This window comes from Salvia hispanica, chromosome 3 (genome assembly GCF_029641045.1).
Source record: "Salvia hispanica isolate PSC_SH4W2 chromosome 3, Shi_PSC_v1, whole genome shotgun sequence".
Lineage (NCBI taxonomy): Eukaryota > Viridiplantae > Streptophyta > Magnoliopsida > Lamiales > Lamiaceae > Salvia > Salvia hispanica.
Window position 1 is genome coordinate 59,562,200 of NC_142694.1, and position 116,899 is coordinate 59,679,098.

Genomic DNA, 116,899 nt, shown 5'->3' on the forward strand with positions numbered 1-116,899 from the left:
TGATCTCGCTGCAGTGAAGATGTAACTTGAGTTTGGTCTTCTTGAGCTTTTGCTTCTTCATCACTACCTCCCTTAGAAGTTTGGTGTACCTAGGGATTTCCTGCAAAGCATCAATAAGAGGAAGATTAGTGTGAACTTTACAGAACATGTTTAAAAAATGCTTGAATTGTTCTTCAAGCTTAAAATTTCTTTTTGGCTGAAAAGAGAGGACAATCCCATTGTGCTGCACATGTTTACTGGAGTCGACTGCTTATGACTCTCCGCTAGCAGCCCGCTGGACTTTGCACAGTCCCCAAATTTCATCCCCGAGGTGCTGGCTTCGTCCTTTGGCTTCTTTGCAACCCACTTTTTGTTAATATCGGTGAACCGTGTTGCTGCCTTAGCCCTTTCATCCCCTGTCTTCCTTTGAATTTGGTCCATTTGGTTTTTGATGATCGAGACATGGAGACAATGGTGTTTATCCCGGCCTCAAGGTTGTTCAATCTCGCCTCAACGACTCCAATTTTGGTTTCGTTGGCTTTTATGTCCTCTACTAACACTTTTCAGATAATAAGGATCCCTAGCTCATACTTTTCCTCATTAAGTGGCTCAACTACCCCCTTTGCTCACATTAAATCCTGCAGGAGGTTGCAGAAAATTATTGTTAGAATAAGAATGGTTGGGATGAGGGAGGTTTCCATTATAATTACCCCCCCCCCCCCCCTCCTGCTCTCTCTTAGAGCATCTCCAATGGTACTTCGACAAGAAATCGGCCAGAAATCGGTCAGCAGTTTCTCTCCCTGCCACGTCAGCAGCACTAAAAATCCACCTGCCACATCAGATTTAGGCCAGCCATAGGCCAACCGCAATAAAAATAATTCAAAAAATACTACCAATACGGAATTAAAATTACGATTAAATTACGGAACTAAATTTACGAGACATATACGGGAAAATTCATTAATTGCATTTAAAAAGGTACATAGATAAAAAAAACTACATTTAAAAAGGTACATAATAAAGAAAAAAAAACTATTGCCGTGCAATCCTCCATGCCCACAACTCTTCAATTATATCCTTTTGGAGTTGAATATGAACATCCACTTGGCGCATGTTGGCAAATTCCTTGAGACGGCCGGCTTCATCGAGAGGTACCCCACGTCGTACACTAGGGGTGGCCGTTCCGTGGCTTGGACCGGCTTCATCGTCATTAGCCCAACTAGTTAGTTGTACGCCTTCGTCTTCGACGATCATGTTGTGCAAGATAACGCAGGCGTACATTATCTGGGAAACGCATCCGACATCCCACAAACGCGTTGGACCCTTAATTGCCGCCCATCGAGACTGGAGCACACCAAATGCGCGCTCCACGTCCTTGCGCGCCGACTCCTGTCGTTCCGCAGAGTAGGCCTTCCTTTCATCACTTGTTTGCCTGATCGTCTTCACAAAGACAGGCTACCGAGGGTATATCCCATCCGCCAAGTAGTAGCTCATATCATGCCGGTTGCCGTTGGCCACAAATGAGACGGCTGGACCGACGCCCTGGCACTTCTCGTTGAAGAGGGGAGACGAGTTCAGGACGTTGAGGTCGTTGTTCGACTCGGCTACCCCAAAATACGCATGCCAGATCCACAGCCGGTAATCAGCTACGGCCTCGAGGATCAACGTGGGATTCTTTGACTTGTAGCCGGTCGTGTAGGCCCCCCTTCCAGGCAGTCGGACAGTTCTTCCACTCCCAATGCATACAATCTATGCTGCCTAACATCCCGGGGAACCCATGCTTCTCCCCGTGCATCTGCATCAAATTCTGACAATCTTCGGGAGTAGGGCTTCGAAGGTACTGCTCACCGAAAATGTTTATCACACCCCCACAGAAATTCTTCAGACATTCCAGGGCTGTCGACTCACCGATGTGGAGGTACTCATCCCACATGTCTGCCGCGCCTCCGTAGGCCAACTGCCTGATTGCCGCCGTGCACTTTTGAATAGGGGTGTGGTCGGGTCTGCCAACCGCATCGTGCCTGAAGCGGAAACACGGATATTGACGCTCTAATGCGCCAACGATGCGCATAAACAACTCCCTGCGCATTCTAAAACGCCGCCGGAACATGTTGGCAAGAAACCGCGGGTTCTCTGAAACGTAGTCGTCGTACAGCCGCTGATGTGCAGCGACGTGATCCCGATCAATCACTGCTCGGCGGTGGATAACCCGTGGAGGGCGAGGTATCGCCTGCTGTTCCACCCTACGCATGTACCGCTCCATCTCGCGGTTCATGTAGGCATTCATAGCCTCGTTCATCCTCCGTTCGTACTCCTCAGCATCCCCACCACTACCACCCGCGTTACTCATGGCTCGATGATGCTCTTGTACAGAAAGTTAGAGAGAGAGAAAACTCGTTAAAACAAGTGGTGCAAATGAAAATGAAACTAAAATCGCGTTTATATAGGTTTTTAAAAAAAAACAAAAACAAAAACAAAAATCGGCGCTGGCCGGTCGCTGGCCGATCGGGCCGCCACAATGGTGGCTAGCCGATCGGCCAGCCCACGTCGGTCCGCTCGCCGATTTCGCGCTGGCCGCCTCCAATGGTTCGGCTAGCCGATCGGCCAGCGCGAAGAATCGGCTAGCCGGTCGCTAGCCGACCATTGGAAATGCTCTTATATGTGTTCATCTTGTCCACTCTGACTCTGAGCTCTGCCAATTCTTCAACAAATGAGCTCTCCTCGGCTTCTTCAGTGGCTGCCACCCTTCTCGAATTGTGCCTCTCTTTTCACCATCTTCTGCTATTGGCCACGAACTCCTCAATAACTGCCATAGCGTCTGGTTTGCTCTTTCTTAGGAATCCTCCATTAGCCCTTGAAGCCAAGTGTGAGAAGTTTTTGAGTATATAATATGTTTGTTTTTCTATATGTTAGTAATTGTTTGTTGGGTATTCTCCCACTTAACTCATTGCAAGGTCTAAGTGTGAGAAGTTTGTGTTTATCCTTTATGATTTTTTTTATGTTTTCTGTGATTTAGTACTAACTACCCTGTTTTCCACTTCATTAAGCAAACTTGAGGGCAAGAAATGAAGTGGGAGGGAGGAATTTAGGGTAGTTATTGTTAACATGTTTTAGCATATATATTTATAGTATGTGTGTAAAAAAATAGCTCGAAAAACCGATTTAAAACACATTCGTTGAGTTCAAGATCAAAAAATGGAATGTACACGTTTGAATATTTTATAGTACTAAATTTTAGTATCATTCACATTGAAAGATGGTAGTATAAAAGAATAATTAAATGATTATGGCTTTCGTAGTCGTCATCATCGATCAGACGATCACTAACTAACTAATTTCACATATCCTTGAATAATTTGCGAACTTGTTCCAAGGTGACGAAAAGAACAACGGTGAAAGGGCCCTGCCTCGAAATGGTGGGAATAAATCCTTTGTAAAGCGCCAAAGGCCCCTCTGCCTTGACCATCTTCACCGCGCAGTCCATTGCGCCGCTGTATGGGGCCGCCTTCCCGGCCTCCACCTTCATGTTCATCACCCGCGTCTTCACCACATCCACGGGGTTGGACGCCACCGCTGCCACGAACCCTGCCGCGAAGCTGGCCGTGACGTGCGTCCCGAGGCCATCCCGCATCAAATTCCTCTCCAAAATCATCTCCTTGAACTGGTCGTACGACGCCAGCTGGGACGCGGTCACCACCATGGCGCGGTTCACCGTGAGGGAAGACCCGCGCCACAGGCTACCAATCCCCTCGTTTTTCGACATCTGCGAAATGGCGTCTACCACGCTCTTGTAGTTGCGCCGCTGCGACAGAGGGAGGCGGCCGTCGGCCTGCATCCGGACCATGGCCACGTCGGCGGGGTTCCCGACGGCGGCGCCGACTCCGCCGGCGATGAGTCCGGCGGCGATTTTTCTGGCGAGGGGGAGGGTGTTGGTGTCGGGATCGGTCCATTTGGTCTTGAGGATTTCGTAGAGGCCCATTCGGGTGGTGGAGTAAAGGGTCTGGCGGAGGACGGTGGCGGAGACGCCGGAGAAGAGACCCTTGGCGCCGTCGTGCTTGATGATACTAAGACCGACGGAGATGGGGCCCACACGAGGTGGTTGGAGGGCGGATAGGGATTGATGAATTGGGGCGGCGGTGGCGATGGCCTCTCCCTGAAGCTGCATCCTCACTTTTATCAGATCAAGTGGGTGAGTGCTGCATCCGGCTACGATCGAAGCCACTCCTCCTTCTGCAAATCCCTTCAATCCCATGTTTCAAACTTTTGGTAATTAAAGAAAAAATTGAATCTTTTTTGGATTTGAAACTTTGTAGAATGGTTAAGGAAATGAGTGAGTGATGAAGTGAGTTGTGATCGGGAACGATATATATAGGCTGGAGAAAAGAGGAGGAAAATTGAAGGAAGGAAGGCTGTTAATAGTAATAGCCAGTTTGTGTTGACTATAAAGTCTTACGCGGCCAATTTGCTGAACTTTTCGTTTCGGAGAAGGGTGGTGGCAAATATAATTGACTTTTTAGTTACAGGGTCCATTATTAAATTTCTTTAATTATTATCTTCTCGTGGTTAGTCTATGATGTGTTGAGTTGTTATTTAGAATTATATTTCAAGATTTCCTGTGGAAAATTATCCTTATGATCAGAAGATTCGGTCTTCACTGTAACTTTCCTATATCTTTAAGTTTTATCCTATTTTAGGTAAGAGTTGTAATCAAATGTAAACTGTAAATATTGTATTATATTTAAAAATTATCAACATATAATCAAATATTATCAGTGAAAAATGTTAACAGAATGTCAATGATTGATGTTGTGTTGACATTTTTTGTTGTTGTTATTTGGTAATTTGTTGACATTTTCTAACCATTCATATCATAGTTTGAAGTTTGTACAATTTTTAGAGCTTGCATTTTATCACTACCCTCATGTATTATTATACAAACAGATAATTATACACTTCATTCCTCTAATATGTGTCCCACTTTGACCTGACATAAGTTTTTTAACAAATGTAATAGAAAGTGAGTTGAAAAAGTTAATGGAACGTAGATCCTAGTTTTATATATTAGTTTTATAATAAAATGTAATTGGAATGTAGGATTCAGTCTAAATATGAAGTGGAATAACTAATATAGGACGGACTAAAATGGAAAATTAGGACACGTAACGGGTGATGCAGAGAGTATTTCATTGGAATAGCAATGGATAATTGATCATTTAACAAATAGCAAGTTATATATCCAGAGAAAGTATGATCGATGCAATGAAATGTCAAATATTTGTTAATTAATCATTCAACATTTTTCACTATTCCTCACGCCTCACTTGCTTGACCCATATTCCTTTTCATATTGTAGCTTGACCCATATTCCTTTTCATATTGTACTACTCCCTCGGTCTCAAGGTATTAGACCAACTTTCCTTTTTGAGATGTCCCAACATATTAGACTCATTTTCTTTTTTAGCAAAAAGTATTTATCTTATTTTATTCTCCACCTACTTTTTTCTCTCTTCTCTCCTCTACTTTTTCCCTCTCTCATACTTTACTCTCTCCACTTTAACTATTTAAATATCAATTCCTTAAATCATGTGCCCAAAAGAAGTGAGTCTAATACTCCGGGACGGAGGGAGTACTTAAATTGTCTTGTTTCATTTTTTTGACATTTTACGTTACATGGGTGATGCATATTGCAGTCTTAGGATTTGTTTGATAACGTTGCTAAGATAAAATCAAGATAAGCTAGAAAGATCAAGATAATAAATTATTTTGTCATTTCGTAGATAAGAATCTAAGATAAAATGTAATAATGTATTTGATAACCTAGATTACTTGTCGATTAAGCTGGAAAATTACTTTATTGCTTTCACGAAAAAGAGATCAAGAAATGGAATTAGAAAGTACAAAATTCCTTCATGTACTCCCTCCGTTCAATGAAGTCATTTTTTCATTTTGGTACGTTCCATAGTGTAGAGTCATTTTCACTTTTAGTAAAAGTCAACACATTTCCTTCGCTTACTTTACTCTCTCTTATTTTATTCTCTTTACCTTTTTCAATTTCTATGCTTCTTTTACTTTACTCACTTAACACGATTTTTCTTAAATCGCGTGCCAAAAAAATGTATTCATTACTGTGGAAGGAAGGGGTACAAATTTTATTTATATATAATTCAACTGACTTCGTGTCATTTTATTCACCAGCATCGTTTTTGTTGTTGTATCTCGATTGAGTTCTTATATACAAGTACCAGGTGCAAAATCATGATCTTGCCCCTGTTTTTCATATAGCACACCAACAAGACTCAGTTATGAAAAATACACCAAATTCTTAAATAATCAAACTTTTGAGCCCCAAACTAGTCAGTACTCAGTAGTCACCAACACAATAGTCACAATTTCGGCCAATGGTGACTTGACCGAGCCAAAAGGCCAATTACCAGTCAACTTAAACAAAGCGTTAATCTTAAAGTCGAGTGTTGTACAAATATTGGCCCATCTTATTAAATAAATAATGGAAGATGACGGTTGAGGTTCTTTACTTGTGGTCCTCACCAATTTGCAATTCCAAATTGTATGGAGTCAAGCTATAAAAAGGCCTAAATACCCAAATATATACTCCATGTGTCTCTCTCTTCTCTAAAGAAGCTTTTGTGCGCGGCCAATGCGCCACGCCCACACATGATTCTGTGAATTAACCGAGTTGCCGCTTTTTTTATTGAATCGAGAATTTCATCATCTTCGTTTTTCTTATAAAATACTTCCTCCGATCTATAAAATTTATCGTTATTTAATCCGGCGTGCACATGTTTCAAAATTTTCCATTTTTTTATTTTCCTTTCCCTCCTTTATAACTACTGTAGGACACTATTTGATTTATTCAATGGAATTAATAAATTACTCCATCCATCCCATTTTAATAATTAATGAAATATGGAGTCCACTTACTAAAAGTACTAAAAGGATAAATGAGATTACTTTTGGAAAATGAATGAAGAAAGGAAATAAGAGATAATTATTCGCAGACGGAATAACAGAACTATATATAGTGGAACCTCTAACACAACTTTTTATGCGTACGCTGCTCTTAGAATCAATGCCTCTCACAGCCTTGCCAATTGAATCACATGTAAGATGTCAAATACTAATAAAATACCTATTTTCATCGTTAACTAACAAATTGCGGTTTAATCCGGTGTGGGCTAATCAGACTGTAGTTTTACCAGGCTAGAAATTTCCAACCCTAATCATATAAATTTGGCGGCATTCGGGCATGTCCACGGATTGCGGGTTGTACTGACATTCCTAGTAAGCAACAAACATATTAATTAACACTCCATCCATCCCATTCTAAGTGGAGCATTTGTTTTTCGGCACAAAATTTTATATAGTGTTGTTTTAGGAGTTAAGTGGAGAGAATAATAGAGAGCAAAAGTAGAGAAGTGATATTTCTAATTTTACAAATGTGTCATTTAGAGTTGGATATCCCAAATAGAAAAATGTGTCATTTACAGTGGGACGGAGTGAGTATATGTGTATGGGTTGAAGACATAATATTATATAGTGTTGTTTTGTGAGTTAAATGGAGAGAATAAAGTAAAAGGGAGAAAAAATTTAGAGAGAATGATGTTTCTAATTTAGAAATGTATTATTTAGAGTTTACATCCTAAAAAGTAAAATGTAAGTATCAGTTAAAATGAGATGGAGGGAGTATATATGTATAGATTGTAGACATAATGAATATAGTGATAGACATGACATGAAAAATACTAAAGAAAGTGCAAAGTTTGTAATAGTATAAACTAATTTCAAAGTTCATGAAAAATACTAGTAAGTTTTAGGCAAAATTTATGATTTAGGGATCAATATCTCAATAATTTGTAGTCATTCAAGTTTTAAAGTCTAAAATGACATAATTAACTTGGTACAATTTAAAAAGAAATATATTGGGGTGAAGTAAGTAGTTCAAAACTTTTGATCAACATATCATTATGCATTAAGACCAACAAAGGAATAGAAGTCTACAAATGCTTGCCACAACTATATACGAGTAGGAGTAATATACAATCATCGGTTTTGAATTTAATGAGCATTAACTTAACGACAAGATGAAACCAACTAATGATAATTATTAATTTCATGAACAGTGCAAACTTGTGCTATTCAATCAATCTCCTTATCAAATCACACTATAAGTCGTTTGATTTATTTTTACTTGTAATTAAAGGTCAAGACTAATTATATTTTTATGTTTGGTTGTGCTTTTTTTTAAAAGATTAATATGTGGCAACGTATTTTGGTTCGCCTACGTAATACCAAGATTAGATTAATGTCTCTCATAATTAACAATCTCAACATCACTCCTACCGAGTAATTTAATTATAGACAATTCTCATTATGACTTATCATCCCATATTGTATTTTATTACTAATTGAACCCCACCTACATACATTAATTAGTTGGTAGATATAAAATATTAAACTTTGAAGTTGAATCAGGAGACAATAGGCGAAGCTTGAAAGTGGGTAACCAACATTAAATCTATATTCAGCCTCAAAAATATTATTATGCCATACGTCTCCAGATTGAAGGAGAACAATTCTGTGAATGTATTTTATTATGCTTAATTACTATTTCAAGAGTCGTCTATACATATTATTTGTGTCCCCCTCATATATAGGATCGTATAATTCCATGACATAATTGAATGAAAAAAAAATCTTTAGTATAAAATTTAAAATCTTGAAAAAAGTAAAATTGTTAGAAATCATATTTCTAGAATTCACTTTTCGATGAATCATTTTCCTTGCCAAGTTTACTTTTCTGTCAATCGAACATGGCTTCTCGGGTTTTCTTCGTGGATTCTTTCCCTAGGTCTTATTAAGTCAACCACATATGATTGGAGTTCTATAAATAAATATGACCCCCTAGAGGTCTAATATTGAGAAATAAAATAACTTATTATCTCATTCACGCTCTTCACCCCAACATCTCAATTAGGGATTAATTCTTTTCTATTTTCGTTTGAACAGAGGGTCAAGAACCTATCACATCCCCACATTCCATTAACTATTTTTACCACTTTCAGTTTATAAAGACGTGCCAATAAAAAAATGATACTTCTAATGGGAATTGGATGGATTATTAGCCAATATTGGTGTCTTATCCTATTGTTTGCTAGCCTGAATAAATAAGCACCGATACTAATGATTAAAATTAGACCAGTTGTAACCCTCATGAAAATGAAAGTGAGGCGATGTGGTAGTGGTGGCGCTTGAAAGCTTGGTAATCATTCTCCTTGCTTATTCTTTCCTCCTCTAGTTCCTCATTCCCCCTTCCTCAGTTATCTACTTATCTTTATAGCTAGCTTATCTCGATTTTATCTTACAATATCAAACAAAGCCTAAGACTAAATGTATCACCACGTAGCGTAAAATGTCAAAAAATGAAACTAGACGATAAAAGAAGTTATAATATGAAAAAGAATATGGGTCGAGCAAGTGAGGCGGAAGGAATAGTAAAAATTGTTGAATGATTAATTGACTAATATTTGACATTTCATCCATCATACTTTCTGGAGATATAACTTGCTAATTGTTAAATATGATCAACGATCCATTTGCTATCCCTATGACATTTAATTATATGTTGTAAACTAAATACACTTTCCTCCGTCCTTAAAAAGTAATCATTTTCAATCTATCTTGTCCATACAAATGGTCTATATTTATTCATAACAATTGTTTTCTCCTTCTCTTTTATTTATTTTATCATTTATGAACCCCACTATCCACTATACTCCCTCCGTCCCAAGATAAGTGAAGCACTTCTTTTGGACACATGATCTAAAGATTTAATATTTAAAGAGTTAAAATAGAGAGAGTAAAGTATGAGAGAGATAAAAGTAGAGAGAGTAAAATGAGAATAAAGTAGGTGGATAATAAAGTAAGACATAGGATTTTTTACTAAAAAAAGGAAATGACTCACTTATAGTGGGATATCCCAAAAAGGAATATGACTCGCTTATCTTGGAACGGAGGAAGTACAATATTAACTACTCCCCCCGTCCCACAGTAGATGTCACACTTTCCTTTTTAGTTTGTCCTACAAAAGATGTCCATTTCTTTTTTTGAAAAAAGTTCCTTCTCACATAATATAAATATAATATTTTCTCTTTCCACTTAACACACAAAACAACATCTCCTAAAATCTTGTGTCATTACCCAAATGTGTCATCTATTATGGGACGGAGGGAGTACTTTTTCTCCTTCTCTTACTTTACTAATTATATATTAAAACTTGTGCTAGCCCCAAATGACTATTTTTATGGAACAAAGAGAGTATTAAGGCCATCCGCATCCATGTCTCTTATCAGTCTCTTAATTGTCTCATTGTACTTTTCACTATTTATGAGTCTCATTGTACTTTTCACCCCATCTCTTAACTAAGAGACAACACATGCATCCCTCTATCTCTTAATCATCTCATCCCTTAACTATTCATTCAATTTCATTTTTTATTTTTATTTCCAACAAATTCAATTAATAAAAACACACTTTATTAAATAAAAGAAAATTAAAATTTAAAATCCTAAAAAAATAAAAAAATAAAAAAGACATAATTTAAAATACTAGAAACTAAAAATTGTACACTTAAATTCAAAATCTCAAAACTCAAATCATAAAAATAATGGAGGAAAAGAAGAAGAAGAAGAAGAAGTTCTCTAGTGACGATCATCTAACAGTTGCCAAAAAAATAGAAAAAAAATAAAAAAATTTGAAAAAAAAGACTATAAATGGCTAGTATTTTTGGGAATTATTATTTTTTTACGATTTTCCTGAATTTTTAATAAATAAAAAAAAATACTCCCTCCGTCCCATTCAAGATAACCACCTTTCCTTTTTTGTTTGTTCCAATCAAGATGACCACTTTCCAATTTTGGAAATAACCCCCTCTCTCCTCTCTCCTCATTAAAATATTCAACTACCTTTTTCCTCTCTATTTTATTCCATCTAACAACATTTTCTAAAATCTCGTGCCACTCAAGAATGTGACCATCTGGAGTAGGACGGAGAGAGTACTATAATAATTGACCAGACGAGATGGGGACGAGAAGCCATCGCTGTCTCGATGCCGTCTCATCTCGAGAGACGAGATAAAGACAGCATTGAGACGCGATGCAAATGGCTTAACGTATAGGAAAGTTACAGTAATGACTGAACTTTTTGAATTTCTGATCATAAGGATAACTTTTATTATAATTCTAAATGACAACTCAACTCAATATATCGAAGACTAATTATGTGGAGATTAATAATTAAAGAAATACTATAGTAATTGACCGAGTGATTATGTTTGCCTCCACCCTTCTCCGAAACGAAAAGTTCAGCAAATTGGCCGCGTAAGACTTTATAGTCAACACAAACTGGCTATTACTATTAACAGCCTTCCTTCCTTCAATTTTCCTCCTCTTTTCTCCAGCCTATATATATCGTTCCCGATCACAACTCACTTCATCACTCACTCATTTCCTTAACCATTCTACAAAGTTTCAAATCCAAAAAAGATTCAATTTTTTCTTTAATTACCAAAAGTTTGAAACATGGGATTGAAGGGATTTGCAGAAGGAGGAGTGGCTTCGATCGTAGCCGGATGCAGCACTCACCCACTTGATCTGATAAAAGTGAGGATGCAGCTTCAGGGAGAGGCCATCGCCACCGCCGCCCCAATTCATCAATCCCTATCCGCCCTCCAACCACCTCGTGTGGGCCCCATCTCCGTCGGTCTTAGTATCATCAAGCACGACGGCGCCAAGGGTCTCTTCTCCGGCGTCTCCGCCACCGTCCTCCGCCAGACCCTTTACTCCACCACCCGAATGGGCCTCTACGAAATCCTCAAGACCAAATGGACCGATCCCGACACCAACACCCTCCCCCTCGCCAGAAAAATCGCCGCCGGACTCATCGCCGGCGGAGTCGGCGCCGCCGTCGGGAACCCCGCCGACGTGGCCATGGTCCGGATGCAGGCCGACGGCCGCCTCCCTCTGTCGCAGCGGCGCAACTACAAGAGCGTGGTAGACGCCATTTCGCAGATGTCGAAAAACGAGGGGATTGGTAGCCTGTGGCGCGGGTCTTCCCTCACGGTGAACCGCGCCATGGTGGTGACCGCGTCCCAGCTGGCGTCGTACGACCAGTTCAAGGAGATGATTTTGGAGAGGAATTTGATGCGGGATGGCCTCGGGACGCACGTCACGGCCAGCTTCGCGGCAGGGTTCGTGGCAGCGGTGGCGTCCAACCCCGTGGATGTGGTGAAGACGCGGGTGATGAACATGAAGGTGGAGGCCGGGAAGGCGGCCCCATACAGCGGCGCAATGGACTGCGCGGTGAAGATGGTCAAGGCAGAGGGGCCTTTGGCGCTTTACAAAGGATTTATTCCCACCATTTCGAGGCAGGGCCCTTTCACCGTTGTTCTTTTCGTCACCTTGGAACAAGTTCGCAAATTATTCAAGGATATGTGAAATTAGTTAGTTAGTGATCGTCTGATCGATGATGACGACTACGAAAGCCATAATCATTTAATTATTCTTTTATACTACCATCTTTCAATGTGAATGATACTAAAATTTAGTACTATAAAATATTCAAATTGTAAATTTATTTTCAAACGTACACATTTTATTTTGATCTCGTACCGTATTATCTAATGTAGTGTATACGAGGAAGGAGAAAAAAAATATTACACTAGCATATACTCCCTCCATCCTAAAAAATAGACTAACTTGTAAATGAAATGGAGTTTTAATGTCTAATTAGTGAAGTAAGAAAAAAAAGGTATAAGAAGTGTTATTGGATTGTGAGATCCATATTAATTATTAGTTGTGTGTGGAATAGTAATAGAGGTGTCTTCTTCTCTATGACCGGCCACTCACTCCACTCTTGTTTCAGATGTATCATAGCACAAACACAAATACATTTTTAAAGATTATTCAATTTTGCAGATAATTCTCGTTTTCAAAGTTCACTGCAACAATGTAAATAGTAGTTTTCAAAATCTTCATAATGTTACCAGAGATTTCATGTCCAAAAGTACTAGTATAAAAAGGGTATTTGGCTTTCCTCACTAACACACCAAAATGCACTCTCTCGTACGCACTCGTAATCTTGAACTTTCAAAGCATTGAGGAAGAAGGAGTTTTCTTTGCAAAAGCCATCAATCCAACTCACTTTTGGCACTTTCCTATTTGAAGCAAGTTTTCTACAAAAATCATTAGTTCGAAATATGTATTTATCATGTTGGTATATATTGAAAAGGTACAAAGATATGTTCTGCCAAAATTTTTCCATAACTAAACATGTCTTCAAACTTTCAACTCGTTCATCCATACATAGGGGAAAATCTTCTTTTAAAAAATAACTAGAGGAGGAGGATGCTCACCTCGAGCCAGAGTTTCTGCTCAGTGGTGACGGCTGCGGCGGTCCAATGTCCGACGCCAAGTTTGAATCTTTTCGACGGCCTCTTCGCGATCTATCCTTCTCTACAACTTTTTAATCGAAATTCCAACTTTAGAACTTTGATTTGCAAATGTTTTAAAAAGACAGAGAAGGGCTTACCTTCTGGTGAGCTGAGGTTCGGCGGAGACCTCGGGCCGCCGAATTCACACATGGAACAGGGCGAGGAGGGCCAGATGGGGCTGACCGAGCTTCTCCGATCGGTTTTGACCATGAAAGATAGAGAAGAATGAGAGGGATCGGTCTAGTAATGTTCTCTCAAAGATGAAGAAGGTGACCCATAAACCGCTATAATATCGATAAATGTTAACGATGATTGTGAGTTCTTTAATATTATTATTATTAGATTTTCATTTTTCGAATACTTATTTCGATATCTCAATTTTGCCACACTTGCAGTGGTGAAGGAACTACAAAACCTTGGCTTAATGTCAGCCGATGAACGCCTTCGACTGCTGGAAATGAAGTGTAATAAATCTTAAAACTTGGAAATGATGATAGTTTAATTATAGGTTTTAGACTTTAATTAGTCTTGTAGACTTTGTTTTTTTTTATGGAATGGAACTAGAAGTGGTTGTTGTCACTATTTCATCCGGCAAGAATATTGAAAAATATAATATAGTAGTACTTCATTTTGTCCTAACTAAATTGAGTCGTATTTTTTTTTGGGACCTTCCAACAAAGTTGAGTCATTTTCGTTTTTGACAAAAAACAAAAAATCCAATCACTCTTACTTTATTTCATCTACTTTACTCTTTCTTTAACTCTCCTACTTTTTACTCTTTCCTACTTTATTTTACTTTCATTTAATCTATTTAACATAATTTCTTAATCTTCGTGCCCGAAAGTTTTGTATCAACTTAGTTGGAACAGTAGGAGTAATAGAAAGTGGTAGAAAAATTAGTGGAATGTGAATATCATACTTTTATATGTACTCCTATTTGTTATACTCCCTCCGTCCCAATGAAGATGACCCCTTCCTTGGACGGCACGAGATTTTATGCCACTTTATTTGTGTGTTAAGTGGAGAGAATAAAGTAGGAGAGAGAGAATAAAATAGAGATAAAGGGGTTTCCATTTTAAGTAATAGGTCATCTTGATTGGGACAAACCAAAAAGGAAAGTGGGTCATCTTCAATGGGACGGAGGGGGTATTATTCATCTTTTCGCGATTTAAAGTCTCATTTTGCCATTTTGGGATTTCTGAGTTTTAAAGTCTCATTTATTTTTTTTCTTTTTAAGTAAGTAGACCTACCATTCAATTAAATCATTACACTCACATATTATTATAAAACAAACATAAAAAAAAAAGTGGGATCCACATTCCACTAATTATTTTTTTATTTTCCTTCACAAACTCAAATAATTTCTTAAAACTTGTCCTGAGACGTGGTCCAGCCGCATCTTCATTGCCCCAATTGGTGAGTTTTGTACCTCATCATCGACCATCATTTTATGCATGATTTTACATGCATACATGACATCAGCGATACAATCGTCATGTAATAGTCATGCCCGACCCTTTACCGTTGCCCATCATGCTTGGAGCACACCAAACGCTCGCTCCACATCCTTACATGTAACCTCTTTTGTTGCACAAAGTAAACTTTCTTTGGATATGTTGGGCATCTAATCATCTTCACAAATACTAGCAACCTGGGGTATACTCCGTTAGACAGATACTCATATCATGCTGGTTGTTGTTGGCTACGAAACTGACGCCCTGGACCCTCACCAAGGCATTGGTCATTGAAGAGGGGCGACGACCGTAGGACGTTGATGTCGTTGTTCAACCCGGCAACCCCGAAGTAGGCATGCCAAATCCATAGCCGGTAGTCAGCAACAGCTTCGAGGATTATCGTGAGATTCTTACTTTTGAACTAGACGTGTACATCCTTTCCAAGCAGTTGGACAGTTCTTCCATTCCCAATTCATGCAATCAATGCTGCCCAAAATTCCAAGGAAGTCGTGCACCCTCCTTTGCAAATTCATCAGGCCTTGCAGTCGAGAGGGGTTGGCTTTCGAAGATATATGGGCCCGAATACTTGGATGACCCCCCGAAACAAATATTTCAGACATTCGTGGACAATCATGTCTCCGATATGAAGGTACTCGTCGAACATGTCATTCTGTCCTCCATAAGCCAACTGTCAAACAGCAACCATGCACTTCTTTACCGGAGGCATCCCATCGCATCCGGAAATACTTGTAACGCCCTTCCAATGCAGACATAATGTGTTGGAAAAGTTCTTGATTTATTCTAAAAATGCCGATGGAAAACCGTTGGCCCCACCGGGCTCCTCGGTGAAGTAGTCAACAATAAGCCGCTCGTGGGCAACGATGTGGTCACGGTCGATTGTACGCTGATGCTGGATCGATCGAGGAACCACCGGTTGCATCTGTTCTTGAACGAGTCGCTCCATTTCGCGGTCTATCTGGCAGACGTCTGCGCCCCATTTAGAGAGTAATGTGAAAATTTTAGTGTGGAAGAGTGAAAATTTTCGGGTGAGAGTAAGATGAATGGATGTGAAAAATGAAATGGGGCAGAGTATTTTATGAAGAAAAATAAAAAAAAAAATTGCAAAATTATTCGCGGAAGGGCAGCGGTTGCTGACGCACAATATAGTCTCTATTTGATTACTCCAAAAATCGAAGTGCTCTCCTTCGAAGATATGAACTTGATTTGGAGTATAAGTAAACATGGAAATGCTTGATGCCATGTTAAATAACAATGCTCTAGATACCACTTTTGTTGGGTATGGGAATCAATAATGTGCTGCAGCACATTCATATTTGGAGAGAATATGGATATTGATATATTTCACTAAATAGTGAATATGTTATTTTATTGAATTATTCTTTTTAAATGAATAAAATGGTGGAGATTACAATGGTATTTATAGATATATACATGACTCTTCACTAAGGATATTGCCTCTTCATTGAAGTTCATGACTCAAATTACATTTTCAACAGGTGAAAGGCTCCAGCCTCGAAACGGTGGGAATAAATCCTTTATAAAGCATCATGAGCCCCTCCGCCTTAACGGTCTTCACCACGCAGTCCACGGCCTCGCTGTAAGGGTGCGCCTTCCCCGCCTCAACCTTCATGTGCATCACCCGCGTCTTGACCACGTCCATCGGGCTGGACGCTACCGCGACCACGAAGCTCGCCGCGACATGTGTTCAGAGCCCGTCCCTCATCCAATCCATTTCCAAAATCACCTCCTTGAACTGGTCGTACGACGCCAGCTGCGACGGCGTGGCCACCATAGTGCGGTTTACCGTGAGCGATGAGTCGCGCCACAGGCTACCAATCCCAGCCCATTCCTCGACATATGTGAACTGGCATCTACCACGCTCTGGTAGTTGTTGGGATGGGACGGAGGGAGGCGGCTGTCAGCCTGCATCCAGACCATCGCGAAGTCAGCGGGGTTGCCGACGTCGCAGCCGGCGATGAGGCCGGTGGAAATTTGGTGGAGAGGGGTAGGCGGTTGGTTTGGGATCAGTTTTAGAGGATTTCGTAGAGGCCGATTCGGGTGGTGGAGACACCGGAGAAGAGTGCCATCACGCCGACTTGCTGGATGATACAGAGGCATAAGGTGGCTGCGCCGTAGCCGCATGCATTTACGGGCGCAGCCTCACCCTGAAGCTGCATTCGGACCATGATTAAGTCCAATGGGTGGGTGGCGCAGCCGGCTAAGAGCGATGCAACGCCGCCTTCAACACATCCCTTCACACCAATCTTTATGAATTACTAAATCTATGCCCTCAGGGTTGGACAGCGCAGTTACTGGTAAGAGTTGCCATAATGAATTGCGTACGGAATATGTACTAAGTTATACTCCCTCCATCCCCAAAAAATATGCACTTTGGGTTCGGCACGGGTTTTAATGTAAAATTAGTAAAGTATGAGAGAGGGAAAGAGAAAAAGTAATTAAAGTATTGTTAGTGGAGATTGAGTTCCGCCTTAATAAAAAAAAAACTTTCCAAAATTAGAAAGTGTGTATTCTTAAAGGATTGACTAAGAAAAGGAAAGAGTGCCTATTTTTATGAAATACTACTATCAACAAAATGGCTTTGAAAAACTGATCGCAAAAAAAGGGATTAAAATAATGAGATAAGAGTTGTGTCATAAATTGATAAGTATAATTGAGAGAGTAATAAAAGGAAAATTAATACTCCCTTTATTCCGTGATATGATACAATTTTTTTAGCACGTGACTTAAAAAAAATTATAAAAAAAAAATAAAATAAGTTATGAAAAAGGTAAAGAAATGAAGAAAGAATAAAGTAAGCAAGATTAAAATAAGTAAATGGAATTGTGTTGACTTTCAATTTAAAGAATAATGGCTTCACTATTATAAAATATATTAAAATAATCAAATTACTCTATTACCACATAAGAGGGGGAATATTTCTCTATATTTTTTATAAGGCAAGAGGCGAATCTTTATGGAATTTTACTACTTCTGCTATATTTAATTAGGATCGGAAATCGAAAGATAGTTTTATCACGACACAAAAAAATTTAATTATTAGTTTAGAAGTTAAATAAATGAAAATTTTGTTTTAGATTGAGATCGCAATATTTATTCAAAATGTAAAAGTCCGAAGTTCCAACTTATGAAAATTCCACGCGTGAGGGAAGGACTGGAGAGTGGAGACATTGAACTCAACTTGGACTTATAAAAATTAATTAGATTCTAAAAAGTTGCTCGAAAAAATAATGATGGCCTGATTCCAATTATTAGAAGACCATGTTGCTCGAAAAAAATATGATGGCCTGATTCCAATTATTAGAAGACCATGTCACTTGAATTTTGTTGTATTCCCTCTGTTTGTCATTAGGAGTTTAATTTATTGATGGAACGAGTTTTAACAAATGATAAGAAAAGTGAGTGGGAAAAAGTTACTAAATAAGGGTCATACTCTGTTTGTCATTAGGAGTCTAATTTATTGACGAAACGGGTTTTAAGAGCATCTCCAATAGCGGCTAGCGGATTCGCGTCGCTAGTCGGTCGGCTAGCCGAACTATTGGAAACGGTCAGCCGCGAATCGGCGAAAAAATCGGCGTGGGCTAGCCAATTTGAGGGCGCTGGCCGATGCGCTGGCCGCCATTGTGGCGAGCCGATCGGCCAACGCTATTTTTTAATTTTTTTACGTATTTCTTTTACTTATTGCATTTTTTTAATGTATTTTTTTATGCATTTTTTTATTGCATTTTTAATGAATTTTTTTATGAATTTTTTTATTTATGTAATTTTAAAATAGGCACACAGAAGACGAGCTAGGCCTAATACAAAATTAAGACCTAAAACAGGAACATGTCATATGCATACTAACATTTTTTTATGTATTTTTTTAATAAATTAATGAGGAGTAGAGTGGGACGGTGGCTCGTGTGTGGAAGCCCGGATTTTTTTTATTATGTAATTTTTTTTATTTTTAGTTAATGTACTTTTTTTTATTTAAATAAAATTAACGAATTTTTCCCGTATATGTGTCGTAAATTTAATTCCGTATTTTGTGTTTAATTCCGTAAATGTAGTTGTTTTTGAATTATTTTTATTGTGGCTGGCCTATGGCTGGCCTAAGGCTACCTATTTGAGTAAAATGCTGATGTGGCAGGTGGATTTTTAGTGCTGATGACGTGGCAGAAAGAGAGAGTGGCTGGCCTATTCTTATTGTGGATGCTCTAAAAGCATCTCCAATGGTGCATAGGCCAGCAATAGGCCAGCCATTCTCTCCCCTGCCACGTCAGCAACACTAAAAAATCCACCTGCCACATCAGATTTAGGCCAACCATAGGTCAGCCATAGGCCAGCCGCAATAAAAATAATTCAAAATATACTACATTTACGGAATTAAAATTACGATTAAAATACGGAATTAAATTTACGAGACATATACGGGAAAAATAATCCATTCCATTGAAAAAAAGTACAAAGATTTTAAAAAAAAGGTACATGATTTTTTTTTAAAAAAAAGGGCTTCAACACACGAGCCCCGCCACTCTCTACTCCTCGTCGCCGCCGCCGCCACCCGTGGTATCTGAGCCCACGTCGGAACCCGCTAACCGTGCCCGCGCGATTTCCAAATCAACCCGCATGCTCTCGAGCATCTCGTGAAGAAACATCTTCTCCGTGGGGTCAGTGGCGGTCCTCCACTCTTGCAAGACCTTGTACATCTGATCCCGCGTATGGTTACGCGAATGGAGAGTGTACTCGAGTGGGGCGGATGGGAGGGCGGAGGACTGGACCTCGTGGGGCGATAGGGGGGATTCGCCCCTCGCAGCCTGTTGCGCCCGCTTCTGTCCAACCGGGCGGGGGCGACCAGTAAATGAAGGAGGGGATGGAAACTCCTCAGCATCCGGGGGGAGGTCGTGGGATCCGCCGCTGCTGCCGCTGTAGTCATCGCTATAGTTCAGTCGCTGCTTCTTCGGCCACCCAGCGTCGCACCCCGCCCGGAACTTCTCGGAGTCCTTCAGCAACAAGAAGCACTCCCAGAAGGTGAACTCCTTATACTTCCCCGCCAAGGGGAACTGACTCTCGGCGATCCTCCGGGCGTCGTCCTCATTCTGCCCACTACTGAGCTGACGGAGGGCGTTGGCGTACAAATTCGCAAAACGGCCCACCGCGGCCCTGGTGCGCTCCCACCCCTTCCGGACCTCCTCCCCGCTAAAGTCCTTCCCGTGCGGGCAGTGCCTCCTATAGGCAGCTCTGATCTTCGCCCACATGTTGACGATCCGCTGGTTGTTCGCAACCAACGGATCGTCGCACACCTCCAACCACCCCCTGGCCACCCCGGCGTACTCATCCTTCGTCCACTTCCTCCGGCCAGAGGTGTCGTCAACAGCGGGCTGCGATGACTCGCCGACCGCCTTGGCCTTCCCCCTCGTCTTCTTCTTCGGCGCGGCCCGCCTCGCTGGAACGGGAGTATCCGGATCCCCGAGATCGATCCCCATATCATGCAATGACAGAAGGTCATCGCCAGTGAACTGCGTCTCGACTGGGGTCGACGTGTGAGACGAAGCCGTCAAAAAATCAAGCGAAGGACGATATACCGTGTCCCCTCCCGGTGACCCCTGCACACCCCCCCCCTGCATCCCGGGATGCATACCGTGCTGCATCCCGCCCTGCCACATCATCCCCATCATCTTCTGCAGCATCATCTGCTGCTGCATCTGGGGCATACCCCCCCACCCGGCCGCTGACTGCCCGCCGCTCCCCTGCCCGCCGCCCGACATCCCCAACGGCATAACCCCCTGGTTCCCCCCCCCCCCCCCCGGCGCACCGGCCATCATCTGATTCCAAGGGATGTTAAACCCCGGGCCCATCTGCCCCCATCCAGATCCCACAGGTACCGTGGGAGTCTGAGATCCACTCGTCGCTGGACTGGACTCGTTGTTGTGATCCATCGCTCGATGATGCTCTTGTACAGAAAGTTAGAGAGAGAGAAAACTCGTTAAAACAAGTGGTGCAAATGAAAATGAAACGAAAATCGCGTTTATATAGGTTTTTTAAAATAAAAAAAAAACAAAACAAAAATCGGCGCTGGCCGATCGCTGGCCGATCGGGCCGCCACAATGGCGGCTAGCCGATCGGCCAGCGCCGAGCGATCGGCCAGCCCACGCCGGTCCGCTCGCCGATTTCGCTCTCGCCGACTCCAATGGTTCGGCTAGCCGATCGGCCAGCGCGACGAATCAGCTAGCCGGTCGCTAGCCGACCATTGGAGATGCTCTAATAAATGTTAAGAAAAGTGAGTGGGTAAAAGTTATTGAAAATGAGTCCTACTTGTATATATTAGTTTTAAATGAAATGTGAGTGAAATGAGTTGGTGCAATGTGGAAACTTATTATCATTTATGGTAAAAGTGAACCAATACTCTTATTCGCGGACGAACTAAAATAGAAAACGGAATTCCTATTCGCTGACGGAGGGAGTAAATTTCAAATGAGAAAGATGCTTGTCGAGCCACCTCGTTTGTATGGGCCTTTGATGGGCCTTAAACCAAAAGAAAAATTTACATTGAATGCCAATTTTTTCGAAATGGATATACTATTCATGGGCCTCGTGCCCGTAATCTTGCAACGCATTGACCCCTAACATTTCCACACAATAATTTTTGCTATGTAAATTATTGATATACTCATTGTTTCTGTTCTAATATCTTACCCTACAGGAATAATTTTTTTTTTAACCGAAATTTGGTAATTTTTAGAAACTTAAAATTTGGTCTAAAATATAGTAATAAACTTATGTCTTGTAGCAAATTTCCCATGAGTTTATTTTTTTTTTTCTAACTTGACGAGTGTAAATGACATTGTTTGGAGTGTAAGATCTCTCATGAATTTCATTGGTATTCTAAATCATGGAAAAGTCACTATACTGTACAAGTCTATGATTTTTGCGATCAAAATTTAAATTTATGGGATATTGTATCAAACTTTGACCAAAATTTATGATTTTATAGAGACCTGTTAGTAGTCCCGTTTTAATTTGCAAAAATATTTTTGATGCCATCCAAATCACATGAGGTAACAAATGAACCATCTTTTACAAATACACATCTAGTATTTATCTATGAGGCAATAAAACCTATTTTGACAATGTAAAAGTAACCTCTAAAAAGGCCCTACTTTCACGTAGCATATTCAAATTCAAATTCAAATTCATATACTTTGAAGTTTGAATTATGAAACTGGCTCAAACCACACAATATTGTTGAAAAATGAATACCACTAATAAAAATGCGTGTGGGCCAAAAAGGTTGATGTGGTGGAATTCTTTGATACTCTTTCTATATATTTGAAAAAGATTGCAAGTCAATTTCCCCATATTTTTTTGTTTTTGTACTCTTTTCTAAAAGATAAAGATTCGTTTGGCTCATTTCGTTTATATACTACTTTTGTTAAATTTTGTGTGCACAATGAAAAATTGCATTTGAGTTTTGGTTCCAAGTGTAGCTAAGCTTTGTACGTGTATATGATTGGAGATGAGTCATACACATTCTTGATTAATATTAATTCAACTTTTGTTTATGGAGATAAGACCTGAGTTTAATAATGGCAAATCTTTTGACATTTAGTAGCTTGATTTTATTTATTTTGATGAAGGGTAGCTTGATATTATTAGGACATTAGGCTCATAAATTTCTATACAATAACTTAACCATAATCTTAATAAATTTTAGAGTTTACAAAATTATAAGTGGCTGTTGTTTTTCAAAGAGGACGGTGATGCATTAGGAGTTTTATTAATTTAAAGTTGTCAATGTACTTTGTATTAAAAAATTTAAGTAGTTAATATTTAGAAAACTAAACAAGATACTTTATTTAATATAATTTTTTTTGTGTGTTATCTTATTCTTAATTTTTTTATATTTTGTTTCTTTTTATCTAGAGTCATTCGATGCTCGTTTATTTTTGGATAGGCAACGACGTGGCGTACTATAAATACGCACTGTAAACCCTCAACTTTAATATTGAAACTTTTTATATTACACTCCTATTCCATTTCTTTTTCAATATTTATCCAGTATTATTTTATGGGTTAAATAGAAAAAGAAAAAAGTAAGAGTGAAAATAAATAGAGAGAATAATATTTATATTTTAAGAAATATATTATTTAGAAGGTGACATCTCAAACAAAAAAAATGTACCAGTAGGATGAAGGGAGTTCTACTATTTAAAGTTTAATTGAGATACTACTCATTTGCTTTGGATTTTTTATTTATGTAATGGTTTGAGATAGAAAACTTGCTTCAATATTTTTTATTGTTATTTATATATTGAGTATTAACTTGATATTTTTTTATCTCGCATTTTGTACTGCGCGCATAATAAAATTATTATATTATATATCTAGTACCTATACATTTATTCGATATCTATAGTGATTGTTTGTTAGATAATATAATTATGAGATGTAGTTTATGATTGACTTGTGAAATTACTTTAATTGGAGGAGGATTTCTATGATTAATTATCACATAACTATTCATTTAAAATTGAATTGTAAGATTTAATCTCATAAATCAACCATAATATATATTTAATCTCAATATATAATCTTGTAAATCACACATTCTTATAAAATTATTAATTTACTTTCCCTAGCTCCTACTATCCAACTACGTACATAATCATTTCTCGTACTCTATGACTAATAGTTTTGAGATTTAATTTTACCTTTTGAAGTATATTTTAATAAATAAGAAATATTATAAATAAATTTTGAGAAAAATAGCACATAGGTCGTAGACTCATAATATATTTAATTTTGGCCTTTTTAAAATTCTGACATTTCTCGTACTCTATGACTAATAGTTTTGAGATTTAATTTTACCTTTTGAAGTATATTTTAATAAATAAGAAATATTATAAATAAATTTTGAGAAAAATAGCACATAGGTCGTAGACTCATAATATATTTAATTTTGGCCTTTTTAAAATTCTGACAATATGATGATGCTCACAAGTTAGAAGTCATTAACGATCAAGAGTAGTTATGCTTTATTAAAAGTTTAGATAAAAATCTAAAATGAAGTTCGCCGACTAAGTTCTGATAGGAATAAGATGGTGCTAACAACTCAATTTATGATTTCTTTAAATCTCCAGATGGTAATAATCAGAAGTCTAATGTACAAATGTTAAATGTGGTATTATTGCAATCTCCACATACAAAATGGTGGTCATTAATATTCAAAAGTCAAATATAGATTTCGGTCAATTCCATATCATTCTTTAATAAAACATCATCAAATGAGAAAGTAGCATTTCTATTTTCTATACCTAAAATAAAATCAATATTTAAATGGCGAAGTGGTTGAGGTAAATTTAACATAAATTATACCATGAATTATTTAGATCAAATAATTAAATAAAGACTCTCTATTAAACACTATTCATATACGTCGTATAATAATAATAATTATAAATCACCAAATAGAGTGGTCCAATTAAATTCCAAGGAGTGAAATCCTAATTGGGATTTAGGAAATGCATCAATGCAAAAAGAAGGGTCCAATTTACATATCATAACTTCACACGAGACAATAAGAATAACATTTCCTTTTTACGAAGAAAAGAATAAGAATTAATGCATGCACACTTGACCATTTTAAAAGCAAAACCCTGGCACTAAAACTAAAAAACATTTTATTTCGCATAATACAACATAAAAGTAGTATTATTATTAATAAGTTCTTGATAATAATTTTTTAATAAACTTTAGCTAAAAATAGAAAAGATACAATTATAACAACCCTCAATTCATTTTTAATAGTTACCAAAATCCAACATTATATGCATCATTATAAGTTAATACCAAAATTTAATAAATGGAAAAAGTTGGAAAAGGAGAGAGAGGAGTTGAAATTCCACCCAACCAAACAGGGTGCTAATTCTAATCTCTATCTCTACGTTACTATCTTATATTCTGTCTTTTTATCTATTTGGGGATTTTTCACAAATCCACTCACCAAAATTCCCTTTCTTCCGATTTCAATTTTACCTTCCTCATCCACCACCGTCCACGGCCGGCGTTACCGCTACCACCACCACCACCGCAACCTCCACTTCCACCTCCACCTCAATTGCTCCTCCAGACCTCTATGTATTTCAGAAAAATCCGGTTTTTAGGGTTTATATTCAGCTCCTTGTTGATCCTTGCAGCGGGTTAATTGGATTGAAATCAGAAGGAATCAATGCTAGTAATTGTCGGTATATTACTGCTTTTCGGTCTCGTAGTTCGCCACAAGTGGCGGAATGGCGCTGCGAAGAAGGAGGCGATTCTGAGGCTGGTGGCCGTCACCTCGGAAGAAGAAGCACAAATTGCTAAGCTCCAAGCTATTGAACAGTACAATTCGCAGAGCGTAGAGTACACACCGCAGCCCAGTAATACGCCGCAGCTCGAATCGCAGCATTTTTGCGCCGTTTGTCGCTGCCCCACCACCACTAGGTGTTCTAGGTGTAAAGCTGCTAGATACTGGTGAGTGATTTCGTGTGTATTTTTTTAATTTGAATTCATATTCGCCTGTCTTTATGAACAATTTGATGTCTGATTTTAAATTTTTGGGCCATGGACTGTTAGATCCTTTCTGTTTATTCTGATTTTAAATGGATTTTTAAAAAAATAACGGTGTTGATATACTAGTAAAATGGTAATGAAGATCTAGAGACATAATTTGATTGGGATGTTGCACATAGCAGGAACTGGGTTGGAATGAACGATTGTAACTGGAGATTACTGAGTTGCATTCTTTTACCAGAATAATAGCACTAGAAAAAGGCAAAAAGTTTGGTTTTGTTTTGGCGGGTATGTGGCATACGGTTTAGAAGTTGGGATCAATATGGGGGTTAGAATCTCTTAGGATTTCGGGTTGTGGAGTTGTAGTTTTCAAAGATGGGAAGTAGATCTTGGAGATGCAACAATTTATTGTCGTCAGATGCGTATTAATTTTTTTTTTCTTATGGACTTACTTGACTGTAATCTGATTAGTAATCTGGAAAATGTGAAAACATCTAGAAAATAGAAATTCAATAAAATTTATTTCTTTCTCTGCTGATAGAATATTAAGAACTTACTAGAATGTGGTGTTCGTGTGATGGAAATTATCCATTCAGGGATTTATTCAATGTCAAGTGGAGAATTTTGTCTTGAGCTAGCAATACTAATAATCGGAGTTAGTTATCATATGTGAATATCTTTAATTGTATGAAGTCACAAAAATTCCTATTAATCTGAGAATTGATTATCACTAAACTGCTTTCAATATTCAAGATCTATTATTTTATTTAGGGGTAATTTCAACCCCAATAAATAATGATGAACCAAGATACCAGCTTAGCCTAACAGCCAGTCAGCCACCACATCAATCCATCAATATAATCTTAAAATGTAAAGCATCTGGATGTGAGCTTATGAACTCTTTAGTTTTCTAATCTTATGAAGTCTGTTCATAAGTTGAATTTCATTTCCTCTTAATGCATACATGTAAAATCCGTTTTTGAATAAAATATTCATGAGATCATTTTTTTTTTACTCAAACAGGAGTTTTATCAAATTATACTCTCATATGGGATGAAAGATAACTTGCACCATCCTTTTGTTTATCGAAGTCATGTACTTTTTTCTTTTGTTAAAAATTGTATTTGAATTCAAAGTAGATATGTTATTTCTCCTCCTCAGTCATTTGATTTTTGGTTTCTTTTCTTCCTAGTTCTGGTAAGTGCCAAATAATTCATTGGAGACAAGGCCATAAAGATGAGTGCCAACCACCAGTTGCGTTGTATGCTACAAAGAAAAGTGAATATGTTGTGGACACAGCTCCAGAAAATCAGTTTAGCATGCATTTAAAAAATGAAAGTAAAATTTGTTCAGATCCCAGCGAGGAATGTGATGATTCAGCATCCTCAGGAAGCTCAATTTCTTCCTTCTTTTCTTCCACCAATCAAAGTGAATCGTCAGCTTCTACTTCTACAAATGAGGACGTCGAGTGCCAACCAACTATTGCATTACCTGCTAGAATGGAAAGTGAATCTGTTGCGGAAACAGCTCCAGAAATTGATATGCATTTGAAAGTTGAAACTAAGATTTCAGATCCCAGGGAAGAATGTGATGATTCAAGATCTTCAGGTAGTTCAGTGTCTTGCTTCTTGTCTTCTACCGAACAAAGTGAAACATCTCCTGATGCTTATACTAATGGGGTTATCGAGTTAGAAACTCATAGCAGGCCAGATAAAGCACCTTCAGTTGGAACTGATTCGTACATCCCAGCTATGGTTTCCTACATTGATGATGCAAATGTACTAAGTACATCTCATCCTGCTTGTTCGGTTAACAAGATTGATGAAAGCCTCAAGTCAACAGACTTAAAAGAGAAAAGAAAAGGGGGTGGAGTTGCTGTGAGAGAAGAATTTTTATCTGCTGAGTCTGAGTTGGGAAGTCAACCAACTAGTTCTGCCAGGACATCGTCAACCGGCGATTGGGGAAACCCAGTGCAGACATCCATGATTAGAGTAATGAGGTCAAAATCTGCTAAGACTGCGGGCAATAATGAAATACAAAATATAGTCCGGAGTTCAGAATACTCAAAATCTTCTAAGTTATCACAGTCCCATGACTACAAGAAAAATGAAGTTTGCACTGGTAAGGAAACAAAATCTGTGGCAATGTCTATGAGTTCAGGCAAGTGTCAGAAGATGCATACCGATGCTGGTACCCCTGAAGCTATTTCATTAGAAACTGAAGGTGTTCGAATTTTGTCGCAATCTACTGGCAAAGGTCTGAAATCATCAGTTCGGAAACTTGCACAACATTTTCGAGTGCCCAAGCAATCAAAGTCCTATACACTGGATGTTGTCAAGGATTCTAGTGACAGTCATAACAATAAGGTTGCCTTCAGAAATCTCTTAAGTAACAAATCCTTAGGTTTTGGCATTGCTGAGATCTAATAGCCCTGATAATTGCGTTGCTCATGTTCTGACAGGTCATATTTTCCATTAAGCTTTTCATGCAATTATACTCTTCTGAAAATGTGGGACTTCATCCGTTTGGCCTTGCTAATTGTGGAAATAGGTGGGTGTCAAAGGTTGGTTTAAAGGTTTAATATTATGTAATATGTAATATTTTCTATGTTTCTGCTTCTGCGGTGCATCCATTCATGGCATACATACAATATTTACACTTGTGGGGACATGCCCTGATGGCAATACATTATTTTTAGGGCAGGGAAGAATTCAAATGATCATATTTTATTCCTTACCGACTGATTTGGTGTTGCTTGTGTCTAAATCTACAATTTCTGAAATTTGGACAGCGTCTATAAAAGTCCTCATTTCTTCTTCTATGTAATACAACTTATCTTAATTCTTCTTCTTGCAGTTGTTATGCGAATGCTGTGCTGCAGTGTCTGATTTTTACTCGGCCGATTACTTCTTATCTTCTTCAAGGGTTACATTCAAAATCATGCAAGTACCATTTATAAATAACTTTGGATGCTTAGTTTGTGGGGATCTTTAAAGTTCTTGTGATTTATGTGAGCTTATGTTACCATGATTCAGGTCGGAAGAGAGACTGGTGCTTTATTTGTAAGTTTGAACGTCTGATTCAAACGGGACAAGAAACAAACTCTCCTTTATCCCCAGTTGGACTACTGTCCCATATACAGCCAATTGGAAGAGAAGAAGATGCACATGAGTTTTTAAGGCTAGTATCTGATGCAAGTTTCGTTTTGTTTGGAATATCTGTAATGGATATGCTCATAATGACCGTGTTTATGTTATACCAGAAATGTCGTTGACAAAATGCAGTCCACATGCCTTGAAGAAGCTGGGGTTTCTAGTTCATTTGCTGAGGATTCAACCCTTATGGGTCTGACTTTTGGTGGTTACCTTCGATCAAAGGTCTGTCTCCATGTTGATAGATCTAGGATGATAATCCTAGTTTCATACCCTCAATTATAAACTTTCTTGCAAGTTAATCATTCATTGTAACAATATATACCGTAATTATTTCTCTTAATCATTGTCCATTGATACTTTGACTTGCCAGATTAAATGCACGAAGTGTTTAGGGAGATCTGAGCGGCATGATCGGATGCTGGATCTTACTGTGGAGATTGATGGGGAGATATACACACTTGAACAGGCTCTTGCACAGTTCACGTCGTCTGAAACACTTGGTGGAGATGATAAGTATAAGTGCAACAGGTACCTCAAATCATCTGTTATACTACAAATTAACAATCACGAAAGCTCCCAAAAATTTTATTCCCTCCGTTTGCCGCTTATGTGTCCCACTTTGACCCGATATGGGTTTTAAGAAATGTAGAGGAAAGTGGGTGGAAAAAGTTAGTGGAATGTGAGTCCTCTTTTTATATAGTACTATTAGGGGCTGATCGGTTTGCAAGATTGTATCTCGAGATTAAATATATAGTGTGTTTGGTTCATGAGATTGAATCTCATAACTTAATCCTAGATGTATAATCATGGGATAATTAGTCATAGCCAACCCCCTCCAACTAAAATAGTCTCACAACTCAGTCCTAGATTATATCTTGGTCTACTATTTTGTCTAGGAAACCGGGCACCACCTTAGAGTTAGTATAATATGTGGTCCATTATCAACAATAGTTGTAGTTGGACAATTAATAAGAGACATCCAAAAAAAGAAAACTGGGACACATAATGAGGGACGGAGGGAGTATCATTTACTGTAGCCTTGTTTCCACAGCTGGCCTAAAAATAAATCAAAAGAATCACACCTGTGGTCGCTACTTTAGTGATGGATATATTATGTATGATCCTTTTAGAACTGCTATGAGAGAGAATCATTTCCTCTATCACATTGTTTTGGTAATCCTTTGCCTTCCCTTATGTGTTATGACCCAAGGAAGTGTTTGAAAACCAACTATATTTTGCTCACCTTTTTGGTTTGATCTGGCGGCATCATGCCAAGTTTGAAACTTGAAAATCATTAAATCTTTATCTTTTACATATCTTGAATTTCAATATTACTAAATTAATGTAGATGATTTTCATTCCTTGATACAGAAGTTAGTAATCAGTGACTGAATATTTAAACACTCAGAAACACATTGATCAACACATTTCTTTTACATAGCTTGATGCTTGTTGCGTGCTACCTTGGCAGATGCAAGTCTTATGAGAAAGCAAAGAAGAAACTGACTATACTTGAGGCTCCTAATATTCTCACTGTTGTGCTGAAGCGTTTCCGGGTAATTTAACTAAAATCTTAGGCACATTTAACTAGCATGTTCAGAATTTCTGTACATTACTGATTCTCTCTCTCTCCAGTCAGGCAATTTTGAGAAGCTGACTAAACATATTCGCTTTCCTGAGGTTTTGGACCTTTCTCCTTATATGAGTGTGACAGGGGACAAATACCCAATATATCATCTCTACGCAGTGGTTGTTCACTTGGGTGTAATGAATGGTGCTTACAGTGGTCACTATGTCAGTTACGTGAAGAATTCCAAAGGATATTGGTTTAGAATTGATGACAGCAGGGTAAGTTACCTTGATACTGGCTTCTACCGTAACTTGGTTTCATGATATTTTTATGTTCTCTAGGAATATATAAGGTTTCAAACTTCTAATGAAAGAATTTTGAGTTCTGATTTATCAAATTGTTGACATGATTATAGCAAGGGAGTAGCTAGAATAACGTGTATATGATTGCCGACCTTCCTGTTATCCTGCAGGTGAGCCGTGTGGACTTGGAGGCAGTCTTATCTGCAGAAGCATACATTCTCTTTTACGCAAGGTAATTTTGATTAGTAACTATAGCTGCATATACATGTTTCTTGAATCTGGAAATGGGCTAAAGGAAATGCTTATCCCTCTAGGCATGCCCCAAGAGGTGCATCTTTTGCTAGGAATAGCAGTTTGTATTCGGATCCGAAAGCCAAGAAAAACATGGAGGCCATCCCTCCCATCATCAATTCAAAGAAAAAAAATCCGAAATCAAAATTAAGCTCTTCTGGTCGGAGTACAGCCCACTGGATGTCTCCAAATGATTTCGGTGGTTCTCCCATAGTAGATCCCGAGGATTGGGAATTTCAAGTGAAGCAGCATAAAAAACACGTAGGGGACTCATCGAGTGATAGTTCTTCCATCTTCAGCACATCCGATGCTGGCTCGTATAGTACAGACAGCACCAAGGACTCTAGTGCAGAAGACCTCTCCGGCTACCTTTTCGGCCCTAACTGGTACCACCCGTGATGGCTTTAGTTAAAGAAGTCTCTTTCACCTTGTATTCATTAACAGGCAAGACAGGGACCTTTAGCAGCCAATGTCTCGTACGTGGAAGCTCCTGCATTGATTGCAGGATCAAGCCTGGGTTTCTCTGGCATTGTAATAAGCCGGTGGTGCAGGCGACGGGACTTGGGGGAACGAAGATATTGAGAAGGAGAAGGTAGCTTCCCAGTTCCCTTTTGTATACTATAACTGTGGAATTAATAGTAGATAAATAGGCAGTCCAATAGTTGTAGAGGTAAATAAAATCACAGCAGAATTAACCAACGCCGGAAATAATTATGCCGACTATAAAGGAGAAGAGCTGCTTAAACATTTTTCTTTGTTCCTTTTTTTTGGCGTGGATAAGCCTACAAGTTGTAAATCCTCACGGCCGATTTGTATCTCAGCAACTTCTCATAATTCCAAATATATATAAAGCCATTTTGCCCTTTGAAGTATTATTTGTCTTTTCTCTTCTTTTCTTGGTGAATTTGTGCTCTTATTCATGAACAAGCATAGGGGATCATATTTTCATGAACAAGCATAGGGCATTTTACTTCATTATATGCATGTGTATGTGTCAACTTAAATTGGTCACGAGGATACCTAGACCTAGTCGTGTCGTTGTACCTAAACTGCGCAATCAAAACCTCAACCTACTTTCACTAGCTAGTATTCCCGTAAGGATCGATTTAAATGGAGAGAACGTACATATTTGCGATGATATTTTGAAAGAGTTGGTTTGCTACCACGTTTTATGGGAGTTGCGACTAACTCACGTTTTATGGGAGTTGCGACTAACTAAAGTATGCTGAAATGAAAACAGGATTATAGGAATGCACCTAAACTGACCGAGAGGTTGGGGGTGAAAAGAGTGTGGAATAAAAAGGAAACTCAACTATTAGTGCACCTGAAACAAAACAAGCTAAAAGTATAAAGCATATTTTTAATCCAGTCTTGGATCTGGGTTTTCTTTTTCAACAAGCTAAACTAATAGAAACCAACTTCCATGAATGAATATTAAAGCTCGGAAACACAAATGCAAGATCTAACTCGGAAAACACAATCAAGAAAAAAAAACTCAGATCTACGTAAACTGGTTAAGAGACAAGGGTGACGAAAATAGAACAGTACAAAAGCATGCATAACTTGTAGCTACATTGATCAAACACAGAAAAACATTTAAGAACATTCAGATCTACTTAGGATCAACATAAAAAGAAACGAAGCAAACTTCATTGCTTAAACTAAACAAGATCCACGGAGCAAGGTGAGAAAACAAAGTAGAAACACGATTCAACCAACAAACAAGTTTAATTTCAAATATTAACTACATAAATCTGGAAAACTAAACTAGAACAAGAACAAGAACAAACACTGAAATGGAAATGAAGACGAGAAAGTAGAATATTTCTGTTCCTAAACGGAGGAACTGCCGCTGGATTAACAATGTTGGCTGCAAGGGAACTAATTTACTTTATATGAAAAATCATTCTCCAAAAGAGAAGGTATTTGAGAATGTATTATACATTTATATATTTGAATGCATCTTGTATTATTTTTTTATTTTAAAAAATAATTTACTTTTCAATATACCTTTTTTTCTTTGGAGTTTGTTACTTTTTGGAAGGATGTATCCTTTTTGAGAAGGTAAATAGATGATATACCTTTTCTATACTTTCCCTCCTTAGAGCATCTCCAACAAGGAGAGGTAAATGAAAGAGGTATATCATGTATTTATCTTCTTAAAAAGTGAAATATACTCTTTCAAAAAGTAACACATTTCAAAGGAAAAAGGTATAGATAAAGGTAAATCATTTTTTTAAAAATAAAATAATAGTACAAAATGCATTAAAAAACATAAAGTGTAATACCTTCTCTCTTGGAAAATGGTTTTTTCATGAAAAGAAGACAAATATGATAGTTATAAGATTTCATCTCTCTATTGATGAAGAGATAAAGATACCTCTTCAAAATGGGTAAAGGTATAATACCTTCTCAAATACCTATCTCCTTGGAGAATGATTTTTCTTAGAAAAAAGGTAAATATGGTAGTTATATGACTTTACCTCAATATTTATGAGTAAAAATTTGGTGGTCATGGCATACCTAGTGCCATGGTGACTAGGTAATAACTATGTGACATGTGGATATAGTAGGATTCTAGATATTTTATATATGGTATTTAGTTTTTAAGAATAGAATAAAGTTTTATAATTTGAAAACTTTCAAAATTGTTAAATGGACGAAAAAGGAATGTATATATGTATAAGTATATATTTAAAGGTGATTAAATTTAAGATATGATGGAACCATTCTCTTTTTTTTTCTGGAGTATATATACATGAATATATGTAACCCTGTATGGACTATTATATGAATATAAGATTAAAGGGCAAAATTGGTCCTAAACATATAACCATTTTACTTTTTTGATCCTAAACTTTATCTTTCGGATTTTTGGTCCTGCACATATGGAAATTTAATCATTTTGGTCCCCCGTCAATAATTCCGTTAAAAACTAACGGTCAGCGACAATTTTGACCAAATTAAACTCTTAATTCTGATTTTTAAATCACTAATTAATCTCCTAAACCAAAGCAGAGCCGCACACAGAAATTAGGTCTTCTTCCAATTCGACAATGGTATATGGCAGCAATCCGCAGCCTGACAATGGCTAAGATGGAATCCAATCAGCTAAACCAGCTGAGGGACATCTTCGCCCGGTTCGACATGGACCACGACGGCAGCTTCACGCAGCTGGAGATGGCTGCCCTCCTCCGCTCGCTCGGCCTCAAGCCCTCCGGCGACCAGATCCACTCCCTTCTCGCCAACATGGACGCCAGCCGCAACGGCTCCATCGAATTCGACAAGCTCGTCGGCGCAATCCTCCCCGACATCAACGAGGAGGTGCTTCTCAACCAGGACTAGATCATTGAGCTCTTCCGCTCCTTCGACCGCGACGGCAGCGGCTAAGATGGGGCACGCCCTCACCTACCGCGAGCTCAGCGACATGATGCAGGAGGCCGACACCAACGGCGACGGCGTCCTCAACTTGCACGAATTCGCCACCATTATGGCCAACTCTGCAGTCGAATTTCTCGCCGAGCCTGAATCGTCTTCCTCCTCCTAGGGTTTACTCATCTTAATTTTTTTAAATTGAGGGAAACCGATGTGGCATTCTAGATTGTGGCTATGACGAACTAATTCTTCTTAATTTGTGAAGCTAATTGCGATTCATGAATTATTGGATTTACGATGAACTAATTCATATTGGATTATCTGTCGTCATTATTGCATCCAACTCCATATAATTTGGAGATTAATTAGGAGAATAATTAGTGACTTAAAAATTAGAATTTAGAGTTTAATTTGGTCAAAATCGCCGTTCACCGTTAGTTTTTAACGGAACTATTGACGGAGGACCAAAATGATCAAATTTCCATATACGTTCACCGTTAGTTTTTAACGAAACTATTGACGGAGGACCAAAATGATCAAATTTCCATATATGCAGGACCAAAAAATCCAAAAGATAAAGTTTAGGACCAGAAAGGTAAAATGACCATATGTTTAAGACCAATTTAGGTCTTTACACTAAATATAACGAAAAATCACAAGATGATGATAAACTTAAATTTTAATTTTTTTTATTTATATTTGTAAAAATTACAAATAAAAAATGTAGTGATAAATTAAATCATAAATTAATATTGCTAGCACTATTATTAAACTGTACAACGACAAAATTAAAACTTTTAAAATTAATCTTGCTAGCACTATATGCACAAAATTTTAAAAATTTATACAGTATTGTTTTTGTTTTATTTGTTGTTTTATATATATAAATAAAAAAGATAAATATACAAAATTTTAATTAATTATCTTATGGTTATTTAATATATACTCCATAAAATAAAAATAATAATAGAATAATCCCATTAAATCTTAAATCAATTATGAATAGATATTGAAAATTTCTTTTATTGTGAATAGATATTGAAAATAAATGATGTTAGTATCTGTGGGTGTATTTACCGTCCATTTAACAATTTGGGAAGTTTTCAAACTATAAAACTTTATTCCATTCTTAAAAAATAAGTACCATATATAGTTTAAATATCTAGAATTCTACTATATCCACATGTCACATAATTAATAGTGGGATATACCAAGTCATCATACCATGTCATGACTCATGACCACCAAATTTTTACTCTATTACTGGTGCAGTTGGAAGGGTATCCTTTTATATTCACACCTCGCTGAAAATCTCTAGCTTCAACCATATTAGAGGATTGTATCACTGCAAAACATTATCTGAAATATAAATTACCATTTTAAAACAATAAATTACATATTTTACTCTTGTTCCGAACAAAATAAATACACTATTACTTTTTAATATAAATCACTAAAAATAAATTAACAACATTACCAAAAAAATAATTAATTAACAAAATTGGATGCAATATAATGGAATTGTTTATTCGAAATATTGAATGAAGATGCAAACCTGCTGAAACCACGAAAACTACAAATAAAATAAACTGGAGGGTTTTAATATTGGCCATGATTGAGTTTTTTTAGATTTTGAAAGCTTCAGCAAAATTAGGGCAAAATATATAGCAGAAATTGATAGTTTAATATGGTAATTATATAAGTATAGCAATAATTCGATCATATATCGAAATAATTATAAATGACAGGAGAATGTCATTACTTTCAGAAATAGGAATACAAATTTTAACAAGGTACATACTCATATCTTTACTTTCAAAATTTTATTAAAAGAAAAAGAAAAAAATATAATCGAAAAAGCATTTTTGTTGAAGTCGTAATTAAGAAAGTGAGAGTATACAACAATCCTTTAAATTTTATTTAACCAAATACACTTTCCGCCATTGTTCGTACTCTATGCAGTAATTTTCGTAAATGGACAATGAAATAAGCAAGTCTCGCTGTGAATATAGTTTTACTCCTGAATTAATTGAATATAGGCCATGTTTTTATATGCCCAAATATTTAGGGCCGGCCTACTTGGCGCAGTGAGAAACAAGAAGACCCACTAATGATTAATGAAGAAACATTCATATGTTTTTGCTACAATATATTTGTAAATACACCCTCTGCCGGCACGAAATTTTATAAAACTTTATTTTATAAATTAAATATAAAAAGTAAAATAAGAGAGAAGGAAAAATTTTATTTTATAAATTAAATATAAAAAATAAAATAAGAGAGAATGAATAAAGTAAAGATAAAAGTGTTTTTATTTTTTCAGTAATGGATCATCTTGGTTAAAACCACTATTGGATATAGCTCAATACACACAACTGTACCCCAAATAAATCACCATATTAGTGTGAAAATGAGATGTGATCTTAAAATGAGATTAGTGGTCTACTGGTAACTAGCACTCACTTCAAGTGCTTAGTCCCGTGTAAGATTCTCGCGAGTCTTCTTTTTTTTTTTTTCATTACATTTTGTTTAAAATGCATTTTTAAATTTCTATTTCTTTTATGTGTTAGGCTGGTATATTTTTTTATCATTCTACTCCCTCTGTCCCACAGAAATATGTCATTTAAAATTCACGAGTTTTAACGTGTAGTAATTGGTAAAGTAAGAAAGAAGGAGAAACAGTAGTTGAAATCGTGTAGTAGATGTTGAGGCTCATAAATAATAAAGTAGTAAAAGAGAAGGAGAAAAAGATTGCCATGAATGGATACAGAAAAGGAAAAATGGTCTATTTCAATGGGATGGAGGAAGTGTTTCTTTTAGTACTCCCTCCATCCTATAAAAGATGTCATACTTTCCTTTTTAGTTTGTCCCACAAAAGATGTCACATATCTATTTTTAGAAAAAGTTCTCTCTCTTATGAATATAAAATTATATTTTGTCTCTCCATTTAACACACAAAATAAACATTCTAAAATCTCGTGTCATCCTACAAGTGTGACATCTTTTGTGGGACGGAGGGAGTAGTTTATTTACTTTATTGTGTATACTCTCTCCGTCCAAAAAATATAGACAAAGTTGTAAATAACACAGATTTATTGCATAATTGATAAAAGTAAGAGAGGGGGAGAGAAAATGTGGTAGAAGTAGTGTTAGTGGATTATGGGGTCCACATTTAATTAAGAATGATGTGTATGGTTAGTAGTATTGGTTTAAAACTTTCCATTTTTAAAATTAGTCTAATCTTTGATGCACGGTCCAAAATGGTAAAACTTTTTTATTTTTTTTGGACTGATAGTATCTTATATGGAATTGTATGAATTTTGTTTTTTTTTTTTTTTCTATTTTTCATTTTAGATAATAAGTAGTTTGCATTTTATTTTGTTATTTTAATTATCATTTTAATATATATACGTGACTTTGAGATTGATTATATGTACAATTTAAATATTTTTAATTTTAATGTACTTTATTTAGTACTCCCTCCGTCTCATAGTAGATGTCACATTTGAGAAATGACACGGGATTTTAGGAAATATTATTTTGTGTGTTAAGCGATGAAACAAAATATAATTTTATAATTGATGTAAGAAGGAATTTTTTCCAAAAGAAAAAATGTGACATCTTTTATGAGACAAACTAAAAATGGAAAGTGTGATATCTACTATGGGACGATGGGAGTACAAAACTCGGCATTCCCAATTTAAAAGTTCAGAATCCGCCACTGCATAAATATTATCGATACATAAAGGCCTACTACACACTCTCCAACTATCCTCTTCATTGCAATTGATTCTGCCAACTATTTATTGTAAAGTCAAATTTGGTTCATCACCATCTCAATAAACCCAAGAATCGCCTTAAATTAAATTGAAGTAATTATTTTATGATAAAACTAAGTACCTTGCTCGAAAATTAACAATATACTTAAGAGGTGCATTTATAGTAGATTAGATCATAAATTAGGAACCATACCAAGTTTCAGGTCAAGAAAACAAAATCAATAGTAGTTAATTTAAGAGGTGCATTTATAGGTGTTGGTGGCGTGAAAGAAGGAAATGCAGAAACGCTTCAAAAGCTCACCAGCATTCTTACGTAGGCAGCGACGAAGAGGCCGAGATTCCGCCGTGAAAGCCGTGGCTCAACATCCTTCAAACGCCTATAAATTTGAATCCTCACAATTTCAAGTTACATTGTCACTAAAACAAATTACTAGAAGAAGAAATAAAATGAAGTCGGAAGCATTGATCTTGGTCTCCCTCGTTCTACTTCTTCCTGTTTTTGCCCAAATAAAAGGTTAGTGTCGACCATTAATTTATTTTTAATCTTATCTTTTAATTAGTAACACAAAAATTTGAGGGCAAAATAAAGCGTCCCTAAGTTGATGGCAAATTATCTTAATGTTTTACTTTTTTAGGACGCTTCTATTTGTGTGACTTAATTTTAGTTGGAACACTGTTAATAAAGACACTTTATGAAGCGTTGGTGGTATAATTAGATACACAAATTAGTGTCTTTAATAGCATTAAAAAGTCTATCTGATTTTTTATTGTTGTAATGATAGGTGATGAGCCATTGCACACCAACAATTTTATCGGCCACGGTGGAAGTGGTGGCGCTGGCGTCGGCGGTGCAGGAAGCGGCGGAATTGGAGGCTTCGGCCACGGCGGAATAGGAGGGTTTGGCCACGGCGGAATCGGGGGCCGAGGAAAGGGTGGAAATGCGGGTAGCGGTGGAGGAAGTGGCGGAGCAGGTAGTCATTACGGAGGAGGAAAGTTATGCAAATGGGGTTGTTGTGGGAAATCATTTAGTTATAGCCATGCAGGAGGCGTTTATTATAGTTGCACTTGCTGCGCTTCTTTTGCTCAGGCCAAAGCCTATCGCCATCGGGGAAATAAACCCAACCCAAATTAAGAATTAGATTTATTTAATTCTGGTGCGGTTGTATCAATTGTCACAATTACTATAATTCAATAAATCTGCATCTTTTTGACTACTTTTATTTGAAAACTCGGAATCACATTTTTATATTTTAATTTTCTATTATACGGGCATATGTAAACTAGTTAAAGGAATTATGAAGACGTAATTTAATTAATATTCTTTCCCCTCGACTAATGCATCGGGAGATTTCAATCATGATTACGAAAATAAATGAGTAGCTTTATTGATTTTTCTTTTAAAAATTGTTTGAATATCCAACCAATATTTTCTTATGATCTTCTAAGAAAAATAAAATAAATTAAATAGTAACTTAAATCTCTCATTAAACAAGGAAAATTACCGCGAAAATCATAACGTTAGATCATATTTTAGTTAGTCCAAATAACTTAAAAATCAACAGTAAAAACTACTCCCTCCGTCCGCGAATAGCAGTCCCGTTTTTCTATTTTAGTCCGTCCGTAAATAGGAGTCCCGATTCACTTTTACCATAAATGGTAATAGGGTCCCACCTTCCACTATCTCATTCCACTCACATTTCATTTAAAATTAATATATGCAAGTGGGACCTCTGTTCCACTAACTTTTTTCCACCCACTTTTCTTAACATTTCTTAAAACCCGTGCCCCCAAGAAAATGGACTCCTAAGAGCATCCACAATGGATGCCCGATCGCGCGCCCGATCTACCGAGATCGGGCTCGGGCGTGGTCGGGCATCCATTGCAGGCCTCGGTCACGCCCGAGCGCGACCGATCGCCCGCTCGATCGATCGGGCGTGAGATCGGGCGCCCGTTGCAGAGGCGCGCCCGATCACGCGTTGGCTCGATCAACGCGTTTTTGAATTTTTTTATTTTCTTTTTCAATTCTATAAATATACCTTAATTTCACTAATTTTTCACACAACTCTCACACATCTCTCTCAACTTTCTCTCCATTGCAATATCTCTTCCACTCACTTTTCCAAAATGTTTCCCGGGGAAGATATTAGACGGTCTATGGAACGCGCAATGTTTGCTTTCGGGAACCAGATTTTCGCCGGTATTCGTGCAATACATGAGCAAGAGCAAGCCGAACAGTAGGCCCAAGAGCAGGTCCCGAGGCCTATCCATCCGTCGAGAGCATGTCCTAGCTCATCAACGTCTGTTCGAGGACTACTTCGCCGAACATCCCCGGTGGGGCGCGCCGGTTTTTTGCCGACGGTTTAGGATGCGGCGAGAGTTGTTTCTCCAGATTGTTCACGCGTTGGAGACGCGCGACGAGTACTTCCAGTGGCGGGAAGATGCGGCCCACAGAAAGGTCCATCCCCGCTGACGAAGTGCACGGTTGTGCTTCGTCTGTTGGCATACGGCACTACGGCGGACATGTTCGACGAGTATCTTCACGTCAGGGGTACAACTGGTCGGGAGTGTCTGGTAAATTTTTGTGCAGGCATTATTGACGCCTTCGGCGCCACATATTTGCGCAAGCCGAATGCCCAAGATTGCCAGGACCTGCTGTGGATGCACGATACGGTGCACGGCTTTCCTGAAATGTTAGGGAGTATTGATTGTATGCACTGGGAGTGGAAGAATTGTCCTGCAGCGTGGAGAGGCCAATTCACCAATGGGTATAAGGGTACCCACCCGACGATGATCCTTGAAGCAATCGTTGACTACAGTCTTTGGATTTGGCATGCTCACTTTGGCGTGGCGGGGTCCAACAATGACATCAATGTGCTGAACTCGTCCAGTCTCTTCACCGAGCAATGCAATGGCAACGGTCCGATTATCAGCTTCACTGCCAACGGACGACAGCATCATATGGGGTACTACTTAGCCGACGGCATTTACCCAAGATGGCCAGTTTTCTTGAAGACGATCTCCTGCCCAACGGGTGCGAGGAGAGAGTTTTTTGCGGCAAAGCAGGAGGCTGCACGGAAGGACGTGGAGTGAGGATTCGGTGTGCTTCAAGCGCGTTGGGGAATAGTGAAAGGCTCTGCTCGTTCCTGGTACAGGCATCATATCGCCAATGTCATGTACGTGTGCATCATCTTGCACAACATGATTATTCACGATGAAGGTCGTGCAGCTAGCCAGTGGTCCGACGATGAAGCCGCTCCGAGCGCAGGTCATGCAGCCCCGCCGGTCGTTCGAGGTTTACCCTATGGACTTAGCGAGAGATTACAAGCTCAGAAGAGCATGCGCAACCAACAAGCTCATCTTGATCTCATGAACGACATGATTGAAGAAGTTTGGACACGTAGTGGTCGTTGAAATTATATCTCTTTATTGTAACTTTTTTTAGAAAAAAAATTAAATAATGTATGTTTTTTTCTAGTTCTTTAATTTGGAAGTCTAATTTTGCTATTTATAATTGGTAAACATAAAAAAAATTAAAATTAAAATTGAAATGAGAAATGGATAATAGATAGGGCATGCACTAGGGCTCCACCATTGCAAAAAGATAGGGCATGCTGACGTGGCAACCACTAGGGCTCTCATTGGGGTATGCACTAGGGCATCCATTGTGGATGCTCTAATAGCGGATGGAGGGAGTATGTACTAGTTTAGATTTGTGTTATAATTATCTCATAGTCAATTAAGTTGGTAGTCTGGCAAACAATTTTGTTTTCTTTATGAAATAGACAACGTCGTTTAATTTCTCATCTGTGGATTTATGATAGATTTTGGAAGGAGCATTAGGCAGACTTCTTAGTTAGTTAAATGACCAACAATACAACCACTAAGTTTAACATGATATTTATTGAAAAGTCATATATTTCTATGCATGGAGGGGGTGATTTTGCTATTTTCGGCTCGACCCTAAGGGATATTTAGGTTCTCCGGATGGCCTAGAGGAGGCGGCCGCCCACTCCTGCCCTCTTGAATCTGCCAGTGAGCATAATGAGGAAGCCTTGATGGGTTTTTGGAGATCACAATTCAGGTATTTATTTATGGTGCAACTGTCAGTTGGAAATCTAGCTTGCAGAATATAGTGGTTTTATCCACCACTAAGGCCGAGTATATGGCACTAACAGCTGCGACTAGGAAGAGCTTCTGGTTGCAGGGAGTGTCAGCTGACTTTGGTGTGAAGCAGGAAGTTGTGGCCTTAGGATGTGATAACAACGGTGCAATTTATCTTGCCGAGAACCAAGTATTTCATGAAAGAAGTAAACACATCGATGTGCGGCTTCATTTTTTGAGAGAAGAAGTAGAAAAGGGAAGAGTGAAAGTGTTCAAAGTTGATACTTGTGTGAATCCTGCAATAGGTCTGAAAAAGTATCTAAAAATATCAAATTTAGATATGTGTACTCTGTCAAAGTATAAGGAATCATGGCATATACGTATGGAATGGATTCCATTTTGAGAGAATTGAAAAAGCATTATCTCAACGCATTTCTTTAGCAAAGACTCGATTTTTTCCTCTTTTTGAATGGTAACTCAGACCATGGAGTGTGAATTAAACCCATGTTTGAATTGAGATACTGATGCAAGTTCTTCCCTTCTGAATCAGATAAATTGATATGCTCACAAAGGCTTTATCCAAGGAGAAGCTTGAGCTATGCCTTAAGCTTGTTGGCATGTGTAAAAGGGATATGTAGGATTAACCAAGTAGTCAAAGGTGGAGGAATGTTGATATGCCTACTGATTAAAAGAATTGACAGGAAGTGATTCAACTGGAGCTAAAGGGGTAGAGTGAAAGGATGAAGTGTTGATCATCCGAGCTGTGATTGCACAGGAACCGTTGGATGAAGAGTTAGTTGGTGATCGCTGATCACGACCGTTCATTAAACTAGCCATTGTGCTTGGCTGCGAGTTTAAAAGGGTTATTAGTCAATTTAGTTATTTAAGGGTTTTCCAATTAGTTTCTTTAGCTCAGTCTCTACGTGAGAATCTAGATTGTACACCAAGTTCTTCAATTTCAATATAGCTCCTTTTTTTTCCTTAGCAAACTCTATGTTCTTGTTCATAGCCATACTTGATCAATTGCTTACAAATTTAAAATATTTTGACTTATTATTACATCGCTCTATCCTTAAAAATAACATGTTTCCTCTATCAGATAAGACAAGATTATATTAAGATAAAGATTTTAGTTAGGTGAGTGTAGTGAAATTCTGAGCTTGCACTGCCGTCAATTATCATATACTAATATTTATTGTGTTTGCTTATTATTGACTACCTAATTAAATATACGACTATAAAAATGTAAAACAAATATAAGAGCCATCAGCCATGCATCCAATTTTACAAAAGATGAGGCAAATATGAGTCAGTAGTCAATCTTTTAATAGTGGCGCAGCTTCTTCTAGATTCTGGTCACACGTTTTAATAGTGGCGCAGCTTCTTCTAGATTCTGGTCACACGTGGTGTTAATAAAATAATATATTTTGTTAACATCTAAATCAAGAATTTAATGCATACTTACGTATACATGACTAATCAAAATTTGTTTTAATAAATCATTGTACAAGTATTTTCCAAAAAATTTTCTCAATCTTTAATACTTCAGTCCACCAAAAAATAGTATCATTTTACCATTTTGAATGCCCACAAAAGTGATAGTAGTTTGAAAATGAGAACTTTATCTCCTTACTTTGTCCAACTTTCCTAATTCTCTAATTGTTTTCTCTCCTTTTTTCTTATTTTTTTTTTCTTTCTCCTACTTTATTTACTTTTTCTTATCTCCCTCTTATTTACCAGTTTTTCAATAAAACCCATATCCATAAATATGATTATTTTTTATGGACGAAGGATAACTGTTTAATCTCATTTCAAAATATAAAAGAAGTAACAATATCATATTAGGATTGAGTGGAATCAAATACTACCTACTACTCCATTAAAGTAGGAGGACTTTAAAAATTGAAGAAATTGTATAATAGTAATAATAAATTAAAAATGATACTACTTTTATTCACACGAATATATGGTATTGATGAAACATCAATGGCAGTAAAGTTTGGAATCGCGTGTTTTTGACCAAAATCATAATACGATCAATTGTTCATTTCCTTACATTACATAATTTTCATAGAAAATAACATGACACCGAATTCATCATATTTCTATAGCTTATTAATAGTATCAACAAAAATACAAAAGGCACATAAAGTTCCATGGCCCATTTTTTCACCAAAACATGCAATGTACATAGAAACATGGTAGCATCGACATATGCATGACAAAGTGTATTAAAACATCATAGCAATACTTGAAAGATCCTTTCCCTCCAAAAACAATACTGTACCCAAATAATCCCCAACAATAAACCATGGAATCTCACTATCACAGAATCCCATTCCACAAATAGATCATCCATATTTATAAATTAACCAATTACATAATCCCAAAAAAATCCCTAGCTAAAGTCTCTATCACAAATGATAGTAACGGGCCCTTTTGCAAGCCTGGCCCGAACTAGTGGACTTGTCCATGACCATTTTCAGGGCCCGCCTCAGCCCTCCCAATCCGGCGTCGTTTTGGGGGGCCAGCCTTACCCATAGCAGGGTCTTGGTCCGGCCGCCAACCGTGGCCATCTCCGCCCTCACCACCTTCGCCTCGGCCGCTTTCAGGGCCTCTATCATGTCAAGGATTATCTCGGGCCTGTCGTCGCATGATAATGCCGCCTTTATCAGGCCCGTGATTTGGCATTGTGATACCTTTAGCTCGTCGGCTTCGCTTGGGTAGTCATTAACTTCGCCCTCGTTGTGCTCCGCCGCCGTCTTCTTCAGCTCCTTCACGCGGCGGACCGCTTCTCCCAGAAGGGAGGCCTTATCCTTCTGCAAACAACGGAATTAGTAATTGAAGTTTGAATTCAATCTATTCTACTACTCTCTCTGTCCACTGATAAATTTCTCGTTTTGCCATTTTCGTTTGTTCACCAATAAACTTCTCGTTTGCTTTTTACTACTTTTGATAATGAACTCCACGTTTCATTAACTTTATCTTATTAACATATTATTATAAAATTAGGACTCATCTTCCATTAGCCTTTTCAACCAACTTTCTACTATATTTCTTAAAACTCATGTCCCCTTATATTGATGGACGGATGAAGTAGTATATTTTTTAAATTATCTATGAACTCCTAACAAATTAATATCCTCCCTATGTCTCCAAACAGTAGTCTTATTTGATTATGACATAAGTTTTAAGAAATATAAAGATAAATTAGTGGAATATGAGTCCAATTTATATATTAATTTTATCGTAAAATGTTAGTAGAATAAGTTGGTGAAACATGATGCCTACTTTGGCATTTATTTTTAGTAAAAGTGAAATAGAACTTTTACTCATGGACATGACTCTTATTCAGGGATCGGAGGGAGTAAGAAATAGTACTAACGTACCTTGATGGTGTTTGGGAGGATGGATTTGAGGGTGGCGATGTGGGCGTTGATTCGCTTGCGGCGGTGGCGTTCGGCTTCCTTGTGGGTAATGCCGGCGGCGACTGCTTTGGCTTCTGCCATGGATCTTGGATTCAACATGCCCACAACATCGTATGTATCCGAACAACTCCCAAGCTCATACAAACTCGGAATAGAAAACATATCTTCCATACTTTTTTTTTACGGCGAAAAATCAATTTTCTAAGAAAAATACAAAATGACTAATATTCAATTCATAAAATCACATTCAATTGTGAAAAACTGCGGTGAAGTTCATTTTGTGAGACAGAGAGAGAATGATTGAAGTTAGGGAGATAGATTGATGTTGGTGGGAGGAATCTGATGTGTGTGCGATCAGCAAATTCGATTGTGGGGCTAAGGAATCAACGAGGTTGGGTTTTCAAGAAAATGATTGAGGAATTGTTTTTCTATGGATAGGCTAGATTAGTAAATCACATCTTCACTCGCATCTCCATTTATAGCTAATATTTTAGGACTACCAGCTTAGCTTTTCACGGTTATTCCCTAATCCCAACTCCAAAAATAAAGAAAAATAATATTTATAGAGAAAAGTAAGAAAGAGTAAATAGTAGAAAAGTAAATAAAGTAGAATAATGAATAATGTAAATAGAATAAAGTAAGACAGGAATGAAGTAGGAAAGAAAAATTAAATTAATTATTTCATATAGAAAAATGATTTAACTATGAAGAAACTTCCAAAAGTAGAAAAACGATTCAACTATAGTGGAATATTAGGCAAGTATATATTATATATCATTCCAAACAAGAACACAAAGTTCACAATTGTGTTGTTCTTCTTATTAAGATGTAGTAATTAATACTAATTGATTGCATCTGCTTATTATTTATTATTATTATTATTATTATTATCATTATCATTATTATTATCACGCGTTTAACTCAAGGTGCAAAAATAAAGAGTAGAATATTTCGATTATCACTACTATTCATGATCAAGATATACTACTCCATCCGTTCCAAGGAAGATGACTCCTTCCTTGGGCGGCACGGAATTTTATGCAGTTATATTTTGTGTGGTAATTAAGAGGAGAGAGTAAAGTAAGAGAGAGGAAATAAAGTAGAGATAAAGATGTTTCCATTTTAAGTAATGAGTCATCTTGGTTGGAACAAATCAAAAAAGAAAGTGGGTCATCTTCAATGGGACGGAGGGAGTATAATTTTAAAGCCGATTCTCAAACTGTGGAGAAGTTTTAGGGCATGCAAGTGGACTTTAATTCTCTAGTTTCATGGTGTTAGATAATACAAACAATTCTTATCGTAGAACTACAAATAATGAACATTTTATGCGTTGTAATGAAATATTTTATATATAAATGTATTGAACTGTCACCTTGTAATAAATATAATGCATATAACGTCCATTATAAGAGATAGTCCATTATATGTTTATTACATAAGTGGGTAAAATGTTCACGATTAGTAATTCTGCAATAAGTTACCAAGTGATTACGATAGGTATTGATAAAATGCAACAAACTCATAAGAGTGTTATACAAACTTCAAAATTTTTGACACAATATCAACACAGTGTAAAATTTCAAGATTTTGATGTCAGTACAATGTCAACACAGCATCAACGGTTGATATTGTGTTGACATTTTTTGTTACTATTATTTTATCATCTGTTGATATTTTTTAATGGTCCAGATCATAGTTTAAAGTTTGTACAATATTTAGAGTTTGCATTTTACCACGTTCCTGATTCTATAAATATTATCCTATGCAACTTTCCAAATCCTTATTAGCATTTAGCAACGTATCATTTTCCTTAATTACTCTTTTATATCATAAGAATCTAACACAACAAGTCAACAACATTATAATGCCGTTCTACACTAGTAATTTCTAAACATATGAAAGAGAGAGTAAAGAAACGAGGTGCAGACAAATTGAAAAATGGACATAGTATAGAACAAAATAGAATAGCTAAAAAGAGAAGGAGAAGAAGCTATGGGAGAATTGGATGATAACAAATCCTTTTGCAGTGACAAAGAATTTTTGGTTTAAAAGTTCAAAAGCACAATCATTTTCTGGGCAGAATCGATATGACAGCAGAACAATTTTTATTTCTTGGGGGCCCAATTTATCAAAGTCCAGCCCACAGCTTTTTCTTTCTTTCTTAAAAGACTATTTTCGGACCTGATACAAATATTCACATAAAAATAAATTGAAGGCAAAGTTTTAACTGAAACTAAAACTTTTAATTAAAGGCAAAGTTTTTTAATCTAAATTTAGAGATTTACCTCGATGAACAATTATATTCACGATAAGTTTATTTTGCACATTGTCTTATAGTTTAATTCTTTTCTTAATTTTATTTTTTAGTACTACTACTTAGAAAATAAATTTGTATTGAATTACATTAAACTATGTCAATGTGATGAACGAATTAATAATAGATTTTATAATGAAATACTGTGAATTGATATATTTGTGATTTTTATTTTTCAAATTGCATCTGGATGGTGGTTGTTTTCATTTTTATTTATTAATTACTAAGAAAGTAGTATTTAATTTTTGTCTTTATCATCATGGTGTATAATTAAAATTGAAAATTTGCCATTAAGGTTTATAGTTGTCAACAAGAATTGGAGCCAAATTTTATTATGATTTATAATTTCATTTATTTATGGATTATAACTTAATTCATTCTCTTAAAATTTCGAATTGTATATTCTATGATTTTTGAAAATCTATCGCCGAAAGTGAAAATTAGAAAATCTCTAAAATTCATGGAAAATTCTAAAATATTCGAAGTTTGAATTTTAATTATTAAAATTACGCACCAACTCGCATCACTTTATAATCAATAATTTATGTGTAAGTAAATATCATAAAAATAAATAATCTATTATGATCAATAATTGAAAATTCAAAATGAATACAACGAAATACGATCTAAATTAAAGCTAACTTATTCTATCCCCATTTAACTAAACTCAAATTCATAACTAATAGTAGTAATAAATTTATCTGTATCTATTCTATCCACCATAAATTGCATCGAACTTTTAATTAGTAGTATTGCTTTAATTGTTATTATCGTTGTTTCTCCTAACCTTTTTAGTTTTACAACGAACTTTCAGTCAAAATTGGAAGAAATTGATTCTTGTACGTGTCTTCAACCATGAGACGCCAGCACCACATGTTGACGCCAGCACCACATGTTGAGAACCGTAATTCTTACTTTTAGATTTACACTTTATCATCGCAAACATACAATAGAATTACCTTGATTTAATTGGCCTATTAAGTTAATAAAGAGAGAATGTCTATGTCAGAATTTCAAAGAAATTCACATCTTAATAGTAAATTCTAATTGAGGAACGGTATAAAGAGAAATTAATAAAAAGAATTATAAATATATACAGTTATTTGGATTGGATCTGTTGATGAAAGAAATTAATTTTATGCATTTTTTGTGCCCATCATCTGCGGAAAAGAACGAAGATGTGTTCTCCATCGAGAAAGAGAAAGATAGAAACGTGCTAAAAAAAGTAATGGAAAAGATAAAAGATAATAAAATGAAAGAAAAGAAAACTAAGCATGAAGTTCACTCCCTATGTCTATCATTTAGAGAATTATTTTGCCAATTTAGGTTGTCTAAGATTAATAGAACAATTTAATTTATTTCACTTTTACACGCACAATCCAATATAAAATTAATACTTAAATGAGTCTCACTTTCTTCCTTTTATGTTTCTTCACAAAGTCAAATAATTACTTAAACAAATACTCCTTCTATCTCAAATTAATTGAGTCGGTATTCATTTTTGGTTGCTCTAAATTATTTGAATCATTTCTTTTTTTATTAAAAATAAAATATCTAATCTCACCTATTTTATTTTTTCTTTTACTTTACTTTCTCTTCTTTCTCTAACTTTATTCGCTCATTTACTTTATTTAACTCATTAAACACAACTTTCTTAAATTTCGTGCCGAGAAAATGCCTCAAGTAACGTGGGACCACGAAGGGAGTATCAGCCAATGTATATATACGATGGGTAAAGCTAATGTATATATAAGATGGGGTAAGAGTACTGGGAGATTTAATTTGATAATTTGATGAGGTATTAAGAATAAAGTCTGTTTTAGGATTTACGATATAAAAGGGGTAACTAGTAAATAAACAATATAATTATTAATAAAATTGGTCTAAATAAAGCTTGTGCAAAGAAAAGTTTAAGACTATTATAGACGTGCGTTTACTTCTTTTTTTATTTGATAATACTATATGTACATGCATGATTCAACTCTCACGTTACGAAACTACTCCCTTCGTTCCACAGTAATAGAGACATTTCGTTTTAAGCTCTCGTTTTGAAAAATTAATACTATCTCCATCCCTCAAAATTTGCTACACTTTGACCCGCCACGAGTTTTAAGAAATGTAATGGAAAGTGAGTTGAAAAAGTTGGTGGGATGTGGGTCCTACTCTAAAGTATTAGTTTTATAATAAAATGTGAGTAGGAATGAGTTAGTGGAATATGGGGTCCACTACCAAAAATGGTAAAAGTGAAGTGTATCAAATTTTCAGGGACGGACCGAAATAGTAAACTGTATCAAATTTTCAGGGACAGTAATAAATAGTTAAAGTGGAGAGAGAGTAAAGTAAAAGAGAGAATAATGTAGTGAAGAGTCTTATCTACAATATTCTCTCTCTTACTTTACTCTTTCTCCACTTTAACTATTTATTACTCCCTCCGTCCCGGATAATTCAACCCAGTATTCCATTTCGGACCGTCCCACATAATTTGTCTCACTTCACTTTTACCATTTTTGGTAGTGGACCTCATATTCCACTATCTCATTCCTACTCACATTTTATTATAAAACTAATACTTTAAAAATAGGACTCACATCCCACCAACTTTTTCAACTCACTTTCCATTAGATTTCTTAAAATTCGTGTCAGGTCAAAGTGTCTCAAATTATCTGGAACGGATGGAGTATTATTTTTTTAAAATGAGTTCTTAAAATGAAACGCCTCTGTTACTGTGGAATGTGGGAGTATAATTTTTATGGATAAAGGGAGTATATTTTTTCGTTCTTGCTTACACTTAATTAATTACTATTTATGTGACGCACCATATCTATACTTGTCATGTCGGTTAAATATAGTCTGCGGCAGTACTAATGATATGTTGATATGTAAACTCGAATGGTACTTTAATTTATTGTCGGTGCCGATCCTATGCAATCTCAATATATTCCAATGAAAATAGAATAGTATCATTATTAAATGATTCATGCCACACACCGTATCTATTGTTTTATAATGCATTCATGCTAGAAATCAAAATTTTATTTTTCATATTTTGGCTGTCCCAAATTCCAAATCTTTGTCCCCTCAAAAAAGGAAAATATAAATATAATCACATAGTGATCAGAAGGAAATCAATAAGTATTTACAAGAAGAAAGAGAGGAAGCTGAAGATATTTTGGGCTTCGAGTGTTGAATGGCCCATTTTAGTGGGGCCTATTTCGTCAGGAGTTAATGGACCTCTTCAACGATTGGCCCATTCCTGGACCATAATGAATTAATTACTTGCTGTCAATTTTTTTTTGTTTCTCCTTTTTTAGTAGGGGGTTTTAAATTGAATGGTCTCTAAACAAGCTCAAATGAAAAATTACTGTCTCCATCCAAAAAAAAAAAAAATAGACAAAATCATAAATGACATAAATTTTAATACATAATTGATAAAGTAGAAAAGATAAAAAGAAATTGTGGTGAAAGTAGTGTTAGTGGATTGTTAGTTCCACATTTAGAATGATATATAAGGCTAGTATCAGCTTAAAACTTTCCATATTTAGACTTAGTCTAATTTTGATGGACGGTCTAAAATGGTAAAACTTGTCTATTTTTTGTGGATGGAGGGAGTATTTTGTAATGTACTCCCTCTGTTCCATAGTAATTGAGACATTTTTTTCCTACACGAAGATTAAGAAAAAAAATGTGTAATATATTTAATAAAAAGATAACAGAGTAGGAGAGAGAGAAAAATAGAGATAATAAAGTAAAAGGGACGGAAAAGTAAGAGAGAGAAAATGTTACTTTTTACTAAAAAAATGACTCTGCTACTATGAAACGTCCAAAAAAAAATGACTCTATTACCATGAAACGAGAGAGTAACTACAAATGATAGTAGAGCAATATGTCATCATCCAAATCATCTACTATTCGACATCGATACTTAATGATGATTCTTAACCTATAATTTTATTTGGAGAATCTTGTGGCATGATTTACAACCTTAATAGTACTAAATATATATGATAGAGCACAAAATTTAATTTAGAATCTCAAAATCAATACCTAACGATGATATAAATAGTACTTTAAACACTTTAACCACTAGAATTAATGTCTAGAACATTAGTTGAAGAGGACAACTAAGTAGGAGTAAATGAGTCGTTTTGAATCAAAATAATGTCATCAAAAGTGGACTCGAGTTAGGTAAAAATGACAAGTGCAATAAATATAGCATATGCGACAACATGTTTAGATGGCTACTTCATAAATGCGACAATTAGATTAAGTAATTAGTACGTCATTTAACTAGATAAGCCTAATCAAAATTGGAAATAAATTTCTGTTGCCCCAAAATAACCTTATAGTTATAAATAAATAAATATGTTCCTCTACTTTTAGGAAAATTAGAATTCCTTTTATCTAATGCTTTGCTTGCAACTGTTGATTGGAATATTCATTCTGTAGATCCAAAGGAAAATGTTTTTACAATGGAAGAAAATTGGTAAAAGTACTTGATCCCTTTCTTCAATGAGATTTATAGCAATAAATAAATAATTGTTTATATTATGATATTCTTTTTTACAACGTATTTTCTTATATGGGAAATTGGTCTCTAAAATCATGAACTTTACCTAAAATTTGGTATTTCCCATAAACTTTGAAATTGGTATATAATATCACGAACTTTGCATTTTGTTTGGTATTTCCCAAACTCACTCAAATAAGATATTTTCATCAAAATCTTATTTAACGTAGGCAACCGTGATATGTTTTATAATATTTTGAACCACTTTTTAAGTTCATAACATGTAGGATAAAAAGTTACGTTGAAAATCACGTTGATTTAATTGTGTGAAGTATGATGAAAAAGCCTCGTAAGTTAGTCAAATATAGTAATAGACATGCCGTGGGAAATACCAAACAAAATGCAAAGTTCGTGATATTATATACCAATTTCAAAGTTCATGGGAAATACCAAATTTTAGACAAAGTTCATGATTTTAGAGACCAATTTCCCTTCTTATATTTATATGTATTTTTAATTTCCGTCAGATTCATATTTGAAGTTGAGGGTGAATATTAGATTAAATAAGCAAAAATATGTTTTTCAGACACTTCCTTTTCACATTAAACCCGTGATTGCGTCTCTCTTTACTCTCTTTTAAGAAAGCAAGAAAATGAGATGTTATTTAAGTTTCGTATAACTTATCTCCAAATAAAGAGATAAAGTTTTATAATTATTATATTTAATTTTTTTTTTTTTTAAATATTTTTTAAAAGAAAAGATATTTGAGATGGAGGTAAAATCTTATAACTATTATATTTATCTTCTTTTCATGAAAAATTATTCTTTAAAAGAAAAGATATTTGAGAAGGTATTAAATCACGTATAATGCATTTTGTAGGAGTATTATTTTATTATAAAAACAATTTATTTTTCAATGTATTTTTTTATTTGGAATGTGTTAATATTTGAAAGCGTATATTTCACTTTTTAAAAAAGTAAATACATGATATATCTCTTTTATTTATCTTTTCTATTTTGTTAAATACAATGTGTTTCCATATATATTCCATTAAATTAGGAATTATCCCAAATTTCCAAACATTCCAAAAAATGTCCTTTCCATATGTATTCCGTTAAATTATGAATTACCCCAAATTTCCAATCATTCCAAAAAAATGTAAATAATAAGTACAGTGTAAAAAAGAGAAAACCAAATCATCCAATAATTTGACCATGGCGAAAGCAATCCGTCGGTGGCGCGATATCCCAATCACAAAATAATAAAAAATGACACCCCACACAATATTTTCTTTTCCCCACAAATATTTTGATCGCGATTAAACCTAATAATTTATAATCCTCCCTACTTTTATTAATTAATTAAAAAAAAAAGGAAACTTCGCATAATAAAATTGGAAAGAATTTTCCCAAAAAACCTGCATTACAAGACGACCCAATTCATTGTGCGACGCGTAGAAAGCGGTGGCTGATAAAATATTACAATCAGCTGTTTGATAAGATATCACAACCAATTATATTACTCCCCCCTTGACCACAAAGACTCCAAATTTATGCAGCTGTTTCTTGTCTTCTCACTGTCAAGTTTTGTGCACTGTAATTTGATGTTCTCTTGCTACTGCATTATTGCTCAATTATTGTAATTGTGGTTCTTGTTAACTCTTTCCACCTTAATTTTGGGTGTAAATATTGAAGGGTTTTTTTTCTGACAATATTTTAGTTAAAAAAATTGGATCTTTAATTTGGGAGTGTGTTTTGTCTGTGAGCGTCATAAATGGGGGTGAGTGGACTGAATGAAATTGGCCCCTCTTTATTTCCAGTTGTAGTCCCTCTCCACCCTTGCATCTTTCATTGCTTACAACAATAAAAAAATAAGAATACATGTGCAGTTAGCTTGCAATAAAGATCAAGACAGCCATTATTATTAGTATGAGGGAGGGTTGTCATTCTCACATTCACAGCTACAAAGGAGGAGGAAGAACCATGGCTGGAGCCCTTTTGCTGCTGCTGCCCCTTCTCTTTCCCAGCCTTTTCACTCCTTTCAGCCATGCCTTTCCCTCACTTGTCTCGGTATGTTTGATGAATCTATGTCTTGTTTGTTTGGAGTTATCTTTGTGTTTGATAATTTTGCTTTTTTTTGTGTTTGTGTTTAGTAAAATTTGCTGTTTTGTTTAGTTATAGGAGAGGCTGTTGCAAAAGGGGTGAGATTGGAGGACTTTTGCCTTTTATATGAAATGGTATTTTGTGGAAATTTGTGAATTGTTAGGTAGGTAGGGAAAAGATTTGATCTTGATGGGAATTTTGGAAATTTTGGCAATCTTGATTCTTGGTTAGTTATTCGGTTGTTGAGGATTTCGTTGCCAGTGAAGATTTCCTTTGATTTGGTGGCAGTTTTTAATTGAACTATTAATCATATTTTGGTGTTTATTAGAAAAACTTTTATTTTTAAACTAGATGGTTAGGAATCTGGAATTTGGCTTCCGATAAAAATATTATTGAGGCAGTTCAATTTTCTAGCAAATTGGTCAAGCATAGAATTATTGTGTCAGATTTAGTTGCTTATAAGTAATAATTATTTCAAGTGTTGACTTAATGTAGAGTAGGTAATTTGGATCTGTTTATGTATTTATAGAACTTATATTCTTTCTGGTCCCTTGCTGGCTGGATTATTGATTTGCATTAGTAAATGAGGTTTAAATAGAACTATGAAGCCACCCCGTGTATGATTGGTGTCGTGTTCATCGGTAAAACACCATATGGTCATTAGAAACGACTCACGATACAGGCTTGGACGACAGATCTGAACATGTACAGGTTTACCAGCCCAATTTCCGCGGATATTAAAGTCATGAATCTCATGATGAATGTGTTGCTTTGGTTTACTATGAACATCTTGTCGCTAGACCAACCTTCTATCATTCTCACAGGCTGACAATTGTTTCTGGTGCAGGAGTGGAATGCTCCAAAACCACAACATACTCGTTTACTTAGGAGTGCTCTGGAACGCCAAACTGTGAGTAAGAGTTCACTGCACGTCTTAAACAATGTTCTTTCTTCAGAGTTCAAAGTTCAGGCTGCTGAGCCATTCTTGCTTCTGTTTTTCCTTTTGTTTCAGTCTGCGGAGTTACAACGTGATCTATGGAGGCCTTCTGCCAACCAAGGATGGAAACCTTGTCTTCAACAAGTCAGTACATCGAGTAAGTAAAATTTTCTGCATCGTCTCAATTTGTGTCTCCTATTTTTTTAAGAGAAAGGCATAGCCGAATCTGAGCAAGCATGTATAATCTGAAACCGCTGTTTGTCTCCATTAAACGAATGGTGTTCTTTCTTGAGCAGCGTTGCCAGAGAAATCTCAAGGCTATATTCAGGTGTTCCTCGATGGAGGACTAAACCAGCAGAGAATGGGTGTAAGTACTTCAGTTTATTATTAGGTGGCACGTGCGCAAGTTCTTTTTCTGAACTGGTTGATATTAGTTTATATGGAGTTCACTAATACATATAATCCGTTTATAAAGATTTGTGATGCAGTTGCTCTTGCTAAAATTTTGAATGCAACACTCATAATTCCGCATCTTGAAGTAAATCCTGTTTGGAAAGATTCAAGGTCCTCTTTATTGAGTTCTTACCCTTCAAATGAGTTTTGTTAGGACGAGAGTTCTAGTCCTTATTCTTTTTTTGATCGTCAGTCGTTGACCCGAACGAGACATCGCTCTTTTGTCTTTTCCTTGCAGCACATTTGAGGAAATTTTTGATGTCGACCACTTCATTAATGTACTGAAAGACGACATATCTATTGTAAAAGAGTTGCCGGATGAGTACTTTTGGAGCACTCGGGAGTACTATGCTGAAGCAATTCGTGCTAACAGAATAAAGACTGCACCTGTTCATGCTTCAGCAAACTGGTATCTGGAAAATGTCTCGCCTGTCCTGCAAAGGTTGGACTCCTAGAGATTTATTTCACTTTCTGGATTTGAAATAATGATTTGGCATTCTTTTCGTATACTCAATCATGCCACGTGTTTATGTCATTTGGCATTTTGTTGGCATGTTTCCTCTATTTCTTTTTAAACACTACGTGTTTCATGACCTTCTGCTGTACCTTGTTCGGGAGTTAGGAGAAAAGCTTCTTTTTTGTCTGAATAAAATCCTTGAAACTTGCATACAACATTCAGCCTGGCTGGCCTACGTATAGACGTCTTTGTTCTTGTTCTGAACTTCAATTTTATCAGGGTTTAATTGTTATATTTTTCCATTTTGTAGCTACGGGATTGCTGCAGTTGCACCCTTTTCCCACCGTCTGGCTTTTGACAATATGCCCAAGGACATCCAGAGGCTAAGGTGTAAGGTCAATTTCCAGGCTCTAGTCTTTGTTCCTCACATTAGGGATCTGGGAAACACCCTTGTCAGTCGTCTGAGACATCCTCCCACCACAAATGAAGCCGACAGCAGTAACTACCTAACAAGAGTAACCGATTCACAAGACAAACAAGGGAGTGGAAAATTTGTTGTCCTCCACCTTCGTTTTGACAAGGTATGATTGCTTAGATAATTTATGGGCTAAATTTGATTTCCGAGTACTTAAATATGTTTCCGTTTGGACTTATTTAGACATTTATTTGTTCATTTTTAGATTTTTACACACTCTGAGTCTACTTCACCTTTTTTCGGTGACTGCACAGTGCACACTTTAACACGTCAGTTTCATTCGTTATTCAGGATATGGCTGCCCACTCAGCTTGTGACTTCGGTGGAGGTAAAGCCGAGAAGCTAGCTCTTGCCAAGTATCGACAGGTTATTTGGCAGGGAAGGGTGTTAAATTCTCAATTCACTGATGAGGAGTTGAGGAGTCAGGGGCGGTGCCCGTTGACTCCAGAAGAGATCGGATTGCTGCTAGCTGCTCTAGGGTTCGACAACAGCACTCGCTTGTATCTTGCTTCTCACAAGGTATGTCAAGCAAATGTTCCTTTTTCTTTACTTGCATAAATTGTTTATAGCTTAGCCAACACTTTCTTGAAGCTGCTAATATTCTTGTGATTCTGTTTCAGGTATATGGCGGGGAAGCGAGGATCTCGACGTTGCGTAGTTTGTTTCCTCTTATGGAAGATAAAAAGAGCCTTGCATCTTCAGAGGAGAGAGCTCAGATCAAAGGAAAGGCTTCACTATTAGCTGCGGTTGATTACTATGTCAGCATGCACAGCGATATCTTCATCTCCGCCTCACCGGGAAACATGCACAATGCCATGGTAATTTGCTCTGTTCCCATCAAATCTATCAAAAACGTAAACTTGTGTCGGACCTCTGACGGTTCAAGCTCCATCAAACAATACTCATATCGGATCAAAGTTCGTATTTGTTAATTTTGTTGGTTTTCTACGTATGAATCCCGAATTTGCAGGTTGGCCATCGGACATACGAGAATATGAAGACGATAAGGCCTAACATGGCGCTTTTAGGGCCGCTTTTCTTGAACAAGAGCCTGACATGGCCGGAGTTTCAGGAGGCGGTCGTGGAAGGGCATAAAAGTCGGCAAGGGATACTCCGACTAAGGAGGTCCCAACAGTCAATCTATACGTACCCAGCTCCGGACTGTATGTGCAGTGCTTGAGGCTGCTGGTTGCGCGTTTACCGGGCGATCCTTGTATGAATTTTGGCTGCAGATAGAGTGTGTGGTTGTGGCTTGCATTACTTAGACAATAAATGGTTTCCCTTCATTCATTTGGGGTCGTCCTACTCCTAGGAATGTTATATATTTGTAAAATTTGAGGTCGTGATTAACTATACAATTATCGTGAACCAGCATTTAGGATATGATTGTAATATGCCACTCATTTCCACTATCTTAAATTAATTAATGCATTTCATTTTTTTTATGTCCAGTCGTTGAACTTTCCAATTCTCTTGTGAGTGAGTCTTACTTTAGAGAAATTGCAAATAAAAGAACTTTACACTAGGATAGAGTGAGTCTTACTTTAGAGAAATTGCAAATAAAAGAAACGTGCATCTCTTTGTTATAATTTTGCTGCATATAATTACGACGGTTTAAAAAAATACAATTGTATCTAAATGTATTACCCCTATCTCGTTGAAAGGATCTATACATTTTTTTTTTAGACAAAGACTCTGATTTTTTCTAATTTCATATAGTAACTCAGAATATGGAGTGTGAATCAGACCCATGTTTGAATTGAGATACTGATTTAAGTTCTTCCCTCCCAAATCAGATAGATTCATGCCTGAAAGATAGCGGTCCTTATATATCGTAATAACAATTTTAGCATGTCTGAAAGATAGCGGTCCTTATATACCGCATTAACAATCGAAGAACTCATAATTCAATAGTACTCCCTCCGTCCCAAGGAAGTTGGGGCATTTCTTTTGGCACGAGATTTAAGAAATTGATTTGTTAAAAGTTAAAGTGGAGAAAGTAAAGTAAGAGAGATGAAGAGAGGTAAAATAAGAGAAGTAGGGGTGCTTAAACGATTCCCCGGTTCTCGTTTAACTAGAATCGGAATCGAAACCGGCCGGTTAATTGAGGATCCGGGAACCGAAAAACCGGTTCCGTTTCCGGTACTGGTTCCAACATTTTATATAAATTCGGTTCGGTAGAACCGAAACCGATCGGTTCCTAACCGGGAACCAAATTACAATTCAATTTTTTTATATAATTTAATATACTAATAAATCTAACTTAATTGAATTAATATTGAATTGGAAATAAATAATTTGAAACATTGAGTGAATTCAAGATTCAAACAGTGTTAAATTTGCGAGCTCTATTTTTTGAAGTATTTAAAATGTTTAAACCGTGATGCTTTAAATCTATAATTATTTCCCCAATCCATTTTTATGAACTAACTACTATGAGTAGAAAATCATAAGTTTGTTTTTAATTTCCAAAAGAACTACACAAATACAATATCATTCCATATTAAACCAAAAAGTCACAACAAGATCAATTAGTATTGGAAATTCCATTGAATATTTATTAGCAAAAAAAGGAAAATGGAATTCAATTTTTTTAAAGCTCCTTTTAGAAAAAATACTAAATTTTAGAACTCCTTTTTCTATAAAAGAATTGTCAACATAAACTAGTCCGACCTACTACACTTGTCATCACTCTTACCCATATATGAATATTATTGTATTGTTGGTTTGTATTTTTTTGTATATTTATTTGAATTTTGAGGTATTATTTATTATATTTCCAGATGTCAGATTATTATTTAAAATTATAGTAAATAAATTCGGGTTAAGATTACGCATCGATTCTGGTTCGGAACCGAAATCGACCGATTCTTAACCGGTCAGTTCCAGTTCCGGTTCTAGGATTTATGAAAAATTGAAACCGGTTAACCGATCAACCGGTACGGTTAGAACCGGAACCGGCCGAATAAGCTGGCCTAAAGAGAAGTAATAAAGTTTTTGCCAAAAAAGAACTTTGGACGGAGGGAGTACTACTTTTTATGAATGTCAACTAAGTATAGTAAGAGCATCCACAATGGATGCCCAATCGCGCGCCCGATCGGCCGAGATCAGGCTCGGGCGTGGTCGGGCATCCATTGCAGCCCTCGGTCGCGCTCGGGCGCGACCGATCCCGAGCCCGATCGACCGATAGTTCACACTAAATGAGCAAGTATTGCATTACTTGAGTAAACCTTTTATAGATAGGTTTTCAACTCCAACTTTCATTGTAACTTCGATGTGGGATAAATGATAATTTTATAGATAGATTATCAACTCAAAATTTCTTTGTGATTTCGATGTGGGACAATTAGTTTTACACTTAAAAGAGAGTTTTTTGTTGCTTTATGTAAAAGTTTGTTTGATTTCAATGTATAATCTATGTTTAGCCAAATGGTAAATATATCTTGGAAAATTATAGAGATTTTGTGTTCAAGTCCCAAACTCAACATACTTTTTTTATTTTGACCTTTATTATACTTTACTCATTTTATTCGATTAATGTAAGTGTTTTATTTAAATTTATTGTGTTGTATAATATTGTATTTATATTTTGCTATTTTTTATTTAATTAAAATTAAATATATAATTTATATATTTTTTTAAAAAATTAAGTAATGCATGATTTTCATTTAATTTTTCTATTTATAATATGTGAAAATATAAAAAGATAACATTAAAATTGAAATGAAAAATGGATAAGAGATAGAGCATCATTCACTAGGCTCCACCATTGCAGAAAGATAGGACATGCTGACGTGGCAACCACTAGGGCTTCCACTAGGGCATCCATTGTGATGCTCTAAGTAAATTGCTCATAGATTTTTAATCATTTGATAACCAGAGTCATTCTTTGATAAATGATCACCGTTTTCTCCTACTTGTTGCATCAAAAATCAAATCGCAGGCTTTGGAGAGCAGTTTTAGGGTTTAGCTGTTTTCTCCTACTTGTTGCATATAATTTCAGTTCAGTTTATGATGAAAAGTAAAATACCATATGCATCAACAGAGAGTTGTATGGTTTCGAAAATTCATCAAAATGGATTTAATATAGAAAGACAAATAATCCTCATTCCCGAAAAATATAGGAGAAAGGGATTTACGCCCCCAATATCTATAGCACAGCACAAAAGGGGCAAGCTATTACAAATCAGATGCATTACAAAAAGGCAAGTTCAATGCTTACATCAGCAAAGTTAAATTGAACTTCATATATAAAGAAGCACAATTGAAGATTTACCTAAGATCATGCACTTCTCTCAAAAATAGCATATGCATATGTACAGTTCCAATTGTGCACTGCAGGAGAGGCCAGATATGCTTCTACTTTTGCTGATCTGACTGCTCGCTACTCGGAGAGCCAGGGGTGTTCGGCCTCTTACCATCGTTTTTCAATTTCTCCTCAGTTACTGCTGGCCCATTGCCACTACGCAACGTGGCCAACTCCTTCATGTCTTCTGGATTTGGTGGGGCAACCATTTCTTCCTCAATGGGAAGGGTCCTCTTCGAGCCATCCAGTGCAACCCCCAGGACTATATTCTCTTCCATAGATGGCTTGGCTGCAGGTGTCTGTGCAGCTTGCTTCGAATGTGGAGTTGAATAGGCATTGTCTGATCTTCGGCCCCCCAACTCCGGTGAGGAGATTGAGCTTGCATCTTGCCCAACCTTTTGTGGTTGCTTAGAAGAACTATCAGCTGTTGGACTTGGTTCTTCAATAGACTTGCTGTCGGTATTCGCAACGGTTTTTGCACTGCTACTGAGTTTAGGATCAGATGAGGATTTTGAAACCGTCTTTAGATCCTCCTTGGTCTCAACTTTAAGCGCGTTTCCAGCCTCGGAATCAGCTTTGGTATCTAATTTTTGCATGTCTTTCGCCTTATCATCAGATGTTGGTGTTCTGGATTTAGAATCAGTGCTTAAATTTGTTTCACCCTTAGCTTCTACCTTACTATCTGGTACTGGCTTTGCAGATGTTCCCTTGATATCATCCTCCACATTTGCTCTTGCTGGTCGACCTTGATTTTTGGGCTTTTCCTCCCCGTTGACTTTATAGGATGGTTCAATCAATAGCACTTGCCGATTTGACATTCCCTCTCGGTTGTACATAGTTTCTGAAAATGGTACACTGTCCAGGTCCGCGTCAGTAAATACTTTCTGAACTGTGCGGATGGGAGTGGCCAGTCGAGCACGATGGTGCCTGATGACTCTGAGTAGATCAAGCAGAATAGCTTCCTGTTGTCCAAATAAATGAAATCAAATACAACGATCAAAAGGCGTTTCATCTGAACTAGTAGAAAAAACCAAGGTCATGCGAATAAGTTGAGAAAAAGAAAAGTCCGAGAAAAAATTGTGCCACTTATATCAACTTCGCAACCTATATCATAGAGACAGTTTAGCGCCTGCATTCTCTAATCATTATTTAGCTATGAGCCCATGACCTCCAAAGATGCATCATTTAAGGTCGTATAGAGCAGTGTTTATTGACAGAGAGTCAAGAGCGTCAGAGAGCAATGACTAAGAAAAATTCTCACCTTAACACATAAATACTCTTCAAAATGTGAGGTCTTCACAAAGCATGACACCATTATCTGCACAATTGTACACAAAAAAAAAAATTACATATCCATAAATTTGGAGTTATATATGTATCACGAGTGCATATTCCAGGTGATGATGAGAAATGCTCACAAATATATTTTAAATCAAGCTCAATGCAGAAGATTTTGTTAACTCTCTCTCTCTCTCTGGTTGGGGTTTTGGTAGGTAGGTGGGGAAGTATTAACTGTTTTCACCATTAATTTTCACAGTACAAAAAAATTTCCCTTCAATTGTACTTCAAAGAATTAAATCTCACCATGAGGGCCTGATTTTCAGGATTAATATTGTCCAAGAATACTCTTCTGTGCAATTTCTGTTGTTCCACTTGAGGATTCTTTGCCAATACCTTGCGCATATCAGCTACAATGTTCTGCACAGAGCGGATGACATTTTAAGATGGATCAAAATGAGAGAACCAATCCATTCCTTTGCAGCAGAATTTATCTACACAAAGTATAACAGAACTCACATTAATTTTGCTCACATCCAGATGACTGATGGCTAGGTGGGTTTTAATACGCCAATGAGTTTTTTGAGTTAGATTTCTCACAACATTCACAGTGAACTTGTGGTTGGGAATGTGGACAGCTTCACGATCTTCCCCTCTTACAATTGTTGGCGACCACCATCCTACATGCTGAAATCAAGCAACATCAGTGAGGACAGGAACATGACACAAGGTGAAGAAAGGTTTGTCTATTCACTCTGAAAGTAGACATCTGCAACTCTCACGAGTTCATGTGCATTGCAGTGTCTGAACAGCAGTAATAGGCCAGACAGATATACAGACTGTGAGAACATAATTAAACAACCTATATACAATTTTCATGTCTCAAGGAGCAACATGCCTAATACAATTTTTATGATACACTGCTACTGTTTTTCAACAACCCCATACGAACCTCAACTGTCCCAGAAACATCATAACCTTCAATCTTGGTCTGAATCCACTCATTCACAACGAATGGCCGGGTAGCATGAATCATTGCACTTGAAAGGAAATTTGTAAAGATCTGAATACAGAAACCAAGGGCTCTTGAGTGGATTTTACAATAAATGGGTCTTAAAATAGGCAAGAATTCAAAAAATGATTGGGATATACTAAAAAATGGACAGAAATTTCATTTGCACCTCACGTCCAGCTAGTGTGAGCAGGACCGTCCCCAGACCTCCAGCTGTGAGCCATTTTTGAGTTGAGAAACCTAACAGCTCCATAAACAATGATACAGCCGCAACCCACACAGCTGTATATATAGCTTTGCCAGCAAACTGAAAACCCATCTGTGAAGAAGCAACAAAAAACTGTTGAGAGTGAACTAATTTCAGTATCAAATGGAGCACGTATTCTGCTTTCTCTACTCATATACGTAGATATATCCTTCCATTTGGTAGCTTCCAATTTATGCATGAAAATCCATTGAGCCGTAGCCAATCAAATTTTTAAACTTACAGTTGTGGAAAATGGGTGGGATTATCTATGGTATCAGGTTAAAAGGTTGAATTATATAAATAACCCTTTTTTGCAAAAAAAAAAAAAAAAGGGCTCTGAAATGCTATTTTGTACCAGAACAGTTAAATTTTCTTTAAAACCATGTTCAGTACTAAAATTTAAAATCTAGATGATACAAAAGTTCGATGATAAAAGTTCCTGGTGTGGAGTACATAGAAGGCAGGCTATATACAGTAAATTATGAAATAAAGATTTAGAAGCAAAACAGTCAAAAGTTCTGAGGGCTTAAATTTATTTTGATAATGTAATAAACCAACTATAAAAGAAAAATGAAAAATACACATTTATTCATTGACCCTCACACTGAAACCCTTTTCACGCCTTTACTGAATATCTGATCACTCATGTGGAACTTTTATCTGGTGAAGTTAGTTTGAATAAGAAGGATCCCTAACATACCAATACATACAGAATCCATAAGCATTACAATGGTTGTAAATTAATACATGTTGTCTTATCATTAACTGAAATTATTTAGTGGTAAGAGAGTTCTATGTTTGTATGGATACAGTAGGATCCTCATTGACTATGATACACACAATTTGCAAGCATTTTAATAGTTCATATTTGTATATAAATATGAGCATTGTCATATAAATATACCAACCATAAGTTTCAATGATTATGGTGTGGGTTGGGTTTATGCATAATTGCATATCGAATGCATACCATGCTACACATTCAGGGAGTTCATAATAAACATGCTACAATGGTAAGATATGCACTATGGAATTTTGACAAAAGTTCCAGCTAAATAATTTCAGGGGGAAGGAACCCATTATATTAGAAAAAGTGTAGGTCAAACAAGTATGTAATTGGCCAAGCTTTTAAACAGTACAGTAAAGTGGTGTTATAACTAAAGTATCTGTGCACCACCATAAGTGAAATACTCCCTCCATCCCCCATATTTGTCACCATTTGATCCGGCACGGGTTTTAAGAAATGTAATTGAAAGTGGGTTTAAAAAGTTGGTGGCACGTGGGTCCTACTTTTATAATATTAGTTTTATATAAAATGTGAGTGAGAATGAGTTAGTGGAATATGGGGTCCACTACCAAAAATGGTAAAAGTGAAAGGTGACAAATTTTTAGGGACGGAGGAAAAAGGAAATAGGTGACAAATTTTCAAGGACGGAGGGAGTAGGTTTTTTCACAGTAACAGTAGTATAAGCGCATGAAGAGATCCTGTAGCGTGAAACAAAGAGTGGGAACATACATTTCTAGTGTCTGTGGAATCATTTGTCTCCATTGCAATTTTTTGTGCTTGTAGGATCAGACTGCACAAAGTAATAAAAAATGACATTAGTTCTCCGAGATGTAAACTGTTTGGAAGAAATTTGGAATAAGATACATACTTATACATAGATCCAAAAAGTGATAGACACTTAAAAATGTAACTAAAATTACATATCAAAGTTATCGAATTACACACGGCTCGCAATTAATCACCTAGGAAGCACCCAGGCAAGCTTTCTATGTACTTTACCCAGGCTACTATTCTTATGTCCAAAACCCTACTTATTTTATCAAGTCATCTTGTTTTATATTTATCTGTTGTATTTTCTTAAATAACGATTCAGAAAGAAGAGCAAAGAAGACAACAAAAATCGGACAAGTGATGGATCAGTGAATATCCTAGTCAAGCAAGAAAGGGAGGTATCTTATCTAAGAAACGAAAGAATCTTGAAACGCATAAATGTATGATGTAAGTTTCTGTATGCATATTGTGAGCATGAACGTATAAAAGAATGCTATATTTAACCAGCAGGAAGCTCAGGTGAATGTGCATAAATATGTATGAGGGCCTTAGTAAGTCCAGTAGCCAATATACATGAAAACAGTCATGGGAAACCAACCTCTATCAATGTCAATGTCACAGCAAAAAGAAAGTATCACTTTAATGTAGATAAAAATCTTGAGAAGTCAACATTAGTCAGTAAAAAGAAAACAATACTAACCTTGACAGACAATATGAGAAGCCCAACACTGTTGATAAGGATCTGACAAAATTTAGGAGTCTTTGTTTAACAACCTGACCAGCTTCTGTGGGAATAGTTACTGGATCCAGTGCTCTGTAAGATACTAAATATAGTTTAGTGACCCTATCAGATCTGATTTTTCTATCTTCCGCTAACAGACATACTAACCTGCAAATGAGGATTGCTCCTGTCCATAGTAGCAATGGTTGAATATAAGATGTTGTAATTTGATAAGTACTACTCTTTTTCCATGTATTATCACCCTTCTGCACATGTGACAGATTAATTGTATTCGATTAGTCGATGACTTACGAAGGTCAAGTACTCAACTAAATCTCAGAGACCCCTTCTTACAAGGATGTAAACAATAGAAAAAAAAGGTTTAGGAACTGAAATATGAAGAACACAATACGTGGAAGAGTATGTTTCTGCTAAGTCTCACAAGTGGCCCAAGACCCCATACAGCAAAGATGATAATACCGACGGCTGAAGCCAATTTAATGACAAGGGGACTTCCTTGCAAACGATTAAATGATCTGCAACACACAAACTTATGACTTAATAAAACTGACAGCTAGAGAATTAAAACAGAATCACACAGTTTCACATCAGATGACTATTTCATGGGAAAAATTCTTAATGGGGTGTGATTATGGGCATCTATCCCCCATTATAGCATGTTTATTATGGCAAAAGAGTGTACAAATAATGTCGGATACATGCCCATAATCGCACCCCATTAAGAATTTTGCCCTATTTCATGTGCAAAACTAATGCTTCAACAGGTTTAATTGTGGCTTAAGGATCTTCTCGGAGAAATCAGACGAAAAAGCAGATGCTGAAAAGGAGAAATTACCTTGCTAATGTCAAGGTTGCATTCTTTACACAGTTAGTGTCCAAAGGCGCGCCTAGATTTAAAAAACAATGGCACCTAAGCCGGTTATTTCTACAAGGAATGGTGCATACTCTTCTATTTATTCTCTTCGAAACATTCGAACTCCAAGAATAGTGTTGCTGAAAATGTAATTGAATATTAATGTCAAGCGTGGCCAAGAACAAAGAGACAGCACGAAGGCAAAACTTCAATGAAGTGCAAAGTAATAGGAAGAGATACAATAATTAAATCCTTAGTACAATTAAATTCAGATTACCAAAAACACGAATTATTGTAAAAAAAACACAAATTTCCTGCAAAAACGACTAGCAAAGGGAAGGCATTCACAATAAAAGAAATAATCCTCTTAGAATATAAAGAACTACTTCAATCGAAAATATAACTGCAAAAACAAAATGAGAATTCCCCCCTTCCATGAAAAACATCAGAAATATGGCTGAAAATAAAATCAATCCAATAACGGAGCGTACCAGTGAAATTGAGGGTAGATTATCGGCGGATACACATAATCTGCCATTGGCATTCGGATTCTGCAGCTGGAAAGTGATTATTACGATTAGAAAACAATTATAGGAAAAATAGCTGAGTTGAAGAGAGAGACTACACGATTCGCATAGAATACCCTAAATCTGTTACTAAGCCCGTTGCTCCGGCAAATTCCGAGCTGCAGAGAGAGTTGCAGAGAACCAGAAACAGTCATTTTCTTTCTCCTCGCTTTCCCGGTTTCCCCTCTCTCTCTCTCTCTCTCCACCAATTCGTATATCTCTCTATGTATCTATCTCTCTTTGTCTAAAATGGAATAATAATTATAGTAGTTGATTGAAAATATCGACAACAAGAGGGGCCGACGCCAAATTCCGAAGATTATTGTATTTTTCTTGCTCCATATTTTACAGTATAAGAAAAATATAAGTAAGTATTTTGCATTTTGTCGTATATATTCCATCTTGCTATGCTTGACCTAACAAATTCTATGATATGAATTTTTAAATCGGTAGCCAACACTTATACGGTACATGTGTAAAGCTGTAAATACATGTCTTATTAAATGTGTTGTGATCAAATGTAAAATAGTTGGAGTATTTAATCTCCAAAAGTTAAATAAAAGAGTATATTTGTAAGTAATTATAAAAATTCAGTGTCAAGGAAGTAATAAATTCAGAAGCGAATAAATCAAGTTTGTTAGGGTGTTAGCACAAGGAAAACAGTAAATATTAAAATAGATATTTTAATATCACGAAATTTTCAAAAAGTTGAATTTTTTCCATAAACTTTAAAATTGACAAATAATATCACGAACTTTACTCCGGGTTTATTTTTTTCGCACGAATGAAAAAATTCATATTATTTTCATTGATTGAAGAACAATTTTGGAGGGTGTGCTTCAAGAAAAACTATATTCAAAGATTGAAAAACTTGAAGCTCTCAAAATTGTTGTCGAGAAATTACGAAAAAAAATCTGTATCATAATATTATTTGTGGAAATTTTTTTATTCGTGGGAAAAAATAAACCCGGGGTAAAGTTCGTGATATTATTTGTCAATTTTAAAATTCATGGGAAAAACTCAACTTTTTGAAATTTCATGATATTAGATGTCAATATCCCTTTAAAATATGTAATATTTAGATACAAGATAATGGGGTACGTTAAAATGCTAATTTTTTTATTAAATTACTAATTTGCTAACTCATCAACGTAATGTATTAAAAATGTCAACATGATCACATGAACATGTCAATGTATATTTCTGTTGATATTTTAATAAACTGTGTTAATATTTAAATATCAATGTTAACACAATATACTAATATCAACTCAAAATTTATGTTAACATTTTTAATACGCTGCATTGATTAGTTAACAAGTTAGCAAATTAAGAAAAGCCAGCAACGGATTACACCCCCAAGATAAATTACTAAATAGATCTCGAAAGATAATCAAATTTTAATTTATTTTATACTTTTCAAAAATTAAATAATTAATTTTTGCAATCATCAAATTATTCTCATTATTTGGTAAACTACGTGATAATGTAACAATCGCTTTTAAATCCTAACATCAAAACCTATTCTATTAAAAAAGAGTTAATATTCCCAATAGACATAACATTTCCGTGTATTTAATTACAATTTTGTGATTTGAAATCCTAAAATCTTAAATCCATCCTATGCAATAGAGTTAACATTCCTAATAAAGATGTAACATCTTCATGTATTGAACAATTCTGTGATTTACAATTTGATTTTTGGAAATCACAGAATGAACTAAATTTAATATAGTACTTCGTCAGGGTGCGTTATATTGCTAACTATTTAAGTTGTTAACTCATCAATACAGTGTATTAAAAATGTCAACATGGTGATATCAGAATGTCAAAACATAATATCAACACATTATATAGAAGTTCAACAAAATAATATGTTAGACATTTTAATATCATCATGTTGATATTTTCAATACATTGCATTGATGAATTAGCAAATTAGCAATTTAAGAAAGTTAGTCCGTATAACTTTCTTAATTTATTTGACAATGTATCTTAAATACCTGTATACGTGAAGTGTTAATTTTTTGTCGTCCATATAGTCTCATACCTTTTACTTTTGTCGGTGACGGCGGCGGAATGGAAAATTCTCCATAAGCTTGATATTTTAGTTAGCGTATATATATTTTTTCTTTATCTACAAGTAATATAATTCTTTTTGGACGTTATTTTGCAAAGGTGATAAATAAATAATTAAAATACAAAGAGAATAGAATAAGAGGGAGGATAATATAGAAGAGAGTCGTATATACATTATTTTCTTGCTTACTTTATTTTATCTCAACTCTAACTATTTATTATCATTTTTGCAAAACAACGTCCAATTTGGAACGTCTCACTTGTAGTGGAACGGAGGGAGTATATTTTATAATTTTATATAGTAGATAAAATAATTCAATATTGTTCATTTGTCTTGATGCCAGGTTCATGAAGATATTAATAAGGAGTAATAACATTGGTAAATAGATGGAAATGAAAGAACTAGATAACGTTTGGAAGGAAGAACACGCAACTTAGGTAAATTTCAAACGCGGCGAATATGATATGGATAAACCAAGAAGCTTCATATTCTCCACGTGCTAGAATAAAAGCGAGTGGAGGAGAATAAACGCATGTTAGAATTCATATTTTTTTCATTTTAGTTATTATAAATAATCTTGTAAATTATTTAAATCTATACTTCTCCTTTGTTTGGAGATATATAGAAGGAAGGTGGAGAACTAGCCCACGTCTTCACCATTGTCACGGTGGTTGTTTGTCTATCTAGATGACCCGAACCCATGTTCCACTGCACATTGGGCAGGGGTCTGATCTCTGTTGTGCATTTATGCACAGTATCTCCTGCTGAGCTACTCCATACAAACTATTAAAATAATATATTTTTACTTAATGTATTTCATTTAATTCCGTTACTTATTTTATTTCTTTGTGTGGAGCAGCAAAGACTGCTGTGCTGAAATGCACAACAGAGGATCCCCATCCCATTGAGCACTGATAGGGCCCTCGATTTGTAAATCTCGTCCAAGCTGCAAATTACCGTGACTTTATCTAGAGACAGGGATTTCCATATCTTATCTTTTTTATCTTTATTCATTTTCAATATCTTTTGTAAGTTTTTTTATTTAATTATATTGCTTATTGCCAAGATACGGTTTAGGGATTAGAATTATGTAAATAATAAAATTCTATAGTTTTGTTCATTGAGAAATACTAATAAACAATTTATTCTCATTCACGGTTCTAGCTGAAATCGCCTCCTAGCACCTCATCTAGGGTTTATCTTCTTTTTGTTGCAAACGCGCGTTCTCAATCACGATAGATCAAAGGTCTATCAACCAACGGCGGATGGAGGGTGGGGTCGCGTGGGGTCAGCCGACCCCACCGCCGTCCCCGAAGAACCGCCTGAAGACTCCTACGGCCCCGGACCCCACAGCATCTGAAACTCCGCCTCATGATTCATCCTCAGGCCTCAAGGAGGGCAACTTTTCTGATGATTTCCATTGTTATTTCCTTTTCTCTTCTTCTTTTTATCTATTGGGCTTAGGTTTGGGATTTTTATTAATTAAAAAATACAATTAATACTTTTCTTTTTAATAATTTTATCTTTTTATAAACTTTATTTATAAATAAGAATTATGAGTTTCTAATTCATTGATCGTCTTTTAATCATGTTTTATTATTACTTTTATTTTGTGGTAGTTTATTGATTATCTTTTAATCATATTTTATTATTTTTTACTTGTATTTAAATTAGTACTCCTTCCGTCCCAATAAGTAAGAAACATTTGGTTTCCGGCAGGAAATTTTATGCAGTGTTGTTTTGTGAGTTAATAAAGAGAAAGTAAAGTAAGAGAGAGGAAAAAATAGAAAACGTTTCATTTCTAATGAGAGTAGTAACTAATAAACTTTTTATCTAATTTTAATAAATATAATAATTATCTTTGCTTTTGATTATTGATTTTAATTACTTTTCATTTTAGATTAATGGATACATTTTTTTGTAAAGATCTTGCATTTTCGCCTATTCTTCTAGTACTCCCTCCGTCCCTGAAAAATTTTCAACTATTTTCTTTTTCGTCCGTCCCTAAAAATTTGTCACATTTCACTTTTATCATTTTGGTAGTGGACCCCACATTCCACTAACTCATCCTCACTCATATTTTATTTTAAAACTAATACATAAAAGTAGGACCCACATGTCACCAATTTTTTCAATCCACTTTCTATTATATTTCTTAAAACCCGTGACGGGTCAAATAGTGCCAAATTTTAAGGGACGGAGGGAGTATTAAGGGCATCCGCATCGCAGATGCGATGCTGTCTCGGTCTCGTCTCGACGAGACGAGGCATCTCGTCGCGCGACGCGTGCCGGCGAGGCCGACCTCGAGCTGGCGAGACGACGCGCGCGCCCCACATGGCATGCGCTGGAGTATGGCGTGACGCCCACTCGCGGGTCGAATTATGATGTAATAATTTTTTTTTTATAAATTCGAAAAATTCGAATTTAAATAAAAAAAAATTTAAACGGTCAAATGATCGTTGTATTCAAACGGTCGATTTTTTAGATTTTTCCTTTTCTTTTCTTTTATTATTCTATAAATATACTCCATACTCCATTCACCATTTTACACACAAACACTACTCTCATTCTTCTTCCATTCACTACACTCATCTATTTCTTTCTCTCAAATTGTTGAAATAATGTCCGGCGATGGAAACTCCAGCGGCGGCGGCGGCTCCGGCAGGCGGCGCTCCGGCGGGTTCGACTTGAACTCGTTCGACGATTGGGCGAGCATGTACAACTTTTTTGGTACTCCCGGTTCGTCGCCGGGCACCCAAGCCTCGACCACTCGCCGGCGTACCAAACATCACATTTTGATGTGGATGCATACTATCGTCCCTCCCCCCAGAGGTACGGGCAATCGCCAGGATTATCCCAATTTTCGGAGAATTTTTTGGCGCTTGAACGCACTTTTCCCGACTGGCCAATAGGTGGAGGCTCCGGCAGGATCGGCCTCAGGATCGGCGTCAATGCTGAGGAGGAAGAGGAGGAAAAGGAGGAAGAGGGCGACCACGAGGTTGTGGGGGACGACACCCGTCATCCATACAGCCAAAAAGAGACGTTGGGTCTGTACGACGCTTGGATCAGCGTCTCGTACGATCCTGTCGTCAGGAATCAACAAACCAACAAGTGTTTTTGGAAAAAAGTCACCGAAGTTTACAACGCACGAAGGCCGAAGAACACCTTTGCCCGCAACTTGAAGATGCTCCGCAGTCATTGGGACCGATGCGACAAAGATGTCAAAAAATTTTGCGCGATATATAGGGCAGAGGCGGTGAATTATCAAAGCGGAGCCAGTGGAGCCGACATTCTGAGAACGGCATTGCGGGTCTTCAAAGACGACGTCGGTAAAGATTTCAAGTTTGTCGATGTTTGGTCGCAAGTCCACCACCTTGAAAGGTGGCTGGCAGTGTCGAGTCGGGCTCGAAACGCACGAAGCACACGGCGCGTGGCCACTACTCGTCTAGTGATGGCGGGGAAGGCAACACCTCACGTGAGGGCACACCAACCGATGATGCAGGGGGGTCTTCTTCCGGTTCACGGTGTCGGCCGCAAGGGACCAAGGCGGCGAAGGTGGCGAGAGCGAGGGGGAGAGGGAGAGGGAGAGGGCGAGGGGCCGCGGCGAATCACGCCAGGCGAGTGAGGGCTCGGGATCCGGCACGGGCAAGGGCTCGAACACCCTAATGTCCATGTACCTGGTCGCCTCGATGGCTGACCTTTCAAAAATGACTCATGTCCAAGTTTCAGCCCATATGGACGGAATTGAGTATATGAAAGCTCAACTTGGTATAGGGAATCGATCTAACTTGGGTGCACCGCCGACTTCAGGGAATGATGATTCGTCGGCGGAGTAGTTTTTATAGTTTAATTTAGAGTATTTTAATTATGTATTTTTTTTATTTTTATTTTTTAGGATTTTAATTATGTATTTTTTTTTATTTTTTAGGCTTTTAATTTGTAATTTTTATTTTATTTAATGAAGTGTGTTTTTATCAAATGAATTTGTTGGAATTAAAAATAGAAAATGAAATTGAATGAATAGTTAAGAGATGTTAAGAGATGGTTAAGAGATGAAGGGATGTAGGTGCTGTCTCTTAGTTAAGAGATGAGATGAAAAGTACAGTGGGACCCATGAATAGTTAAGACGGTTAAGAGATGGATAAGAGACATGAATGCGGATGGCCTAAAGTTGAACATGAACAACGACTAAAAGATAGTATATTCGTAATGCCACACTTCCCCCACTTTTATTTATCCTTCCAATTTATCTTCCAATTTCTCTGTTTTGCTATACAAATTGTTGAGTTAGGAATAAGCCACAAATTATTTCCTGACATATCTCTATGAGCCATGCCGCTTCTCGAGGAATAACAAGTCACAACAACACGCACTCCGAGATATCAAGGAGTTGCTCGTGGAATTACACCAACTACTCGATGCTCATGGAGAATTTTTAGCAAAATCCGGGCAGCACTCACTGACCGAGGAAGCACTGATCAGCCTTGACGCACGCTCGCCTCAGCTGTCGACGTGGCATACTCGGCCACCCAATGTGAGCCGTCAGCTTCGCGCACTTCCCTTCGGGAGCAGCAACTCGCTGGTCCAACCACCGCAGCCAAAGGTAGCTTTATCAAATCGGACTCGAAGACCTCTGCCGTCACACACCACTGGAGAATTTGTCCCCCGTTTTGTACTCCAAGCACCTCTCTTCAACGGTGATGACCCATTAGGTTGGATTTTCGGTATTTAAGACTATTTCAATCATTATCTTATCTCCGAATCTATTCGCTTTGAAGTGCTTATTTTGTTTGCGATACAATGACTTTGTAAAGACTGTCAGTTCCATTGATAAGGCTGCTAGAGGAAAGTTGTCGCCATTTTCATCATTTTGCAACAAGGAAAGCTACCAAAGTCATGATCTTTGGATTCTCATACACCAATATTTGCTTCAGCCTTCACGATGGAGTTTATTATGAAACATCTAAAGGAGAGTTTCGCTTATGGCTGATTTTTCTGGAAAACAAAATGGTGTAGTGTGCTCCGCCCCGGTAGAGCAATCGGGCCCATGAATAGTGAAGAACATGCTCTATGCGGAGAACACCGTAGCTGATGCTCTATAGAGTGAATGTAGTAGATAAAATTAACATTCCTTGACGTGACTTTCTATCTCTCGATCATACGATATTTGAATATTTTACTTCTTACGATATTTGAATAGTGAAGATCATGCTCTATGTGGAGAGCACCGTAGTTGATGCTCTATAAAGTGAGTGTAGTTAGATAAAACTAACATCCCTTGACATGACTTTCTATCTCTCGATTGTACGACATTCGAATATTAGTACTTCTTAAACAAAAGTCTCTTCTTACGTACATACACAAAATGGAAAATAAAAAAATCATCGAATGACAGTCGCTATGATTGTAGATAGAATTTCAGTCGATTAGTCCGCACTTGTATAATTCACAATCTAAATATGGCTAACCCGAAATCTTTACCATTATTCCAGACTATCACACAACTTGATAATATTGGTAATATTAATATATGACAATACTTCTTACCTTATTTAACAGTAGTCAGTTTGGATTATGGAATATGAGAATACTTCTTATATTCCAAAACAATATTCTACTACTACTACTACTACTATTTTTTACTACTAATATATGTCCATTAAAAAAAAATAAAACAATAAAACCATCATGTGGCATTTGGTCATGACCGCATATGAAATGCCAATGAGATTAACCTGCATCAGATAAACACAAATTCATAATCAAAATATTAGTCTAATTAATCTACATCCGATAAGGATGATGACACATCCACATTAAATCCACCTTCCACAAGGCACATGACATACTAACCTAATTAACAGTCATTCCAGCACTTAGTAGCAGAGTTAACAACAGAGTCTACAGAGACAGAAATGTAAAGCTTAATGGTGAAAATAGCGGAGTTAAAGCTCTATAGCTGTCTCCGGTGTCTTTCCCCAGGATTGAATCTTGGACAGCAGCGCAGGCGGCAGATACATGGTGTTCCTGATGATGACAACGTCGAGCCTCAGAATCTGAGCGCTCGACTCCATCACCTCAAAGACACAAGCATCTCCCTCTTTCAGATTGTTATCATTCACGAATCTTCTCCAAACACCACTCCCAAACCTCGGCCACTTGTCGTCTCCAAGATACATCATCTGCCATTGCTTATCACCATGCCTCAGAACTAAAGGCACCTTTACATCAGGGAGTTTTGGAAGAATGTGTTTTGATAGACGCTGTTGCCACCAAAATCAAGGAATTCTCATATGTGAAATAGTACTAATACTCAAATTAAATCAAATGCACCATTTATTACACACACAACATAGTACAAAAATTTCAGAGGATGTAATGAAAAACACGAGAATATATACCACATGATGAGGGGGGTTGACATGTGTCTTTAACATAATAATATCAAAGAAATCCTTATTCCCTGTGAGAGAGCACCCAACTCCAACTCCAACTCCAACTCCAACTCCAACACCATCACCATCACCATCACCATCACCACCTCTTTTTCCTGCATTCATTCCACATACCTAAACAAGAATTAAGTCAATTAACAACAATTGAACAATATTTTTGTAGTACAAAATATTCCAATTTCCATTTTTTTTAGTTTAGCTACTTATATTCCTGAGTGACAACTACTTAATTTCATCTCTGCATTTGCTACTATGTGAATATAGGGTTGAACCCTTCTCGCGTTTTCGACAGAATATTGGCGAAATAAAATGAAAATAAAAGGAGAGAGACGTGTATAACGGCAAAATCATGTGATCCATCCATCAATACTAATTATACTATAATCGAAGGTAGAATTTTCATAAAAAAAATAGAAATTGCAATGTAATTTTCAGGAAGTGTTAGTGTTACCTCCTTTGAAGGGGCAGACATCTTGTGATATTGCTACACCAAGAAGAAAGAGAGAAATGTTATTTGGTCACAATTCTCGATCTCATCGTAGTGAATATGTAAAAGCAGTTTGTCATAGCAGTGAAAAAAATATTTCCAAATCCACATTAGAATAGATGGTGGCCCACATACTTCCACAATTGGACGTCAGCTGATTGTAAAATGGATTGGAAAATGGAAAAGCAATTAGACGTCAGCTGATCAATTGAAAATGGACGTCAGCTGGTTGTAACAGCGATTGGAAAATGGAAAAGCGATTGGACGTGAACTGGTCAATTGATTCACAGTGATAAAGTTATTTTACCATATTATTACGTTTTATAGTAATAGAGTCATTTTCCTTTTTAGTAACAGTCATTATTCTACTTTCTCTTACTCCCTCCGTCCCCAATTAAGAGTCACATTTTTCCATTTTAGTCCGTCCCTAATTAAGAGTCACACTTCATTTTTACCATAAATGGTAAGTAGGTCCCACATTCCACTAACTCACTTCACTCACATTTTATTATAAAATCAATATAAAAAAGTGGGTCCCACATTCCACTAACTTTTTCAACCAACTTTTCTTTACCTTTCTTAAAACCCGTGTCCGGTCAAAGTATGACTCTTAATCGGGGACGGAGGGAGTACTTTTTTCTCTCTTCATCTCTTTATCTTTTTCATTTCCCGCTTTATTCTCCTTTTACTTAACTCACCTAACACAATTTTTCTTAATCTCCATATCAAAAAATAACGTCTCTATTACTATGGAACAGAGGAAGTACTACATATATTTCAATTAGAAAGGAAATAAACAATTCAAGAATCCATTTCTAGAGGCAAAAGATCCAAAATACCATGTATAGAACAAGTTACTTGATATTACTCCCTCGGTCCCATAATACTCCCTCTGTTCCATAGTAATAGAGACGTTTTTCTATTTCCGTCCGTTCCATAGTAATAGAGTCATTTCCCTTTTTAGTAAAAGTCAACATATTTTTCCACACCTACTTTACTCTCTCTTACTTTTTTCTAGTTTCATAGTAATAGAGTCATTTCCCTTTTTAGTAAAAGTCAACATATTTTTCCACACCTACTTTACTCCCTCTTACTTTTTTCTATCTTCATCTCTCTACCTTTTTCATTTTTCACTTTATTCTCTCTTTACTTAACTCACCTAACACAATTTTTCTTAATCTCCGTGCCGAAAAGTTTTGCCTCCATTACTATGGAACGGAGGGAGTAAATGACATGCTTGGAAAATGGTACAAGATATTAAAAGATATTTTTTTGTGTGCTAAGTGAAATGAGAGAAAATAGTACTCCTTCCGTCCCAAAAAAGTTGAGTCGTATTCCTTTTTAGTCCATCTCAATAAAGTTGAGTTATTTCCTTTATTAACAAAAAACGAAACATCTAATCACTCTTTTTTTATTCCATCATTTACTTTAATCTCTCTTATATTTCCTACTTTTTTCATCTCTCCTATTTATTTAATATAAATTTCTAACCTCCGTGCCTAAAAGTTTTGTCTCAACTTTTATGGGACGGAGGGAGTAGTTGTATATTTTTATTAATGTGAGAATGAGCTTTTTCCAAAAAAAAGTAAATATGACATGTTTTGTGGGATAAACTAAAAAATACTCCCTCAGTCCACGAAAATTTGTCCCAGTTTTCCATTTTCGTCCGTCCCCCAAAATTTGTCTCATTTCACTTTTACCATTTTTGGTAGTGGACCCCATATTCCATTAACTCATTCCTACTCACATTTTATTATAAAACTAATACTTTAAAAGTAGGACCCACAATCCTAACTTTTTCAACTCACTTTCCATTACATTTCTTAAAACCCGTGCCCGGTCAAACTGGAACGAATTTTCGTGGACGAAGGGAGTAATATTTTGTGGGATAAACTAAAAAATAAAGTGTAATATCTATTATGGAACAGAAGGAGTACTATTTACTTTCTAAATTGAAGAAACATTATTTGTGTATCTCATCAATCATCCCCTGTTCAAAGGGAACCTATTCTTAGTCTCAACTAAAATAACAAAAGAAAAATTCCCTACACTGTATATATTAGGGATGTGATCAAATGAAAACTATAAATATTGTACAAATTTAAAACTATGATCTGGACCATTAAAAAATGTCAACAGATTACAAATACATCAACAGGAAAATGTCAACAGAATTTCAACGGTAGTCAATGATTGATGTTATGTTGATATTGTGTTGATACTGTGTTAACATTAAAATCTTGAAATTTTACACTATGTTGATATTGTATTGAAACTGTGATGAAGTTGTGTTGACGAGTTTTGAATTTGTATAATATATAAGTTGCATTTTATCGTTACCCATATATATGAAATGATATAATGAGTTGGTATGTCCAATAAATAAATTTTGACAAATGAAATGCTAAAAGAAAGTCATTCCAATTTGACATGGAAATTAATTGATATAAAAATATAAATTTATTCACTATTTAATGTGATTAATATATACGTACAAATGTATGTCCTTTTTTGCAATTTTCGTGTATTTTTAAAATTTCTTAAAGATTTTATAAGCCATGAAAAAAAACTGAATACAGTTAATACTCCCTCTATTCCATGTTAATAGAGTCGTATTCCTTTTCAGGACGTTCCAACGTAATAGAATCATTTTTATATTTGGCTAAAAACAAAACATTATCTTTGATACTTTAACCACTCTCTTACTTCACTTTCTTATATTACTCTTTCTCTTACTTTATTATCTCCACTTCACATATTAAATACTCCATCTGTCACATTCTAATTGATACATTTTTCTTTTTTGGGATGTCCCACCTTAAACGACACATTTCTAAATATAAAAACATCACTCTCTCTACTCTTCTCCTTCTCTTACTTTATTATCTCCATTTTACTTACAAAACAACATTGCATCATATAATCTCGTGCCAGAAATGCTCCACTTAAAGTGGACAGAGGGAGTATCTATTTCTTAACTTCCGAGCCGAAAGAAACACCTCTATTAACATGGGACGGAGGGAGTACTAGCTAACAAAATTTATGTTAATACCCACTTTTTATTACTTAGGTAGAATAATGGTTTTATATATATAATCGCGTGTAGGAATCTAATCAAATGCAAACTCTATATATTGTAAAAGCATCAAACTATGATTTGGATTGTTAGATTTCAGGATCTGATAACAAATAACTTCAACAGAAAATGTCAATACAACGTCAACACAGTCAACCGAGTAACATTGTGTTGATATTTTCTGTTTATGTTATTTTTCATTTGTTGACATAAAATCTTGAAATCTAATGGTGCAGATCATGGTTTGGAGTTTATAGGATAGATGCACTTTGCATTTTATCACTACACATAAGAACTTCCTGCAACTTCCTTCTATGCAGAAAAATAATCATTTTATGTCAAAACACAATGTTTATCATTGGATGCCACTAATTTGTAATTTTATGATATATGTTTATTTTAATTATTAAGTGATTATATATATTAATGTAAATTATGTACAAATAGTAAAGTTCGGCCATTAACTTAAATTTTGTTAGCATATAAAAATTCAAGAAATTTTAAAATAAAAAATAAAATAGCATCTATAAGGTACGCATATATTACTTTCTTAGATCCAATATGCATTTGAGAGCATATAAGGCATGTACAAAATATTTTGGAGAAATTTCCTTAGTTTAAAATAGTGAATGAATTCAGATAAACATTCGATATTTTCCATGTCCGGTTTGAATATACCATTGTTTTAGAATTCTACTTGTTTAAAATTTATTACCTCTGTCTCACTCACGTTCTTAAGTGATATAAGATTTTACGAATAGTTGTTAGGTGGAGTAAGTAAAGAGTAAAAAGTAGTTAAATATTTTAATGAAGAAAAGTGAGAGATAAATTTATTTTAAAATATAGAAAGTGGACATCTAAAGTGAGACAAACTAAAAAAAAAAGGTGAACCTCAGATAGAGGGAACATTTGTTAGACATATCAACTCATGATGTCATTTGGTTTGTCTAGACTAGGGTTTTTTTTCTCAAAGTGACATACTGTCCTTTTTAGTTTGTAAAAAATAAGATGACACATTTATATTTTTGATAAATTTTTGTCTCCAATTAATTTACCTAACTACTTTTTCTCTATCTAATTAAAATATTCAACTCTCTTTCTCTCTTTAATTAATTACATTAACTCCTAAAATTTCTTGTCTACTAAAAAATATATCATCTTAACCGAGACGGATGGAGTATTATTTCTATAGAAAAAGTATCTGATTCACTACAACACAACACAGAATATCGCTTGATCATTTATTTTTCTCTCTTATACATTTCAACAATTTCAACATATTCTTTTGGTTGAAATGAAAGGTATTTTAAATTAAAGCAAAGGTCAAAAGTGGTCCTAAACATATAGCGATTTTACGATTTTGATAAAAAATATTGTCTTTTGAATTATTGCATCAAGAACAAATCAAAATAGTCTGATTTAATCCATTTTGTACATAACCGTAAAAAATTGACAGTCAACACAAAAATCAAATGGAAAAAAGGTATCCACGAGTCGACGGGAGGATTGGGAGATTCAACCAGAGAAAGGACATGAAGATGAGGATGGAGTGGTTCAAGAGCTTGAAGAAGGAGAAGCAGCAGTATCGGAAGATGATAATGAAGGTGGGAAGCGCATGGAGGAAATGCGAGAGGTAGTAGATGTAGGACCAGAAGAAGACGCGAACGGAGGGGCGCGTGCTGAGGGGGAAGCAGATGAGCCACTTGAAGGGGATCGTGCAGGAGCGGGAGCGCCACCACATCCAGCGCGTGGTGCGGATCTCGGCGGTAGTGGAGAGGAGGATCCCGACGAAGATGGTGGCGGAGAGGAATGCCATGGTGAGCGGGCAGGGGGCCGAGGGGGACGGCCTGAAGAGGATATACGGAAGCGGCGGCATCGAGGGCAGAGGCCGAGAGGGATGGGACAAAACCACATCCATTTTGATTACTTAATAATTAAATTGATAGAACAAATAAAAAAGAGCTATTGTTGTAATTGTTTGTCGAGGGAACATATTTTTTGTTCCATGAATTTATCAAAATATCATTTTAGGTCCGTAAACTTTGAAAATATCATTTGAGGTCTGTCAACTATGAGTTAATATCAATTGAAATACTTTTTTTAGTTTTTCTAGACGAAAATACCCTCAATATCTTTAAGGGTATATATTTTTAATAAACTTATCATTGGGTCATATTCTAATGCTTATAGCACCCTAATCCAAAATTAAGACTAAATCTCCACCCTTGGATTTTAAAATGAGTGGATGAGATTAAAGCTCACAAATCTCAATAAATAGTAGACAAAATATCAACAAAAGGGTAATACCGTCATTATGTTATCATATGATAATTTTCGTGAGTGTTTTTTTATATCAACATTGTGTATTACAAATATCAACAATATAACATTAGAATATCAACACAAGGACAAGAAAATATCAACACATTTTTATTGAGATTGAACATGCATAATATTGAGATTTTGCCTACAATATATTGAAATTTTTTGTTGCATTTGTTGATAAAAGCTGCTTATCAACATGTACGAAAATTGAAATATAATTTATCAAATTTCATCACCTGAACATCGTCGAAAGTCGAAACATATGCAATTGAGATCTCGTTGGAATCCTTATTAAATTATCTTTAATTTGATATATTTTTTGCGAAAAAATAATTTAAATTAAGACAGTTACGTAAATTTAAAGATTTGAGATGATTTTGAGCAGAGAGAAAGTAGTTAGTTATAATTAGTACATATAGGATTTGACATTAATACCATTTTAATTTAATTAATAATTATTTAAATTTAAAATATATTACACTTGACATTATATCAACCACAAGATCTTCTAATCTAATGGTTAAAAATTGGTCTTAATTTTGGATTGATAATTAGTTAGCAATTGATCACATCCCACTTATCATATACTCATATTTTTTATAAATATCTTTATTATATATTTTTGATGAATTTTCTAAATATAATTTGACATTCAATATTATCACTTAATTTTGTGACATGCATGAAAAGATCCTTATTCAATTTTTTATTATTAAAGAAAAGTTTTTTATTCAATTTTAAAATTCTTTAATATAAAAGATTTGAAAAAGCAATTTTACTTGCATGTCACAAAATTAAGTGATAATATTAAAGGTCAAATTATATTTAGAAAATTGATCAAAAATATATTGTAAAGATATTTATAAAAAATATGACTATATGATAAGTTTAATAAAAATATATACTTTCAAGGTATTGAGGGTATTTTCGTCTAGAAAAACTTGGAAATAGTAAAAAAGTACTTCAATTGATATTAACCCATAGTTAATGGACCTCAAATAATATTTTCAAAGTTCATGGACCTAAAATGATACTTTGGCAAAGTTCGTGGATCAAAAAAGATGTTCCCTCTTATTTTTAGAAAAGAGAGCATCGATTTCTTGCGCATTCCCCGAGGCGAAAACAATTTTCTGTTTTTTCATCGTCTTCCGCATTGATTCAGATAATCGACGGAAAGTGGTTGGTAACTAATACTCCCCCCATCCTAGATTAGACGTGGCCAAACCCAACCGGCCCGCCGGTTAACCGCCGGTTCCCAACCGGAACCAGAACCGGACGACGATTTTGAAATCCGGTTTCACGGTTATAACGGGCCAGTTGCGGGTCAAAAAACCGAGAAAATGTAGCCGTCGCCGGTAGGTTCCTAGGGTTGCAGGCGTAGGGCTGAAAAAGGTCGGAAAACCGCCGGTTTGTGTCGGAAAACCGACGGTTTCTAACACAAAACCGCCGGTTTCAGGGCTAGGGTTGAGGCGTAGGCATAGGGTTGCAGCGTAGGGTCTGAAAAGGTGTCGGAAACCGCCGGTTTTTTGAAGAATGAAGGCCAACCGTCGTCAACCGCCAACCAACAAGGTAAGCAAGGGAAGAGAACTACATGAAATTTGATTCCTTACCGCAATTGAGCATTAAGGATACGTAGGCACCTCAACTTAAATTTTAAATTTAAATTGAGATCAAGTCCTTTTCCTTTTATTTCTTTTTTTTTTTTCTAATTGTTTTAACTTTACTTTTAATATGTTTTTTGTAAATTGTAAATTTGTATTTAAATTTTAAATTCAAGTGTATAGTTGTATTGTTGTATTTTGTAACTTGTAAGTTGTAACATGTAATTGTATTGTAGAAATTTACATTCAAAGTTTCAAATCAATAAAATTGCAATTATTTATCGTTATCAATTCTCTTTGGATTTTACTATAGAATTTAAAAGTCATAACTATAAGATTTAAATAATAAAAGAAAAAGAACCGGAACAGGCCCGGAACCGCCGGAACCGCTGAAAAACAGCGGTTTATAACCGGAACCGGAACCGGCGGTTAAACCGGAACCGGATAACCGGTATCCGGGACGGTTATGGTTCAAGCATTCGACGAACCGGAACCGGCGGTTTTTGAACCGTGGCCACGTCTATCCTAGATAATTCGAGTCAGTTTGACCTAGTATGGGTTTTAAGAAATATTGTTTGACTTTGATTCAAACGATGGTAGGTAGTGAAAAGGGGTCCCACCTTGTTTCTTTTTCTTCTATTTTAATTCAAATCTGCTGCTTAGTGATGATTTGAGTATAATTATAAAAAATTGTTCAATTTTTTGTTGTAATTAGTGATATAATATACACAAAATACAAATTTGTTGCACAAAATACTCTTACCTATGTGGATTACTCAAAAACAATCTTGTTACTCAGTAAATTCACAAAACAAATCTGCACAAAACCTAAAACAAACTCTGCAGATTACTCAAAAACAATCTTGGTGCTCAATAAATTCACAAAACAAATCTGCACAAAGCCTAAAACAAACTGCCTCTTTCATAAACAGGCTGCTGCCTAAAGGAGAGTTTAATCAAATCTGCACAAAGCCTAAATCAAACTGTGTCTGGGACGACGAGATCGTCGTCATCGACCAATAAAAACCAAGGAGGAGAGTCGGGATTTGCAGCCATCGCACACGGGAGAAAAAAAAGATAGAGGCGGTGGAAATTGTGGAGGCATCAGAGTAGATCTGTGTGGGATGACGAGATCGTCGTCATCGACCGATAAAAACCGAGGAGAGTCGGGATTATCAGCCATCGCACTGGGAGAAGAAGACGATAGAGGCGGTGGAAATTGAGGAGGCGTTGGAGTAGATCTAGGGTTTTCGGAGTGAGTATTTGGAGTGGAAGGGGAGTCGTCGATGTGTGTGTGTTGTTAGAATGGGGGAGTCGGTGGGGGGAGTTAATTGTGGGGGGGGTTATGTAGGACAGACCGAAATGGAATACTGGGATGAATTATCCGGGACGGAGGGAGTAATACTTTTATGGCATAAGCACATAAAGGTACAAATTCTCGGGCTGCCGTTGAAGTGGATGGTGGTCTGTTTTGATGGTTGCAGAAAAAAGTGAATTGGGAGAGGCCACATTGGTAAGGAACGAGGCCTTAGATTCGGAGGGGGGTTTGGATTTTTGGAGAGAGAGGGGTGTATTTGGCTGATTTGCAGATGTTGGTGTTTGAAGGTGTGGGGAGAGAGGGGTGATTTACATGAGCTTGAGCAAGATTAAACCCTCCATTGTTAGAGAGAGAAGTGAGAAGGATTGAAATGGAGAGATTACAAGATCATCTATTAGAAGTTGCTATTTCAGTCAACACTCATTTAATTGAAGTTTGACCATTAAATTTGACAGTGCCGTCCAAAAAGGACTAAATCCAGCCCGTTTTCAATTGTCTTGGATACAATAATTCAAAGAGTAGAGGCTAAAATTAGTCCTGAATATATGCTCATTTTATGATTTTAGTCATAGACTTTATCTTTTGAATTTTTTGGTCCTTTACATTTCAAATCGGATCACAATTGGTCATCTGTTAACAATTCCATTAATATTTAACAGTCAGTGACTTTAATCACAATTTTGACCAACTTAAGCAATTTTTAATGGGATTACCAGCTCCTAATCATAACCTTAATTATTTTAAGGATATATCATTTAAAATACCAAAATAAGAGTATTAAAAAAGAAAGTAAAGAGTAAGAAATAAGTTTACAACACTCAGAAAAATTTTGAACAAAAACGAAAGGTCACTCTCTCACCCTCTTTCGCTTCGACGGGGCCGTTGTTCTTCGAGCGGCGAGCGGCTAACCTCTGGCATTTAACATATGTAAATATGAGGTATTTTTTTGCTTTTTTAGGATGAAAATGCCTCCAAATTTATAAAAGGCGTCTTGAATTGGAGACGAGAACCAAGCAATGCGATGCAAACTAAAATGCTAGAGAGCTCAAAGAGAGAAGGGAAAAATGTTTTGAGATGTGGTGTATTTCTCATCCCTCAAACTCACCTATTTATAGGCTAGGAGACACCACATGAACGGTTTTGGCATTAAGGGGTCACAAAGCAAATCAATAAGGTGATGGAGGTCAATTACAAGAGGTGGAGAGCCAAAAGGCTTCCAATGATCTCACCCACCACTCATGGCCATTATTCACGTGATGCCAATACCCTTTCCTTCTGAACACAATGGCTGCTCATGTTTCGCCGAGTGTCTGGGAGGATTTCAAAACTATATCGTAGAACCAACAATAGTAGTTTGTCGCCGCCAGAGGCATTTCTGGAGAGGCTGCTTCTTGCTTTTTCATGACCGCGTCGCCGGATTCAAGGACTTCTTGATGTTTCTAGGTTGGAAACATCGTTGAACAGGAACCGTTGACAATTGAATACAAAATTTTTAGGGTTGTGAATATATATAATGATGTGAATTAGGTAATCGCCAAACCGATAGAAGGAGTGAAGGCATACAATGAGCCAAATCGAAGTCGAGGTTTGTTTCAAATGTCAATCTGCCTATCAAGATGGTATCCAAATGCTCTTCTTAGACCACCATTGTCTTATTCATCAAAATAGCATTGCGTGGGTACTTTGTACGCCTATATAGGATCCAGGTTACAAAAGCAGTACAGTGGCTCCTGAAGTAGCTCCCGACTCGGGCGAAATGAGATGTCGAAAATGCCCGGTGGGGCGTCATGTACTATTTTGGAAATTTCTCGCAAGAATCGGGAAATGCCCGGTCGGGCATTTTGTACGGGATATTTGATTTTTGAACAAGGTTTATTTTAATTGCTTCTTTTGGACTCCTAGTATAAATACCCTTGTTAGGGTTCATTTCATGGCAGCTTTGAACATTTTGAATAGAGCAAAGATTCAAATTTGAGCACCCATCTTTATCTTTGAAGATTTTGTTGGAACATATATACTAAAAATCATTTTTCGAGTTTATTATAAATTTGATAAATTGCTTGTATATTGTAAACTCACATTTTATGAGAATAATCAATGTTTTCTTCACTAAGCCTAGCGTAGTTTCTAGGGCACTCGAAGGTCCTGCCTCCTCGCACTCGAATACTCTCCTCCTACGACACCTCCTCTAGGTTTGTGCCCTCTTGGGCGTCCAACCAAACGTAAGTTGTTCAAAACGGATTATAAATAAAGTCAAATAAGCACAAGACGATCTCTCTTTTTTCGCGCTGACAAATTTTGACACAACACAATAATCCGGCACGAATCCGTACGAAATTAATGGGTTTGGGTGAAACCTTATTGGTTTCGTGTCCTTATCCGTTTGACCCGTTAAGAACCCAATAATTTCAGGTTGAGTTTGGGTTAGATGTATAAACATTATGAAATAATATTACTTCCCCTTTCCTAAAAATAGGAACTTTGGAAAAGTAACACAGAGGAAGAGAAAAAAAATGAGTAAAATAAAGAAAGATGAGAAGAAAAAGTAGTAGAATAAGTATTAGTGGATTGTGGGTCCATTTCCTAAAATGGAAAGTCTCTATTTTTAGGTAACAGGCCAAAAAGAAAAGAATTTCTATTTTTAAGAATTGGAGCGAGCATTATTTTCCATTATTTTTATTAATTTTTTAAAAATATGCTCTACTTTAATTCTTCAATTCTTATAAATTAGGTTTAATTTATGTAAAACGGATTTTGTTGTGTAAATTAGGTTTAAAAATCACGTTTAATCGTGCAATGTCAGGTTTGGGACATTATTGTATTGTTATCATGTTGTGTCAACCCATATTATATCATGTCGTTAACGAAATTCGTGTCGGGCGTTGGTCATATTCAGCTTGTATGTAGCAGGTTGTGTTTGTGTTTGAATTGATAGTTCCTCCCTTAACAGATTGGGTTCGAGTTAGATTGGGTCAAATTGTTATTGATTGATACACTCGGATTTTGCACGATTTTAAGGCCATTATTTGGTCCGTTTTGAATGTCAAAGTTGCATTACATGTCCATTATTTGCATGTTTGACCTATTTTGGTATTTTGATGCGTTTTGTGAGAAATGTGCATATTTGAGCATAAAAAGGGAGTCAAAACGCGAAGTTGGAAATCTGGAGATTTTGGGAGCGCCCAGCGACTGCTGCAACACCGCCGGCGACCACCATGACAGTAGCGGCCCGCTCCAGGAAAATTGTACATGGAATGAAAACACGCCCAACGACTGTTGGGCAACGCGTGGCGATCGCTATCCAAGAGTCAGAAGCCTCGGACCTACCCATAGCAACCGCTGGCCAAGGTGCAGCGGTCCGTTGCAAAAACGCGGCGAGCAGATTTGCCCTACTTTCTCTCCAAGATTTACCATATTTTGCAACCCTTTTCCTTATTTGAGAAGGGTCGATTTCTCCCCTATAAATACCCCCTCAAGTTTCATCATTAGGATCTTCTTTTTGCAACATATTTCCAGAGTTTAAAAAGTTAGAGTACTTCATTGTGCAAGGAGTTGAAGAGAGATTCAAGAACATCAAAGTTACAAGGATTCAACCTTTGAGTTTTATTTGCTTTAGTTTTATGTTCCCTTTGTTTTCCCTTCAATCTATGTTCTTAGATTATTCTATCATGTATAACTAAATTCATAGGATTATAAGGATGTGTTAGTAACGGCATTGGTTATACAAATCATTTTCTATTTAATATCCGTTTTGTTCTTACTTTGTTTCTTCCTTAAAGTTAATGGATAATGCTTCACGTTTGAGCGACACCATTTGTGATGAGTTAATATAACTTGCTACATAAACGTGAGAGGAGGTTGGCGAGTTAGATCCACTTAATAGAGACTACAATTAGCTTCCTTTAAAACGACACTGTTAATTGAGAGTGAGGACATTTCCAGGGTCTTAGGAGCTTTTAGGAGTAACGTGTTTAGGATTGACAACCCTAATATTTGTAACCAACGTTTGCATAGCATAAGCATAAACTAAGTGCCTTGTTCTATCAAAGTAAGAATGTGCTAGTGTATTGCTAGGGCCAAAGCGTCTCGCTCCTGGTAGGGGAGCTTCTTCGGTAGGGGATAATGTATCTCGAGCGGTGCCTTGAGAACTTGTAGAGATTACCTGCAAAAAGAAGTTAGAAATCAAAAAATTTGACTAAGTGTTGAAACCAAACCTTGTGGGCGTAGGGGGCCCTAGGAAAGTTGTGTGTCTCGTGAGGATGCACGTCCTTGTCGAGGGATGGCTCGGCCGTCCGCGCCAACTTGTGCTCCACAGTCACCCCCTACAGAACCAATTGGTCCTAGTATTCCGAACACGGCCCAATGACAAGCAGTGAATAGTGATAAACAAGAGGACCTGCTCCGTTTTAGAAAAAACCGACCTAGTCTGGCCCAATTCGCTAGAGCCCAAACCCAAACCGGTCCCAGTCCAGTTTCAAGGCCCGAACCCAGAAGAGACCCGGCCCAAATAGGACCCAAACCCAGCCCAGACCTGAAGCCTGAACCCAGATAGACTCGACCTGACCCGAATCATCGCCTCTCAAACCCTAACCCTAGAACCCATCCGCCAAATTTAAATTTTGAATCTAGAGTGACTAGGTTCAATGTATCTGACCGTTGGGGGGGGCACCGGAGACCTTTCAACTTCCGGCAAGGCGACGCCAGAAAAAACTAGGGTTCCAGCGAAGAATCGCCGAGAAAATCAATAGAGGTAAGAACAGCAACAACAACGATTCAAACAACCTTTGAGGTCGCCGGAGCTTCCAAAACCACCAGAAATTCGCCGAAAAAAATCCAAAAAACAATCGCAACAGGGTACTAATAGAAGAACAAGATCAAACCTAAATAATTAAACACAAAAAAGCAACAGAAACTCAAACCAGGAGGGAAGGAGAGAACGAAGTTGAAGAACACTTAGAAGAAAATTCTAAGTGTTGAAACTGACGCAAACTCTACACCACCCAGAAAACGCTCCAAAGCAGGATTAGTGAATCAAAGAACTCCACGAGGTTGAAAGAAATTGCTGAGAATCTGCAATGAAGGACGAACAACAACATCGACCAACGAAGAACAACGAAAAGCAATGTAAAAGTAACTTCTTCGCAGAAAACAAACGAACACAACCAAGTAAATTGAAGCTACCCAAAGCACAATAATCAGAGATTAAATAAGCAAAAGGGATAGGAAAACTTAGTCTGGAAAGATGACACAATTGGCTTTAGCGAAGATCTTCAACAAGAATACACCTTCTTCGATTTTAACCCAAAGAACTGGTCTTAATCAATCCGCCACTACTTCACCGGAAGAGGCAAAGTATACTTTGGACTAAGCGTTCAACTGGGATCGAAAAGGGAGCGTTCAATCAAGGATCTACACATTCACCGAATCGGAATACCCACGAAGAACTCTTCACTGCCGGAAAAATGAAGAACCGTCGTGAATCACTTCCTCCCCTCTCCGACTGATTTTCACACCTTCAATCACCACAGGGGTGATTTCCGATGCTACTGGAGTGGAGGGGAGGCCGCCGGAGGACTGGAGAAGCTTCAATCTGCCGAAAAATATTTTCAGATTCGAAGATAGTTTTTTCGAAGAACGGCCTCAAATCTGCTCCAAAACTGGTGTTTTTTGGATTAAACTCTTCGATTTAATGTGTAGATGAAGTTCCGAAGTGATTTAATCCACCAAAATCAAAGGAGAGTGAACGCGAGAGAATTTGGGGCGGAAAGCTTGAGAGAGAAAGAGTGAGGATTCTAGAGAGAAATCAGAGAGAATTCTTTCTAGAGAGAGAAAATCTCAACCTCTGTGGTGGTATGTGTGTGTACATGTGCGGTGGTGTGCGTGTGTGCATATGTGTGTGTGTGCAAGTGTGGTGTAATATGTGTGTATTTGTGGTGGTATGTGTGTGTACATGTGTGGTGGAGTGTGTGTGTATATATATGGTGTTGTGCGTGCACGTGTGGTGGTGGTGGTGTGTGTGTGTACGTGGGGTGGTGGTATGTGTTTTCAATTATTAAAATTTTAAAAAAGTTAGTTTTGTTATAAAATTGAGATGATGTTAAATTTAAATATAATATAATGATCATTCCTTAGCTAATTGGAAGGAATGACTATTTCCATGTGGAATGGAATAGTGATTTCTAAGGGGAAAAAATACTACCAAGCAAAGGAATGTCATTCCCTATCACCAAGGTGTGTGAGATTTCATATACATATATAACATCCAATTTTGTTGTTAGAATTATGGATTTCATTTTAATACTTGATTAGCCTCGTTTCATGCATCGGTTTTGGGTTAAAATTCGGTATTTTTGGAGTACTAATCTATGTTTCTGAGTTCATGAGTTCAGGTGCGTAATAAATCTACCGGACCTAGGAGTTGGTGTTACCTGACCTGGCGGATGCAAAAGAGATGAAATTGAAGTGAAAATCAGATGTCGTCGTCCGGACCTGGGAGAATCAGAAAGTTGGCGACAGGAGCAGAATGGAGCATAAAGAAGATTTTTAAAGCATCTTATTCAAGGGCATAAGCGTTAACTCACCAAAAGGATGCCCTAGGGATCAAAGCCTCACCTATATAAAGAGCTCAACATTGAAGGAAGACATACACACTCTCTTAGCTCACTTTTGGAGGCTCCTAGTTTCATCCCTTAGTTCCACACTTCAAATACACATTTCAGTTGCTGCGCACTTGGATATGGGGTTATTTCCGGTTACCGTGGTGGTTCCATCGTGTTGCTGTTGTGTAACACCGCCTTGTGAAGGCGAAGAAACAATATTTACATTTGCTTTTTTTAGTTCTCTTTCCGTTTCAAATACTCGTTGGTTTTTAGTTTCGTAACTTTAGTTTAGGACTTTGATCTGCTGGATTTGAACTTATTTCTACATATTATATAAGTTTACGTTGGTTTTTATCGGATCTTGCTGAGTTGATGTTTATTTGTTGCATTTCTCTTTCGTTATTGTTGATTGTTGGATATTTGGAGCTGAGATATGTTGGTTTGTTGTTGGGGGTTGTAGATTTACGTACAAAGACGTTGGGAGTTGTTGAATCGTGGTGGATTTAAGCTTGTGTTTGGTAGATCTGGTGTTTGTTGTTTACATTCTGCATGATTATGGCTATTTTCTGTCGGTTTCTGCATCCACTAGGTCCAGTAGTGTAGATCTGTCGAGTTTAATCTTTAATTTTGTGTTTAAGTTTAGATGTGAAGTTTGCTCTATTTTCATGGTGTTTAATGCTCTGTTTCTTTCTGATATTCCCGTTTGATTCATGAAGAAGATTAAGTTTGTTGTAGTTATAATCAGATCTGCTTTTGTCTATGCTCTCTGCTTGTCTTTTATGCTTTTCTGCAGCTTTTCCAGAACCTAGTCGTTTAAGGAAATTGGTCCCACTGTCTGTTTCTCTGCTGTTTGTCTAATTTAGGAAAGTCTGTCTAGTCCGTTAGCTACAATTATTTAAAACAATCAAAATTTTGTTTCTCAAGTCATGCATGTTCCGTAAGTTCTTGTTTCTTAGACCTAGTATATAGAGTAGAGTATTTTTAATTTTTCAGAGGCAGTAGTTTTAGTTTTCGACCCACAAATTGTGTGGCAGCAGCCAACCCCTTTTCCAAAACGTCCCAAATGCAGTTTCGTAACACATCCATCCTCGTGGGATCGATCCTTTAGTTCCCTGTGCTAGTTGTAGAGTGGGTTGAGGTTTTTGAAGAAGTAAAGTGCACCCAACGACCCTTTTTCGACAGTGTCTTGATCCCCTAGACCCTGAGATCTAGTAAATCCTCTAGACCTGTTGGATTGAGAATTAACAATTGCACACGCACACACGTTCACTCTCTCATTCTTCAATACTCCACCAATTAGTAATATAAGAGCAAAGTTGAGATAAGTGGAACTCTAGGATAGATAATAACTAGGATATTATTACTTGGTTGGGTAGTGATTATATTGAATGAAATTGAACCGTAATTGACTATTGGAGAGTTGATGATAAAATTATTTACTTATGTGATATATGGCTTTGAATAATAAGATTCTAAAGGGTTTTACTGAATTAAGTTAGGAGGAGTATTTTTAGCACATACCCAGAAATTCTGGAGTAGTCATGAAAACAGACGAGCACAAAACTAACAAAACTAATTAAAAGTTGTTTTATTGCTTACAAACACCAAAGTACCAAGATCACTTGGCCACATGGCTGAAACAGATATAAGCTACGAACAAAGGGTTCAAAAAGCTAGACGTTTAAAAATGGAGGGAAGCCTCTTTAGAAGCAAATCAACGTCTTTATCTCTGCCCAGCATACTAACCCTAGCATAATTGTTGGGGCACCCGAAAGTCCCGCCTCCTCGTACTCGAATTTTCTCCTCCTTCATTACCTCTTCTAGGTTGACTCCCTCTTGGGCCTTCATCCAGGCATAAGCTGCTCAAAATAGATAATATCATACAATATCGATCACCAATGCGAACGTACAAAGTCAAAACAATCGCTAGATGTTTTTTACCAGGATGGCATTCGTTATAGTCTTGTTTGAAGTTACAGTGTTTAGGAGGAAAGTCAGGGACCTGCAATACATCAGTTCCTTGAAGAGCTTCTCGCAGCTTCGTCCATCGCTCAGTCAAAACAGACCGCCCAAACTCGAAGAAATTACTCGGGCAGCTGTTGGTGGAGATCATCTCTAAGATGGCGACAGCTCTGAGTTGAGCCTCCTTGGACACCCCAATGGTGCTGATTTCCATGAACCTTACCATCCGCTTCGCCACATCAGGGTCCTTCACTATCGCCCACCTTCACATACAAAAAAGAAAAAAAATTGAAACCAACCACATATAAACAATGTCATTTAATGCCATGAAAACAATGTATTTTTAGGTCCTCTACCCAATCCTGGACCCTGCGTGTCCTGTGCATTTCGACATGGTGAAGAGCATGATGTTTTGGTCAACAGGATTTGTGATGGCCGTGTATTGTGGATTCCATTGGCTCTCTTCAACACAGGGCCCCTTAATTCACCATCAGGATTGTTTGGTGAAGTGACCATCTCTATGTAGGCTTTGTCATCGTTGTAAGCATGAGCATCGCCTCCCCACTTGAACAACCTCGATCTCATACAGTCTGCTATCTGCGGATAGCACTACAACCAACAAAGACTTAATTAGATCCAAACAATAGCTAAAATGAAACAATCGATGGCAATTGATGGGGATTTAAAGACTGACGGAGTAGAAGGGAGCCGCGGACACAACACTGATGGGGCTTGGGGGGTCGAGGGGTTCGGCCAGGGCGTAAAGGGCGGCTTGGATGAGCTGGCTGGAGCCATTCCCAACCACGATGTGGCGACCTTCCACGACGGCGTTTCCGACCAAATTGTGGAGATTCTTGATTTCTTGCTCGAGTTTAGGGAGCATATACCAGCTGAAACTCTTGGGGTTGGCGAAGTAGCTGAGGGCTTCAGATGATGAAATGGTGATTTTGAAATCATCACCAATTAATTTCCAGTAGGCCTCATACATGGTGGGATCACCCCTGAGATTATAATTCCATATTTCTTTAATTTGTCAAAATATAAAGAGAAAAATGCACACATGAAGCAAAGAAAACACACAATAGATCAAAAACACAAACACTAATTAAACAAACTGAACACTCCTATATACATGAAGAGAGACCATATGCAGATGGTAGAAGAGAGAGAGAAACAAGGAAAACACATATAAAATGCTCACTGCATTTTACACGAAAGGAGAGATCTTAAAAAAAATATAGCAAAATTGAAGAAAAATAAAAACTATGCATACTTATCAAAATCGAGAATGGGAGCAGTTTGAATCTCAATGTTAGTGAGCTTTGACTTAGTAATCTTGATCACTTCAACCTCAGCGGCCACTGCCACCGCAACCGCAGCCACGGAAGCAGCAACAGGTGAAGGGACGGAGCTTTCGATCACAAATGCAGCTTCAGTGCTCACCATTTTTACTTCTTTTTTTCAAGAAAATCTAACTAGTTTGATTTACTCTGCAAAGTCTCTCTCTTGGACACAATTGTTAGGGCTGTTTGATTCCCTATTTATAGGGGTTGCACTCAGATGCAATTATATCACATATTTATTTTTTTATTTAAATATTTTACGTTAATTAAAGACTTATCTAACCAAATATTCATTTACAACATGGGAATTTAATGTAATATGCCACTCTAATTTGAAAGCATGTCTCTCTTTGCTAGGGATAAGAAAACGACGATGGATGTTGGTTACGGTGGATGATGAGATAAGAACAAAAGATCATGTAATTTGACATATCTTGTGATAGTATATGGCCATGTGTCTCACTCCTTTAATACAATATTAAATTAATCTCTATATTTAATATGTAATCTAATTTACGTGCTTGACACTAAGATTTATATTATGATATAGTGATATATTATGTTAGTGGAAATGTAAGAGTTTTTTACTGCAGTGAGGGTGTACATATTCACGCGCATGTTCATCGAATATATACTACTATGTCATGTAGAGTAGATGATATATACTTCTACTGTCCTATTAAAAATGAAACATTATCCTTTATTGATTGTTCCATTAGAAATGAAACATTCCTAAAATGGAAACATGTCATCTCTATTTTTTCATCCTTATTACTTTATGCTTTCCTCATTAACTCACAAAACAACACTACATAAAATCATGTGCAAGAAAAACAAATGTTTCCTTTCTAATGGGACAGAGGGAGAACATATTTTTTCGTAAAACTTACTAACAGTTATATTTTCTATAAAAAGAATGGATAAAATGTTTGTGTCCCTAAATATGTGTCTTATTTTGACCTGACACAGGTTTAAGAGATCTAAAAAAATTGAATTGAAAGAACAAATGAAATTGAAAAAAGTATATTAGTATTATAATAAAATGGGGCAAATTGCCTCTAATGTCATGAACTTTCACAAAAGTTTGATTTTTCCCGTGAATTTTAAATGTTGCGTTAAAAGTCATGAACTTTACCGGGTTGTGAAAATTTCCCATCCGACCCGATCCGATAGTTTTCCGGCATAAATTTATCCTACGTGGCAGCCAGAAGCGTGACTTGGCAGCCGCAACACAAAACAACGCCGTTTTGTGTTTGTTGAAAAAAACAATAATTTCGCTGAATATATTTAAAAATCCTCCATTCTCAAACTAAAAACCCTATGTTCATGAATTAAAATTTCAGTCGATTTTGCGAACTACTTCGGCGCCGCTGGAAAGAACATCACCACTGGGAGAACATCATCATCCGAACAACCACGATTTCACATCGTAATCCCGACAATTTCGACATAAAAACGAGGTTAGATTTTTTGAAGTGAATGGGGACGGTAGTGATGAACGAGGTTAGATTTCATAGCGACGTGAATTGGCAGGGGGGTAAGAATAGGGGATCTTTCCTTTGAAACGTTGGAGTAAGAGGTAAAGAGAGAGAGACGCGGCGGTGGTATCTGGAGGAGAGGGAGGGCTGGTCGGCGGTGGATGGTAATGATGATGGCAGAGCCAGCCAGAGGAAGGGACGGAGGGCGACGGAGCGTCGCCGCTCACAGCAGCAGCAGCGGCGGCGTAAAGAGGCCGAGAGTGAGAGAGATAGAGGAGGGCGAAAGAGAGAGAAATAAGGGAGAGAAAGAGAAGCAGGGGAGGAGCAGGTGTTGCGCATGAGCGACAACAGGCGGTGGTGGTGGCGGCAACGGCAGCGGTGTTGGAGTGAGGAAGGAGGAGATCTTTTTGTAAAAAAATTAGGGTTAGGGTAAATGAAGTAGAAGAAGAGTGACTAGAATAGGAGTAAACACACCCAGGATCTAAATCATCTTTTATGTCAGCATAAATACAAACATCATCACACTGCTTAGCCGGAATACCCGACTTGGAAAATCGGCACACTAGGGTAAAGTTCATGACTTTTAACGCAATATTTAAAGTTCACGGGAAAAACCAAACCATTGTGAAAGTTCATGACTTTAGAGGCAATTAGCCTTAATAAAATGTGAGTAAAATGTATTAGTGGAATGTGAGGTTCACTATCAACAGTAGCAAAAATAAAATGAGACAATTAATAAGGGATGAACCAAATGAACTAAACGGGACACGTAATAAGAGAAAGAGCAATACATAACATTTTGATAATTTAGACTCTGTATATGAAAGAGAGAGACCATTTATAATACTCCCTCCGTTCATAAAAAACAGTCTCATTTGTGGACGACACGAGTTTTAATGAGAAATTTGGTAAAGTAAGAGAGAAGGAGAAATTGCAGGTGAAGTAAGAGAGAAATGGAGAAAAAATAGGTAAAGTATGTGAGAGAGGAGAAAAAGTGAGTAATATATGAGAGAGAGACTTTCCATTTATAAAAATGAGACTATTTTTTGTGGACATCCCAAAATAACAAAATAAGACTATTTTCGTGGACAGAGGGAGTAATAATGCTAATAATGTTGCGTTGGGATATGTGTTTGCACGGCAGTTACAACTCAAGCATTTCAATGAAATCTGAGTATGCATTATTAAGTTGACATGGTGAAGAAGTTTTGTCTTTTTCCCATGAAATATTGAGTATTTCGTAACAAGACAAAATACAAATAGGAATGGAGTAAATTGATGTTGCTTTTTAGACATATAATGTCTATTACGGATTCTCTCCCTCATAGATCCACATTCTTTTAAGGAATATAATTTTGAATAAGGATTAGATAGAGATAAAATAAGAATTTAGTTAGAGATATATATGCTAATAAAATAGGTTACACTTTTTGTTTAAGATATACTCTGTTTAATTTTCAATAATTGATTTTTCTAGTATTTTTAATAAAGGTGTTGAACAATGTGTACCAATATATCTTCTCCCAATGAAATAGCTTGTATGTTAAAAGACATAAATTGTTTATTTTATATTATAAATTTGTTGTGTGTGTATAATGATTACTCCATAATATATAATGGTATAAACAATGAAATAGTTTGTATGTTAAAAGATATAAGGCCATGTTTGGTTGACGGGAGAGTAAAGTTAGCAAGGAAAATGATTCCTGGGAAAATGAAGCCCAGGCTTTCCCGTGTTTGAAGAATATCAAGATTTTAAATTTATACTTAATTTAAACACCAAACTAAAAATATACTTATTATTTTTTATTTATAAAAAAGAATAATATCGTGTTTAATAAATTATTAGTTATAAATAATAATAATTATATTATTATATTTATCATTACGATGGATAGTTTAAATATGGATCATCCATCATAATATATAATAATATAATTATAATTATAGTTACATGGAGTATTATACTCATTTATTATAATAATAAATATAATAATTATTATATTTACAGATATTATAATTGAATAAATTTTATAAATTAAAATTGCACTATGACTCTATTGATTAATTATTAATTTATAAAATATAATAATTATTATTCATTATACAATTTATATTATATAATTATATTGTAATTATTAATAAATTATTAATTAATATTATGAATTATTATAAAATATAGTTATAATTATGATAATTTTAATTATAGTTATTTATTATAGTGAAATTAAGTATAATTTATAATTTTAAATTATTTTTTAAAATATAGTAATTAATAATAATAATAATAATAATAATAATAATAATAATAATAATAATAATAATAATAATAATAATAATAATAATAATAAAACTATACTATATTGCTTAAATAAGTAAGAATCTTGAAACTGGGAAAAAGAATACCTAAGAAAAGTTAGGATTCAGAATCCTGGAAAGTTGTACTAACTTTCCTTGTTCTCGGATTCTGATTACTTTCTCAGTTTGATTAAAAACCGAAACAAACACAAGAATTTAAAATTTAAGGAATCAAATTACTTTCCCAAACAGAATCCTGGCAACCAAACATGCCCTAAATTATTTATCTACTATTATAGATTTGTTAATGCGTATAATGATTACCTGGTAATATTTAACGGTATAAACAATAAAATAGTTTGTATTAAAAGACGTAAATTATTTATATTTTTTATTTTAGATTGTTAAGTGGGGGCATGTTAGGGTGCCACCACCCCTTAAAATAACACCATACCACCATTTCTAGCTAATCATTTGTACATGTGGACGAATAATAAGCTGGCACGTGGCAAAAAAAAAAGACTGAAAAGACGGCCATCAATTTGCTGGTCTTTAATACAACAATATTTCTTGTCCAGCAATATCCGACACACTATACATCAATCTATAGATTGCTGTGTAGTGTTTGTAATATTGTTGTGTAGCGTTTATAATATTGATGTATAAGTGGTGTCACAGTGTCATTTTAAGAGGGGTTGTCATTTTAACACAAACCTTGTTAAGTGTGTATAATGATAGTATCTATCTTTTGTCGTGAAATTAGACAAGTAATTGTGTGCCATGTCCAACGGAAGACTAATATGGACGCAAATGCTGAAACTGGGTTTATGTAATATAGTTTGAGAACGTTTAATGATAATGAACATTTTCCATCATTTGTCAATTAACTAATTTGTAGGTCAGAAAAGTCGTTGGTCATCCAACGACATATAACAACAAGATATACTCCTATTTTGGAATTAGTGTGTATATAGAAAAGGTCACCCAACAACTGACAAACAATAAATGATTATTTCTTATATTCTTTCATAGAAAGAACACTTACCATAACAACATAAATGGTGATTCCTAACTATCCAATTTTATCGCATGATTCTTAACTATCCAATTTTAGCATCATGCCTAACTATCCAATTTTAGCCTAATATGCTTTAACTAACCCAATATGATGACTAGGATGATATAAAAATAAAAAATTAAATAATATCTTATAGAAATAGGTAAAAGAAAGAAAAGATGTATTGATAATTGTATTCATAAAATTTAATAAATTACAAAGTTAATGGAATAACAAACTCCTAACTTAAATAGTGATAAAATGTATATAATCGTAAGCTCACAATAAAGTTACTAAAGTACAAGAAACTATAATATAAAGACTAAATGATAAGAATCTCCAAAATTAGCCCAAGATTTGTTCTTGTAAAAAACAACAACACAATTAAAAACTAGTACAAACTAAAAACACTACAACAATAACATAAAAACACATTATATTGAAACTTATATAAATATTACACTAAAAAGGATAAGTGTTCCATTCCACAAAAAGATAGAACAAAAATAGAATGGACGAGGGGGATCGAAATGGAAGAAAATTGAGAAGTGAACAAATGACCTCTTGAAGACCGAAGGACCTCCACCAAAAAGATGATGACAACCCTTGACAACTTTCATCCAAGTAACCATTTATATCGACTCACTCGCTAGCTACACGACATTAGGGTATACTTTCGTTCAAGCTCCGCCACTAGAGGTATACTCTTTCGAGCTCCGCCCCTAGGGTATACTCTCACTCAAGCTCCGCCACTAGCTACATGGTGCTAGTTGTGAATTTACCAAGTGGCTAACCCCGGGCTAACCACAAAGTAACCATAGCCCGGCCATGGATTTTTCCAAACATTCATCTCACCCAACATGGGGAGGGACTCTCACAAAGGAGACACTCTTTTTCTAAACTCAATCTAATCTCTAATCTCTTACAAAAAATACAAAAGGCCCTATTTATAGATGTGGGAGATTGGGAGATGAAAAGTCACTCAAACTAGGGTTAGAATATGATAAGGCACTTCAAATAATTCAAAATCCCGCCTTTTGAATTCTTCCCGGCACAAAACACCCGGTCGGGTGTTTTCATATATTAAAACACCCGCTCGCGTGAACCTTCTGGAGCCTCCTTTGCTTGACTGCGCGATTTTCGTAAAATGACCATAACTTCCTCATCCGAACTCCGATTGAGTCGTGCAAGATACGCACGCGAAGCTCTTTCGACGATGAAGACAATGGTGGTCTTTGACGAGCATTTGGACATCATATGGATAGGCGAATCTTTGCTCGAATCTGATCCAAGTTGCGGCTTGACTCTTTGTCACCTCTTTCACTTAACTCTCTTTGGTTTAGCTACCCGGATTCGTATCACTAAACATTGACGTGAAAAAATGATACGAAAAGGATTTGGGCTCAATTTAATATTTTTAATCTTTAAAGTTAAACTATAGCTAGAGTATAAATATTAAAGTTCAGTTACCAACGATTCATTTTTTTTTCCAGCGATTTTGAAGATTTTTTTACCTTAATTTGATGGTTTTTGTTTTGCTACTTGCAAATTTAATGAAATATTTCACTCTAATTTGAAAGCATGGCTCTTTTTGCTAGGGAAAAGAAAAGGCTGTGGATGATGAGATAAGAACAAAAGGTCATGTAATTTGACATATCTTTTGATCTTATATTATAACATGTGTCTTACTCTCTTAATACAATATTAATATAATCTCTATATTTAATATATAATATGATTTACATGCTTGATATTAAGATTTGTATACCTCATGATCTAATTGTATTGATGGAAATGCGAAAGTTTAATTAGATATGCAGACCGCATGGTTTCTTTCTTTATTTACAATTATATTTTCTATGTAAAGAATGTCTCACAAGTATCTTAAATAATACCCACACTTTAACAATTCCTATATAATAAAATATAGAGACCATTTAAATTCTAATTAATTTGTAGTGTGACTATATTTTCTTGTACTGTATTAATTTACTTAGTTATTGATGACTCACTTAAAATTAATTGAGTTTCTATTTTCTTTTCTTTTATTAATTATTACAATTTCATACTTCAACATTCAAAAATATGAAATAATAATAATAATAATAATAATAATAATAATAATAATAATAATAATAATAATAATAATAATAATAATAATAATGTGTTGGAATATGTGTAGGTAGAGCTACAACTCAAGGTTTTCAACAAATTAGAGGTTTGTCTTTTTCCCTTAACTATTGATTGCATACATGCAAGAGCACAAAATCTAGGTAAGAAGGCATACAGAAGTTAATGTTACTTTCCATATAGCAGTTACACTTTCTCTCACTTTTGAGGGTTAAATAAGTATATATAAAATAATAAAATTGGATACAACATGTTTATGGAATATAATTTTAAATAATTGATATTTATAAGATTTGCATTATTATATTTGATCTAGGTATTATATTAGTGGAAATGTGAGAGTTTAGATAGTCTACAAGTATTTCTCACATTCTTTTAACATATGCATGTTCATTGAATACATACTGATGTAATACATGTGATGTCTATAGTAAAATATATATTAATATATATTATATATATTTTTATGTCAAACTGACTAACAATAACTTCATTTATCCCAAAGAAGATGACCTTTTCATTGGGCGGCACATGATTTTATACAAATTAATTTTGTGTGTTGAATGGAGAAAATAAATTAATAGAAAGGGAATAAAGTAGAAATAAAATTGTTCGTATTTTTACTCATGAGTCATCTTGGTTGAGACAAACTAAAAAAGGAAAGCGGGTCATCTTCGATGGAACGAAGGGAATATGTTTTATATATATAGAGTGGCTGACAAGTATTTTAACACACTTTAACAATCCCGATATAAGGGAAATACCATTTAAATTAATATATATTCTAATGAATTTGTAAAACTAGGGTTTACTGATGTCAACTTCGTGTATATATAATGTCAATCGCATGTCCAATCACCAATGTCAACAAATTTAGTTGATATATTCAAGGCGTTGAGTTGACATTATTACTATACCGTGCTAACATTGCGAGAATCACGAAAACTGTTATGTATAAAAAATGACGAAGCCCTTTTTGAATTAATTAATACTCCTTCAGTCCCGAAAAATTGACAAACTTGTAATTGGAACATATTTTAATGTGTAGTTGTTAAAGTAAGAGAGAAAGGAATAAGAAGTGGCATGAGTGTTTGTGGATTGTGGGGTCCACATTATAAATGACATGTAGGATTATTATTTGTTGAAAAACTTTTTATATATAGACTTTATCTAATTTTGGAGTACGACCCGAAATGGTAAAACTAGTCTATTTTTTTTGGGACGGAGGAAGTATAAAATAAATTTCTACGTGGCACTTCCAGATAAGATCTTGTAGATCTAATGGCTAAGAATTGGTGCCACGTGGAAATGCTTCTCTCAAATTAGTTGTTTGCCCAGCGATGAAATTTTGTGAGACATTTAGGTTTTCCAAGGTTGTGAATTCAAGGATAGAAATATGCTATAAGTATAGATTATGACTATAGGGATCAGGCCACCATCGATTCACTAATTACCGGGATCTCATTTGGTAATAAGCCAGATAAAAAAGAAACACACGATTACGGTTATTCAAAGTACAAGATACAGCTAGCGGAACACTAGCTATGTTCAAGTCTTCCACCTGAATTGAACCTCCAGCTCCCACCAACTAGTATCTGCACACTTAGTAAACAAATCAGCAATCTAAGGGAAAGATCCTAACGGATCTGAAACAAACAAGAAAAGACAAAGTCAGAGATGTTAGGATATGGCTCAGGTCGCAACAACGACTACACCGGGCTAGGAACCTCCCCACACGCTTTAACCAACAATCACAAGGGAGCACCATAGAACTTAGTGGTTGGAAACCTCAGTATCACCGATTACCGCCAGTTCCAGTCACCACAACACATGAACCTTCACTAAGCTCATAGATCTAGAACACTCAACAACAAATCTCTCAAAAACAACTCCGATCAACGGTAGATCTAACCGCCGACAGCAGATCTAACCCAGAAACTCAAAGGAAACCGAAGCGGTTACCTTCGCAAGAGAAACCACCGATCAAACCTCATTAAAGAGGAGATTCATCGGTGTAGAACGAATATCGAAAGAAGAAACCAGCGAAATTGCCTTAGAGAAAGATTGCAGAGAGAAGGGAGAGCAAATCATCACCAAGAGTGTGAGAGAGAGAAGTGAATAGAATGAGTAAAGTTAGGCCATCCGCAACGCTATCTCTTATCCGTCTCTTAACCGTCTCATCTCTTAACTATTCATGGGCCCCACTGTACTTTTCAACTCATCTCTTAACTAAGAGACAGCACCTGCAACCCTCCATCTCTTAACCATCTCTTAACTATTCATTCAATTTCATTTTTTATTTTTAATTCCAACAAATTCAACTAATAAACACACACTTCATTAAAATAAAATAAATATTACAACTTAAAAGCCTAAAAAATAGAAAAAAAATACATAATTTAAAATCCTAAAAAATAAAAAAAGTACATAATTTAAAATCCTAAAAAATAAAAAAACTACTCCGCCGGCGAATCATCATCCCCCGAAGTCGGCGGTACAACTATACCAAGTTGAGCTCTCATATACTCAATTCCGGCCATATGGGTTGCAACTTGGCCAGGATTCATTTTTTAGAGGTCCGCCATCGTGGCGACTAGGTACATGGACATTAGGGTGTGCGAGCCCGTGCCCGTGCCGGAGCCCGAGCTCTCGCCCACCTGGCTTGGTCCGCCGCGGCCCATCCCTCTCGCTCTCGCTCTCCCCCCGGCTCTAGCCGCCTTCGCCGCCTTGGTCCCTTGCGGCCGACGTCGTGCACCGGAAGAAGACCCCCATACATCATCGGTTGGCGTGCCCTCACGTGAGGTGTTGCCTTCGCCGCCATCACTAGACGAGTAGTGGCCACGCGCCGTGCGCTTCATGCGTTTCGAGCCCGAGGCCGACTCGACACCGCCAGCCCACCTGTCAAGGTGGTGGACTTGCGACCAAACATCGACAAGCTTGAAATCTTTGCCGACGTCGTCTTTGAAGACCCGCAACGCCGCTCTCAGAATGTCGGCTCCACTGGCTCCGCTCTGATAATTCGCCTCTTCTCCCCTGTATATCGCGCAAAATTTTTTGACATCTTTGTCGGTTCGGTCCCAATGACTGCGAAGCATCTTCACGTTGCGGGGAACGGTATTCGTCGGCCTTCGTGCGTTGTAAAGTTCGGTGACTTTTAGCCAAAAACACTTGTGGAATTGTTGATTCCCGACGACAGGATCGTACGAGACGTTGATCTAAGCGTCGTACAGAGCCAACGTCTCGGCTTGGCTGTATGCATGCCGGCTGCCGTCTCCACCAACCTCTGCAGCCGCTGCCTCCTCTTCCTCCTCGGCATTGACGCCTAGACTGAGGTTGATCCTGCCGGATCCTGAGCCGGAGCCTCCACCGATTGGCCAGTCGGGCAAACTGCGATCAGGCGCCAAAAAAATCTCCAGAATTTGGGATAATCCCGGCGATTGCCCGTACCTCTGGGGGGGGAGGGACGATAGTATGCATCCACATCAAAATGTGGTGTTTGGTACGCCGGCGGGGTGGTCGAGCCTTGGGTGCCCGGCGACGAACCGGGAGTACCCAAATAGTTGTACATGCTCGCCCAATCGTCGAACGAGTTCAAGTTGAACCCGACGGAGCGCCGCCTGCCGGAGCCGCCGCCGCTGGAGTTTCCATCACCGGACATTTTTTCAACAATTTGAGAGTAGTGTTTGTGTGTAAAATGGAAGAGGAATGAGGAATGAGAGTTGTGTTTGTGTGTAAAATGGTGAATGGAGTATGAAGTATATTTATAGAAGAATAAAAAAAAAAAAAATTGAAAATTCGACCGTTTGGTCCCCAACGGTCATTTGACCGTTTGAATTTTTTTTTTATTTTTTTATTAAATTCGAATTTTTCGAATTTATAAAAAAAAAAATTATTACGTCATACCCGCGAGTGGGCGTTACGCAACGCTCTAGCGCGCGCCACGTGGGCCCGCGCGTCGTCTCGCCAGCTCGAGGCCGGCCTCGCCGTGTCGCGTCGCGCGACGAGATGTCTCGTCTCATCGAGACGAGACGAGCCTCGCAACGCTGACTCGATGCTGGCTCGTCTCGTCGAGACGAGACCGAGCCAAAATCGAGCCCGCGTTGCGGATGCTCTTAAACGGCGGAGAAACACTTAACTCATAGAAGTAACACATCCATAGATCCAACGGCGGGTGTTAGTGATCCGAGTGAAGGTAAGACGTGGCGGCCATCGGCTGAGACAGGTAAGTTAATGAGTTAGGCTGGACCACAAATCATTTAAACACATCCGGGTCAGGCCCAGTGATATAAATGAGAGCCCAAACACAATAGGTCTACTTATATTCAACAATGACTTTATCAACCTGAGAGATGATAGCTCAACTGGATCATGAGCTGAATCAAAAGATGAAGAACGAAGCTCACTTGAGTGTCGTACTTCGGTGACCGTTAGATGAAGGATTAGTTTGGGACTTTTAATTTGGGTTGTTGGATCAAGCTAGGTTTAAATAGTTTGTTTGTTATGTTTTGAGTTAGTTTTTTCCCTTCTTCGTTTCATTGTAAATTTAAGCTCAACTTTGATTTAATAACATTCATCTCGTTCTCGCACTCGCAATTTTTTTTCGATTCTAGCTCAAGCACATATCTATTCTAACAAATAGGTGCCATCTATGGGAAGTTGGTGCATTTCTTGAAGCGGATCTGAAATTGCAATTGGGAAGGGAATTTGCGAAGACGATGGCCTCTAGGTTTGAGGCGGAGACATTCACGGGAAAAAATGATTTTGGCCTTTGGAGGATGAAGATGCGAGCCATGTTGATTTAGCAAGGCTTGGTGTCTGCGTTGTCGGTCGAAGGGAAGGATGAAAAGGGGTGTGTTGTGACAGAATAGAGAAATTGTGTAATTGAGACAAATAGAAACGTAAAAAGACACAAAACTTACGTGCTTTACCAACGCTGTTGGCTACGTTCACGGGCAGGAAAAGAAAAACAAATATTATTCAGATTGTTTTTAGTTTCATCATTACAATGCCAGACGAATAGCTTGCCTCAGATTTGGGCTCCTCGGGCAATTAACAGCTCATGACGTTAAGCAGGTCCAAACAATGTTGAAACTTGTTATGCAGGACCGGCTTGGTGAACATATCAGCAAGATTATCAGTAAGTACCTACTTTCGTCACCTCAATTCTCTTCTCATTTTTCAGAAAATGATACCTCACATCAATATGTTTGGTCCTCTTATGATGGACCTGATCCTTGGCTAAACAAATAGCGCTCTGACTATCACAGAACACAACGACTTGCTCTTCATGTAGACCAAGATCACCAACTATAGCCCTTTCAGCCATATTCCCTGTAATACCCCTTACTCGGTTAGTTTTAACCAAATAAATGGTGTCACATTCTAGTTCGATCGATAAACAAAACCTGCCTATATAACCTGCATAACCTTTTTTTTTACCTTTTTTTCCCTTTTTGCAAACCCCTAACGCACAACACTATTGTATAAATAGCTAAACCTGTGTGAACCCTCTTGCAACTAGCCGAGCTTTGTATCTAACACCCTCATTTGGTGTGGTCCCTTTGATCGCTCGGCTTTCTCCACTCTCGTTCTCCCTCTTCTTGAAAGCTGATTGGGCATCCGACCTGATCAAGCCAGCCTATTCCCGCCTGTTTCACCTACAAAATGCGGGTGAGTGGATCCGGTAGAGGTTCGGGCTGATCAAGCTGAGTGGCTCTGACTTGAGCGAGAGGAAATGAGTGGTTGGAAATGAAGCGGCGTCAAAAAACTTAACCCACTAATACTAAAACCCCTTCCCTTCAAACACTATCTCTACTACTTTAACCGCTCTCTTACTTCACTCTCTTACTTTACTCTTTCTATTATTTTATTATCTTCACTTCACATATTAAATACTCCATCTGTCACACTCTAAGTGACACATTTTTGGGATGTCCCACCTTAAGTGACACATTTCTAAATATAAAAACATCACTCTCTCTACTCTTCTCTCTCTCTTACTTTATTATCTCCATTTTACTTACTCTCTCCTTTCCCAAAGAGTATGAACTTTGGGTTCGACACGGGTTTTAATGTATTATTGGTAAAGTAAGAGAGATAGATAGAGAAAGTTTTTTAAGTATTGTTAGTGGAGAATGAGTCTCACTCGTTAGAAAGAAGAGAGTTTCCAAAATTGGAATGTTCATACTCTTTGGGGACCGACGAAAAAGGAAATAGTGCATACTCTTCAGGGATGGAAGGGAGTACAAAAACAACACTGCATAAAATCTCGTGCCGAATTAGAAATGCTCCACTTAGAGTGAGACGGAGGGAGAGAAAGAGTTATTGTCATTCTATATTCTTTGAGATCTATAGACTCCAATTCGATTATAAGGTGAGTAATATTTGGGAAATTTAGAAATTTCTGTATATGTTTGTTCAATTGACGTAATTGATTGTATAAGCTTTACTTGTATTCACAACACTCTCTATACATCTAAATACAAAGTTACTTTGTTGCATTCCCACCCAAGTGATTGATGAAATGACAGACTTATCATGCACAATGGTCAAAGTTATGTTAATTTTACTAATTAGAGTCAGGTTGTCCGTGTAATGTTTCCCTTTAATGTATGCAATTATGGCTTCTAAAGGACGGAGGAAATGTAAGACAAATGTTCGGCTGCAAGACGAACACAATATGTCACAACAAAGGTTGATTAGTGAACGTAAAAAGTGTGGCGGACACAGTTGTCAGGGTAGGCGCTATATATTCATATTTTGTATGAGATAATTATTTCCTTATATTTTTTTATTTTGGTAGGAGCTTTTGCACATCAATTCACACAAATTATTAACAAAATTATAATATTATACAACATAAAATTTAAAAAAAAAAATATTTGGGAAGGGCTTAAGCCCTCCCTCATGCCTATGTGTGTCCACCAATAAAAACAGTTTCATAGGTTTTAGTTATTTAATGTTTATGTAATTGTATATAACTTGATGAGATTCTGAAGCATAGTTCATTTTTTATGATTTTGTGTTTACGCAATAATATTAAGCTATTAGAATTTTAGCATATTATGGTGATATGGAGTTCTCAGTAAACATAGTTCGTTTTTAGCATTCAAAATAATACTCAGTCCTTAGAATTTTTATTATACAAATGGTGATATGGAGTTCACTGTAATTATAGTTTGTTTTTAGCATTCACAATAAAACATAGTTGGTTTTTTATAATGATGTGCAGGCTTCACAAGTAGGACTGTAGTGGGTAGAAGAACATACAACGAAAATATTCTTCAAGAAGCTTCGAACACGGTCAGGCATTCAGATCATAGCCATGAGAGAGTTCCACCATTGCCGATAAGGGATATTAGTATTGGCATCGAACAAGAACATGAGGAAGGTAATGAGCAATTAAGCACTATAATAAGCTGCGTAAACTCTTTAATGTATGGACTAATCATATTATGGTTTTTATGCCTAAAGGTGATGCATCTGGAGCTAAAATTAGAGGCCCTACTTATTTGACAGATATTTGGGGTCGCCCACAAAATCTACCACCCATTTTTGTTGAATATAATGAATTTGGTCAACCTATAGGTGGTGAATATAATATAGTAAGCTTACCCTTTTTTTAGGTCCGATAGAAAGAAATAGTGAGCATTGTCCGCTAAATGTTAAAAATTGGCACGTTATGCCAAAGGGAAAAAAAAGTTGAGATGCTCGAAATGGTAAAGGTAATAATCCTTAAAAGAGTTAAGGTTATTTAGTTTATCATGTTTTTTTTTTGTCTGACCTATACTTTTGAATTAATTCTACCTTTTTCAATGACTACATGTTTGTCAATTCTATATTCATATTTTTAATATTGGTTGGTTTTGTGTAATGTAGTTATGATTTGATGTTCCCATTATTGCTGAGAAGTCGATTTTGATCTCCATCGTGATTAAGTGGATAAATTGGAAGTATCATCTGAAAACAAGATATTGGGCTGACGTACCTATTGAATGTATAATACACGACCGTGATGATAGAGTTCTAGTAGAGCAATGGATTCAACTTCTTTCTTACTGGAAACAGAAGATGCACAGGTTTATCGTATATCTTCCCTATATATTGATAATTTAATTAAGCTATGCATTCACTTTTTTTTATTTGCTATTAGAGTACAAGTAAGAGAACAAAAAAGCTCGAGCAAAGAAGTCAATGAATCAAAGAACCGGAAAGACGTCATTTGCACAAGTGAAAGCTAAATTGGTAATATTTTCTTTCTTATATATATTTTATTTCATAATTATTTTTATAACATGTTAGTAAACTGACAATTTACATTTTCCTAGACAAAGGAAGATGGACAGTGCCCATCACGTGTTCAGTTATTTAGTTCATGTTTTGTGTCTTAGAATGGAAACACAAGTACTGATGTCTTAAGCAAACTTGTATGTAATGATACATTTGCTCATTTTATTAAATATATTATGAAATTTTAATGTGTGCATTAATTTTAAAGAAGTTTGTCCTTTTCCATGAAACATTAATTATTCCACAACAAGACAAAATATAGATAGGAATGGAATTAATTGATGTTGCTTTTCAGGTATATAATTTCAGTTACAACTTCTCTCCCTAATAGACCATATTTTTTCAAGGAATGTAATTTTGAATAAGGATTAGATAGAGACAAAATAAGGATTTAAATAGAGATATATATGTTGATAAAATAGAATACACTTTTTTTAAGATGTACTCATATAATTTTAAATAATTGATTTTTTCTAGTATTTGTAATGGGAGTATTGAACAATGTGTACCAATATATCTTCTGCCAAATGAAATAGTTTGTTTTATAAAATATATAAATTATTTATTTTCTATTATAAATTTGTTGTGTTTGTATAATGATTACTCTATAATACTCGTTTCGTTTTCTAAAAATAGGAAGGTTTGAAATGGCTCGGGTTTTAATGCACAATTTGGTAAAGTAAGAGAGAGTGAGAGAAAAAAGTAATGGAATTAATGTTAATGGATCATGGGGTCCACTTTAAGTTATTAATTATAGTGGTATAAGTGGTAAATAAATTGATGTATGGACTGTAAAGATTTACTAAAATAGATAGTGGAATGTGAGGTTCACGATCAAAATTAGCAAAAATAAAATTGGACAATTAATAAGGGACGAATGAAAACGAAAAAAATGGGACACATAATAAGGGAAAGAGCAATACATAACACTTTGAAAAACCACACTCCGTATATAAAAGAGAGAGGCCATTTATATTAATAATAATAATGTTGCATTGGGATATATGTTTGCATGGCAGTTACAACTCGAGCATTTCAACGAAATCTGAGTGTGCATTGAGTTAACATGATGAAGAAGTTTGTCCTTTTCCATGAAACATTAATTATTTCATAACAAGACAAAATATAGATAGGAATGGAGTTAATTGATGTTGCTTTTCAGGTATATAATTTCAGTTACAACTTCTCTCCATAATAGACCATATTTTTTTCAAGGAATGTAATTTTGAATAAGGATTAGATAGAGACAAAATAAGGATTTAAATAGAGATATATACGCTGATAAAATAGAACACACTTTTTTTATGAAGTACTCATATAATTTTAAATAATTGATTTTTTCTAGTATTTGTAATGGGAGTGTTGAACAATGTGTACCAATATATCTTCTGCCAAATGAAATAGTTTGTTTTATAAAATATATAAATTATTTATTTTCTATTATAAATTTTTTGTGTTTGTATAACGATTAATCTATAATACTCGCTTCATTTTCTAAAAATAGGAAGGTTTGAAACGGCTCGGATTTTAATGCACAATTTGGTAAAGTAAGAGAGAGTGAGAGAAAAAAGTAATGGAATTAATGTTAATGGATCATGGGGTCCACTTTAAGTTATTAATTATAGTGGTATAAGTGGTAAATAAATTGATGTATGGACTGTAAAGATTTACTAAAATAGATAGTGGAATGTGAGGTTCACGATCAAAATTAGCAAAAATAAAATTGGACAATTAATAAGGGACGAATGAAAACGAAAAAAATGGGACACATAATTAGGGAAAGAGCAATACATAACACTTTGATAATCCACACTCCGTATATAAAAGAGAGAGGCCATTTATATTAATAATAATAATGTTGCATTGGGATATATGTTTGCATGGCAGTTACAACTCAAGCATTTCAACGAAATCTGAGTGTGCATTGAGTTAACATGATGAAGAAGTTTGTCCTTTTCCACGAAACATTAATTATTTCATAATAAGACAAAATATAGATAGGAATGGAGTTAATTGATGTTGCTTTTCAGGTATATAATTTCAGTTACAACTTCTCTCCATAATAGACCATATTTTTTTCAAGGAATGTAATTTTGAATAAGGATTAGATAGAGACAAAATAAGGATTTAAATAGAGATATATACGCTGATAAAATAGAATACACTTTTTTTATGAAGTACTCATATAATTTTAAATAATTGATTTTTTCTAGTATTTGTAATGGGAGTGTTGAACAATGTGTACCAATATATCTTCTGGCAAATGAAATAGTTTGTTTTATAAAATATATAAATTATTTATTTTCTATTATAAATTTGTTATGTTTGTATAACGATTACTCTATAATACTCGCTTCGTTTTCTAAAAATAGGAAGGTTTGAAACGGCTCGGATTTTAATGCACAATTTGGTAAAGTAAGAGAGAGTGAGAGAAAAATGTAATGGAATTAATGTTAATGGATCATGGGGTCCACTTTAAGTTATTAATTATAGTGGTATAAGTGGTAAATAAATTGATGTATGGACTGTAAAGATTTACTAAAATAGATAGTGGAATGTGAGGTTCACGATCAAAATTAGCAAAAATAAAATTGGACAATTAATAAGGGACGAATGAAAACGAAAAAAATGGGACACATAATAAGGGAAAGAGCAATACATAACACTTTGAAAAACCACACTCCGTATATAAAAGAGAGAGGCCATTTATATTAATAATAATAATGTTGCATTGGGATATATGTTTGCATGGCAGTTACAACTCGAGCATTTCAACGAAATCTGAGTGTGCATTGAGTTAACATGATGAAGAAGTTTGTCCTTTTCCATGAAACATTAATTATTTCATAACAAGACAAAATATAGATAGGAATGGAGTTAATTGATGTTGCTTTTTCTGATGCACTGTTTATTAACACTAAAAATACCTGCAAGTTTACTGTTTAGATAGGAATAGAGTTAATTGATGTTGCTTTTGATATCTTGTGTTGCGAGAACATTTTGTCATATACTTTAAAACAATCGTCCCATGAACCTTGTTTATCGACTATACCACGTGACTGTTGCTAAAATTTTGAGAATAATCTGTGTGTTGTTGATAAATTAGAATGCCGCCGAGATGCAATAACCGTGAACCGACGCCTCAGCCCACAAATGAGGAAAGTGTAATGCGGTCGATTCCAGCACCGCCGCCTCCCCCACCCCCGGTTGATCGGGAAATAGTGAAGCTGTTCTTAGAGCATAAACCACCTATGTTTGACGGACTGGGAGAACCGGCCAAGGCCGAATCATGGATCCGCGCGCTAGAGCGCATATTCGCGATTTTGGGATGCAATGATAGAGAACGAATGATTTGTGTGACCCACCAACTAACTGAGGCAGCTGACTTTTGGTGGGATACCAGAATGAAGACCATGCCACGAGACCAAGCAGAGGCGATGACATGGGAAGACATACAATGAGCCAAATCGGAGTTGGGGTTTGTTTCAAACGTCAAGCTGCCTATCAAGATGGTGTTCAAATGCTCTTCTTAGACCACCATTTTCTTCTTCATCAAAATAGCTTTGCGTGGGTACCTTGTACGCCTCGATCGGAGCCTGGTTACGAAAGCAGTGCAATGGCTCCAGAAGTAGCGCCCGACCTGGGCGAAATGAGTTGTCGAAAATGCCCGGTCGGGCGTCATGTACTTTTTGGCAATTTCTCGCGAGAATAAGGAAATGCCCGGTCGGGCATTTTGAACGGGATATTTGATTTTTGAACAAGACTTATTTTAATTGCTTCCTTAGGACTCCTAGTATAAATACTCTTGCTAGGGTTCATGTCATGGCAGCTTTGAACATTTTGAATAGAACAAAGATTCAAATTTGAGCAACCATCTTTATCTTTGAACATGTATACTAAAAAAACATTTTTCTAGTTTATTGTTAATTTGATAAATTGTTTGTATATTGTGAACTCCCCTTTTATGAGAATAATCAATGTTTTCTTCACTAACCCTAGCATAGTTGCTAGGGCACTCGAAAGTCCTGCCTCCTCGCACTCGAATACTCTCCTCCTACAACAACTCCTCTAGGTTTGTGCCCTCTTGGGCCTCCAACCAGGCGTAAGCTGTTCAAAACGGATTATAAATAAAGTCAAACAAGCACTAGACGATATCTCTTTTTTAGGGCTGATAAATTTTTACACGATACAATAATCCGGCACGAATTCGCATGAAATTAATGGGTTTGGGCGGAACCTCCAGTTGACCCGTTAAGAACCCAATAATTTTAGGTTGAGTTTGGGCCGTTAAGAACCCAATAATTTTAGGTTGAGTTTGGGTTGGATGTAGTACCCATTATGAAATAAAATTACTCCCCCTGTTTCCTAAAAATAGTAACTTTTGAAAAGTAACATAGAGGAAGAAAAAAATGATTATAGTAAGAGAGATGAGAAGAAAACGTAGTAGAATAAGTATTAGTGGATTGTGGGTCCATCCTAAAATAGAAAGTCTCTATTTTTAGGTAAAAGACCACAAAAGGAAAGAATTTCTATTATTAAGAAACGGAGCGAGCATTATTTTCCATTATTTTGTTTACTTTTTTAAAAATATGCTCTACTTTAATTCTTTAATTTCTTATAAATCAGGTTTAAATAATGTAAAATGAATTTTGTTTTGCAAATTAGGTTTGAAGATCATGTTTAATCGTGCAATGTCAGGTTTGGGACATCATTGTATTGTTATTGTGTCATGTCAACCCATATTATATTCTGTCGTTAACGGAATTCATGTTGGGCGCTGATCATATTTAGCTTGCATGTAATAGGTTGTGTTAGTGTTTGAATTGACAGTTCCTCCCTTAACCGATTGTGTTCGAGTTAGATTGGGTCAAATCGTTATTTGGTTCACCTGATAATGACCCAATCTGCGCGATTTGTCTATTAAAATAGATAAACTAAAGTTTCTAAATCTTGTCTATTAAAATTACCAGAAAAAGCTAGCATTGAAATTGACAATAAGACTTATATATAGGCAAATAAATTAACAAAAGGAACTAAATGTAAGGAAATTAATGTAAATAATTAAAGATAATTTTACTAAATTCTAAAGAATCATGATTGCATAATCATAGTATATCAAAGGATATCATATTTAATCATATTACTCATTTGATAAAAAGATCAACCTAATCCTTAAGGGGATAAAATTATATTCAAATACAACTTTTATTCCTGAATAGGTGATGTTTAACAATTACTCCCTACATCCCATAAGAATATGCACTCTTTCCGTTTTAGTTTATCCCACAAGAATATGCACTTTCTAATTTTAGAAAGTCTTTTCTCTCTAAAGAGGTGGGACCCATTCTCCACTAACAATACTTTAATTACTTTTTCTATGTAGCATTCTTTTACTTTATCAATTTTACATTAAAACCCGTGTCAAGCCCAAAGTGCATATTCTTTAGATACAAAAGAATATCTAACAAGTACTCCATACTTGTATATGAGATAGAGAGACCACTTATAAAAAGGTCCTTACAAAATAAAACAAATTTTACTATTGCTTAATCATATGGTAGAGTCAGATTGTGTCTATTGTGTAGTTAAAAAAAAAAAAAGGGAGTACTCCATTCGTCCGTGAAAATTTGTCACTTATTTTCATTTTCGTTTGTTCCTAAAAATTTGTCAATTTTCACTTTTATCATTTTTTGTCGTGGACCCCATATTCCATTAATTCATTCTCACTCACATTTTATTATAAAACTAATATATAAAAGTAGGTCTCACATGCCACTAACTTTTTCAACTCACTTTCTATTACATTTCTTAAAATATGTGTCGGATCAAATCAGATGGAGTATAATGTATAATGTTCATATTTTATATTTGAATTTCAGATAATTCTGTTGTTAGCAAATGCAGTGCAATTTATATCTAATTATTTTATGTTCTTATTGTTCATTTCCATCCTTCCTTACCTTTTGTCTCTAACAAAATTTTTCGGTTAGTGGTGACCAAAAACATGGATGCACGTTTGAGAGCGTTAGAGAAGGCGAAGGAGAACAAGCCAACCATTCAGAAATCACTGTTTGACTTATTTCTTCAACAAATTTATGCTTTGAGCAATGAGGAGATAATTACCATTTCAGCTGCCAAGGAAACAATGACTTCCGATTATCTGCCACCATCGACCATTTCCACTCATACAGTCACCGGTACAACACACTAGGTTTTATCCAATCTGCCATCTTCGCCCCTGGCCTTAACTATGACATCACACTTGACTCCATACATCCAAGATGTTTTGCCGCCACAACCAACAAACCTACCTTTTTCGTTCCAACGGTCTTTATTTTCTTAATTAACCTTTTGAGAGTCACATAAATAAATCCCATGGATTGAGATTGAGAACAAATCTTGAATTTAGTAAAAGGAAGGTAATATACCATAAGAGAATTATCTTGTGTCCAGTTTATAGTAGTTAAGTACCCCTCATCTGAAAAAATAGTCTCATTTGTTGACTATTTATAATGAGATTAGTAAAATAAGGGATAAAGAGAAAAAATGGGTAAAGTGTGTATGTGTGTGTGTGTGTGTTAGTGAGTAAGAGAGAGAGAGTTGAGTAAGAGGAAAAAAAAGTAGCTAGAGCATAAGAGAGAAACTTTCCATTTTCAGAAATGAGACTATTTTTTTGTACCTCCCTAAACGGCAATATGAGACTATTTTCATGTACATGTGTGTGCATATGTGATATGTGTGTGTGTGTATGTATGTGTTGTTGTGTGTGCACGTGTGGTGGTATGTGTGTGTACATGTGTGGTGATGTGCGTGTGTGCATATGTGTGTGTGTGTGTGCAAGTGTGGTGGTATATGTGTGTACATGTGCGATGGAGTGTGTGTGCATATGTGTGTGTGTATATATATGGTGTTGTGTGTGTACGTGTGTGGTGTTGTGTGTGTGTACGTGGGGTGGTGGTGTGTGTGTTTTCAATTATTAAAATTTCGAAAAATTTAGTTTTTTTAAAAAAAAAAATTGGATGATGTTAAATTTAAATATAATATAAGATAATAGATTTGATATGCTGAGTGACTGAGTGTGAG

At 36.3% G+C, this 116,899-nt stretch overlaps 7 protein-coding genes and 3 pseudogenes across 11 annotated transcripts; 4 read left to right on the forward strand and 6 right to left on the reverse strand.

Annotated features, from left to right (window-relative positions):
- Positions 1-3,140: 3,140 nt before the first annotated feature.
- LOC125198466 (mitochondrial uncoupling protein 5-like) lies at positions 3,141-4,330 on the reverse strand. Its single transcript, XM_048096806.2, has one exon. It carries the CDS (start codon positions 4,229-4,231, stop codon positions 3,317-3,319), a length of 915 nt encoding a protein of 304 aa, XP_047952763.1. The 5' UTR covers positions 4,232-4,330; the 3' UTR covers positions 3,141-3,316.
- Positions 4,331-11,475: 7,145 nt separating this feature from the next.
- On the forward strand, positions 11,476-12,635 carry LOC125211627 (mitochondrial uncoupling protein 5-like). The gene has a single exon (XM_048111503.2). It carries the CDS (start codon positions 11,574-11,576, stop codon positions 12,486-12,488), a length of 915 nt encoding a protein of 304 aa, XP_047967460.2. The 5' UTR covers positions 11,476-11,573; the 3' UTR covers positions 12,489-12,635.
- Positions 12,636-16,447: 3,812 nt separating this feature from the next.
- Positions 16,448-17,331, reverse strand: LOC125198467 (mitochondrial uncoupling protein 5 pseudogene; annotated as a pseudogene).
- Positions 17,332-24,931: 7,600 nt separating this feature from the next.
- Positions 24,932-31,696, forward strand: LOC125213226 (ubiquitin carboxyl-terminal hydrolase 17). The gene is made up of 11 exons (XM_089068393.1): positions 24,932-25,470; positions 26,702-27,875; positions 27,971-28,059; positions 28,366-28,451; positions 28,545-28,689; positions 28,772-28,886; positions 29,035-29,192; positions 30,136-30,220; positions 30,300-30,512; positions 30,707-30,768; positions 30,851-31,696. The coding sequence occupies exons 1-11, from the start codon at positions 25,187-25,189 to the stop codon at positions 31,224-31,226; spliced, it is 2,787 nt and encodes a 928-aa protein (XP_088924519.1). The 5' UTR covers positions 24,932-25,186; the 3' UTR covers positions 31,227-31,696.
- A 2,194-nt stretch (positions 31,697-33,890) lies between these two features.
- On the forward strand, positions 33,891-34,519 carry LOC125210594 (putative calcium-binding protein CML16 pseudogene; annotated as a pseudogene).
- A 9,868-nt stretch (positions 34,520-44,387) lies between these two features.
- LOC125211120 (transcription factor bHLH30-like) lies at positions 44,388-45,728 on the reverse strand. The gene is made up of 2 exons (XM_048110817.2): positions 45,472-45,728; positions 44,388-44,901 (listed from the first exon to the last, which is right to left on the reverse strand). Exons 1-2 carry the CDS (start codon positions 45,679-45,681, stop codon positions 44,497-44,499), a joined length of 615 nt encoding a protein of 204 aa, XP_047966774.2. The 5' UTR covers positions 45,682-45,728; the 3' UTR covers positions 44,388-44,496.
- Positions 45,729-53,784: 8,056 nt separating this feature from the next.
- On the forward strand, positions 53,785-58,201 carry LOC148931174 (O-fucosyltransferase 31-like). 2 transcript variants are annotated; one of them, XM_089068810.1, is made up of 11 exons: positions 53,785-53,927; positions 54,221-54,401; positions 55,282-55,344; positions 55,447-55,528; positions 55,668-55,738; positions 55,847-55,935; positions 56,063-56,266; positions 56,592-56,862; positions 57,048-57,275; positions 57,377-57,574; positions 57,727-58,201. In XM_089068810.1, exons 2-11 carry the CDS (start codon positions 54,261-54,263, stop codon positions 57,934-57,936), a joined length of 1,557 nt encoding a protein of 518 aa, XP_088924936.1. In that variant the 5' UTR covers positions 53,785-53,927; positions 54,221-54,260; the 3' UTR covers positions 57,937-58,201. The 2 variants fall into 2 exon arrangements, with proteins under 2 accessions (XP_088924936.1, XP_088924935.1); XM_089068809.1 differs by lacking the exon at positions 53,785-53,927 and having other exon boundaries at positions 54,120-54,401.
- A 2,621-nt stretch (positions 58,202-60,822) lies between these two features.
- LOC125214603 (mechanosensitive ion channel protein 2, chloroplastic-like) lies at positions 60,823-67,552 on the reverse strand. 3 transcript variants are annotated; one of them, XM_048115694.2, is made up of 13 exons: positions 67,396-67,552; positions 67,244-67,309; positions 66,735-66,892; positions 66,291-66,414; positions 66,047-66,144; positions 65,858-65,971; positions 65,116-65,176; positions 63,522-63,671; positions 63,293-63,403; positions 62,860-63,027; positions 62,647-62,760; positions 62,324-62,380; positions 60,823-62,024 (listed from the first exon to the last, which is right to left on the reverse strand). In XM_048115694.2, the coding sequence occupies exons 1-13, from the start codon at positions 67,471-67,473 to the stop codon at positions 61,116-61,118; spliced, it is 2,208 nt and encodes a 735-aa protein (XP_047971651.1). In that variant the 5' UTR covers positions 67,474-67,552; the 3' UTR covers positions 60,823-61,115. The 3 variants fall into 3 exon arrangements, with proteins under 3 accessions (XP_047971651.1, XP_088924937.1, XP_088924938.1); XM_089068811.1 differs by having other exon boundaries at positions 67,244-67,303; positions 67,396-67,550; XM_089068812.1 differs by having other exon boundaries at positions 67,244-67,303; positions 67,380-67,403.
- A 7,605-nt stretch (positions 67,553-75,157) lies between these two features.
- LOC125209082 (B3 domain-containing protein Os04g0386900-like) lies at positions 75,158-76,409 on the reverse strand. The gene is made up of 3 exons (XM_048108682.2): positions 76,305-76,409; positions 75,800-75,967; positions 75,158-75,661 (listed from the first exon to the last, which is right to left on the reverse strand). Exons 1-3 carry the CDS (start codon positions 76,323-76,325, stop codon positions 75,344-75,346), a joined length of 507 nt encoding a protein of 168 aa, XP_047964639.2. The 5' UTR covers positions 76,326-76,409; the 3' UTR covers positions 75,158-75,343.
- A 16,423-nt stretch (positions 76,410-92,832) lies between these two features.
- Positions 92,833-94,216, reverse strand: LOC125210496 (tryptophan aminotransferase-related protein 2-like; annotated as a pseudogene). Its single transcript, XR_016136374.1, has 4 exons — positions 93,916-94,216; positions 93,578-93,830; positions 93,201-93,484; positions 92,833-93,118 (listed from the first exon to the last, which is right to left on the reverse strand). The product of XR_016136374.1 is annotated as a tryptophan aminotransferase-related protein 2-like (transcript).
- Between the last annotated feature and the right edge of the window lie 22,683 nt (positions 94,217-116,899).

Excerpts from the sequence above, each read along its gene's own strand:
- LOC125213226 (XM_089068393.1), top strand. The coding sequence starts at position 25,187 with ATGCTAGTAATTGTCGGTATATTACTGCTTTTCGGTCTCGTAGTTCGC. Across the intron at positions 25,471-26,701 it reads TGTAAAGCTGCTAGATACTG|TTCTGGTAAGTGCCAAATAA; the intron begins GTGAGTGATTTC and ends TTTTCTTCCTAG. Across the intron at positions 28,887-29,034 it reads GTGGTTACCTTCGATCAAAG|ATTAAATGCACGAAGTGTTT; the intron begins GTCTGTCTCCAT and ends TTGACTTGCCAG.
- LOC125198466 (XM_048096806.2), bottom strand. The coding sequence starts at position 4,231 with ATGGGATTGAAGGGATTTGCAGAAGGAGGAGTGGCTTCGATCGTAGCC.
- LOC125214603 (XM_048115694.2), bottom strand. The coding sequence starts at position 67,473 with ATGACTGTTTCTGGTTCTCTGCAACTCTCTCTGCAGCTCGGAATTTGC. Across the intron at positions 67,310-67,395 it reads GGCTTAGTAACAGATTTAGG|CTGCAGAATCCGAATGCCAA; the intron begins GTATTCTATGCG and ends ATCACTTTCCAG. Across the intron at positions 65,972-66,046 it reads GGAGCAATCCTCATTTGCAG|AGCACTGGATCCAGTAACTA; the intron begins GTTAGTATGTCT and ends AGTATCTTACAG.
- LOC125211120 (XM_048110817.2), bottom strand. The coding sequence starts at position 45,681 with ATGGAAGATATGTTTTCTATTCCGAGTTTGTATGAGCTTGGGAGTTGT. Across the intron at positions 44,902-45,471 it reads TCCTCCCAAACACCATCAAG|AAGGATAAGGCCTCCCTTCT; the intron begins GTACGTTAGTAC and ends CGTTGTTTGCAG.
- LOC125209082 (XM_048108682.2), bottom strand. The coding sequence starts at position 76,325 with ATGTCTGCCCCTTCAAAGGAG. Across the intron at positions 75,968-76,304 it reads TGTCTGCCCCTTCAAAGGAG|GTATGTGGAATGAATGCAGG; the intron begins GTAACACTAACA and ends ATTCTTGTTTAG. Across the intron at positions 75,662-75,799 it reads TCAACCCCCCTCATCATGTG|CGTCTATCAAAACACATTCT; the intron begins GTATATATTCTC and ends TGGTGGCAACAG.
- LOC125211627 (XM_048111503.2), top strand. The coding sequence starts at position 11,574 with ATGGGATTGAAGGGATTTGCAGAAGGAGGAGTGGCTTCGATCGTAGCC.
- LOC148931174 (XM_089068810.1), top strand. The coding sequence starts at position 54,261 with ATGAGGGAGGGTTGTCATTCTCACATTCACAGCTACAAAGGAGGAGGA. Across the intron at positions 54,402-55,281 it reads CCTTTCCCTCACTTGTCTCG|GAGTGGAATGCTCCAAAACC; the intron begins GTATGTTTGATG and ends TTTCTGGTGCAG. Across the intron at positions 57,575-57,726 it reads GAAACATGCACAATGCCATG|GTTGGCCATCGGACATACGA; the intron begins GTAATTTGCTCT and ends CCGAATTTGCAG.